Source organism: Aquarana catesbeiana, linkage group LG05, assembly GCF_042186555.1.
Source record: "Aquarana catesbeiana isolate 2022-GZ linkage group LG05, ASM4218655v1, whole genome shotgun sequence".
Taxonomy (NCBI): Eukaryota; Metazoa; Chordata; class Amphibia; order Anura; family Ranidae; genus Aquarana; species Aquarana catesbeiana.
This window is the reverse complement of record NC_133328.1, coordinates 362,286,838-362,431,016: the sequence shown is the minus strand read 5'-3', so window position 1 is coordinate 362,431,016 and position 144,179 is coordinate 362,286,838. Positions and strand designations below refer to the sequence as shown.

General features: G+C 41.9%; 1 protein-coding gene across 3 annotated transcripts; it reads left to right on the top strand.

Moving 5' to 3' along the window:
• Positions 1-48,799: 48,799 nt before the first annotated feature.
• On the top strand, positions 48,800-108,776 carry RNF152 (ring finger protein 152). Of its 3 annotated transcripts, XR_012244470.1 has the most exons (3): positions 48,800-49,103; positions 107,052-108,320; positions 108,481-108,776. XR_012244470.1 is itself a non-coding variant. In XM_073630900.1 (2 exons), the coding sequence occupies exon 2, from the start codon at positions 107,178-107,180 to the stop codon at positions 107,787-107,789; it is 612 nt and encodes a 203-aa protein (XP_073487001.1). In that variant the 5' UTR covers positions 48,800-49,103; positions 107,052-107,177; the 3' UTR covers positions 107,790-108,776. The 3 variants fall into 3 exon arrangements, 2 of the variants coding, with proteins under 2 accessions (XP_073487001.1, XP_073487002.1); XM_073630900.1 differs by having other exon boundaries at positions 107,052-108,776; XM_073630901.1 differs by lacking the exon at positions 48,800-49,103 and adding an exon at positions 49,881-50,065 and having other exon boundaries at positions 107,052-108,776.
• Positions 108,777-144,179: the final 35,403 nt, after the last annotated feature.

Sequence of the window (144,179 nt, the reverse complement as noted above, 5' to 3'; positions counted from 1 at the left end):
TGTATTGGTTTATACTGAACAACCTACTGTTATGCAAACAGTTCCGCTTGGTTGCCCCCACCTCTTTAACATTTGTCACTTTTTTTGAGGGAGGGGGCAGGTATCTGGTTTTAACAGGTATCCGCTCCCAATTGCACCCAGATCGCCTAGGCAATCCGAGCAGAAGTTCACCCCCCCCCATTAGCCCACAGCCTTCTGGGACACATCACAGGACCCAGAAGACTGCAGGACCATTCACAAAGCGCAGCACTACTTGTGGAAGCCCAATGGGAATCCGGCTGTGAAGTCACAAGGCTTCACTGCTAGTTTCTCTTAGTTAAGATGCTGGCGCTAGGGACCCGAAGCCCAGTGAAGAACCGGCCCGGGTGAGGACATCGCTGGACCCCTGGACAGATAAGTGTCCTTATATAAAAGTCAGCAGCTACAGTATTTGTAGCTGCTAACTTTGCAATTTTTTGGAGGAGACTAAAGCTCCTCGATAAGTCCAACTGACTATTTTCGTTTTCCTATTAGTAATGACATAAAGAGTTTCAATATAAAAAAATGTAAAAAGGTCCATTTTATTAATGGATAATAGCATAACCGGTGTGCCTGAATGTTATTTTACCAATGGAGATTGGGGGTGTAGTAAATGTGAGAGATGTAAAGTGAGGTGATTTAGGTGCACACAATTCTTCATGGCATCATCAGCTCACCTCTCCACCTTGACTAATCTAAGGAAACCTTATATTCACTGATAAAAATACTAGGCTTCTTATGAATGGCTAAACAGAGCTTAATCTGACTCAATTCTGTCCCTGCAGCAGACAGGAAGTCCACATACCGCTGCAGAAATATAGCACTGCATACTGTATATAGTTGATGCTACACACAGTTTATAGAACACTGACAGCAGGCACATCTACCAGTAAATGAAATAGTTTGTTTGGGCCAGCTTTGCCCCAAAAAGTGAAAGTAAACATGGAGTTAGAAATAGAAATACCTACAGCAGGAGAAGGTCTTATCATGCAGTTTTGAGGGCAACATTAAAAATGCACAAAAGATATATATGCTGACTGCCTTGGAGGGAGCAGGGAGGGGGCAGGACGAGTGCCATACATACAGTGAGAATTTTCTGTTTACTCGGCTGCCTCTGTAATAGGAAATCCCATCTCCTGCGCTGCCATGGACGACTGTTCTGTCCATCATAAGAGGCAGGACTTTGTATTAAAGAGGCCGCCGAGAAAACAGTTTCTCCTGTATGTAATGTGTTGGTGCTCGTCCCCTCTGAGGCTGCAGATGGGCATGGATCAAGCTGCACTGATGACAATGGTGAGTCTGCATTCACGGTAAAGGTGGGGCTGCATTCATGGCAATGGTGGGGCTGTATCATGGCAATGGTGGGGCTGCATTCATGGCAATGGTGAGTCTGCATTCATGGCAATGGTGAGTCTGCATTCATGGCACTTGTGAGGCTGCAGATGGGCACTGACACTTATTTTGCTTCACAGTTCTTTATTTAAAATTTAATTTTTTTTCCTGAAACTTCCCTCTTAATGTGAAGGTGCGTGTTATACGCCGATAAATAGGGTATATCCAAATAACACGCCCAAGCTCATCTCTTCACCACACACAGACACAAAGGCAAGAGAATTCTTGTTGGGCAGTGTATTAGTGCTCGGACAAACACACTTAGACCGAATTTTAATGGTTCAAAGAATGTCAGGCAAAATGGTCGGCCCTCACGCATGTTCATGTCATCAGATCTGGACCTCTTTGAAAAAAGTCTGGACACCCCGGCTCCACTGTTTCTGACTAACTGGCATAATGTAAAACTCTCAATAGTTGCAATGTCCTATACATGTGGGGTCTGATATTGTTATTGTGGGGTTTTGTATAGTGATCCTCTGGCTGTAAGCTGGGCACATGGGTACTGAATACGGGGTTTTTTGAAGAAATCTCTATAGAGCCATAAAATTTTTTTAGATTTGAGAGCTGGTAGCAACCACATAATATGACTTTGAGAAAACTGATACGACATTACTATTTTGTAGATGTATATGGGTCGTGGAAATAATGCTGTTGGCCTAGTGCTGAAGTGTTAAGTTTGTTACGTGTTGCCTGGAGACAGGCTGTTATTAATTGTGTTCTATGTTTTTTTGTTTTTTTTCATCTTGTATTGTCATGAAAATGCTAATAAAATAGTTTCCCCCCCAAAAAATAGTACATAAATGTCCACTGGCAGAGAAATATAAAATATAAAATCTAGCTTTCTTAATCGGCTTCCCTGTTGTTGTGCAGGCATGGCAGCAGGCCCTGGGATCTTCCGTGACCTCTTGTTTTACCTATGCTTGTTGCTCAGCTCAGAGATCATGGGCTTTTCACACCTCCCCTTTAGTAAAGCACATCACCGCATAGAAAAATGCTTGCATAAAATATATATATATATATATATATATATATATATATATATATATATATATATATATATAGTTGGGAAAATAATTATTTGGTCCCCTGCAAATTTTATAAGCTTGCCCATTTACAAAGAAGTGAAGGGTCTATAATTTTTATCATAGGTGTATTTTAAATGATAGAGACAGAATATCAACCGAAAACCCAGAAAAAACACATGCTGCAAATTTAATACATTGAGTTGCAGTTCAGTGAGTAAAATAAGTATTTGATCTTCAAGAAAAACATGACTTAATACTTGGTGGAGAAACCCTTGTTGGCAAGCACAGAGGTAAGATGTTTCTTGTAGTTAGTGACCAGGTTTGCACACATCTCAGGAGGGATTTTGGTCCACCTTTCCTTACAGATCTTCTCTAAATCCTTAACGTTTCTTGGTTGTCCCTTGGCTTCAGTTCCCTCCATAAATTTTTCTATAGGATTAAGATCTGGAGACTGACTAGGCCACTCCATGACCTTAATGTGCTTCTTCTTGAGCCACTCCTTTGTTGCCTTGGCCGTATTTTTTGGGTCATTGCCATGCTGAAAGACCCATCCATGACCCCAGCAGAGTATCAGCCCCAATGCATAATGTTTCCACCTCTGTGCTTGACTGTAGGGATGGTGTTCTTAGGGTCATAGTCAGCATTTTTCTTCCTCCAAACAGGGTGAGTCCCCCTCCATCAGAAGGCACATGTACAGTCATGCCAATGAACATCGAAAAGATTTAGAGAAGGATTGTGAGAAAGTGCTGTGGTCAGATGAGACCAAAATTTTGCTCTTTGGCATTTCCTCGACTCACAGTGTTTGGAGGAAGAAAAATGCTGACTATGACCCTAAGAACACCATCCCTACAGCCAAGCATGGGGGTGGAAACATGATGCTTTGGTGCTGTTTCTCTGCTAAAGGTACAGGCCTACATTGCCGCATTGAGTGGTCACTGGATGGGGCCAAATATTGTAAAATCTTTGATGAGAACCTTCTTCACTCAGCCAGAACACTGAAGATGGGTCATGGATGGGTCTTCCAGCATGACAATGACTCCTTGTCATTTGTCTTTACAAATCAAAATAAACAGCCAGACTGAGAGGAGCAATCAGCCTTTTTAGTGTTATGTATTGGAATAGGAGTCTGATTAGGTAAAAATGATTTCCATGTACAAATATCACCTTTAGTAACGGTTTTCTTACTTCCTCTTTTCACTGTACTTATGGCATAGATGCAAAATTTACCTCCCCTTCTTTTGGGTCTTGGTGCCTGATTTGCTTCTTCATCCCTGATTAAAATGGTTGTAAGCCTAAAGACAAAAGTCAACTTTTTATGATGCTCCAAGCGATCTTTTACTATTAAGAATGAACAGGCATTGCTGATTGTTCCTTCATAATAGTGACAGATCACTCTGGGATCTGCAGAAGTTTTTACATATACACAGCCCCAACACTTCTTATGAATGAACGATCATTTATTTTGGGCCAGTGACATGTATGACAGCAGGTCAGCACTGATGATCACAGCGCTGGGTTGTGTATATGTAAAAGCAGATGCAGAATGATACACGATTACACAGGCTGTCACTCGCAAATCCCTCTCCTTTCTAACAGTATTGTGAGACAGTGGGGGACAAAATTCCAACTCCAGCTACCTGTGCTTTGTACTCTGAGAGAATAAATTCAGTTTAAAAAGTAGTAATGAGACACCTTCTTTAAGGACAAGGGATGTTCTTTTGAGGGCAGTGAGGTGCACATTTTGGACAGGTAGAACAAATGGTTTGCAAGAGGTGTGAAAAAATGCCATCAATGTCAAATTGGAACAAGAATCCCTGAACAGGGGTCTTTCAGATATAATGCCATTCTAAAATCTCTACCCCAGCAATTTGACAATTTACACCTTGAGTAATGTAGATTGGAGGAATAACACTTATAAATACTTCCTGATGGATTATGGATGGATCAACCAAGGATGGGAATATGTAACTAGAACAGGGTGATTTCACAACCTTCGCATGCCCCATCCTGTTCTCGGACAATCAACATCATCTTGACACATTTCTTTGTGATTGGATTAAGGGTTCCTTTTCTATCTGTGTGGATATAAACACTGAGGTATATTCCTGACACTAGAACTGAAGATGTGGCTTGGATAAGCTACAAAATGTCTTTAACATTGCAGAACAAGTCCAGTTGAACGTGACTAATAGGGACAAGTTGTTTTTTTTGTTTTGTTTTTAACCATTAAAATTTTTATTAGATTCTGCAAAATATACAGACAAGTAAAAAAAGTACAAAATTTGTCACTCGAATATATAAAACAAACAGTATTTTATCACCTCAGAAAAGCAAAGGCGTAAGGTACAAAATAGGACAGGTGCAAGGTAAAAAAAACTGTACAGACTGTAAATACTCATCGGAGTATATAAAAGTTCTTGATCACAAAAAACTTTGTCCAATCAGGGCACAGTGTGAGCTGGTTGTTAAGGAGCGGGGCTAGGAAGCTGGCGCGGCATCCTTAACAGCTGAGTCATGAACTGTCAATGGGTTTCCCCACTGACAGCTGAATAAAAATAAAAAAAAGTGCTGGTTAATAAAAAAAAAAAAAAATCAATCTACCTGTAAAGTGGCACATCTGTAGCATATATATAATATGCTGCAGAAAAAAATAAGATTTCTAAAGAAAAAAAAGGAGTAAAATCCCATTTAAATTGACTTGCAGTTGCAATTCTCCCTCCTGAACCATACCAGACCACATGCCCTCAACATGGGGAGGTGCTTTGGAGCAGGCGGTTCTTTGGGGCCCAAGGTTGTCGGGGTCTGCGGGCGGGGGATTTATCAACGGGCGTCATGATTGACGGTTGATGGTGGATTTACATCAAGGGACACTGTTTTTTTATTTTTTAATACATGATTTGTCAAAAACTTGTCCCCTGTTTTAATTTTTTGTAAACCCTTTTTGGTGAATGGGTAGGGGTACTATGTGCATCCATCAAAGTTCTCTTCCCTCAGCAGCCCACAAAGTAAAAAAGTTATGTGTGACGATGGTTCGCTTTGAATTAAAAGTATCTCCTGGAAAGGGGGGATCTCTTGTGAAAATGTTTGTTGAAACTGTAGGAAGTTGATGCGTTGCAATTGACTAGCAGTGATCCATTTAATGGGAAAAGCTTCTGTGAATGTGGAAGTGTCTAACAATAGTGGATCAGCTTGGTGCCTCATAGATGCTACACATAGAGTAATGTGCTCTTTGCATTCCCAACCAAGTTAGAGTTTCGTAGGGGAACGTTATCAATGTGGTGGGAGGGCCTTGTCTAAGAAGGAAAATTTCTTCGTCACCTGAGTTGGAAAAAATCTGCTACGGTATTAGCCCAAGTGGCGGTAACCCTGGCTTGCCTTTAATATTCCACTAGAGCCCTGGAGTGACTTTACCGAGCTCCCGTTTACCGAGCTCCCGAAATGACTACATTCAATAATCCAGCATGTGAGAATCAGAGGGTTATGAAATATTCATAGTGGCTAGCTCTTACAACTCTATAGTGAATGACAATTGCCTATGTGACTATCTATTTATTGATCTATCTACCTATCTAGTTGACTTATATGTATACTGAATAATTTCTTAATACACTTTATGAATGTAGCACAAGTGACATAAAGGCAAAACTTATTTTGATAACCTTTCTTGATATCATTATATACTGTAGCTCACACTGACTCAATGAAAAACTCCATACACAGACTGCTGTTAAATTATTAGTTTTATTTGCTAGGTGAACAAAGGATTTTCTGTTACAATCACTTTTATTATATTTCAGCTGCTATCCTTACAGAACAGTCAGTCACTTCTGAATAATACTGTGCTAAGCTACCAGTGCAGTACCTAACCTTAAAATTAAGGTCTGGTTTCAGTAAGCCACATCATGATTTCTCAGGGTTACTACATTATACATCATTTCTCTTTTCACCGCTTTTCTTGATAAACCCAATAATCACTAGTAATGAGTGACTTTTGTTACGTTTACCAGTTTGAAGCAATCTAAATGTTAGATTATAAAATAACAAGATTCAGAATGTGAACATATGTGACCCATTCCTATGGGAACTCTGACATACAGAATTCTGAAACTTATCTACAAAACCTGTATGAAATGAAGAATTGAGGTTTTGTCCACAGCAGCAAATAGAATCCAGCTGTAATTTTTTTATGAAAAAACAAATGCAGTATCTGACTAATTATTATGGACAATACCTCTACGAACATATGGCTGAAAGTTGCCATGGTTGAGACAGGCCCCAATCACATTTATTTGCATCAGACACAGCAAGATTGTGCTAAATAAACATCTCTACTATATGTAGCATGAGCTAATGACAGCTACTTTCTAAGCAGTTTATAAGCAAAAACATTAGATCACGGTGCATTTTCTCTCTCCAGGGATCCTGTTTTCTGGGAAAATGTTCTTGGTGACACTACACAATGTTCCATATTTCCAGTGCCACCATGCAGTGCCTGTGAAGTGTATCTCACAGTTTCCCAGATGGCTTTCATTATTTTGTTGACAGGCCGCCAGCCAAACACTTTCTAGCCCAAAGAAACATCTCCAGAGGAGAAAACATCTGGATGAGACCTCTTAGCATGAAACGGTGGGATTTATCTGCTAAACTTAGGCTCTTCTGCGGTAGCAAATAAACATAAACTTAAAAAAAAACATATACTATGTATTGTCTGTAATGAATGTAGAAGAAAAGAAAACTCCCCATGGAACAGTATGTTTGGAAAGCTTTGCGATATTTTATTCTATAGAACTATACAGAGGATGTTCTTTGCATGAATACTAATGATCAGCCTTATTATTTTAGCAAATCAAAAGCACATTAAACACATTTGTGATGTCTGTGCAAATCTATTATCTTAAATAAAACAAGTTAATTGGTGGACAACATTTATTACAGTAATATGTATTTTTATTAGAAGGTATATGGACTAAGTTTAATAATACATAGGATATAGAATATACATTTTTTGTTAGATTCAATTGTCACAATTGTACATGGTGGCCTACTTACAGTAACTTCCGGAAAATAATACTGATCTGTCATTCATATACTTTATTTTTGATATAAGTGAAAAAGAATACAAGAGCTGGAGGTCATAAGTGTCAGGAGCATTTTATAATGTAGAGCAAGATACATCATCATTTAGGAAAATACAGGAATGCAAGTAAAGGGAATGAGGGAGAACTTCAATAAAACATATTGCTTTTAACCTGAGTCCTCACGGGTGCTATGGTAGTAGTATTTTTCCTTGTCAAAAGAAGTTTATTGAGTATACAATGTTATAAAGATACATAAAGTAAGTTTACAAGGATCTATAAAGTAAGCTCATTGTTTTACAGTAGGGTTTATATAGGTAAATATCATGAAATTTCAAATATTAAACATTGGGTTCACGTAAACCTAAATTAAAGATATATATCATTTCCTTAGTTACTTTTGTAGGTATTTAAATGATTTATACCTACTATACATATTGTTTACAAGTAGAGTGTATATAGGTCAAATAAATTCTGATAATGAGCTTTAATCGTAAGGTGGAGAAAAGGAAAGAGAAAGAAGAAAAAGGGTTGAAAGGTAGAGGTATGGTCCACAAGGTTGTCCCGCTCGTCAGTTTATTATTCTTTTTAGTTCTCTTTGAAGCCTTAGAATGGGTGTCTCTGTAAGTCATTTAATCTGTTATCATGGCAACAGGACAGAGTCATTGAAGTTTGACAGGAACTGTTGTTTTATCCAAGGATGCCAAAGTTTTTCAAATTTTGGAATTTGATTTTGATCGATGGCTACCATCTTAGCATGGGACATTGTATTATTCATTCTGTGAATTGTTTCTGCTAGTACCAATGTAGGAGATTTCCATGCCTTGGCCACTGTTTGTTTTGCAGCCGTTATTAGTTGGATCATAAGTTTGAATTGAGAGAGTGTTAACCATTCCGGTTTTAGATTAAGTAAAGTTAAATATGGATCTGGTTGTATTATTTTTTTAAATATTTTAGATGCAATCACGAAGACTTCCTTCCAGAAGGTTTGGATTACTGGGCACGTCCACCATATGTGTAAATATGTGCCTATTTCTGGGCATCCTCGAAAACAAAGAGCTGAGGTATTAGGTGAATATTTTGCCACTCTGGCGGGTACAAGGTACCAGCGAGTTAGGACTTTATAATTTGTCTCCAGTGCTAAGATGTTGGGTGAAGATGACTTAGATGTGAGCCATATGTTAGACCAGTCCGTGTCTTCTAAAGTTCGTCCCAGGTCCTCCTCCCACCTCTGAACGTAAGAGGGTCTATTAAGATTTGCTACTCCATATAATTGATTATAAAGTGATGAAATTGTACCTTTAGCAAATGGATCTTTTGTACAGATTGATTCAAAAATGGATAATTGGGATAATGGTGTATCCCCCTTTAGGAATGGTGTATAGAAATTTTTGATTTGGAGATATCTAAATATCTCAGAGTTTGGTAGATCATATTTTTCTCTAAGCGATGGGAATGAAAGGAATGATTTAGATGCTATGAAGTCATTTAGTGTCTGAATGCCTGATGTTGTCCAAGCTTTAAAAGAATTTGGGTAGATCCATGCCGGATAAAAGGCCGGATTTCTGATAAAAGAAAGGAGAGGATTGTGTGGAGATTGTAACTGATATTTGGTTTTTAGTTTATCCCAGAGAGATAAGAAGTGTTTAGTTATGGGATTATGAATTTTAAAGCGGTCTTTAGGATCAAGCCATAATAAATTTGATATTAATAGAGGGTCATTTTCTGAAGCCTCTATAAATACCCATAATGGGATTTCCTGTTTTGCATGGTATTCGGACAGACTGGCCAAATGTGCTGCTCTGTAGTAGTTAGTAAAATTAGGGTATCCCAGGCCTCCTTTATTTTTGGGAAGATGTAGTGTGTGTATAGGTATACGTGGTTTAGAAGAGCCCCATATAAACGAAGTTGCTCTTTTTTGTACTATTCTCAAAAAATAGGAAGGAATTGGAATAGGGAGGACTCTGAATAGATAAAGCAATTTGGGTAGAATAGTCATTTTGATTGCATTAATCTTCCCTATCCAGGATAAAGGAAGTTGCGACCATTGTTTTATTAGATTTGTGATCTGTCTTAATACAGGAGGATAATTGGTTGAGAATAAGTCAGAATGAGATGCTGTTAAATGAATTCCAAGATATGGGATTGATTTTTCTGCCCATGTGAATGGGAGTGCAGCCCTAGCCGGGATCAATTCCATGTTTGTGAGTGAAATATTAAGCACTAGGCATTTCTTAGGATTAATCATAAGGCCGGATAGGGCTGCAAATCCATCAAGAGCTGGTATTAAGTTAGGACCAGAGACCTGTGGTGATGATAGAAAAAGTAATATATCGTCTGCAAATATACATAATTTGTGTGTAATACCTCCTACTTCAATGCCAGTTATAGTTTTGTTTGTTCTGATGTATTGGGCCATGGGTTCGAGTATAAGGGCAAATAATAAGGGAGATAATGGGCAACCCTGTCGGGTACCTCTTTCGATATTAAAGGCTTCAGATTTGTATCCAGCATATTTTATATAGGCTTTGGGTTTATTATATAATGCTTTGATCCATGTTAAAAAGTGGGGTCCAAAACCCCATTTTTGTAATGAATATTGCATATATTGCCAGGATACTGTGTCAAATGCCCTCTTAATATCGAGAGATAGAAAACATAAAGGGATTTTCCGTTTTTTAGCAATATGTGCCAATAACACTGCCCTGCGTATATTATCGCCTGCCTGTCTATTTGGCATGAAGCCTACTTGATCTCTATGTATTAATTTTCCTATAATGCTATTGAGGCGTTTTGCTATTATTTTTGCTAATAATTTAATATCGAGGTTTAACAGAGAGATAGGCCGGTAATTCACACAGGAAGTATCATCAGAAAGGGGTTTTGGGATCATACAAACAATTGCCATTAGTGTTTCTTGCCGAAAAGAATGTCCATCTAGAAGTTTGTTAAAAGTTTCAGTGAGAATGGGAGAGAGTATTTCTGAGAATGTTTTATAGTATAAAGCCGAGTAGCCGTCTGGGCCTGGTCTTTTGTTAAGTTTTAGGTCTTTTATGGCGTTAGCAACTTCATCTATAGTTATAGGCTCATCCAAACTGCTTTTTTGATTCTGAGATAACTCAGGTAAGGTTATTTTTGAGAAGAAGGATTCAGCCTCTGTAGGATTAAATTCATTGTTAGTCTTGTATAAAGTTGCGAGATGTGAGTGAAATTTATGGACTATTTTAACTGGATTACAAGTGTAAACATTTTTTGATAATTTCAAACGTATTGGTTTGAAAGATTTGTTAGTTGAATTTAATGCCCGAGCCAAATATGTACCTGGTTTGTTTGTATTCATGTAGAAATTGTGTTTGGAGCGTTTGAGGGATTTATCAACTGACTCAGTGAGAAATAGATCGTATTCCAATCTAGATTTTTCCAGATGAGATTTTGTACTCTGAGATGGATTATCTTGAAATGATATGTAGGCTGCATTAAAATTGAGTTCTAGTTTTTTTGCTAGATTTTTGCGTTCCCGTTTAAATAGTGCTATTTGTCTTTGTATTGTACCACGCAAGACAGGCTTATGAGCTTCCCACAGTGTTATTGGGGAGATGTCTGTTGTATTATTAATTGATATGTATTCCTTTAAAGCTTGTTCAATGGCCATCTGATGTAGTGGGTGTTTGAGCATTATGTCCGGTAAGTACCACGTTGGGTCATGCGCTTTTGGTATGGCTGAGGCTATAGTAGTGTATACTGCATTATGGTCAGACCACGGAATCGGAATTATATCTGATGCAATAATTTCTGGTATCATTCCTATTGTTAGAAAAATATGATCTATTCTGGTGAAGGTTTGATGAGGGTGCGAGAAATAAGTGAATTTCTTTTTCATTGGGTTACTTTCTCTCCATGAATCTACCAGATTGTATTTGGAAAGAAGTTGAGAAAAAGGTAATCTAGAGGTTATTTTGGATGGTGTAAAAGGTGATTTATCTAGAAATGGGAGGAGGACCTGGTTCGAATCCCCACACATTATCACTGTTCCTATTTTGTGTGTATTAATCACTTGTAATATATGTGAGAGGAATGGTGTAGGTTGTTTGTTAGGAGCGTAGTAGGAAATCACCGTGATTGCTGTATCCATTATATAACCCATGAGTATCAGGTATCTACCTTCTGGGTCTTTAATTTCTGATGATAAGGTGAATGGTGTGGATCGGTGAAATGCAATTAGAGTTCCCCTTTGCTTGGTACAGGCAGAAGCCGTGTAAATTTGTTGATAAAAAGGAGAAATATATTTTGGAGTAGAATCTTTGGTGAAGTGTGTTTCTTGGAGGCATACTATGTGAGCCTTCTTGTTATGGAAAGTACGGAAGGCTTTGGTCCTTTTTTGAGGGACATTTATTCCCTGAACATTCAGGGAAAGTATATTCAGTGGTGCCATGGCAATAGATCAAATAGTTTTGACTTACTTTTTGTTATGCAGAGCTGACTGCGCAGATCAACCTGTGTGGACTGAAGAGATGAATAGATAGAAAAGAAACCAGTGAATTCTGGAGTAAAGAGTAAACAAAAAACATATGACATTAGATGATACATTGTATAAATTATTTTTTGCAAGTAATCACAATTTACCCATGAAAGAGAATAAATATCTCTCTCAGGGGAATAAGTGCCTTTGTCACACTCCCACATAATATGGTTGGGAGAATGAGGAGGGCTAATGGGGGTACACGGATCTTCCGCTTACAGGAGAGAAGTGCTATGTCAAAAGACATCAAAATGATGTTTCATTAATTGGAGTGCAGAATATAGTTTTTGTTGAAATTATTTATTCCAGGGTGGTTGTATATGGTTAGTTTTGCCCTAGGCTAAATAATTCAGTTAGAAAGGTACTGTTAATAACTTTGGTATTGATGAAGATAGTTTGAATTATTTTGGGATTTTAACCCTTTTAGAGTAAACAATTACATATTTTATTCATATGTAACTGTTTAGATATGTTAACTCATAAAATTGAGGTTGTATTGCTTCAGATTAGAATAAACAAAAACATAATTCTAGGAACTAGTTAGGTAATAATATATTTGTTTTAAGAAAAGAAAGAAAAAGCTTCCATTACTTCTGGATTATTGAACATATTTGTCCTAAAAAGTAATAAATCTATTGTTATTACCTGATAATATATAACTGAACAAGAATTTCCTTATCTCACTTATATATTCTAAGGCTATATGAATCAGAAGTAATAAGAAATATAACTGGAATGTAACATGATCCCACACAGTGTGTGACTATCAGAATGCAGTTACATTCAGTTATAAATACAGGTTTTTTATAGAGAACCATCTCTTAGTATAATAAATGAAGAGATATCAGGAATTAGGATGTCAGTCCATTGAATCTTCTTGGTCCATGGATGATGTGGCATAACGGCCTCTTTTGTGAGAATGATGATTCCCATTTTGTTCTGAAATTTTCTGGGTGCTGCCTGAAGGTGAGTGTTGCTGCTTGTGGGTTCTGTCAGATTTAATTTTAAAAGGGTTTGTTGTAGTTCATCTGCTGATCTGCTTCTGTAAATTGTACCTTGGTAGTTAAATTTGACTGAAAAGGGGAAGCCCCATTGATACATAATGTTGTGGCGTTGCAGTTCCATTAGTTGGGGTTTCATGGATCGTCTTTTAGTTATAGTAAGTTGGGATAGGTCAGCAAAAATTTGATAATTGTGTCCTTGAAAATTAAGTTCCTTTTTTTCTCTTGCAGCAATTAGTATTTGTTCTTTCGTTCTGTAATAATGAAATTTTGTGATTATATCACGTGGGGGTCCATCTTTCTTTTTGGCTGTGAGGGCTCTGTGTACTCTGTCCAGTTCTAAACGTTCAATAGGGATATCTGGCTTTAGTTCTTGTAATAGAGCAGTAATAGTAGATTGCAGGTCTGTCACAGTTTCAGGTATTCCCCTTATGCGCAAGTTTGAACGTCTGGCTCTATTTTCGTATTCTTCGAGCTTAGTTTGAAGTATTAAATTCTCTTCTTTTAATTGTTCCAATTCTGTTATATTTTCTTGGGTTGTAATTTCAATTTCATCCATTTTTATTTCTAAGGCTGCGGTGCGGTTTCCCAGCTCTCTTATTTCTTTGGTTAGGCTTTTTGTTATTTGGTCTGAGGTTTGTTTTAAAGCCTTATGAAGCATCTTTTCAAATTGTAATAATATTACTGGGGATACTGAGGAGGTTTGTGGAGAAGTTTGTGAGAGGATTTGTTCTGTATCTGACTCAAATGGAGATTCTTGCTGTGACATTTTCTGTCTGTGAGAGCACCCTGATGCTGTATCTTGTGAGGTGACTGGAGCTGCTTCAGCTGCAGTGAGTGCCTGTGAGCTCTTTGTGAGGTGATTTTTATTTCTGCCACGGTTTCCTCCCAGTACCATATTTCCTGCCCAAACTTTCACAGTTTGTCCCCTGGGGCAAAAAGGTTCAAATGGATACCTTTTGAGCCTGCAGGCTCCGCTTTGTCCTTCTCTTCTCTCCTCAGCGGTGTGGAGCTCTAACAATGCATGTCTGCTCCGCTAGGCTCCGCCTCCTGCCCCCCGCGGTAGTAGTATTTTTAGGTCAAAGCTTTTTTCATGCTTTTATGAACTTTTATGTATGGACTATGCAACCAATTTATTTGTCCTGGGACTTTAAATAAGGCACAGCACATATGACCAATGAATAACTAGTTTCCACCATTGTTGTTTAATACATGAATAAATATTGCATGCAAAAAGAGGATAAAATGGTTACAAGCTGATTTGTAATGAATCCATATTAATGCATTTCATACATAATTAAATATAGTGTTGAACATTCACAATCCAACTGGCAATACATGATTAAAACAAAAATTGCATCCATAAACTCGACACGTTTTGTGACTCTTTGTTCACTCTTCAGGAGTAAATGCATGTATAGTATAAATCAGCTAAAAATAGATGTCAATATTTCCAAATGGTGATTGCCAAGGGAGTCTCACCTGGGAGCTGTGGATGTATGACTCAGAGAGAACTTAACGGGACAAACAGGCAGCAGATTCAACATGGGTGGGCAAACAATGATGGCACCCAAAGTAGTTGCATGAGTCAAGAGCTATGAGCTGAAATGTTGCTACTCAGTATCCTCATGGGTGCACCAAGCCGCATTCTATTTTGTTTACCAGTATGTATGAACTAAGTATTTAAGCATATCTAAAGTTGAAACCTTGTGTGTTAAAAAAAAAAAAAAAAAGTTGAAACCTTGTTTTCATGTTGGATTTTCATTGGTGATATTTCTCCTTGTGCCTGCGTGGGTTTCCTCTGGGCACTCCTGTTTCCTCCCAAGCTCCAAAGACATGCTGGTAAGTTAATTGGATCCTCTCTAAAATTGGCCCTAGTATGTGTACTGTATGATTGTGAGTTAGGGAACTTAGATTGTAAGCTTCTTGAGGGCAGGGACTGATGTGAATGTACAATGTATATGTAAAGCTCTGCGTAAATTGACAGCGCTATATAAGTACCTGAAAAAAATCAATAAATACAATATTTCCCTTTACTTCTTGCCTTATAAATGCATTAGTAAGTGGGGAAAATGTCTTCACGTAAACTATATTCCCTCTTAAGCTCACCACACAGATATCAAATTGATTGTGCAATCTTATTTAAAACTACCAGACACTATGTAGTACCTGATCATGTCTGATTGAATACAAATAAGGTAGATCATTTAGATAGGTCCTTCTAATACATACTGTAGGTCTTATAAATATATAGGGTATTGTACAAAGATACATTCAGATTGTTATGTGCATGGTGACTTTTGGTTAATTGTCACTTTAAGATTCTCCTCTATTCTCAAAATGTTGTATTTCACTTTAAGTCACCAGGACAAAAAAAGAGGGTGACTATCCCAAGCATGAACATAAAGCCCTGAAAAATCTGCATTTTTTTTTTGCTAGAAAGTTACTTAGAACCCCCAAACATTATGTATATTTTTTAAGCATCGGCCCTAGAAAATACATTTTTTTTTATGTCACCCAGTATTTGTGCAGCAGTTTTTCAAATGCAATTTTTTGGGAAAAAATACAATTTAATAAATTATAGTAAATATAAAATACAATGTCACACCAAGTAAATAGATAACAAACATGTCATGCTTTAAAATTGAACACACCCGTGGAATGGCAAAAAACTACAGTACATTACATTATCCATAGGTTTCCTATGGGGGCACTTGCCAAATAGCAGGAGCCTGGAGCTTCAGTGGGGGACCGTAGAAGAGAAAGATCCGGGCTGCTCTGTGCAAAACTAGTGCACGGAGCAGTTACGTATAACATGTTTTATTTACAAAAAATAAAAATGAAATTTTACAATCACTTTAATGCTATACCAGGTGGTGGTACAAGCAACCTGGACAGATGTTGGACACCTTTATTACACCTGTGACTGAATGTGCTGCCTGAAGTTGCCTGCTCAGGAGCAAGACTCTGTAAATGGATTTCTGGCTGAACTTTCTTTAAGAACATGTTTCTAGTTCTATCAGTTAAAATTGAGAGCAAATGGTGGGACTTTGTATGAAGCACACAGCAGCACAAAAGGAAGTCAAGCGACTGGGAAATACTGTTTATTCATGTTGTGTGGCTTCCACTCACCCTGCGAATAAAATTCAAAGTACTAACAATAATTTACAAAGCCATCCATAACTCTGCCTCCAGCTACATCACTAACCTAGTCCCAAAATAACAACCAAGCCGCTCTCTTCGGTCATCCCAAGACCTCCTGCTCTCGAGCTCCCTTGTCACCTCCTCCCATGCTCGCCTCCAGGATTTCTCCAGAGCTTCGCCCATCCTTTGGAACTCCCTACCCCAATCTGTCCGACTGTCCCCTAATCTATCCATCTTTAGGCGACCCCTGAAAACCCTTCTCTTCAAAGAAGCCTATCCTGCTTCTAACTAACTCTGTTTTACTTCCTTCATCAGCTCATCCCCCCAGAGCTATTACCTTTTGTGTCAATTGACCCTTCCTTTTTTAGATTGTAAGCTCTAACGAGCAGGGCCCTCCGATTCCTCTTGTACCAAATTGTAATGTAACTGTAATGTCTGCCCTCATGTTGTAAAGTGCTGCGCAAACTGTTGGCGCTATATAAAACCTGTATGATAATAATAATATAACACACAACTTCATGGGTATATGACCTTCAAAAGCATTTGATCATTTACAACATTAGTTACATAGTAGTCTGTAATCATTGAGACAGTTGTAGAACAGACAATGGATACGTATTATAAACATAGGTTAAAAAAATAAAATAAAATAAATTCATATAATGAATGATTATAAACATGAATAAAACCATAGAAAATATGAATTCGTCCATGGTAGAATGATAGTAAAGTGTAAGGCTTGACTCGTTTCGCGGCCTTGTAGCCATTCATCAGTATAAGCATAAACCATGGAAAATATGTCTGCATCTGCGCAGCGGCAGTGCGGCATCGAAAGTTGCCAAAAAAAAATCGCAGGGTCTCATCTCCGGGCACGGCGGTCGCCAAAGGGGTGATAACAACCAGCACAGACAATCCGTAGGCCGTGTGTGTGAGTGAACAACCCTTGTGAAGGGTAAAAGCAGTGAGCTTGGTGGGAAACCTGTGAGTTACAAATGGAAAGAATGATCAATATAAATGGGAGTGATCCAAAATGTGTGGAGTGAGAAACACATTACATTTCTCACGCCACACATTTTGGATCACTCCCATTTATATTGATCATTCTTTCCATTTGTAACTCACAGGTTTCCCACCAGGCTCACTGCTTTTACCCTTCACAAGGGTTGTTCACTGTTCAATGTTAGATTATACAACATGAATAAACAGTATTTCCCAGTCGCTTGACTTCCTTTTGTGCTGCTGTGTGCTTCATACAAAGTCCCACCATTTGCTCTCAATTTTAATTAATGACAGGGATGGAGGCAGTTACCCTTTTGGTTACTGCCTCATTTAAAGTCCAAAAATTCCTTTTCTTTTCTCATTATAGTTCCATCAGTTATTTACATGTAACTTGTCCCATTATCTGAGCAATTGTAGTTAACCCCCAAGCATTATATATTTGTTTAAGCAGAGGCCCTAGAAAATAAAATGGTGGCAACTTTTTCATGTAACATAGTATTTGCGCAGTGGTTTTTCAAATGCAAATGTTTTGGAAAAAGTACACTTTAATGAATTATAGTGAACACAATATACAGTTAGGGAAAAAATATTTGATCCCCTGCTGATTTTGTACGTTTGCCCACTAACAAAGAAATGATCAGTCTATCATTTTAATGACAAGCAGCAAAGAGTCCCGAAAACACTTGAATCCACAATAATTCAAATAAGCATGTAGTCAATGGTGAAGCCAACACTTATGTGAACCACACATAGTTGTTATGATAAGCTTATTGTTTATTGATAAGAATTAATAGCTTGATCAGAACCAGTGCCAGAGGTGTGTATAGCGGCTAACCTGCATGAGCATTCCACTGAAAATGGTCCAGGATGTGTCTCAGAAAGGTGGATTGCAGAGATGGTGAATACAGCTGAACTGGATGGTGACTACTCAGCGAGTGGGAGGGGCTGATCTGCCTTGATGTGGGGACCCATTGGAGCCGGGACCGAGAGGAAAAGGCTGATGGCAAGCCGTAACTCAAAGGAGAGGAAAGCATTCTTGTCCGGCCTCTAGCGATGGCATCACTTACTGAGCCAGAAGTGCCGAAAGAGGAAGCGGCTGATGGACCGCACGCCTCACAGTGCCTGGACAACAAGCTGGTTCCAAAAGTCCTGTCACACTGACGACATGTTTTGCACGCCTGCGCCTTCTCAAGTCATGTGACAGGATGGACCAAAGGGAGTTTAAAGCCTGGAGAATAGTAGACAGAACAGGTTACAGTTGATTTTTAATAGAGCTAGAATGTCGAATGGTTCTGCCACACAAGGAGACCGAATGGAACCTAGCACAGAATCTGCTAAAAAATCAACTCCACCTCCACACAGAGGAATTTGAAATAAATATGAGGAAAGCGTTCCTCAGATTACAACATGCTAGGGAACAGATCCAGCTCTGACACACAGCGTTTGAGCGTGACATTCATTACCAGGCACTGGGGAGGCTGTGTAGGACAGAAGTGAGAGGAGGAGGAGAAGGAGGAGGGAGGGGAGACTCTGAGGGGCGTACCGAGATGAAACTGGCTGCACGGCGATTCAGATCTGACACACAGCGTGACATCGCATTACCAGGCACTGGGGAGGCTGTACATGAAGGGCACTGGCAGGCTGTACATGATGGGCACTGGCAGGCTGCATAACATGGGCACTGTCAGGCTGTACATGATGGGCACTGGCAGGCTGCATAACACGGGCACTGGCAGGCTGTACATGATGGGCACTGGCAGGCTGCATATCATGGGCACTGGTAGGTTGCATAACATGGGCACTGGCAGACTGCATAACATGGGCACTGGCAGGCTGCATAACATGGGCACTGGCAGGCTGCATAACATGGGCACTGGCAGGCTGTACATGATGGGCATTGGCAGGCTGCATAACATGGGCACTGTCAGGCTGTACATGATGGGCACTGGCAGGCTGCATAACATGGGCACTGGTAGGCTGCATAACATGGGCACTGGCAGGCTGCATAACATGGGCACTGGCAGGCTGTACATGATGGGCACTGGCAGACTGCATAACATGGGCACTGGCAGGCTGCATAACATGGGCACTGGCAGGCTGCATAACATGGGCACTGGCAGGCTGTACATGATGGGCACTGGCAGGCTGCATAACATGGGCACTGGCAGGCTGCAATACTTGGGCATTGGCAGGCTGCATAACATGGGCACTGGCAGGCTGCATAACATGGGCACTGGCAGGCTGTACATGATGGGCACTGGTGGGCTGCATGCCATGGGCACTGGCGGGCTGCTGCATCTGATGGACACGGGCATTGGTGAGGCTACATGGCATGGGCACTGGCGGGTTGCTACATATGGACACAGGCACTGGTGAGGCTGCATAACGAGCACAGACAGGCTGCTACAACTGACTGGTAGGCTGCATCTGACAGGCACTTGTGAAGCTGCATTTGATGGACACTGGTGAGGCTGCATTGATCTCCTGTACCACGTCTGCAGTCTATGACCATCCCTTGTACCCAATGTCTGACCATCTCCTGTAATGTGTCTGCAGTCTCTGACCATCTCCTGTACCATGTCCGCAGTCTCTGACCATCTCTTGTACCATGTCCCCAGTCTCTGACCATCTCCTGTAAAATGTCCCCAGTCTATGATCATCTCCTGTAGTGTGTCTGCAGTCTCTGACCATCTCCTGTACCATGTCCCCAGTCTCTGACCATCTCCTGTACCATGTCCCCAGTCTCTGACCATCTCCTGTAATGTGTCTGCAGTCTCTGACAATCTCCTGTACCATGTCCCCAGTCTCTGATCATCTCCTGTACCATGTCCCCAGTCTCTGACCATCTCCTGTAATGTGTCTGCAGTCTCTGACAATCTCCTGTGTCATGTCTGCAGTCTCTGACCATCTCCTGTACCATGTCCCCAGTCTCTGACCATCTCCTGTAATGTGTCTGCAATCACTGAAATCTCCTGTACCATGTCCCCAGTCTCTGACAATCCCCTGTACCATGTCCCCGGTCTCTGACAATCTCCTGTACCATATCCCCAGTCTCTGACCATTTCCTGTATAAAAATATTTTTTAAAAACAGTCACTTTCGGTTTCGGTGCTGTTTCGGTATTGGTTTCGGTTTTCAGGATCAAGGAAGATTTATTTTCGGTATCGGTTTCGGCACCAAAAAACCCATTTGGTGCATCCCTATTTGTAACAGGTACAGCCCCTTAACACGAGACTTAGAAACCTTCACCAAAGGCTCCTCCAACACAATTCCATTCACATTCGGTCGGTGAGGTACAATTCTCCCACATGCCTACCTCCTGAAAATATTCTGGAAAATTATTTTTAGTAGATTAGAGTAGAGTCCCCGAAAAGTATAGTAAACGAAAAAAAAAAAGAAAACTATCAGAGAGAAGGAGGAAGAGTGGTTAAGATTAAACAACAAAAAAGAAAGGAAAGACAGCAACTAAAAGTTTCAGAGAGCACAATAAAAATGTATAATTTGTCAGCCTATAGTCTCAATGGAGCGAAAATGTCCCTGCTTAAGACAGGGCTAAGCTTTGCTCCTTCTAGGGGTCCCAATCAGTTTGGACTGTTTACATATTTACACAATGTTATTTGTTTACTGACACTTAAACGTCACTTTGCCAAAACACAAAACACTAGTGATACTAGCAATACCCAGCCAGGAATAGCTAGCCCAGTGGGAACCTCTGTTGGCACATTGTATACTCCAGGGGCCACAATTATTGATCCCCATTTGGTCCAAATATTGGGTGATTTGTGGGAGGAAGTTTACACCGATACTCAACCAACAGATTGGTATGTTGATCCTGATATCAGACATACTGGTCTTAAACCTAAATCCTCCTTCTTTCCAATTAAATCAAAAGGTCCATATATTGAAACTTTTTCTCAAGCAGTATACCAGGAATTTTTATCAATCTGCAATGAGAAAAAGACAGGCTCAAATAATTTAACCCTTGTAGAACAAAAAGCTCTAAAAGAGATAGAAGCAAATGTTAACATTATTATAAAATTAGTTGACAAAGGAGGAAGTATAGTGGTGCAGGATAAAGTAGACTACTTAATGGAAGCAAGTCAAGATTAGCGCAGGTTCACAGTATTCTACAACATATATGTAATCTTGTGAATAACTATATATCTTATTTCTGCCACTCCATGAGGACGTCAATAGAGGAAACAGACGTAGAGTGAGACAGGGGACATTCACGGTATCGCAATTTTGAGTGGTTGGAGCCCGTGTTGTGTGATACAACCGCAGCACCACCACCGACTGAGCTGAGCGTGTTTTCCTTAGTGCCCTGTGGGCTGTTGGAATATGTGAGTGGATTTTGTATTTTGCTTTACGAATGTCTGTCTGAATTGTGGTATGCTATGAGAGGCATTTCTTCTTTTTTGTACTTATTCATCGTATGTTCTATGGCGAGATACACATCCGACTGATTGAATACAGCAGTGCACAGCAGAGGCTATTGGAAGGCTCACAGTGCCAGCTGTTAAGGTCCTTTAGTGAGATTGGTGAGGGAATCACTGTTTGAACACTGGTGGTTGCTGGCTTGGTTAGCCTTCACATTATTGAAATATTTCACCTCTCACTTATTATTATCGTTATTTTCTGGGACTTTTTAAGATTACTTGAATATTTTTATATTTTTCATATATATGTGATAGGTTGGTACACATTGTCACTCTGTAAATTGTGCAATTTTTTGTTGCCATACATATAGGAGGGGTATTACTTACAATGTTTATATATTTGTGATTTTATTTTTCGGATTTGCACAAATTTAGCACTTTTCATGATTGCATTGCAGTTCCAGCATTTTATCATTGCTTATTTGCACAATTTTGTCATCCATATATAATATGGTGTTTTGCACATTGTTGTATTTTTGCACTTTATTTGCTATTCATATAGTAGGTTAATACTAATCATTTTTTGCACATATAATTTTGATCTTTCACAATTCATATAGCATTGATTTTCACAATTTTTTTCACTTGAGTTATTGGGGGGGGGGTTGTACATTGTTTATCTAATTTGGAGTATTTGCACAATAAGATATAAGATATATAATTATTCAAAAAATCACATACATGTTGTAGAATACTGTGAACCTGCGCTAATCTCGACTTTCATCCAACCCTCATTGACTAAAATCAATATCGATAAAGCTGCGGTTCGGCCAGTTTAGTTGTTACATATACATCTGTGGCGCTGTTAAAACTTATTTTGCACTACTTAATAGAAGCAAATCGTCTTCTCTCAGGTAACAACACTTATATAAAATTAAAGAAGGACCCTTTACCTGAATATCAACAAGCACTAAAGATTTTTATCCATAAAGCCTTCGATGATGGTGTGTTACAAAAAAGAGAAACAGTTTGTATTACCAAATGTTAATAGTACTCCATACTTTTATCATATCCTGAAACCATGAACCAGACCCAGACAGAAGTACAGTAAAATCACATTTGTTTATTAATAAAAATAAAAAGGTAAATAGAGTAAGCGTAGTCAAAGCATAGAGTCCAGTAACTGGATCGGGTAGTCAGCCAAGCCAGAGTTCAGTAACCAGATCGGGTAATCAGCCAGGCCAGAAGTGAGGGATCCAAGTAGAGGAACAGCAAGCAGGATAAGGAGCCAGAAGGGATGTCAGCAAGCCAGTCTTTAAACAGGAACACAGGAGATGGTTTCTTGTGATGTGACCAAGGCGAAGGTAGAGATGAAGTGAGCTGGACGTCTTTAAGTAGGTGGGACTGACGAGCAGTTCCACAACAGCTGGTTAACTGTGGAGAGAGAAGAGAGCTGGCAATTAGCCAACAGCTGAGTGGCCAACTCAGAGAAGGAAGGGCTGAGCCAGCCCTGACAGTACCCCCTCCACAACGTACCCCTTCCAATGCACCAGGTACTGTATGCGCCCACGGAACCTACGGGAGTCAACAATGGATTGTACCTCATACTCCTCATGGTTTTCAACCTGTATAGGGTGAGGACGTGGCATCGAGGTGGTAAAGCGGTTGCAGACCAACGGTTTCAATAAGGAGACATTAAACACATTTGAGATGCGCATACTAGGGGGAAGGTCCAACGCGTTAACTGGGTTAATCCTGCAAAGGATACGAAAAGACCCAATAAACCGATATGCGAACTTCAGTGAGGGAACACGAAGTCGGAGGTTGCGAGATTACAGCCAGACCCTGTCCCCAACCTGGTAGGAAGGCACAGGCAGGCGTCTGCGGTCAGCATGGAGTCTGTACCTATCATTGGCATGACGCAAAGCCTCCTGGACTTGTGCCCAAGTAGAACTAAATATAGCAACGTAGGAATTGCTCCAAGGACTGTATGGCTCATTCTACGGCCCCATTAGACTGCGGGTGATACGCAGAGGAGAAAGCAAGCTGAATTCCCAGCTGTGCACAAAAGGCTCGCCAGAACCGGGACACAAACTGACTACCTCTGTCCGAGACAATTACCTTGGGTAGCCCATGTAAGCGAAAGATCTCCCGAGCAAAAATGGAAGCCAGTTCCTTAGAAGTGGGCAACTTTTTAAGTGGAACACAATGACACATCTTTGAGAACCGGTCAACCACCATAAGGATAACCGTGTTGCCTTGGGAGTTGGGCAACTCCACAATGAAATCCATAGACAGGTAGGTTCAGGGCCTCTCTCCATTGAGTATGGGTTGTAGGAGGCCCACTGGAAGGTGTCGTGGAGTCTTACTCTGAGCACACATGGAACAGGCAGCTACAAAGGCAGTTACATCAGCATGTAGACTAGGCCACCAGAATTGTTGGGAAATGGCCCAAACGAGTTGATTCTTCCCAGGATGGCCAGCTGCCTTGGGAGAATGGTAAGTCTGGAGCACGGCAGTACGGAGACACCCGGGGACAAAGCAGAAATCACAAGGTTTCTCAGGAGGAGCATTGACCTGAGCAGCAAGAATTTTGTCACCCAAAGGAGAAGTAAGACTGGTGCGAACCGTAGCCAGAATACGATCAGGAGGTCATAGGAACCGGTACCGACTCCAACTTAGAATTGGAGGAAAATTGGCGTGACAAGGCGTCAGCCCTTACATTCTTAGTACCGGGTAAGAATGAGACAATGTAATTGAAATTTGACAAGAAAAGAGCCCATCGCGCCCCTTCTGGGAGAGAGGTGTTTAGCCTCAGACAAGAATGTGAGATTCCTATGGTCAGTAAGAATGAGAACCGGCACAGTGGTACCTTCGAGGAGATGTCTCCATTCTTTCAGGGCTAAAATGATCACCAACAGCTCTCTGTCACCAATCTCGTAATTGCACTCCACAGGTGACAATTTCTTGGAAAAGTAACCACAAGGATGCATAGCACTCTCAGAGGTAGGACGTTGAGACAGAAGGGCGCCAACTCCAGTCTCAGAAGCATCAACCTCAAGGATAAAAGGTGACGTAGGATCAGGATGTGCAAACACAGGAGTAGAAACAAAGGCAGTCTTAAGACTCTCAAAGACCTTAATGGACTCCGGAGACCAACTCTGTGAGTTACCGTTCTTTCTGGTCATATCGGTCAGGGGCTTGACCAGAGACGAGAAGTTACGAATAAACTTCCGATAATAGTTGGCAAAACCCAGGAAACGCTGCAGAGGACGTAACCCTACGGGTCGAGGCCACTGTAGGACTGCCGAAAGTTTCTCTGGGTCCATCGAAAAACCAGCAGAGGAAATGACATAGCCCAGAAATTTAGAAATAAAAAGAGAGAGGGGCGCACCGGCCATGTGCATTATCTTTTGTAAAACATTTATTGAATAAAATGATAAAAGAAATTACTCACAAGCAGTAGTAAAATCTGGTGCCATAAAACTCGAGCAACAACAAGCAGCAAGTGGTAGTGATGATGAGTGAAGCCTTCCAAAGGTCTTAGAGGAACATACAAGCTTCACTACTAGCTGACGCGTTTCGAAGGGCACGTCCCTTCTTCATCAGAGCTCAGCAGTGAACCCTCCTTCAATAGTCCCTGTATATATAGTGTATGTGCCAGAAAGCACAGTCAGTGGAGTAGGGAGGGCATGTGGGGCCCCTCCCCCTCAGTGGATCCCTCCCTCATGGGCAACTCACTTGTACAAGTGAATAGATGATGATAAATGCTAAATAATAAATTAAATAAAATGAAAAATTGGATAAAAATAGATGAATATAAATTATGAATTAAGAATGATATAAGATGTAAAAGTAGAATCTACAATCAAAAAGAATATCAATGTGGTTGAATAATATCAACAAGCCACAACAAAGGCTAACCATAGGTGCACATAACATACAGTGATAGGGGCAAAATGTTCAGAGTGGCACGGGGAAAGTACACCTTTAGCAGGGGAAGTAGTCATATAAATAGCAGACTAGCTAATGTAACTGGGCGCTGTACCTTCAGTGTCCGATCCTGATCTCTGTGCGAGCGGCTCTGTATATGAGAGCCGCTCGCCGATCGTTTCCGCGTGTTGTTTCTGTGTTGGAATGCACGCCAGTGTGCTTGCGTTCCAGACAGGAGGAAGAGGCGGTGCGCGTCACTTCCTCTACGCCTGCTGTCACCTACCAGTGACTTAAGCGGCAATGGATCGTTCGGCGCCATGTTGCTGGGGGCAAACCCTCGATGGAACACGGCTGGCACAGCGCAGAATCAACCCGACGCCAGCCCAACCATAGGTCCGCCCCGCTGACTGCAGCTGCGCTATCCACACTGCCAGGAGTGTAACACACAAAAACTATAGAGGTTACACATGAAGTAAAAGAGGCCACTGCACAACAGAAAATACACTATGCATATTGCATTCTCTTGTATAGTGCAGAATATGCACCTGAGGAGAAGTAGGAAAGTGAATAACTACTACATTATATATACACACAGTATCACTGCTGCATTATATATCACACATAGCATTGAAACCATTGTCGATAATATATACATATACACACATAAGTACATATACATATATATACATATATATGTGCATAGATGAATCTAACATTAATGTAAGGTGCACATCCCATATGCCAATCCGCACATAACGTGCATGCCCATATCACTGACATATCATGAACCAACCTCGGGTGAATGAGGAGATTGTGTAAATCAAGGGATAACCCAGGCCAGACAGAAAAAAAAAAAAAAAAATAATAATTTATATATACACAGGGATGGTATTGAAGGAGTGGACACATGTGGCACAAAAAGTAACTGGCATAATGACTGCTTGGTATTATTATGCAGGTGATAATACTTGTGTACCCCACAGAAAAGGGGGGGGGGGAAGCATGTTTCCCTAGCATGGGCAAAATACCAAGTGGTCCCTTCCTCGTCACTGTGTGCAACATATGCGGAGTGACAGACTTGTCACTAGCAAAAGGATACCCTTATCATATGGATGCTAAACATATCACTAATGGTAACACAATAATAATGTTATTATAATTAAATTATAATAAAAATTAGTAGAGAATTGGAATACACTAATAATAGTACACTAATCATAGATCACTAGAAGATGTGCAATATAATACACTGATTGAAAAACCTAGTAGATAGCAACAGACAAAGCCGACCTGATTTCAAAGGCAGAAGGGGCACGGAAAGGTGTGTATGTGTGAGTGTGTGTGGAAAGAATGGCAATGGCATATGGGAGCACCATGGGTGGGCACTGCGGAGTCACGTGATTTTGTGAACCTCAGGGTCCTCATTCAAGTCCCCGGGGGTCATACTCCCGAGGGTGAAGATCCAATAGGCTTCGCGTTTGCAAAGCCTTTGGTGTCTTCTACCCCTATCGAGGCTGCCTCCAATAGACTCGATCCCAAATACTTTCATGCCTGACGGGTCACCGTGATGGACTTCCTGAAAATGCCGGGGGACTGGATATTTGACCCGTGTATTCGTGATGTCGCATTTGTGTTCGCCAATACGTACTCTCATGGGACGGGAAGTGCGGCCAACACAAAGGCGACCGCATGGGCAAAGAATGCCATAGACTACGTGGTCCGTCCCACAGTTGATGAACTGCTTCAGATGGTGGATCCTCCCGTCTCTGCCAGTGACTGTCTTTTTTCTGTGCCACATGTATTGACATGTGCCACAGTTCCTGACACTACATTTGTAGCTGCCCTTTTGGTCAAAAATAGTTGACCATGCGTTTGTAGACCTATTTATGGGTTCCCTCACCATACTAGGGGCTATAAGACCTCTCAGGTCTCGTGGTTTCCTATATACTATATTTGGTCCGTCAGAAAGGTACTCACTTAGCACTGGATCGCGCTTTAAAATACTCCAGTTTTTTTGTAAAATACTTTGTATTTCAAAGGCTTTGTTGGTGTATTGTGTGGAAAACCGGGTTTGTATGGTGTCCTGGTTGATGGTGGGAACAGACGGTGGATCATATATCGCAGTTTCATCATACAAAAGGGCATATTTATTGAAGGCAGTCTCAATGAGGGTGGGATCATATCCCTTGTCCAAAAACTTATTACGAAGGACCTTGCTCTGCTCTAGGTAGTCACTTTTCTTAGTGCAAGTACGCTTCAGGCGGCAGAACTGTCCAAACGGGACGTTTCTGATCCATCTAGGATGGTGATTGCTATCAGCATGCAAGAAGGAGTTATCACCACTGGGTTTAAAATGTGTTCTAGAGAGGATATTACCATCAAAGTCACTCCTAAGTTCAAGATCCAAAAAGACAAGGCTCTCACTACTGATGACATGAGTGAAACTGATCCCAAAGGGGTTCTCTCTGCAGTGGTCAAGGAAAAGATGCAATTCCTGATCAGACCCATCCCAAATGATAAGGATGTCATCAATATATCTGGCGTAGAGGACCAGGTTCGCCCCATATGGGTTATTGTTCCAAATATACTGTTCTTCCCAGTATCCCATAAAAATGTTGGCATAGCTTGGGGCGAACCTGGCCCCCATAGCAGTGCCCTTCTTCTGCAAATAGTGCTCTCCAAGGAAAGAAAAGTGGTTGTGCGTGAGAGAGTATTCAACACAGTCAAGTACAAATTTAGCCTGCACTGAACTGAGTGCACCCTCTTTGGACAGGTAGTGATTGGCCGCCCTAAGGCCATAAATATGGTCAATTGATGTATAGAGCGAGGCTACAATTGATGTATAGAGCGAGGCTACATCTAGGGAAAGCCATTTGTACCTAGGTTGCCAAACATAATGGGACAGTATTTCCAGCATATGGCTCGAATCCCTGACGAAAGATGGAAGGCTGGTCACTATTCCCTGCAAGAAATGATCGATATAGCAACCCACATTACTTGTAATACTATCAATACCTGCAATAATAGGCCTACCCGGAGGATTGACCTCACTCTTATGCACCTTAGGTATATGATAGAAATGTGGGGTTAGAGCATGTCTGTTGTAGAGGAAGTGATACTCGCTTTTAGTAAGGACCCCATCCAGTAGGGCCTTGTCTAGGAGTAGTTTCAGATCTTTCGTGTATTCAATAATGGGATCTCTATTGAGTCTGACATAGGTATCTGTGTCCCCCAATAGTCTCATTGCTTCGGCAATGTAGTCCTCTCTATTTTGGATGACCAGGCTACCGCCCTTATCGGCTTTCCGAATGATGACAGCCTGATTCTGCTTAAGACTATTGACGGATAGCCCCAGCGGATCAAGATGTTTGTTGAATTTATTACCTTTAGTATTGGTGTGATGAAATCTCATTTTAAAGGATTTAAAGACCACATCATAGAAGGTCGATATATATATTTGCCTTTGGCCCAATGTGGGAAGAACGAGGATTTAGGTGCAAAGGAAGTGTGGACTATGGCTGTATCGCTAGGATGCTTATGGAGGGATGGTGATAGCTCATTATGCTCTGCCTCTGCATATAGTTCCTCTAAGATATTTAGAGCAGAGTCATCTTCTGTGTTCCTGCTCGTAGAGGAACAGGGTGATGGCTCAGCGATCTTATTAATAGTTGCAGAGGTCTTGCCATTGTCCTTCAATAAGTAATACCGTTGGAGGGTAAGTTTACGTATATACTTATTGAGATCGACAAATAGCTCAAATAAATTGGGAACGCTAGGGGGGGCATAATTGAGACCTTTTCTAAGCAGATCTAGCTCAGCATCAGTGAACACAGAACTAGACAAATTATAGATTTTAATAGTGGCATGAGTGCAATTTGTGGCACATGTCAATACATGTGGCACAGAAAAAAGACAGTCACTGGCAGAGACGGGAGGATCCACCATCTGAAGCAGTTCATCAACTGTGGGACGGACCACGTAGTCTATGGCATTCTTTGCCCATGCGGTCGCCTTTATGTTGGCCGCACTTCCCGTCCCATGAGAGTACGTATTGGCGAACACAAATGCGACATCACGAATACACGGGTCAAATGTCCCCCGGCATTTTCAGGAAGTCCATCACGGTGACCCGTCAGGCATGAAAGTATTTGGGATCGAGTCTATTGGAGGCAGCCTCGATAGGGGTAGAAGACACCAAAGGCTTTGCAAACGCGAAGCCTATTGGATCTTCACCCTCGGGAGTATGACCCCCGGGGGCTTGAATGAGGACCCTAAGGTTCACAAAATCACGTGACTCTGCAGTGCCCACCCATGGTGCTCCCATATGCCATTGCCATTCTTTCCACACACACTCACACATACACACCTTTCCGTGCCCCTTCTGCCTTTGAAATCAGGTCGGCTTTGTCTGTTGCTATCTACTAGGTTTTTCAATCAGTGTATTATATTGCACATCTTCTAGTGATCTATGATTAGTGTACTATTATTAGTGTATTCCAATTCTCTACTAATTTTTATTATAATTTAATTATAATAACATTATTATTGTGTTACCATTAGTGATATGTTTAGCATCCATATGATAAGGGTATCCTTTTGCTAGTGACAAGTCTGTCACTCCGCATATGTTGCACACAGTGACGAGGAAGGGACCACTTGGTATTTTGCCCATGCTAGGGAAACATGCTCCCCCCCCCCTTTTCTGTGGGGTACACAAGTATTATCACCTGCATAATAATACCAAGCAGTCATTATGCCAGTTACTGTTTGTGCCACATGTGTCCACTCCTTCAATACCATCCCTGTGTATATATAAATTATTATTTATTTATTTATTTTTTTCTGTCTGGCCTGGGTTATCCCTTGATTTACACAATCTCCTCATTCACCCGAGGTTGGTTCATGATATGTCAGTGATATGGGCATGCACGTTATGTGCGGATTGGCATATGGGATGTGCACCTTACATTAATGTTAGATTCATCTATGCACATATATATGTTTTTTTGGGAAGATGATCTTTATTGAAATTAGGCAGAAATTTATACAGCACATTTGAGGTCTATGTATAGAAACATAAAATATAGTCACATGTGGTACGTTTACATACATTAGCGCCTTGCAAGGCTGGCATTGCATAACAAAGGTATACCAATTGTTTGTGAGGTTCTGACAGACTGAATTGGGTTACTTATTATATGGTTGTATGTTTTAGTTGCTAGGTATTGATAAACTTGTTTACACGCATTACTATACACATGTCTCACCGTCTCCCAGCCATCCGTCCCAAATCCTTGAGTATTTGTGGCTGTTTCCCCTGTGTTTGTAAATCAGCTGCTTGTATGGGAGGGAATTGTTAACATCTCTCTTCCAGCTTGTTATGGTGGGGGTTACGTTCTGCATCCAAGTCTTAGCAATTACTTTTCTGGCCAAAAATAGGACTTCAGATATAAATATGGCTTGGTATTTATCAATGTCCACGTCTGGAAGAAGACCCAGTATACAAAGTTTTGGATCTAATACTACAGGGGAACCCATTTGGTCGTGCAAGAACTTTCTCACTTGACTCCAGTATGTTTGAAGGGTAGTGCATTCCCAGATTAAGTGAAAAAAGCTACCCATCTCTGCCTGACAGTGAGGACATAATATAATACGTGTAGGTTGAAACTTCCTTATTATGTTAGGTGTCAGGTACGCTTGATGAATGATGTATATCTGTGTTAACCTATCAAACAGTTTTGGAGATGCCACCCTCACATTGTCTAGAATTTCCTCCCAATCTGAGTCACTTACGGCTCCTACATCTCTTTCCCATCTTGTTTTGGTTTTTTGTATCACTTCTCTGATTCTGGGTAACCTTATGGAGTAATAGAGATTAGATATCAATTTTTGCGATTCGGCTCCCATTATTATGTCCAAGATTTGGGGGTATTCCAGGGTGCAACTTTCGTTCCTGAATTGTGAACGCAAGGCATGTCTGAGTTGTATGTATTTGAACATTAATTGTTGTGGAATAGAGTATTCTTCCTGAAGAGTTTGAAATGCTTTAGGCCTAGCGTTCACCATTACCTGTGCACATATATATGTATATGTACTTATGTGTGTATATGTATATATTATCGACAATGGTTTCAATGCTATGTGTGATATATAATGCAGCAGTGATACTGTGTGTATATATAATGTAGTAGTTATTCACTTTCCTACTTCTCCTCAGGTGCATATTCTGCACTATACAAGAGAATGCAATATGCATAGTGTATTTTCTGTTGTGCAGTGGCCTCTTTTACTTCATGTGTAACCTCTATAGTTTTTGTGTGTTACACTCCTGGCAGTGTGGGTAGCGCAGCTGCAGTCAGCGGGGCGGACCTATGGTTGGGCTGGTGTCGGGTTGATTCTGCGCTGTGCCAGCCGTGTTCCATCGAGGGTTTGCCCCCAGCAACATGGCGCCAAACGATCCATTGCCGCTTACGTCACTGGTAGGTGACAGCAGGCGTAGAGGAAGTGACGCGCACCGCCTCTTCCTCCTGTCTGGAACGCAAGCACACTGGCGTGCGTTCCAACACAGAAACAACACGCGGAAACGATCGGCAAGCGGCTCTCATACACAGAGCCGCTCGCACAGAGATCAGGATCGGACACTGAAGGTACAGCGCCCAGTTACATTAGCTAGCCTGCTATTTATATGACTACTTCCCCTGCTAAAGGTGTACTTTCCCCGTGCCACTATGAACATTTTGCCGCTATCACTGTATGTTATGTGCACCTATGGTTAGCCTTTGTTGTGGCTTATTGATATTATTCAACCACATTGATATTCTTTTTGATTGTAGATTCTACATTTACATCTTATATCATTCTTAATTCATAATTTATATTCATCTATTTTTATCCAATTTTTCATTTTATTTAATTTATTATTTAGCATTTATCATCATCTATTCACTTGTACAAGTGAGTTGCCCATGAGGGAGGGATCCACTGAGGGGGAGGGGCCCCACATGCCCTCCCTACTCCACTGACTGTGCTTTCTGGCACATACACTATATATACAGGGACTATTGAAGGAGGGTTCACTGCTGAGCTCTGATGAAGAAGGGACGTGCCCTTCGAAACGCGTCAGCTAGTAGTGAAGCTTGTATGTTCCTCTAAGAGTTTTGGAAGGCGTCGCTCATCATCACTACCACTTGCTGCTTGTTGTTGCTCGAGTTTTATGGCACCAGATTTTACTACTGCTTGTGAGTAATTTCTTTTATCATTTTATTCAATAAATGTTTTACAAAAGATAATGCACATGGCCGGTGCGCCCCTCTCTCTTTTTATTTCTTTGTCTGCTAGGATTCCCCATCCTTGAGGGCAGCAAGGCCTGTGTCGTCCTTCCATCTATCTGGTTGACCACTTGTGCGCAGGAGTCAATTTCTTTTTTCTGTATCAGCCCAGAAATTGAACCTGTTCCTGATGGAACTCACACTTCTCTAGGTTACAATAGAGATGGTTCTCTCTTCATTTCTGAAGCACACGACAGACATCTGTGTGGTGGCTCTCCAGGGACTTAGAAAATATGAGGATATCATTGAGATAAACCACCACACATAACTGCAACAAATCTCGGAGGACATCGTTAATAAATTCCTGGAAAACTGCCGGGGCGTTACAAAGGCCAAAAGGCATTACGAGGTACTCATAATGGCCTGTTCTGGTATTAAACGCAGTTTTCCACTCGTCGCCCTCCTTAATCCTCATGAGATTGTAAGCCCCTCTCAGATCAAGCTTAGTGAAAACCGTTGCTCCCTTGTGACGATCAAATAACGCTGTAATTAACGATTGAACGATTTAACGATTGAGACCCCTATAATCAATGCAAGGTCTCAGTTCACCGCTCTTCTTCACAAAGAAGAAACCAGCACCAGCAGGAGACGAGAATTTGCGGATCAAACCTCAAGAAAGTGCGTCTGCAACATACTCCTCCATGGCTTTATTCTCCAAGACCGACAAAGGGTAAACCCGACCCCTACGGCCATGGACAACGGAACCGTCTCATGAGTCACATGGGCAGGCTGTAGAGGTCTCCCGTCAAGAGCCTCAATGGCAAGTGGAGTGTCACGCAGCTGCAGTGGAATCGAGTGCTTTGATACAAAAACAGCATCAAAGAAAGGGCCTGCAGCCCAGAGTCGATTAGAGCCTGTATCTCGATAGATGACAGCCCAAGAAAGGGTGACCGAAACCAGGGGCTTATCCTTCTGGATAACTGGGGACGACACAACACCACCTAAGGTCTGTTCATGACAGGACCTCAAGGTTCGAGTGTTCCCAGGACGGGTAGGACAAGACTTCAAAAAGTGACCTGCCTGGCCACAATAAAGGCACAATCTCTCCCTCCTCCTAAAGGCTCTCTCATCCGCAGAGAGACGCGTTAAGCTCAAGTGCATGGGTTCATCTTCACTGACCGACTCGGTACCAGGAGGCATGGGAGGTGAGGAAGGCATGAGTGGGATTGCAAAGCTCGGAGGCAAACGTACAGGAGGCTTCCGCAAGCGCTCCTTAAAAGAAAGTCTTTCTCTGAGTCTGGAGTCAATGAGGATGGCAAGCGAGATCAAGCTCTCAGCTCAGTGGGTATATCTCGGGCTGATATCTCATCCTTGATGGAATCCGAGAGACCATGAGAAAAATCAGCCACGAGGGCCTCATTGTTCCAAGCAACCTCTGCTGCCAGAGTATGGAACTCAATGGTGTATTCGGCAACAGTTCACGTACTCTGTTTGATGGACATGAGGCACTTGGCAGCAGAAGCGGAGCGTGCAGGAACATCAAATACCCCTTTAAGGAGGCCACAAACTCAGGGTAACTCAAGACAACAGGTTTTTGCGTCTCCTATAGAGGGTTAGCCCAGGCCCAGGCTCTCTCAGAAAGCAAAGATATCACAAACCCTACTTTGCTTCTGTCCGTGGGAAACGCCTGGGGCAGCATCTCAAAGTATATCCCAACTTGGTTGGGAAACCCTCTGCATTGAACTGGATCACCCCCAAAACGCTGGGGAAGCGGGGCGGAACCAGACATACCTCTTACAGAGGTAATACTCAAGGCGGGTGCCTGCACAGAGACTGGCGAAGCAGCAGGGATGGCCTGCAACTCAGGTTGTACCAGAGCAGCCACAGTGGAGGATTCCAGATGAGCTGTGTAACTCAGGAGCGTTTGTAACGCCATGGCAAACTGATCCATGCGGTGATCTTGCTCATCCAATCTGGAAAAAATATTACCAACAAGTGGATTGACTGTATCTTCTGAAATTATGGCCTTCGCCTACTGTCAGAAACCATGAACCAGACCGAGACAGAAGTACAGTAAAATCACACTTGTTTATTAATAAAAAGGTAAATAGAGTAAGCATAGTCAAAGCATAGCCAGAGTCCAGTAACCGGATCGGGTTGTCAGCCAAAGCAGAGTTCAATAACCAGATCGGGTAATCAGCCAGGCCAGAAGTCAGGGATCCAAGTAGAGGAACAGCAAGCAGGATAAGGAGCCAGAAGGGATGTCAGCAAGCCAGTCTTTAAACAGGAACACAGGAGATGGTTTCTTGCGATGTGACCAAGGCGAAGGCAGAGATGAAGTGAGCTGGAGGTCTTTAAGTAGGAGGGACTGACGAGCAGATCCACAACAGCTGGTTAACTGTGGAGAGAGAAGAGAGCTGGCAATTAGCCGACAGCTGAGCGGCTAGCTCAGAGAAGGAAGGGCTGAGCCAGCCCTAAAACACAAGTCCTTGATCCATCCCCTAGTACGTCCGATTATTGCTTTTGATTCTGGCCACGTCTTGGATATATTACAAATGGGAAGATGGTCATCTGTGGGCTTCTTTAGACATATGCTCATTATATACAACTGTTCCACACACAGTAGGTCTAAGGGCATTACAGTACTTCCTCTACAAAGACCGAATGGTTAATTCTCGATAGGCTCAATTCTTGATTGAGGGTACAGAATGTTGCCTGCAACACAATTATTTAACTTTTTTATCTCCAGCTCCAGGGTACGGCAATGGGGGCCCCATGTTACGCCAACATTGCAATGGGATACTGAGAGGAGATTTTCAATTTGGAAAAACAATGCCTTTGCCTGACACATCATGTACTACGGTAGGTACATGGACGGTGTCCTCGTCTTTGGAAAAAGGATTTCCAAAACTCTTATTGAATGAAGCTTTCCAAAAACATGCCTCACTCATACCATCAACCTCCAAAAAAATTTAAGTCTGAGGGCAAAAATACAGTTAGGTTCATCACAGGGTACAATGATAAGTATAAAAAGATCTCCCAAGCTCTCCGAAAACACTGGAAAATCCTACAATTAGATCCCAAGTTAACGGATATGATTCCTAGTGCTCCAGAAATCACGTTTAGAAGAGCAAAAATCCTCAAAAATACCATTGCCCCCAGTAGACTGAAACCTGGCAAAGATATTCACACTACAGACATCCGCTCTTATTTCGATCATAGAACTGGGATATTCCAGTGTCGTAAGAGAGGGTGTCTTACTTGCCAGTTCATTACTCATGGAAGTCTAATTTTTCGGATAAAAATGACCAAAGATTTAAGATCAAGCAATTTATCACCTGTTTGTCAGAGTTTGTGGTATATCTCCTTCGTGTCCATGCAACTTATTATACGTTGGTCCTACTATATGTACTTTGCGCAAGTGGGGGGGGTGAACACAGGAGGTTTATTAAGGTGGGATGCGATCAGCATAGTGTCCCCCGACACTTCCTGTTACATCATAATATGGACATTAAATGCCTTGAGGTCAGGTCAATCGAGTACATTGCAGACAGGACCTTAACAGATAATGAAAAATTTGCCTTGCTCTTGCAGAAAGGAGGCATTCTGGATTTTTGAATGAAATACTTTGTCACCCAATGGGTTAAATGAGGGGTTGCAGACTAATAACCTGATTTAACCAATTTTATATTAATAATTATTATTAATGCAGCCTGGCTGTCTTGTGCCCAGTCAAGATGGTATCTAGAAAAGATGCGACTCTACACTTTTGCTCCTCATAGGGAGCCTTTCCTTAACGCTAGTACTATCCCTAATAGACGGGGTACCTTTCCCTACACTACCCACTCGCATATAGCGCACCAAACCTAGGGGTCTTAAATAGATGGCTGCCACAGTCACATGGGCGATCACCATCTAATCGGATCACTGTCAGGGCTGGCGCCAGCATAAGGCAGCTAAGGCAGCCGCATGAGGGCACCAGGAGGGAGTAGGGCGCTAAAGTCGTGGGTCCCTCAAGTACTTTTGCTGGCGCCACCCTGCTAGGACATAAGACAGCAGATCCATGTCAGGCAGCACAGCGCCGAGCGCTGTGAACTTCAGCTGCTCCCTCCACACTTTCACTTTGATAGCCCCTCCTCCTCCTCTCTCCCTGATGAAAGGCAGACATCCATCCCTTGCTGCTTCTCCGCAAGAGAATTCCCTCCCAGGGGGAGGTACCTGTAGGCACAGTAGCAGGAATGGCACGGATCCTCGGTTGAAGGTGACTTATCATGTCTGACTGTCCTACACAGCCTGCTGCGTGTACAGGTACATCATGGTATTCATCTAGAGACAGAGGAGTTATAGGGACAGAGAAGGGGACATAAGGACAGGGCAAGGGAAAAAGAGATGAGGACAGTTAGAGAGTACATGGGGACAGAGAGCAGAGGAGACAGGACAAAACAAGGCATCAACAAAAAGGCCCCTTTCACATGGGACAGACTCTGCTTTGCTCAGCAGGAGATCTGTCTGCTGATCCCCACTGAGCAGAGCTGGAGGATAACAGGTCCGCGTCCACTATGTACATGCAGAGTGGACACAGACACATCTAGTCCGGTCAGGTCTGCCTGAAAAAGGGACAGGGGGAGATGATTGGACCATTCATAAAGGAAATGCCTAAACTGCAATGTGATATATATTAATAATAATTATTAATAATAATTTTTTTATACATATACATTCCAATTGTGCTGTGATAAATGATTCATCAACATCAGTGATTGGTTAAACTTCACTAGGGAAGTCTATCAGGTCCCTAGTCTCTTGTTCAAGAACAATTCCTTCGGCCTTGGGTTTATCCATCCCTCCAAAAGGTGGCAATGTATTGAACTCTGGTCCAAGGGACCTACGAATCATCTTATTAGTGTTACTTGTGTTGAGGTACCATCTTAGCTGTTTCTTTTGGCCGTTGAGGTACCAGCTTAGCTGTTTCTTTTTGCCATGGTGGCAATGCTCTATAGGCTTCCATCCTTTCCCTCATCCTCTTCAAAGGGCTGGCTACTGAGTTCAGGCAACAACCAGGAAGGCACATTCACCTCATCATCCTCCTCCTCTTCAATCCTCCTTCTTCCTGGGGAGGACACTGGACTAGAAACTGAGGACACTGGACTAGAAACTTGAGAAAACACATAATCTTCTCCAAACTCATCTTCTTCGTTTGTCATATCAGCGGCAGTCGACACTTTCTTTTGGGAGCATGTTCGAGGTGGAGTTGGCTTTGGGGAAGGCTGTAGAGGTGCTTGAGGCGCCCTCACTGCATCCGATAGTGGTAACAAGTGATTCCTGTGCCACATCTTCAACGGTCCCTTCTCTCCATCAGGTCTGATCTGATACACAGGCAAGCCAAGGAGTTATTTACACACAACATAGAGCTGTGGCCTGCAACGATCCGCCAGCTTATGTTTTCCTGGTACCCCTAGATTTTTCAATAACACTTGATCACCTGGTTGCAAGTCCTGGATCTTTACTCTTAAATCAAAGTGTTGTTTATTCCGAGATACTCTGGTAGAAGCATGCTCCATAGCTTTCTCAAAGGCTTGTCGTAAGTTCTTCCTTAATCTGTCCACATAGGAATGTCATCAAGGGAGGTTCCAAAAGCCAGGTCAGCAGGAAGATGAGCCTCTCTCCCAAACGTGAGGCGATATTGGGAGTAACCAGTAGCATCACTCTCTGTGCTATTGTAGGCATGCACCAGTGCTGCTATATGATTACCCCAATGCTGTTTCTTTTCTAGTGGTTCCCAACATGTTTAACAAAGTCCGATTGAATCGTTCAGGTTGAGGGTCTCCCTGAGGATAATATGGTGTAGTACGAGACTTCTTGATACCCAATAGGGCACACAGCTGATGGACTAGTCGACTCTCGAAGTCTCTTCCTTGGTCTGAATGAATTCGTACAAGTAGCCCATAGTGTATGAAAAACTTCTCACGAGCACCTTAGCCACCATGCTGGCCTTCTGATCTTTAGTAGGGTAAGCCTGTGCATAGTGGGTGAAGTGATCGGTCACAACCAAGATGCTGTTTCTTCCACCTGTATCGGGTTCCAGGCACAGAAAGTCAATGCAAACCAGATCTAACGGCTCCTGACTCTGTAAGTGACCCATTGGGGCAGCCCTAACTGGCAAAGTTTTCTGCTGGATGCAGGTCAGACAAGAGTGACAGTAACTCTCAACTTCACCTCTCAAGTTGGACCAATAAAATCTCTAATCAAGCGAAATGTCCTTTCTGTTCCCAAGTGGCCATGGTCATCATGTAACGACATTAAGACATTAGGACAATGTTTTTCCGGGAGAAACAGCTGCCACCTCTCCTCCTTGTCTCCAGACGAGCAACGCCTGTATAACATCCCAGATGGGTGAACCCCAATGTATTCAGCAACCACTCCTCCTTTCATCTTCTGGTTCAGGCCCTGACACAAAGCTCGTACTCCTTCTTGAGTTACACAAGTCCACCCCTCTGGGTCTTCTTCCCTCCTATGAGGCCTGCGAGACAAAGCATCCACATCTCGGTTGCCAACTTCAGACTAAACTGGAAACCCTGCCAAAGCTGCTAGCCACCTGTGTCCTGTGGCGTCCAGTTTTGCTGAAGTTAATATGTAAGTTAAGGGATTGCTGTCAGTCTTGACAATGAATTCAGCTCCATACAAATAGTCTCTTAACTTATCCACCACAGTCCACTTGAGTGCCAAAAATTCCAATTTGTGGACGGGGTAATTCTTCTCCGATGGGGTAAGGCTCCTACTCACATAGGCCACCGGTCTGAATCCTCCATTTTGTTCCTGATACAGTACTCCTCCCAATCCTTCTCTACTAGCGTCCACATGCAACTCATAAGGCAGGCCAGGGTCAGCATAGGCCAAAACTGGGGCCTCTGGGAGACTCTTCAACTGCCAAAACGCTTCTTCACATGGAGAGGTCCATTGGCTTTGGACGGATTCTCCTTTCTTGCGGGCACCACTCTTCTTTGGTCTGACTCCCTCTTCTCCTTCTCCCGTGACTGCTTGCAACAGCTCATTAAAGGGTCGAGCAATCTTAGCGAAGTTGGCCACAAACCGTCGGTAATAGGAGCAGAATCCCAGGGATGATCTCAACTCGGTTACAGTTCTTGGTCTGGGCCAGGTGGTGACAGCCTCCAGCTTTTGTGGATCTGTGGCGACTCCTCCTGCAGAGACAACATGGCCCAAATAGGTGACAGAGGTTCTGTAGAACTGGCATTTTTCCGTGACAACTTTAGTCCTTCCTCATGGAGGTGGAAGAATACCTTCTCTAGTCGAATTTTGTGCTCTTCCAGTGTCTTTCCAAATACAATGATGTCATCCAAGTACACCAGTACTTCCACGAAATTCATGTCTCCTACTGTCCTTTCCATCAAACGCTGAAAGGTTGCAGGAGCCCCCGACAGGCCCTGAGGCATCCGACTGAACTCATAGAATCCTAAGGGGCATATGAATGCAGTCTTCTCCTGATCTTCTGGGTGCATGGGAATCTAATACCCACTTTTCAAATCAAGCACACTAAACCACTTAGCTCCAGTAAGGCACTGCAAAGCATCTTCGATACGGGGTGTCGTATACTAGTTTGTTCCAAGCGACTCCCATACTCCTGGCTCCACTCGGCTGTGGCTGGGTTCATGACTTCTTCCACCCTGGACACCTCAACTGATCTGCTTGGGTACCCCAGTGGGATATCTCGTGGGACCTCCAAATGTAGCAGTACCCCCGTGAGGACTGCTGATTAACTCTATACCCCACTGGCTACCCCGACTCTGCAGATCCTCTTTTACCTCTGACACCTTGAGTTCCATTCTGCAATGTGATGTCAGCAATGAGAAACTCACACAATATCACTGAATAACTTAGAAAAGTTTACTAAAACAAGTAATGAAACACAATGAAAGACATGAATGAACAGAATGTATGATTGGCAAGTGTTATCACTTAAGGCACATATACAGAACAAGTACCCTTATAATTACTTTAAGGAGTATATGTGAACAGGTGCACAGAGAAATAGGTACCCACTATCTTCAAAACATATTAACCACTTGACAACTGGGCACTTAAACCCCCCTCGTGACCAGATCAATTTTCAGCTTTCAGCGCTCTCACACTTTGAATGACAATTACTCAGTCATGTAATACTGTACCCAAATGAATTTTGTGTCCTTTTTTTCATACAAATACAGCTTTCTTTTGGTGGTATTTGATCACCTCTGGGCTTTTTATTTTTTGCAGCTATAAATGAAAAAAGACCGAAAATTTAGAAAAAAAACGCATTTTTCTTCGTTTTTGTGATAAAATTTTGCAAATTATTAATTTTTCTTCATAAATTTTGGCCACAATTTATACTGCTACATATCTTTGGTAAAAATAACCAAAATTAGTGTATATTATTTGGTCTTTGTGAAAGTTAGACAATCTACAAACTATGGTGCAAATCATAAAAAATTGATCACACCTGATGTACTGGTGGCCTATCTCATTTCTTGAGACCCGAACATGTCAGGACAGTACAAATACCCCCCAAATGACCCCTTTTTTGAAAGTAGACAATCCAAGGTATTTAGTAAGATGCATGGTGAGGTTTTTGATGTTGTCATTTTTTCCCACAATTCTTTGCAATATGAAGATCCCCCCCCCCCAAATTGACATTGTAATAAGTTATTTCTCTCACATGGCATGTGTATACCACAAATAACACCCCAAAATACATTCTGCTACTCCTCCTGAGTATTACGATACCGCATGTGTGGGACTTTTTCACAGCCTGGCCACATAGAGAGGCCCAACATGCAGGGAGCACCATCATGTGTTCTAGGAGCATAAATTACACATCTAACTTGTTGATTACCTATTACACTTTTGAAGGCCCTGGAGCACCAGGACAATGACATGTGACACTGACGTGGCACTGATGACAGATGGCACTGATACGTGGCACTGATGTGGCACTGATGACAGATGGCACTGATACGTGGCACTGACACTGATGTGGCACTGATGACAGATGGCACTAATACGTGACACTGATGACAGATGGCACTAATACGTGGCACTGACAGATGGCACTAATACGTGGCACTGATGACACATGACACTGATGACAAATGGCACTAATATGTGGCACTGATGACACGTGGCACTGATGACAGATGGCACTAATGACAGATGGCACTAATGTGTGGCACGGATGACACGTGGCACTGATGACAGATGGCACTAATACGTAGCACTGATGACAGATGGCACTAATACGTGGCACTGATGACACTGATGACAGATGGCACTGATACCTGGCACTGATGACACTGATGACAGATGGCACTGATACGTGGCACTGATGACACGTGACACTGATGACAGATGGCACGTGACACTGACAGGTGGCACTGATGACAGATGGCACTATGTGGCACTGATGACAGATGGCACTTATACGTGGCACTGGGGACAGATGGCAGTGGCGACAGATGGCAGTGGGGACAGATGGCAGGGACATGACAGCAGGGACAGATGGCAGGGACATGACAGCAGGGACATGACAGCAGGGACAGATGGCAGGGACGTGACAGCAGGGACATGATGACAGGGACATGATGACAGGGACAGATGGCAGGGACAGATGGCAGTGGGAACACTTTTTTTTTTCTCACTTACCGCCCCAGCGGTTCGCTCTCCCTCCTCACACACTGTCTCTGTGTGAGGAGGGAGAGCCGCAGAACACCGGCGATGAGAGATGATCTGATCGCGTTGAAAACGGCTGCTAGGATTGGCCGTTTTCAGCGATCTGTGACTGGCTGTGTCCAAGGGACACGGCCAGCACAGAACTTCCCCGATGCGGGCCCGCGGGAGTGCGCAACAAGGAAGTAGACAGGAGGCCGTCCAGGGATGGCCTTCCGGCAATTAGCGTCCTCGCTGTAGCCATCTTTCGGCTATAGCGCGGACGCCTAGTGGTTAAATAACTTCCCTACATAGGCCTCAACACACAGACCAAAATGCAGTATATATTCTCTACATTCAAGAACACAATGTAAAAATCTAGCATATACTCTATGGATCCCCTAGGTTGTAATTCAGAGTTCAACTTATGAGTGTAGCAGCAATGCTTGGTGAAAGAGGAAAGTGATGAAAGTTCTTTTATCTCCGGATATCTTCAGCTAGCCTGATGTTTAAACTGCAGTATTTGTAATCCACAAAGGTAAAGGAAAAGAAATAACTGTAGAACACAAGATATGCTGATGACTGCTTAACTGAAGAAATATCACCACTGTAGATTCCTCCTTAAGGCCCCTTTCACACTGGGGCGGTGGGGGCGGCGGCGGTACAACAGCGCTATTTTTAGCGCTGCTGTACCGTCGTTCTTGCAGCGGTATTCGGCCGCTAGCTGTGCGGTTTTAACCCCCGCTGGCGGCCGAAAAAGGGTTAAAATCCCTTGTACAGCGCGGCTATAGCCGCGGTATAGCCGCGCTGTCCCATTGATTTCAATGGGCAGGAGCGGTTTAGGAGCGGTGAATACACCGCTTCTTCACCGCTCCAAAGAAGCGGTTTGCAGGACTTTTTTCACTGTCCTGCCAGCGCACCGCTTCAGTGTGAAAGCCCTCGGGCTTTCACACTGAACAAACAGCGGAGGCTGTTTAGGGGTGGTTTGCAGGCGGTATTTTTAGCGCAATACCGCCTGCAAACCGCCTCAGTGTGAAAGGGGCCTAAGTGTGAGTGCAATACAGTACTGACCTTACAGCGCAGGGAAAAGACAAGGTGCTAAAGTTCAGCTGCAGGATGCCTGTGAAGAAGTAGATCCACTTCCATGGAACTACAAGTCTCGCCAGCAGTCTGTAGAAAGAAGTCACTCAGCAATACTGTACTATCTACTGGAATGGGCAGGTGCCCTCTCACCACAATGGACTCCAAAGGCTGTGAGGCTCTGTCTGGAATCCCCTCCTGGTGTCTTCGTCTGGTGAAGATGGCCCGCCACGCCATGCTGCAACTCCCGATGGGCTGAAGTGCAGGGGATTCCAGTTGCTCTGAAGCGCAGGCCAGTCCGCTTGCTAGGATGGTAAGGCTGTACTCGGAGATCCCTCAGAGGCGGGCGATCCGGCTCTCTGCTGTATAGGCCACTGTCTCTCACTCCTGGTCACACACAGACCTCCTGCTGGCAAGTGTTGAATGGCATCCAGAGAGGCTGAAAACAGGCCGCGCTGGTACTTTTATCACTGCTCCCAGCAGGCAGTGCTGCGAGCTTTGCATTGTCTGTATTGTAGTTCAGGGCTGATCCAGCTAACAGTCACTTCCTCCTTCAAACTATATCTCCCACAATACTTTGCTGCATTCCTTTTCAAGGAATAAGGAAACAACCTAACAGAGCCCAGCAGCCACTGGCCAATAACCCACTAGCCAATAACTAGCCAATAACAACAACTGTAATAACTATAGTAGCAAACCCTTGGCTACATATATATAATAGCTTTCCCCCAAGAGCGGCCTTTCACCACTCCGTCCAGTTCAGTACCAACCACAGGAAACCCCATATATGCAGAGAAAAAAGCACGCTGTAGTACATTACCATTACATACTGCACTGCTTTAATAAAGTAATGCACTGTACTTACAGCAAACTTTACAAGGATAAAGCAACAACTTGTTTACTTATCCTGGTATTGCACTATAGTGTGCATTATTCTTTGCATATATGGGGTTGCCTGTGATTGGTACCTGACCAAGCTACTATACCTGCAGAGTTGCTTTTTCGGCAAAATTGTTGTAAATATCCAGCAGATGACAAGCGCATGTGACCTCATAAGTCTAAGAGGTCAAATTTTTGGTGATGGTACACTGAAATTGGTGCAAACAGCTTGCAGAGGATCTGCACAAATTGATCACGGCACAGTTTTATTGGATTTGTTTGTATGAAATGTATGTTTTACGCTTATTATTTATTGTACTAGCACTTTGGAATGTACATATGTAAATTATTAATAATATCTATCACACTATAGCACATTATTGTGGTACACACTGATGTAGACAAGGGAAGTACTCCTGTAAATTTTCTTGCTTCACCTCAGCTTTGTTCTGCATATGCACAATTCCAAAGCTGGACAGTTATTAGACAGCTGAGCTCCACCTGACTCGAGCAGCGTGGCGTGTACTGGAGGGTGCATGTGACATGCATTGTGCTTGGCACCTGTTTCCACTAGTTTGAAGAAGACAGAAGGGAGGGTTTCCTACAGGCCACCTTCCCACAGTGCCCTACAGCCTGTATGCATGGAATGGACAATGATGTAAGAGGGAAGTGTGACTGGGGACCCTAAGGACAGGGGGGGAATGAGGAGGACACTGATATAAGGGGGAACTCTGTAAACACTGGTGTAAAGAGGAACTCTTATATAAGGGGACTCAGAGCCTTCCTTCATCATAGGTCCCCCTTACAGTATAAAGGGGAACTCTGGAGATACCTCTGATAGAAGGGCTCATTTGGACAGACACTAATTCCTGTCCTCCATGCAGAGCTGCTGTGTGTCAATCCATCTTAGAGCTGCGTGCAGGCAGCCTATAGACGTGGATGCAGATGCAGCAGCTGCTTTTAGATCTGTGCATCTGCTCCTGCCCACATGTCAAATTTTGACATGCAATTTTGTCTGTGCAAACACTGTGTCTGCACGCAGCTCCAAGGTGGATGTATATACAGCAGATAGCGGCTTAGTATGGAGGACTGATCTGAATGAGCCCCAAGGGTCCTTTCACACTGGACGGATCCGTGATGTTCCGCCCCGTGAACATCCGCTCTGCTCAGCGGGGAACACTCCGTGAATCCCCGCTGAGCAGGCAGATGACAGTGTGCAGCACCTGTCAGAGCGTCATGACGATGGACCGTAGAGTCCACCGTCACCCGATCCGATCCGAAAATGGATGGAAAAGTAGGTTTTTCCTCCATTACACTTTTTCAGATCGGAGCGAGTCTATGGAGGGTCCGTTCAGGTCCGCCTAAAAAACTGACAGGCGGACCTGAATGGATCGTTCATGTGAAAGAGGCCTTAGGAGGAACTCTGGGGACTCTAATGTAAGGGGAAATTCTGTGAATTCTAATGTATGGGTGGAACTCTGCAGACTGTGATGTATGGGGGAGCGCTGTGGACTCTGATGTAAATGGGTTCTGGGAACCTTGGTTGTAAGGAAAGAATGCAGGGGAACTATACTGGGGACTTTGATTTGGGGAAAAATGTGTGCACTCTGATGTAAAGGGGAACTCTGATGTAAGGGGGGACACTAATGTACAAAGGGAATGCTGGGGACTTCGATTTGAGGGGGGGGGAATTCTGTGTAATCTGATGTGAAAGGGAGGCTCTGGTGTAAAGGGGGAAAACTGGAGACTTTGAGGTAGGGAGGGAATCTGGGCACCCTGATGTATAGAGTAATGGTGGGGACTCTGATGTAAGAAGGGATTCTGATGTGCAAATAAAGTGTATGTCATATGGGGGTGGGGGGTTGCATTGTGAAGGGGGGGGGTGGCGGGAGGATGGTGGGAAGGGGCACCAAAATGCACCTTCGCATAAGTAGACAAAAATCCTTGCAGCGGCCCTGATCACTGCCCCAGTGATTCAGGAAACCATAGAGGAACCCTGCTCCTCCCGATTTCCTGTCCCTCCGCATCGCCACTGCAGTTGAGCGCCACCTGCAGTGGAGACAGCAGACTGCACCTGCCTACATACTTCTCTTTTAATGACTTTCTCATATCTCATTGCACTGTACTGCCACTTTTATTTTTTCTCCACACATGTTACCTGCAATTATGTTTGTGTTCCCTTTTCACTCAAGATGGAGGAGTCATTAAGGTTATTTCCTCCCCAGCCTCGGGGGATCACTATTTGGGAGGGCCCCTTGTCTAGTACTTGTTGGTCAGCTGCAGCAGACAGTGAGAAGGGTCCGTCAGTCCTTTTGCCTAGGTAGACCTGATGCATTTTTTGTTGGACTTTCTGGTACTCAAGTAACGTGAAAGTAGCCCAGGAACCTTTATGTGCCCAAAGTTTCATGTTAGGGTTAAGGTCTAATGTTAAGGGTTAAATGTTAGGGTAAGCGGTAATCATTAGGGTTAGTAGTAATTGTAACAATTACCGCTAACCCTAACAATTACCGCTAACTCTAACGATAACTCCAACCCTAACTCTAAACCTGACATTTAACCCTAACCCTTGCTCTTAACCTCAGCCCTGAACCATAACCCTAGTGCTTAGAGTGTTACTAAACCCACAACAGTAAAATCAGTCTGTATATGCAGTAAAGCATGCTTGTTATAATCACTGTGGAACCTAAGAGGTTAATCTTATGCATTGTGTAAAAAGGCTGTTTGATCCAGTCTTCTTTTAATCTCCTTTTCTTCCACTGTCCCCAATCTATCTGCTGATAAAACAGAGCCTTGGGGGCAAGCTGCACATGCTCAGTTTGATGTGTATTGCTAGAGAGTTTTTTTTTTCTTTGGAGAGCGCATGAGATCAACACAGGGCCAATCAGCACTGTCTAGACAGGAGGTCAGGGGTCCTGCAGCCTCATAGGACAATCAGAGGAGAATAAAAACTCCTCCTACAAGCTTTAACCAGACACTGCTAGAAATCACAAGACTGCTATATACTGCTGATGAAAAAACGTATTTTGGAGTTTATATTTACTAAAATGATTGCATTTCCATGTTCTGTGTACTGTGGGAGACCAGATATAGTGAATGCGGGGTCCTGGGTTTAGTAACACTTTAACCCTAACCCTAGGCTATCAAACCCTATCAAATATGTGCTGCCACGGTTCCCTGCATGGGGTCCAGTGCGTCCCTGTTCACCGGTTCAAGTGCGAATCAGGTCCCAATTTTTGCCTGAATTCGCACCTGAACCTTACCCAAAAACGCACAGAACAATTTTGGAAAGTGGACCGTGGCCACCCCGGACCTGTGTGAACCGGCTCCATTGCGAGCTGGGCACACTCGCATTTAATGCGAATTAAATGCGGGGAAATCCACATCCAATTCGTACATATGTGAACCCACCTTGACACGTGACTTTGGACACATAAAGGTTCCTGCACTACTTTGATGCTACTTGAGTGCCAGAGAGTGTAACGTTGCATAAGGCCCCTTTCACACGTGCGGACCGTTCAGATCTGCCTGTCAGTTTTTTTCAGGCGGATCTGAACGGTCGCTCCATACAGCTCTATGGAGCGTCGGATGTCAGCGGTGACATGTCTGCTGACATTCGTTCCGCTCCGCAAAATCCAGACGGATGGATGTCCTATTTTCCATCCGTCTGGCGGATCGGAGGAAAACGAACAGGCGGTCCGTAATCATCTGATCCCCCATAGGGAAGAGCGGACTCTCTGACAGGTCCGTCCCTGCACAGAGTGACTTGTCATCCGCCTGCTCAGCGGGGATCAACGGAGCGATCCCCGCTGAGCAAGCGGAGTACTAAAAACGGACAGCCCCGTGTGAAAGAGGCCTAAAAGTTGCAGCAAAGTTGTACCCCATGAACAGAACTGTCATACTTTTGTGTTTTTGGTGTGGGTCTATAGAAGTCTATTACACACAAGATGCAATATGCTGCGGAAAAAAAGTCCCAGATCCATTTAAAAAAAAAAAAAAGGGATTGGCTCAAAACGCACAGATGTTAAATGGACTGTTTCTACAAAATACACTAAAAAAACGCATAGGTGTGAACCAAAGGTTAGCGGCGTTTCGTTTTTTTGTTTTTCTCGTATGTCATGTTTTTAGGACTGTTTTTAAATCTCATTTTTTTTATGTAATATTTTTTTCTTTTTGTGACAAGTCAGGACAGTATTCCTGTGGAGCTGAAGTTGCTGGAGGGTGTAGTATAATGACCAGATGTAGCTAATAAAGTGGCCTGTGAGTATCCTGTGAGTAGCTAGTTAGTGTAGCTACAATATATCTGCTGTGCACACACAGAACAGGCACACAAGGTTACATATACATGACGTTGTGCATTTCTACAAGAATTCTTGTTTCTGGCTGTGTTTTGGGTGTGGTTGATGAATGCATTCAGATTCCACCCACTTGTAGAAAAAAGAAGTCTTTATGTAAACTAGGTCATCTCATAGAAAGGATCGCTTGTCGGAAAGGTAACCTCCATCTACTTGTGTGTGCGGAGCCTGGAGCTGGCAGAAGTTCAGAAGAGGGGGGAAATCAAGCAACACCCCCTTCCTCTCCCTAATCTGGATGGTGAGAAGAAGGGATCAGCCCAGACACGAACAATCGGCTGCGAGCTGTCAGTGCGAGGAGTCCTGTCCAGCGGTGGGGAGCAGCAGGAGCACCCCCTCGCGATCAGGTGAGTGCCTTCTACTCCACATGTCATCCAGACGTCTAATGACCTAACATGGCACGATCGCCTCCCACACCGTGCCAAGGAAAGACCATAGGAAGCAGCAGATTTGCAGCTGATTTGCATGTCACAAGCCTTGGGACTTGAAGCTCGTTACCTTTTTTTTTTTTGGCTGCCAACAGGAACCCTGTCTTGGGATTTGCAGCTGATTGACTAACAGGCACTAATGGATATTTCCCTGCAGAGACTTGTAAGTCATTGGCATCTAGCAGCTGGCACCTTGTCACCTTGCAGGGACTGGCAGCCAGTTGCTTTATATAGACTAGGACTCTTTGCAGTAGAAAAAAAAAAAAAAAGCAGATGTGATGTGTGCTGTTGTGTTCTTTTCTCCCCCTTGTATACAAATGATCACACTGTTACCCATCCAGGATCATCATAAGAATATAAGAAAAGTGGAGGAGATTTCTCCTAATCATCCTGATAGCCCCCCCTGCATTGTCACTACTAGGTTATCATGGGCTCCTCTATTACATGCTGTTCAGATTGCTTGTCCCTTGGGCTGTCTGCTGTTCTACAATGATACCTCTGCAGCAGAATCCTGAATGGGCTCCCTATGTGCTTCTCTATGTTTGTGTATTCTACTCCAGGAAATCCGTCTCCCATCCATAACACAATCTGTGTGGTTTTAAGTCACAGTCAGGTTGCTAATGTTTGCTAATGGGCAGAGCTGGACATGGCATTTTTTTTTTTTTTTTAAAGGGGGCTGGGTTGTATAGGAAAAGTCCTTCACTTTGTGAAAGAGGGTGACTAGTAGGGAGGATGTTGTTGTGATTGGGTTTTGCTGCCTGATTCCCTTTTGCAAGCAGAACAAAGCCCTGTTATTGCTTCCTGCTTGTCGCCTCCTGCCTGCACAAGCCCTGAACACTAGCAGCTGATATCATCATGCAGGAGCTGGGGAACGCAAGCAGGTACTGTCCACTGGGAGACCATGCCTAGGCAGACAGAACCCTTTATGGAATGTCCTTCTAGATAAGCATCTTGCATGCCTACATTGCTGCTGCATCATCTCTTAAGATGGGATCATTTGGTGGGTTTGTTCGAAAACAAAGGAACCTCAGTGGTGGATAAGGCTCAGAGCCTTGTGTGTGTGTGTGCGTTCCTTATGAGGCTGGATGTTTTACTTAAAACATGGGAGAGAGCGAGGGAGTCTATGCATGATCTCATAGTGTAAGAATGTGGGATTTGGCTGGGAAATTGGAAAAAGGCAATCTGGTGCTGTACACATCTGGAATACATCATCGTGCCTGTGTGCAATGGATGAGATTATCTGTGCATTTTCTAGCTGCTGCATACGGAGGTGTGTATGAATAGCGCAGAAATTGAGTTAACGAGCTTTTTACTGCGTTGCCTTAAGTTGGATCAGCCGGCCAACCCGTACATGGTAACCCAGGTTTTCAAATAGGCACATCTGATTCCATCTACAGCTGGCACAAGCCTCCTGTGCCAAGGCAGACACCTTGGTATAAAGTGCAATTGGTTCTTCATGGCAGATACTCATATAGACTGTGCTAAAACTGCAGTCTAATAACTACTGTTTGGTTGCTTGTTTGTTTTTTTGTAATGAATTGTTAATAAAATGTATAGTTTTTTTAAATACCTTGAATCTCAGTGCTTATAAAAGTCTAGTACCAATCTTTGCAATATTTCAAAACTGCAGTCTAGCCTTTGTGGGGGAAAAAACAACAACAAAACAAACAAAAAAGAATGCTTGTTCTAACAAATTCATTGAGTTGCAGGTCACGCTGTGTCAAGTGTTTATAAACAAATAGCTTGTGATACTTCCAAAAATCTGAGTACGGTAGTGTGCCACGGAGAATCGCTTCTACCAAAAATGAACTATTGTTCTCTTGGATTGGAACTTCTTTTGTGTCGCCGTCGAAGCAGCGAACGTCCAAAATATGTATTTGCGGCGGATCGTTAGCTACAGTCGACGTACAGGTCTGCTTAATTGACAAGAGGGATTATTTATTTGCTGCTGGCTCGTGAAATGGGATGTAGAAATGTGCAATTAATTTTGCTAAGTCAGCTGCAGAGACGCTCTTATGCAATATAAGCAGCCAGTTCTGATCTTAGGCCAGTCCAAAAAAGACCAAGGAGCAAGGCGAAGCTGGATTATTTATTAGCTTTTCATTATGTATGCATCTGAGCGGTTACAGGTTCCCCTCGTTTAGGAAGGCCATTGTGCACTTCTTGAAAAGCTGCTAGGACATGTAGTGTAAGGATAAGATCGGATTATGTCACATGCAAAAAGGAGAAGTTCTATTAAAGGAAGTTTGTACGCAGATAAAGAAAGATGAAGGCCGTCATTGCTGAGCTTCTGAAAATGCAGCTGCCTGGCTGTTCTGGCTTCAGTTGCTTTCTAGCTCACTGACTGGAGAATTGAGCTCAGAACTCCCTGATCTGTATACTTGTTCAGGATCAGTGACAGTTTTTGAAATCATTGGTATGAGGGCCAGATAACAAGTGGTTGTTTTTTTTTGTTTGTTTTTTTTTTTCTTCTAATAGGTCAGCAATGGCATGCCATATATTATCCTAGTACAAATTTTCATTAAATACCAATGACTCAGCTACTGTTATTAGATTGCTGATTTTGCTTTTATCTCGCATGCACGTATTGTCCATTGTATGCTAGGGCACACTAGAAGCTCCTAAACCTAAGGCACTCTAATATGCAAACACAGGGGTGGATTAGGGGTCCATGCACACTAGGAGCAGAAAAAAATGCCAGAACCTCTGGCAGAAAAAAACAGCATAAAAATGTTTTTAGTAGCTCGTATGGCACAAGAGTTTTGGAAAGTTTATGGGCTTTTATAATCTTTTTTTTTCCCCAACACATTCCCCTCTGCTCAATTTTCAATGTACACTCTAAAACGCTGGATGCTTCAAAACGCCACATATATGTATGTGTGTGTTTATGAGCGTTTAGCATTTTTTTTTCTGCCTTAAAAATGCATTTGTGAGTGTGTGTTGTTTTTTTTTTTTTTTTTTTTTTCTGCCTTTAAACTTTCCTCTTGAAATATCCCTCTGTGTATGAAAGCATAGGTAGGATAACATTGAGCTGTTTGTACAAGCAGGAGAAAAAAAAAAGCAAAACTCCCGTAGAAGCAGTGTTTTTTTAAGCCCAGTGTGCATAGAAAAGGCAAATAGACTGTGCAGTTGCCCTCCCTTTCCCCAGAGCTTAGTGAACATAGCGAAGCTTTGCTTCACTATGTTCATGCTGTTTATTTGATTCTATTTTATTTTATTTACGTTGGGCCTGATTGTGTGTTCTTTACAAAGTGAAGCCTTACCGTATTCATTAAGCTCTGGGGCAAATAAGTGCAACTACACTTGCAAAGTGCACAGTCTTTTTGCCTTTAGTAAATTTACCCCACTGACTTCAAGCTGGTGCTTGCCCCGTCATCTCCTGTGCATCCTGACTGGCTTAACAATGTGATGGGTGGCCTTATCGACCATTCCGGTATTAGAGACCAAAAAGGATAGGGCCAATCACTGATTAAAGTGGGCTTTGAATGTTAGATTGCCATTGGTGGCTTCATTGGATACTCTAGAATTTGAGAATGTGTGCAGGCACTTGCCCACTTTTTTTTCGCTAAGTGTTTGCTTTTAAACCCAACACCAGGAATTAGAAGAAAATGCTTGTTATGGTTAGAGGACCGGAATACGGAGAAGTGTGCAGCAGTATTGCGATTGTTCCCCTGCAGCCTCCTCTCCAAGATACTCCTGGCAACAGTTGCATGCTCGCTCCCCACCATTTACAATACGGGGTAATAGTCCTGCATTGTGTGTGATGACACTAAGGGACTGCCTGCAGATCGGAGCTTCAGGGAGAAGGGGGCAGTGCCGGAGCCTCCAGGAGTTGCGGAAAGGGTAATCCTTCCTGTTCCTGTACCCCTTAGATAGAACAAGCATACAACCCTTGCAGTGCAGGGCCTCCCCACTGCAAGGATCGGTTTATTCTAATTTATAACTGGACTTTAAACCATTCATGAGAGGCTCATAGGGCTGCCAATGAAAATGATAGTTGTTTGACTGGTGTGCCTACCCACTAGCTTCCATGTTTTGAGCCACTGACCTGCAACAGGTATGGAGGTCAGGAGAGTCAGAGAAATGTTAGCCGTATTTTTCTACATTCCTTTTCAGTGTTAGTGACTCAGAAAGAGGGTCGGCATAATGGCCAGGAAACCCTCAATTTCAGAAGGAAAGGCCATCAATGTCAGCCTCCAATTCATTTTGTGGGTTTACTTTCAGGAATGCAAGTGGAATAATCTGTAATTAAACTTGGTAACTAGATTTCCCAAGGATCTTGTGTAGAGATCCCCACAGCATTCAATGGTGGTAAATTCTGAGGGCATAGGAGGATGTTTTTCTAAGACATATTCCCATACCCACCGTGTACAATGTGCAGTTCCATAGCTTGTACACCGTCGGGATAACTTTACAGCTGGCTAGGTATGTGATATACTCTACATATTGGCTTTTCACTCAAAGTACAAGATTGGGATGAATTACTAAATGTCATCATTGATTACCGGAACATGCCTCAATAATATCAGTGACACAGTAAATCAGGTGCTTGGGAAAGTGAGTACGAAGAGCTGGAACCATCTGTGTATTTTTTTTTTATATATATATATATATATATATATTTGTTTGATTTTATTGTTATTCAATAGTATGGCAATATTACATTTTAAACAATCTAAATATTGGTTTTGCAGCTTCTACACACCGAAGGGCTTCCACGGTGAGATGGAGTTGTGTTAAAGTGAAGTAAAATTTAGAATTATAGTCACACACCATGATGTACAAGTCCAAATCCAAATCAATGCTAGATTGCTTACAAAACCAATACATTTTGGGGGCTGTAGGGCGACTTCCCCCAGCCCCCTTCATCAGGGCTAAAAGAATGCAACAAATATACAGTGCATGTGTTCTCAGAGACTGGTATATATTTGGATTGTGTTGGGAATTAACACGGCACCTATCAGCAGGTGGTTCAAGTAGTCTTGAACCAGTAAATCAGGTGGCATACTCCATGAGACGTAGGGTGTGCCTGAAAAGGTTAATGCATGGCATGCGAAGTTTGTTTAGACTGTCAGCTGTTTTGTGTAAACATTAAGCTTGGTACTTGGAAATCATTTTCTACAGAAAATTGTCAGTACATGTTGTGCTATCTGAGCATTACTTAAGGTGATTGGAACTTTACAGATTTTTTTTTTTTTTTCCTAACATTTATCAGTTCTACTTGGACCGAGAAGAAGGGGTTAGACCCACCAATGCTTGTCCTGAAAATGTAACTGTTGGTGCAAATAAATGTATCACGTTAGCACAAAACTGTGTTCTGTTTGAGCACAATACTAGATTAAGAATACACAAAGTTCCATTGATTGCAAGCCACAGAGCAACGTACTAACGTACAACTGCTGATTCTGTTGGTGGATTTTCTTAGATTCCGTTCTCAGGGGAGTCCTTCTGTAAAGATTGACATCTCTAGACCCAGACACTAGCCTAAGAATATCTTAGGTCAGATGATGGCAATGCAGAGCCTAATAAAACTCTCTTTCCACATGTCACTTTCGATATATCCATGTGCCAGGCTTTTTTGTTCTTTACAGTCGCTGTGCAGAGCCTAATAAAATGATGTAGAGCTTAATGTGATTCTAAAGGCAGAAGGTTTTTTACCCTAATGCATTTGCTGCATCGATGTCCACAAGACCAGCGGCCCTCTCGGCTCTCTCAATCCTCATTGGCTCAGAGACAGCAATGGAAGCCATTGGCTTCCACTGCTGTCAATCATAACCAGTGAAAAGGGGGCGGGGCAGAGTTGCCCTTTGTGTGTCAATAGACACACAGCCAGCTCAGGAGCGAGCCTGCACGAGTGCCCTCATAGCAAGCTGTTTGCTGTGGTGGGGTGGGAAGAGTCAGGAGCGCCAGCGGGGGATCCCAGAAGAGGAGGAGCGGGGCTACTCTGTGCAAAACTATTGCACAGAAGTATAACATGTTTGTTACCGAGCATTTGTCAGTTAAAGTAACGCAGAGCCATATCACAAAAAATAGCCTAGTTAGAAAGGGGGTAAAACCTTCCGGGGCAGAAGTGGTTAAAGAAAAAAAAACATTAAGGTGGGCTTACAATCACCTAAGAGGTTAATAAAATGCATCTGTGTAAATGAGTGTTGCAAAATAAGGATGTTAAAAGGCCAGTCCACCCCAGAGTGATATTTTATTTATAGGTAGAGGGCTAGCCTAGCCTAAGGCTTCTTGAATGTCTTAGGTAGAGCCACACTACCTATCATGGTTCCCCAATCTTTTCCTAACCAGATGGGTTTTTTTTTTTTTTCGGTGCCCCCTGCCACCCTTTGTGCATTCCAACTCCCCTTTTTTGATTCTCAAAAACCAACATGGAAAGTGGGACCTATGTCATGTGCACACTCGTCAAATCAACTGCTAAATAGGGTTCCCAAGAGATCTAAGTTGGTTAAACTCTCTCTCCAGCATCTGTCTAAAGGCTTTGGATGGGTTCTGGCTAAACAAACCTAGATTTGGATAGTGTGAAGAAGGGGCAGAACATCAGTGGTGATGTTGTATGTGTCCCCTTTTTCTGTGTTGAATGACACCCATCTAACAGCAGAAAACAAGGGATTTAACTTAGGCAGAAATCCAGAAAATGTTATGTTTACAGCTAGCTTACAGCTACAGGCTCTAAGCCTTATAAATGCTATCCACAACTGAAAAATTAAGTCTTGGCTGGATTTGGGCTTTGAAATATATCATTCACATAATAATGTACATACATATTAAAGTAAAACATACTTTGCAAAGTACAGTAACTCAGAACTTTGGGTGTGGACTTGAAAGGGAATACTACTCTAGTCTGCTCTGAGTCTGCTGGGGCTGGTGACCACATCCAATATGACTGGGCCTGGCAGCAGTCTTAGAGCTTTCAGATGTTTACATGGAGGAGGTCTACATGGGTAAATAATATGCTTAAAATATGATAAATGCACATGTAGTCTTAAGTGAAGGTTGTTGAAATATATGGTCTGGCAACAGGGTCTCCTTATGTTGCTTAAAGGATACTTACTGTATGTAAGCTTTGTCATATATTTGCAGTATATGATGTGTGCTTAGTGGGTTGGTTGCAGTGTGAGATGTGCTGTCTGGTTCGCACTGTCTGTCTGTATGACCCCACTATACAGCTGACCTGAAAGACACCCCTTCCCTCCTCTATAGCTGGCCTGAGAGTCCATCAGTACTGGTTGCTAATGTCCACTGTAATGTATGGATTGGCCCATACATTAGATAGTTTTGGTACATTTTAAAGCAGATGGTAATTTAGCCAGTAGTATGTATATCCAAGTTTACATGTAAGGGTTGATTTATTTAAAGTGTTGTAAACCTCATACATAAAATATAAACAAAGCACACCCTTCTATACTGTGTACTTGTCTCTATCCAAAGCACTGAGTGTGATTTCTGACTTCTGCCTCTTTCCTATGTTATTGTCACTTCTGACAGGTTTTCCCACATGAGATAAAAAGGTGAGGGGGACGAGCGCTCCAGTACACAACCTATAGAAAAAACAAAAGGAAATGGCGCTTAAAAAGGTCCTAAAACACATCAGAGGAGCAATGAACAATATAAGAACAATCCTTATAACATCATCAGTAGTCCACGGGTTTATTTAAGTGACACTTAGGGCAGCTCCCTTTAGAGTCAAGCAGTTTTGTTGGAAAAACAAGCGTGCAAGCAAAAAGGTGTGCCAATCTAAGTGTAGTAGTATAACCATAAAGGGCTTTATTAAAACAGCCAAATGGCGACTCACATGACAACAAAGATCAAGAGGCAGAAAGATCCGGAGTTGCTGTTGGGGTCCCACAATGTGCCGCAGCAGGTTCACCGTTCTCCCAGCTGGGTAGATGACAGCCAGAACGCCGGGGCTCGGTATCGTAACCAGCTTGGAGCGCACTCAGAGCCCTGGACCGGATGTGACGTCAGGATGTGTCAGGTGACACGTTTCAAAGCTTCCACTTTTTTATAGACCTGATTGGCTGGTGTGTGTGTCAGTTTTTTATAGGCTGACCCGGAGCCAAGCTGAGTTAACACTGCACAAATATATACAATTACAAGTCTTGTATGAAGGAGACTATTACAAAATAAACTAAAATATCATTGCAGTAAAACAATGTTGCTGGTTAAAAACATAGCGTTACCGCAATTCGATTTTTAGTGTTAACTCTGCTTGGCTCCGGGTCAGCCAATTTAAGACTGACACACGCCAGCCAATCAGGTCTATAAAAAAGCGGAATCTTTGAAACGCGTCACCTGACATGTCCTGACGTCGCGTTCAGTCCGGGGCTCCGAGTGCTTTCCAAGCCGGTTATGATACAGTCGGGCCGAGTCCCGGCATTCTGGCTGTCGTCTACCCAGCCGGGAGAACAGCAAACCTGCTGCGGCACATTGTGAGACCCAACAGCAACTCTGGATCTTTCTATACGTGCCTGTTGATCTTTATTTTTATTGTCATGCGAGTAGCCATTTGGCTGTTTTAATAAAGCCCTTTATGGTTATATTGGTATGAGAGCGCACCTTTTTGCTCTCACACTAGTACACAACCTATGACTGATATCCTCAGCTCTGCATGTTCTCCGTGTACTTTGTGAAGGGATGGGGGCCTGTTCCTTCCCTTCAATCAAAGCTCCCCTCACTGAGCTCTGCACTGTGAGATTTCAAATCCCTGCCCCCTGCTGGTGGAGCTGAGAAAGAATCCTTTCATCTGTGTGGTTTTTAGAATGATCTACAGAAGAAATAGCTATAGATAACAGCTACAACTTATGTAGGAGGATTTGTTTTATTTTTGTGTATTGCCTGAGGCTAGTCACTTCATTGGATATATGTAAGGGTTTACAACCACTCTAAGAAGAATAGGTTGTTCACTTAAATTTTCATTCAGCTTAGTGAATAAATCTGTACGTGTTATATTATATTATATATATTTTTTTCTTTGCAAATAAATTTTCATTCAGCTTAGTGAATAAATCTGTACGTGTTGTATTATATAATATTTTTTTTTTCTTTGCAAATTGAACACAGCGTTGCCTCGTTCAGTGTGCTGAATTTCCTTTGCAAAGTGATCTATAATCTTTTAAGTAAATATACCCATATTCCCATACTCTAGATATATACCCTTCTGTGGCTATACCTGATGATCCGTTTTTTTCATATCCCTATGACTCTGGAGCCTCAATTTACATACAAATAGTTTTGAACATACAGGTAATCAATATGACCAATGTTTGGTTTTGACGTTATGCATCTTGTCAATTCATTAATGTTTTTAATTTGTAAATTTTTGTTATTTGCTTTTGTTGTTTTCTGACTGTTTATTGTCCAATTTTTCTAAAAACAATCTTTTTACTCTTAGTGCTTACTGTGCCTGATATCAATAAATTCTCCTGAAGAAGCCAATTAACAAGGCGAAACATGTAGAGATGAAATCAGTCTGCACTTGTATCAGTACTGTAATATCAATACTTACCTATCTGGATGTTTGTTTTTAACAATGTTCTAATAAATTTCTACTTTTTTTACAAATGATTTTGTTATAATTGTGCACCCTAAAAATCCCAAAATACACCTTTGAAATTCCTATATACCCATATTGTTTGTTTAGATTTGGGTCTCTACTCAATATGTCACATGAGCATCAGGGTCCTTATGAAGCAATGTCTTCTGCTCTCACCCCTGTCAGCAAGCATTATGACTGGATCACGGGGCCACCCATGTTGTTTGTCCCATAGTGCTGTTTGAAGTTCAGCATTAATCATTTTTTTCAGAATGACCCAGAGACTTGGTACTGAAAGTGACTTGAAGTTGAAAAGCTGGAGAGATGGCAGCCGTATATAAAAAATGTACTACTACACTACTCTATATGGTTACTTTCCAGAAACAAGCATGCAACATGCATGTCTATTTTAATATAGGTATTGCAAAAAAATTGTCATTTGGAAATGGTTGGCTGCTCTATGTGGCAAGCTGTAGGGCAGTCAACGCATAATTAATTTTTTTTTTTTTTCATTGAGGATTTTTGCTCAAAGAAAAACGTGCGTGTGTGTGTAGACTAAAGGCAGAATAAGCAGAGATAGATAAGGGACATCTAAAGACTTTTGAAATGTTGGTGACATAGGCTGTCACAAGTGCCGGTGATGGTATACAACACTCTAAATCTATACATGTAATCCAGAATCCCATGCCCCACTATCCAAGGGCCACAGAGGTGGTGAAGATGCCATAATAGAGATCCCTTTCATTACCAGCTCATGCAAGAGGAATTAGGACATTGATAACATTCTACAAAACAGGATTGTGCCCCCCCCCCCCCCCCCCCCCCAATTTTAATAGGCATCTCAGTACGTAAAAACCTTCTTAAGCAGGCCATACATGGAACAACTTTCAAAAGAATTTTCTTACGGAACTCGTAACCAAGTATTTTCTTTCGAATTTCACATCATTTAGTGGGCTGTAGCAATGGCCGATTTTCGTGCGGCCATCAAATTTGTGTGATCAGACATGTTGGAAATTGAAGGCTTGGTTGGTCGAATTTCAAAATCAATGGTGGCACAATCAGATCACAAAATGCATGAAATTTCTGATTTTCGAAAGAAAATTCATTGGGAATTTGACCCATGTATGGCTGGATATAGAATCGAAGGTATCCAAGTGTTGTTCCATCACATATTCCAAAGATAAGAGGATACTTTCTCACTTCAGGGCAGTGGGCAGAGCCAGGGCCGGTACAAGGCATGGGCGGAAGGGGCTCCTGACCTGAGCGCAGTGTCTCTGTGTAGAGGCAGGGGGCGCACTTGGAGCTCCAGCAGTTCCCCTTTTCTTTTTCTAACGTAGGGAAATTAATCTTATCTCCCAACATAACAGAAGTTCTCTGCTCAGGCTCAGTCTTATTTAATACCAGGCTTAGATCGGCATATCGATCTCCTGGTCTGCTGTCGCAGGCTGCCCCAGCGCTGTTATCTTCTGGTTTTAGTGCACCGCTTGTGTACCTGGACATGTCAGTGTAGACTGTAGCTGGGCAGGAAAAGGCTGAGCTTGAGTGTGCGGTGATCATTCACTTATCAGGTAAGGAGATGCACACTTTACTACTCTGCATTTCTTTGGTTGGCTACACTTTTCTACTACTGTGTAGGTAGAGTTTAGAGGAGAAGGATCACTTCTCAAAATCAGGGCTAGTGCTCCATGCTTGTAGATTAGTTGCACCTACATTGAGGAATTTGTCTGTTTGGCTATCCTTTGACTGCACTTTTTAGGTGGACTTGCACGATGGAATGAAGTATCACATGCACCATGAAGACTTTAAATGAAAAGAGCGAAGGATTGTCCAGGTCCTCCCCTAAACAGTTCAGTCCTCACCTAGGCATCATGGTATTTCTCAATATTGAAGACCAACCGGTATATTTTAAGGGCTCGTTCGTGTATGTAAAAGTGACTGTTGCTCCTCTGAAAAGCTATGCTTGGATCGCTTTTTAGGACTGTTTGATACGTGGGGATTTAACTTGATAATTACCATACTACCGCCCCATAGTTAGATGTTGGGAGGTTGCACTACAATAAACTACGTTATTCACGTTCAGTGGTATCATCACTCACCGAAAGCAAAATGTAGTTTAAGCTGAGTATGGTGGCTGTGACATGTGACCGGCTGGTAGCAGCTCTGTTTTGTGTTCAGGCAGTCAGGTGTGGGGAGCCCTGAGGATTCACACAGAGCAAAGCCCACTTCAATCTGCAGGGGATCCATGAGCAGATCCCTTGCTGAATCTGAGCTTAAGAGCTAGTTTACAATTGTAATGGCCCTCTGAAAAGTGATTTGCATTGGATTGCTTTTCAGAGATTGTTTAAAAGACTGAGAGAAGGCATTATAGTGCCTCCTCCAAACCTATTTTTAAGCTGAACTTAAATCCTGCACCATGTTCCAAAGGCACATGCATTGCATGGTGATGCGGAGTGGCTGCAGCTCAGCCCCATTCACATGGATAATGTTCAGTAGGATGCCTGCCTGTCGAATGTGACAGACAACGTTGTAATTTTTGCCGTGCATGGGTATTCCCCCTATGCAGCTTGTTTAGGGTGGGAATGGGGCGTGGGCAATTGAGAGGCAGTAAAAGCACATCCTAGCCACCTGTTTTTAACAAACCCCCCCCCCCCCCCAGCACAAGTGTAAACAAGGCCCGTGTTGGGTTCCTTCACATGGGTGACCACAACGCTTTGCGTCCACAGCAAAAATGAAATGGGGGGGCCCCCCGGAATCTCTAGTTCCATGCACCCTTAAGAGCCCACCTCTTCATCCTAACTTCATCCCACTGACCTCCATCCTCAGACTAACACTATTGATGCAGCACCATTTTTTCCTCTTAGCAACACCCCCGACACAGGGACATATTTTTTTTTCACCATTGTTAACCCCATATTTGTGCTTCAGTTTTAAACTCTTCAGTTTGCTGCAGTGTACCAGAACAATTGGTACTATTTCAGTGCATGCCACAAACATTACATATGTTTTGCTATTAGCCCCGCCCCCTCCTCCCAGGTAAAATGGGGGGGGGGCGCAGTTTGCCACCTTCAGCCTGGGTGCTGGATGACCTTGTATCGGCACTGGCCAAAGCCATGCAGTTCATTCCTTTTTAGTATGTCCCAAAGTATGACGTTTTTCCCATGATCTGCAGGTTGCTAGATTCTGTATAGATCATCACTGCAGGGCTGCCCTGTCCTCCTCTTCCTGAACTTACAGAACTGTGGGCGTTGACAGGTTTTGAGCAATCAAGTAAAGTTCCGGCACTACAACCCAATTGCAGATATAAAATGGGCTTACAGCACTCTTCACTCACTACGCATGACAATCCGCACACAAGTCCTCCAAGGTAAGGTGAGTATTGATAAAATCAATCTTACGAATGCACTGAATGCATCTTGCAATCCAATGATTAAGGCTCTGTGGGCTGAAACATGTCAGTCGGCTCCATTTTGGAATGCATGCACTCATTGCATTCTGGATTGAAAGATAGATTTTTATCAAAACTCACCGTGTTGCCAAATTCATCTTCCCTTAACAGATTTTGAGCCTCTGGGCAAAACTGCACTAAAGATGATCCGACGGGGACCCGCCACTCCTGCCCTCTCCTCTACTGAGAAGTTCTTTCACTGACTACATTGCATGGAATATAATCTGTCAATGGGGGGGAAAGGCTGATCGGTCACAGGATTCTCTACCCCATTCACCAATCCTATTACAGGCAGTGTAATCCGTGCAAGAACTTTTCACAATGGAGAAAAGGGCAGGAGGGGTCGTGCCCCTGACGGACCATCTTTAGTGCAGCTGTCATAGCGCTGGAAGATCAGCAGCAAGAGGAGGATAGGGCAGCCCTGCAGTGAAGATCTCTACAAAATCCAGCAGCCTGCACGTTGATTTTATTACAGGTACATATTGCAACAGAAGCTATGGTGTAGTGAACAAAAATCAGTTTTAAATTATTTGATTGCTATGGGTTTATCCGGAAACAGGTTGCAGGAAAGTTGCATAATCTATGGCCTGCTTTAGATTAAAGAACTGCAAGGTGCACAAGCTTTAAACACTACATTATTGACTGTATCCTGTATTATCTTTCTAATAAATGTTACATTTTGTTACCCCAATATTTAATATTCTTGATATGTGTCTGTTTTACCACATACTTGTGTTTAAAATATCCTCTTTGTATTGCTTCTTATATATAAAATACCTGGTGATTCTGCCAGTCCCACTGCTTCCTATTTCAAACTTTCCATGTTTGGCATAAAAGCCCATCCTTCCAGCGTGGTTAGTTTTTTTTGGCTGTGCTGGGAGCTCAGCCTGCCTGTCCTCTGATGATCAGACTTGTGCTGATATGACTATGCCTATGCCCTCTCCTTCTTCACTGGGAAGATCAATTCATGCTCTGTCTCTGCCTCTTTCTGACACGCCCCCCTGCTGTCTCCACCCCCAGCTCTTTAAGCCCCTTATGAAGTGGAGAACAGAGGTCATGTGATCAAAAAGTATTTATAGTTTATAGCTCATCCATGTCTTCATGGACCTTGCTTTGTGCACTGGTGCGCAGTCATGTTGGAACAGGAAGGGTCCAGCCCCAAACTGTTCCCACAAAGTTGGGAGCGTGAAATTTGTCCAAAATGTCTTGGTATGCTGATGCCTTAAGAGTTCCCTTCACTGGAACTAAGGAGCCAGGCCCAACCCTTGAAAAACAACCCCCCACCATGATCCCCCCTCCACCAAATGATTTGGACCAGTGCACAAAGCAAAGTCCATAAAGACATGCATGAGTGAGTTTGGGGTGGAGGAACTTGACTGGCCTGCACACAGTCCTGACCTCAACCCAATAGAACACCTTTAGAATAATTTAGAGCAGAGACTGAGCCAGGCCTTCTCGTCCAACATCAGTGCCTGACCTCACAAATGCTCTTCTGGAAGAATGGTCAAACATTCCCATAGACACACTCCTAAATCTTATGGACAGCCTTCCCAGGAGAGTTGAATCTGTTTTAGCTGCAAAGGGTGGGCCAACTCAATATTGAACCCTACGGACTAAGACTTGGATGCCAGTAAAGGCAGGTGTTCCAATACTTATGGTAAAGTGTATGTCATAATGTAGACATATACCAAAATGGTTCTGATCCCTTGGGCGCATTCAGTGAAGCCCTGGGAGTGAAATGATCAAAAATGAATTCTCACTGAGTTGTAAAAATATAGATGCACATTTTTATGGGCCTTCATGATCTATCACTGAGAGTCCTGTGCTTGGTATTGCATCCCAGGGAGAATACAGGAAACATTAGATGGTGGCAAGGATGTGGTTTCATTACTGGATGGATGTTGATAATATCTGGTTAAATGCTGGGCACTGAAACCCTAATCCTACAATTGTCTGTCTGATCCCCTCTTTTAGAGCAGGTCCTCAGCCATCTGCTAAGATAGCATAACCTGATTGAGTGCAGCGGGTGGATGGAATGACACTGTAAGCAAATTAATTTTTTAAGAAGATATAAAATAAAAATGAGTGCAGCTCTGTGATCTTTAATACATCATTAGTTTCAATTTTGTAAATGTAAGTAGTGTAAGTGCCTAAATTTGACTTGGAAATAGACTCTAGCAGTCCCTGTCCTGCAGAGTTCAGAGAGGGGGAGGGCTAAGCAGTGTGCTGCTTCTCCTTTTAATGTCCAGTCACTGTGTGGCAATAGAGAGATGACTAATAAGTAAAGCCTCATGTACACTTGACCTAAAAAAGCCTGTTTTACAGGTGTTTGATGTTTTGTTTTTTTTAAGCTGCTTTTCTCCTGCCAGGAGAAAAGCATTTAGAAGAGCCCCAGTGCGCACGAGGCCTAAAACTGCAGTAGAGGAAGATCTGCAGGGGATGCATGTAATACATTTAATCTGTGCATGTAGCCATTTGCAGGGTGTTCAGCTTTTAAAGCGTTTTTTACCCCAACATTTCATATTCCTGATATGTGCCTGCTGTACCATGTACTTCTATGAGAAAATATCCTATTCTCTTTGTATTCCTCCTTTTGTGTGACATCCCTGGTGTTCCTGCCAGTCCCTCTGTTCTATTAAAACGGACCACACTAAGCAGGAGCAGCATGGTCAGTTCTCTAGCTGTGCTGTCTTCCAATGATCAGACTTGTCCTGACACGCCCCTGATGCACAGCCATTCACTGGGAAGCTTAGTGTGCTGCTGATTCCCCCCCCAGTTCTTATGCAGCTGAGAATAGAGGGAATGTAAGCACTTATAAAAAAAAAGGGTATTTATAATGTTTTTTTTATATCTATACAAAAGTGTTTTGACTTCCATTTCTAAACTGAATGGGTTGTTTTACAAGGTGATTGTTTACAATCACTTTAAATCTTATAGTTAGTTATGGATAATCAGATCCAGGTTATAGTGTTCGCAAACATTTAATGGAGAATTTTAATTAAATTACATTTTGGTTGAGAGAGTGAAATGAGCTTGTTTTTAAACCCACCGTTGTGTTACTCTTTTTTTCTGATCCACGTGGTGTAATTTCCATACTTGCCAAGGTCGATATTCTTTTAAAAAATATTTCTTTTTCATTTTGCAGTTACCCATGCTTATCTGTAGTTGCCAGTTGCTATACTATATTTTAATCCACAGGAGTCCCCCTTAACCTAAAGCTACTAGTCTGGTCACATATTGCAGCCATGTCTCATCGGAATACAGCAGCAATTTATAAAGGCTCATAGACCTGCCAAATGAAGCTAAAGTTGCTGAAGTGTGGCTGACCAGCCCTGGGGGCAGGAATGTAACCAGGAATGGAGTGTACACACAAAGCTGGTCATACACATTTCAGGTTAATTGTACAATTCTGTTTTCGATTTACCAAAATAATGTTATGTAATGGTGAACCTTAATAAGACTAATTTGTATTTGATTAGGTAGGCTTTCATCACTGATGGTAGTTGGATTTTTTTCTGAATTCCTAAGCCATGCACCTTGGTTTAAGGTGGCCAAACACATTACAATCAATATTTACAAAACCCTTTTAGATGTATCAACAACTACATAGTATAATGGCTTATTTGTTTGAATAGAAATGAAATGTATTCTTTAAGTAGGCGCTTGTACTACATGGATGTTCTTAAATCTAAAAGAGTTTGCATAATCATTATAATGTGCGTGGTCAGCTTTACTTTCTTTTTTTTCATAAAAGTAACTTTGTTGTAGATTGACATAGCCAATAAAGTTACCCTTATATGTCCATTTTACGATTTTAAACTATTACTAAACCCACAACAGTAAAATCAGTCTGTATTTGCAGTGAAGCATGCTTGTTATACTCACGGTGGAACCTAAGGGGTTAACCCCCTGATAGAACACTCTGCTCAGTTTGGTGTGTATTGCTAGAGAGGTTTTTCTTTTTTCATGGGAGGGTGCATGTGATCGGCACAGGGCCTATCAGCACTGTCCAGACAGAGGATCAGGGGTCCAGCAGCCTCATAGGACAGCAAGAGTAGAATTAAAAATTCTCCTGCAAGCTTTAGCTAGACACTCATAGAAGTCATAAGACTGCTATATACTGCTCAGGAAAAAAGGTATTTGGCAGTTTATATTTACTAAAATAATTGCATTTCCATGTTTTGTTTACTGTGGGAGACCAGGCATAGTGAATGCAGGGTCCTGGGTTTAGTAATACTTTAAAGCAGTTGTATCCTCCGCTTGGTGATTTTTACCTACAGGTAAGCCTATAGTAAGGCTTACCTGTAGGTAAAATGAATATCTCCTAACTTGTACGGTTTAGGAGATATTCGCCCTGCATGCAGCTGCTGACGTCAGCGGCACATGCGCTCTAAAGGTCCGGCAGATCGTGCCGTAATTTTAGAGCTCCTTGCCGGAACGGAGGACTCCTGCGCATGAGTATGCACCGAATACCAGCTCATTATGAAATACTTAGCTTAGAACGAAGCACCGGCACCACCTCCCGGTCACCGCTAAGAGAGCTGACATGTTCCCTCTGTGTTCCTTCCAGATTCGCGGCTCCGGTTATGTGAGTGGCCGAAGCCGCAATGAGCTAGTACTTATTATGCCTTTGCCTTACAGGTTTTTGTTTTTTCTTAGGGCATACAACTGCTTTAAGCTGGTAATGTGGTAGAATGGAAGCCCAAGGTTTAGAAAAGAAACCTGTCACAAATATGGGCAAATAAATGAATAATGCATTCACAACATATAGGCAGCTGAAGGTGAGTGCAAAGCTTGACTCTACTAAAAAAAGCTTTGCTTGATCCTACCTTCGTCCACTCTCCAGCCTTCCTATTGGCCAGCAAAGCTGCCAATCTCATTAAAGGGTCAGTGTGATGATGATGATAATGCAGGGGATGGGGCCATAATTGACTTCCAAAGTCAAGTTATAAGCTGTAAGCATATAATGCCAACTGCCTATTTTGCTGAATCTATGGATCATTTTGACATGCAATGTTTACTAAAGGTAAACTCTGCTTATCCCCCCCCCCCCCTTTTTTTTTTCAATCCTATGCTTATTGGTAATGGCTTACCCTTTTGTTTCTGAGACATTATTTGCTCCAATGGTAGTAATAATATGGTAACATGCAAGCACTTGAGCTCGGTACATTCTTTTAGTAAAGTATATATAATCTTTCTTTATTGCAGAAATTCCAGTGAGATGAAATATTTATGTTAGCAAACTCTAACAGTAAATGGAAGGAATATCTCTAAACGGAGTGTTTCATATTCAGAACCTGTATCAGAAAATTAAAGCTGAACTGTAAAGAAAAAGAACAAAAATCTTCCCTTGCAGTGGGGCTGCCCCTGCATTGCAAAGGCTAAATGCTCCTTTAGGCTAGGGTACCGGAAAAAGCACTTTTCCCTGCATGGAGCCTTGGGGTGTAGAGGACAGTTCTGGCTGACATAGGTAAAACTGCTTTCTCTAGTCATCTTCCAGGACTGCACACCTGAGAGACGAGTGGCTCCTCCCCACAGGAAACGCACTCAAATGATAGCTGTTTTAAGTCCCCACCCTTCCCCTTGAGCCTCAATTTTTGATTCTGTTTCTCCCTACACAAGCAAAATGTTTTGTGTTTTTTTTTCTTCTAACCAGATGACCGAGGTTCAGATGGTAACCCTGTGAGGCAGGTGTAGGCAGGCCTGGGGCTGAAATATATATCCTTCTCACAGGTGGGCTAGAAACTGTATCAGCAATCCTGTCACTGGGGTGTGAATCCACCGCTGTTATACACCGCTCAACATCTCTGCCTCTCAGGCTCCTTCTGTCTTCCTCCCTAAGCGGAGGACGATGGTGCAACCCCGGGAAGGAAAAGGGCTGGAGGAGACGCTGACCAGTGTGGCGGCTGAAAAGAGAGCCCAAAGAGGCACCAGTTCACTACGGTGGACAAGTGGTGCAGAGGTCTGCTTAAACCACCTCAGATGGGAAAGAGGAAGGTAAGGCATTGCGCCCCCTCCCTGTGTAAATACTGACTGGTGCAGTGCAGGACACAGCCTAACATTGCAGCTTCCTATGATGGACAGCAGTTGGTAGGGGCACTTTGGCGGCTAGCCTCCTTACATGTGGGTCATAAGGGAATTTGAGATAATCTCCCCTGGGGTCTGGGTACAAATAGCCCAGAAGCTTCTGCTAAGACGACCAGCTACAGCTCCCTCTTACATCCGGAGATGCTGTGGTTATCACAATAGTAGGTTGCCAGCCTCTCCCTATAAGCCTGATTGTAGTACATTAGTAAGGGTGAATATAGTGATGAGGGGAGACCTGGTAGATAAAGAGGTACATATGTAAACTGGTAGTTAATGATTGCTTGTTTAAGGCCTGCAGGTGGCCATTTACCTCCAGGCTAATCTGGTGACCACCTCTTTTAGAGGCTGTCTTAATTGGTCTCTAGGGCTGGGCTCATTAGGACTTTAGATGCTGGAAGGGTTTGATTAGCCCCACCTGTGTATGAGCTGGCTATGTTTGCTCAGATTCAGGGAGCGGAGGTAAGGTAGGACAACAGCTACTATAGTAGAGGGGTGTTCAACCACTTTAGACTTTCATTTTGGAATTTGTTTCTTTGCTGGTGGTGAAGGGTTAGTATCTACATCCCAGGCTATGCCTATGAAATAATTTGCCCCTATTTGGTTATTTAATAAAGGGATACACCATGACTCCTTCTTGGCTGCACACCAGTAGAGCTCAGTAGTGAAGGTTTGTCTTTGCTGGGATGTTTTGTGGCACAGCAGAAATACACATTGAGATCTGTGACATCTCTGCTCATAAGGGGTATATTGCTGTACATCAGAAATGTGGGGATCAAGGGGCATTACACTGAGGATTGTGTCCTTTATATCCTAAATTTACTTCTTTATTTGGCTACAGATCAGAGACAGTGAAGGTGCACTATACTTTATGGTTTTATGCCGCAAGGCAGAAATGCACATCATTGAGTCCATTGAGATCATTGCTCATATTTGTTATATTGCTGCACATCAGACATACAGAAGATTGAGGTCTGTCTGTGTTTTTATTTATTTTTTTTTTGTGTCCTGTGTTTACTGCCTTTATTGGCTGCATATCAGAGCGGCAGCAGTGAAGATTGATGGTCCTGGTTTGTTGGGCTACACAGCAGAAATACACATTGAACCTGGTTCAAGGGTAGTACATATACTGTCTTTGGTAATCTGTGCGGCACCGCAAAGTGGCGTTGTGCCGATTCTGACAATGCTATTAATGGCAATGGCTGCCGATTTTCAGGTATACAATTTGACATGTTGAGTCGCATGCCAAATCGATTCAATATGGACCTAGGCTTAGGGGTGGCATCTCTGCTCAGTATTGTTATATTGTTACACATCAGACATACACAAAGTTTGAAGATCGTTTGTGTCCTATATTTACTGCCTTATTATCTGCATATCAGAAAGACACAGCAGTGAGGGGTGGTTTTTCTGTTTCTCATTGTTTTACCTTGCTGCTTCATAGGGATACACAGCAGGGGGTTGTTGGCTGCACTCCTCCAGGGAGACACAGCATCGGGGACCCCTCGCTTGTTCGACCTGAAAATTGTAAGTTTTTCCCTGCGACCTGTGTAATCTTGAGGTCTGTGGATCCAGAAAGCAGGGACTGCTTGGAGGCGTTGTGACCTGGAGTTGCACAGACACTAATGGTACCCATTGGAAGCCATGATGTATGACTTCTCATGCGTCTTGCAGTCCCAAGTTGCAGGTCAGGTCACACGGGTGCGGGGGCCTTAAGCTTATCTGTCCCTTCTGGGTGAGGTTTTGCTACACAGCAGGAATACACATCATGGAGTTATTGCCTTATTTTGCGATACACCAAAAAGATCGCAGCTGTCAAGGCTGTCTGTTTTTCTCTGTTGCTGCACAGCTGAAATACTCAACATTAAAGCTTGTTGGGGCTTTCTGTTTCATATTGCCTTACCTTACTGCACTTCAGAAAAACACAATGCTGCAGGTTGTTTGTGTCCTTTCTCAGTATTGGTTCTATCTGCACTACAGAGCTGCATAACAGAAAAGATTGTCTTTGTGTTTCATATTATTTTACCCTATGGCACAGCAGAAATGCACAACGTGGGAGTTGGTGTTTTTTTCCGTGTTGATATTATACCTGTATTTGGTTGTTCGTCAGAAATACGCAACATTGAAGGTTGGGTCTTTCTGTCTTATATTTATTGCCTTATTTTTCTGTGCATCCAGTAAAACACCACAGTGAAGGGGGTTCCTGTCCTTTCTGTATTTATATCGGTTATGACCTAGCTAGCTGCATTTCAGAAATACGCAGCTTTTAGGGTTTGCTTGTATCTTAATTTTTTTTACATCTTGGCCGCACATCAGAAAATCAATCTGTGAAGATCTGTGTTTGTCTACATTGAAGTTCAGATTTGGGTCTCTTCCCATATTTGATATGTCGGTTTAGCTAGCCACACTCAGATACACAACATTGTTGTCTATGCTTGTGCCCACAATCTATGGCCTTTATGTTTTGTGATATTAACAATGCAGGTATCACCTTTTTATTTTAGACCTTTTCCATGGAGGGGCCAGGAGTTCTAGCTGCAGATGTCACATGTCAAAGCCTCAGCCTTTTACATTCAGGGATGCCAGAACCATTTCCTAGGGTTGAAGCCCAGTAGGGTTATAGGGCACTGGAGGAAGGTGATTAAAAAATCACCCTGTTTAGTAAGAATTTGGGAAGTTCTGTTCAGAGGAGTATTATGGCCTAAAGATGAAGTATAAGAACTTATCACGTGACCTGTATACCCAACCGAATAGGTTATGGCTTGGTACATAGCGTTCATTTCACCCTCCTAGCAGAACTAGATGAGTGTTCTACTCCTACTATGGACTTAGTCACCTGAAGTAGGCATTCAGGTGTAAGGAAAGCCATAGATTGGGTGTGCCTTCAAAACCTAGGGATCAAGCTTCTTTTAGTCTATTACCCTTAAGTAGTCTTCACTTTAGCCTTCGGTGATATAAGGATAAGAATTTACAAAAAAAGTCTGTCAGTGACCCCCTTTTTGCAGATTTATCCCCCTGAACAGGGTAGTGCTAAGACAGGCCCTCTTATTGGTCAATGTAGTGTCCTTGTCTTACAAACTTATTCTTTTTAGTGGTTCTAAGTAGCACCTACAGGCACAATAGGCCATGGTTGTTAGATGTGTGAGACAGGCAACATTGCTAACCTACAAGTTTAACATGTTTTCTGATTCCATCTTTAAGAGCCCACTCCACCTAGATCCTGCATCCGAAGCGGAGAAGGCAGGGACATCGGTGGAGCAAACCTGCAGATCAGCTGCATGATCCAGCTAAGATACCTTCATTGAGTGGAGGTAAAGCTCACTGCAGAACCGAGGTTCGACAAGAGGGTCTTGCAGGCAATGGTCCCACCCTAAGGTAGGCCTGAGGTACTTGCTCATCCTCGCAGGTGTGCCATCCTGGAAGATGACTAGCGAAAAGTACCAGTTACACTTACCAGTTACACTTACTGGTAACTACCTTTCTAGGAAATCTTTCAGGACGGTGGGCTGAAAAGGAGGGAAAATTGTAGAACACTAGAAGGTGAGTGCCTATGAGGAATGATTTACCTTGTGAACTGGGTTCAGGTGTTACTTCTCTACAAGTTGAGGATCAAGGGGAAAGGTGTTTAAAACAGCTGTTTATTGATTGTGTTCCCTGTGGGGAGGAGCCTCTCATCTCTCAGGTGTGCCATCCTGGAAGATTTCCTAGAAAGGTAGTTACCAGTAAGTGTAACTGGTACTTTTTTCTAGCAAGACATAAATGAGCATTTAATCCCTGCCATATGGGGGCAGCCCCACCGCAAAGGAGGATTTATACTTTCCTTGTAGATGGGCATTACTGTGTAACTAAACTTACAACAGTTAAATTGGTCTGTATTTGCAGTAAAGCATGCTTGTTATACTCACTGTGGAACCTAAGGAGTTAATCCTCCACATTGTGCAAAAAGGTGGTTTGATCCTATCTTCGTTGATCCTCCCCTTCTTCCACAGTCCCCAATCCATCACCTTATAGCACAGAGCCTTGGGGGGGCCCTCTGCACATGCTTAGTTTGGTGTGTATTGCTAGAGTTGTTTTTTTTGTTTTTTTTTTTTATTTCTTGGGAGGGTGCATGTGATCAGCACAGGGCCAATCAGCACTGTCCAGACAGAGGGTTTAGGGGTCCTGCAGCCTTATAGGACAGTGAGTGGAGAATGAAAACTCCTCCTACAAGCTTTAACCAGACACTGCTATATACTGCTGATAAGAAAAGGTATTTAGCAGTTTATATTTAATAAAGTAATTGCATTTCCACATTCTGTGTACTGTGGAAGACCAGATATAGTGAATTCAGGGTCCTGGGTTTAGTAACACTTTAAGTCCATGTCATGGAGTATTTGAATTTTTACCAGTGAGATCGAAACATACAGGTACGTAGTGGTGTGCTACTCACCATACTTCCAAATCTTTTTTTCCAGTACTTTGGTTTAGTATAGATGTGCCATCAGTATTCTTTTATAAAATCTATAATAAAGAAAGGTTAAATATTCCTTGTAGCAACCAACCAAATTATGGTGGTGATTATGCAAGGACTGTGAAGAAAAAACAACACTAATATGTTATCTGTAATGGTCAACACCTCTGTTTCCTTTGTGTACGTGTGTTATTAATCAACCCCATTAAGCTATGAGAGTTACTCACAGCACTCATAATCAAAGCATAATAAATGGCTCAAAGTGCTTCGAGCAGCTCTGTGTTAAAAACATTCTCAGGAAGAGGAGTCTTGGCAGTGGAAGAGAGTAGTATAACAAATGTAAATGTTTTTCATCAATTAAAATGGGGCCATTTTAAGAAGCGCCCATACACACATAAGCTAAAATGGTGCTTACTGGTGCTCAGTATAGGAGAACTTTACTCAGCCAAACAGCTCAATGTACAGAAGCCCCTGGTAAAGCAAAGGGAAACTGTAAAATGAAATTTCCAGAATGAAGGGGCATGCATGTGTGATAGCTGCAAAAAGAGGAGAAAAGGAAAGTTGGGACTTTAGTTGAGGCAATGAATAGGTAGGTTCATCTGCCTCCATCCCTATTAAACATATGTTAGAAAAGAGGGGGGCGGGTTTAGATGGTGGGACTTTATATGAAGCACGGCTAAAAAATAGGGTATGCAATCACATGAAGATAGATTCCAAAGAGGTATAAAATTCAATAGTTGAATAAAACATGATAGACAATAGTGATTGCATACCCTATTTTTTAGCAGTGCTTCAAATAATGTCCCACCCTCTAAAACCCAGCATGTGTGATGCTGATGGGACATGTCATTCCAAATACTAAGATCTGGTGCCATGGAAGAGTACGCTGCTTGACCGGAAGTTCTATTAAGCAGTAAGGAGGAAGTAAAAAGGTAGTTATTTGTGTCACTATGCACTTGTTTTGAAATCAATGCTTTATTGATCAGTGCTACATTACCTGTAGCAACTTGACTTTGTTGAAAAATTAGGAGGCTTTAAAAGGAAAATGTGGCTTTGTTTTTTTTTTGCTTTTTTTTTTTTTTTTTTTTTATGTGCATATGAATTGATCTGCTACATGGACAGTTTTAATCTCATGCTGCTGAGATTTAACCACTTGCATCTAAGTCATCTGACTAGGCTAGGGCTAAGCAGAAGATTTTTATAGCACAATTCTGCTACTAAAGGTACTAGTATTAATCGCTAGGAGTACCAGATGATCACTAAAGAAATTGAATAAAAGGCTTTCAATGGAATAAGCTACACATGTAGCAGCATAATGAAGCATTGTGGGATCATGGTTATTCATTTCTACTATACTCCACGAGTCTAGCTTACTCCGTGGAAGCTGTTAGTTCCCTTTTTTTATTTAGCATTTTCTATATAACGGAAATGTGTTGTGCTATCCAAATGAAGTACAAATGCATAAATTAAAATAAGAAAAGTTAAAGAATCCACCAAAATATCATATAAGTGAAATGCATAAAGTATTTAAACATATAAATCAATAATATGTGCACGCTCCTAAAACCAGTCCAAATGAAATCCCTTTTATAGGCAGAAAAGTGCTCAGTGCAGAAGTCCATAAATAGGTTCATATGTCACCAGATTCCAGTGATCCCATCTAAGTGAACAACACTGTTCATCCAGGTGCAGCCCCCACTCACAGACTGCTTACCAACAGATAAGACCTCAGATGGAGGTCTGGCTGCACTTTGGAAGAAGATCAACAGGGATGGATGGATAATGCGATCCATGTCTCAAGTGAAAAACATCTAATCAGCCAGGACAATCCACATATGGAACTTCGTATATGGCAAAGGGAAGAAGGTGTCTCTTAGTGTAGTAGTTGTAAAATCCAGCATTTAATAAAGTTAAAAGTACGTACAAAAAACAGGCAGAAAAAAACACAGGTAATTCCAATCAGCATCCCGGCGGGTGGGGTGATGCCACTGCTGTAGCGCTTCTTGACCAGTTTCGTGCAATAGAACATCATCAAAGGGGCAATGGAGTAATCATTTTCTATGCCTAGGGATTCATTAAGCTATTACAAATCTCCTGTGTAGCTTTAGCCTATTCAGGTAACTGCCAGCAAGTGGTTAAATCTCTTGGGATGAGCCCTCTAGACCCTTTTCACATGGGCGGATACGATCAGGTTCAGCTGTCAGTTTTTCGGATTGGCCTGATCAGAAGCTTCAGGTCAGTTTATAGGCAGGTGGATATAGATGGACGTGCATATGCTTACATCCGAATACCTCAGAGTCTGCCCAGGTACGGGGGAAAAAAATGGAAAAGGTCTTTAGTCCTTTTCTGTTTTTCTGGCTCTAAACATGATGGATCGGAGGTGGTCTGATATAACCTGACACAAGTCTGTTTCTTCCAGCCACTTGTAGATCCAACATGGGTCAGGAAATGTCTAGTTTGCAAATACAGAACAAGAAACTGAACGGCAAAAGTGTTTATGGATCCCCTGCTGATTTGACCAGATGGTGCCCACCTGTATGTTTCTGTTTTAAAAAAGATATCCATTTCTATTTTTAATAACATAATGTAGGTGCATGGGGTAGTAATGTTGCTCAATATCTAAACATGTGACCTCTTCAGGAGCACAATGATGAAATGCGTAGGGAGAGACTTCTGGTACGTAACTTCTGGCTTCGGGTGCAATGATGGATGAGCCAGTGCCATTTCCTGTTCATACACAAATTATATGATTGTCTTCCCTTAAAGCTGTAAATGCAACTTTAAAGTGGTTGTAAACCCTCTCCTATAACCAGTGAAGTGAACAGCCTCAGATGACACACAGAGATGAAACAAATCCTCTTGCATACGTTTTACTTGTATATCTGCTGTCTTCAGCTTTCTTGAAAAGTGCAGATCGTGTTACAAATCTTTCCTCCTGTTTCAGCAGTGGGTGTGGATTCTTGATATTCACTGTGTGAGAGCTGATTGGAGGAAAGGCACACATCCCCCCCCTCCACATAGGCAGAGGAATGAAGAAACATGCAGAGCTATAGTCTGAATAGACAAGCTCTCTGCTAATCTCCCTCTAAGCTCCCTCCCTGACTTAAATTTCTAGCTGCAGTTATCATGTGTGTCTGAGAACTTGTCAGAAGTGACTCTGCTGATAACAGAGGAACGGAGCAACGGCACTCAGAGTTTTGGAGAGAGATAAGTAAACACTACAGATATACGTGCTTCGGTCAAATTTTATGAATGGGGTTTATAACCACTTTAACACACACATTGTTGCTAATAAATAGTTTTACACTATGGGAGACCCCTCCTTTCTGCTTTTTTTTTAATATCATTATCATGAGGTTCTGAGTGGATCTATTGGAGGCTATTGTAGGACCGGCTCAAGTGTTTTTTAAAGTGATACCCCCTGGCACAAGCTGATGGTTGGATAATGATGCAGGCTCCCTCCCATTCTTGATGTATTGGTGTATTTTAACATCAGCAAGCGCATTTTGACTCTGGTGTAGTTCATTAGGGTCAATCTGTTTCAGTGTGCACTGTTTGCATATGAGCACAGTGGAAAGGAGCACTAGTATATGCACATTTATTTTTCACGAGTGTGAAATAAGGACACTGTACACAGGAATGTAGTATATTTTCTTTATTGGACAATTATTTTTAGACTTTTGTGATATTAAAGGTTCAGCTTTTTAAAAACAGAAAAAAAAAATGTTATACTTACCTGCTCTGTGCAATGGTTTTGCACAGAGCAACCCCGATTTTCCTCTTCTTGGGGTCGCCTGCCAACGATCCTTGCCCCTCCTCCTGCTGAGTGCCCCAAGCACAAGCTGCTTGCTCTGGGGGCACTTGTGCGAGCTCGCTCCCAAGCTGCATCTTTGTGTCTATAAGACACATGCCCCACTCCCTTCTCACTGGCTGTGATTGACAGCAGTGGGATTCAATCAGTAGGGGGAGCCCCAAAAGAGTCTTGGCTCTTGTGTACATCACTGGCTCAGGCTTGGGTAAGTATTAGAAAGGGCTGATGGGGGGGTTGCACATTGAAGGGATTTTATTGTTATGCATCATATAGGTAAAAAATCTTCAGCCTTAAAAACCGCTTTCAGTGCAAGCGCTGTTTTTATTTATTTTGAGTATTCTAATTTAAACATGGTTTGGTGTTTTCAACACAGCAGCTGGGCTGTATATTAGAAATTGCTTGTAGAGGCGTGGGTGTCTCATTGAGTATTATGCATTGTCCTCGGTAATGATGCTCTGTAATTTGTGTTTTACTGTCCTTGTTTCTTATTTTAAATCTACCAGTCTGCTCAGGCTGATTGAAAACAATAAACTTGGGCTTATTTGATAAACTGTGCAATAAATTCTACTAACTAATCAGAATTCACAAAAGTTACCTTAGTAAATTCTGTAGCAAAATGTATTGTGTCCTAGAGATTGTTTCATATGATACTTAATTAAAGCTTTAATGCACACTGTGCATATGGTATCTGGACCTAATCATAGTTCAGTTCTATGGTGATAAGTTATATTGAGTTGTAGAGAGTTTCTGGTAGAAAAAATCACAAATTACTAAAATAGTCTGCGCCACGTACACTTTCTACACCACTTATGAAACTGCAGTCACTGAAAACCTATAGAGTATTATAAGTCATAAAAGATGTGACCGAGCTAGCAGAGTAATTAAATTAAAACAATGTCAATCACTCCATATCTAAATGCATGGATTAAGACAGAAGGTGTGTTTATTGGCTGGATCTTCAGGTGAAAATAAAGGGGGGGGCAACCTAAAGGAATTAACTAAATCACATATTCCATTTTATGTTTTTGAGTTGAACAATGCTTTAAGTTGTCAATTGTATGTTTTGCTGATACAGCTCACTGGTTTGCACTTAGCAGCTAGATGGACTTTTGCTGTACAAGCACCATACTGTTATCACCTCTGTGAAGGAATGGAGTTGTCATTTGGATGCAGTGTAGGTAAATCCAGGAACAGACGTCAGCATTATTGTAGACTTCTGAACGCTAGGGTCTGTGCCTATGTTCACTTAAGCTGCTTCTGTGTTTTGCAGATTTGTACTATATACAGTACTTTCAACTTGCCATATTTGAATGTGGCTTATCTCTGCTAAGAGACTTGTGTAATATAATATGATGAAAAAACAGTAGTGTATAATAACCAAACCTTTTAGAAATTTGTTTTTCCCCTACCCACTTTGTGCAGCCACTAGCTAATGGTAGCCAGGGCTCATTCTCCTGCTATATGTACAACTTTATTAAATCATCATCTCAAACATACAATATTTTCCAGTTTTAAATAGAGGGAAAAGTATAGGTTTGGTTTTATTTCTGGTTTGCAGAAAATTCTCTCTTTATTCCTCCACTTTTTTTTTTTTTTTTTTTAATCCTCTTGACACCAAAGAAATGAGGGCAATTGGGGATCACCGGAACAGCAATTAAAGCTTAATAAAGATCTAACCGTTTTCACCCTTCCTAATTTTTTTTTTTTTAAAGCTTTTTTTTATAGTCTGGGTCTGCATTGTAGAGATGTCTGTCACTTCCTGATCCACTGACTGTCTTTGAGCAGAAGGAGGTATTTTTATTAGGGAGTGAATCTCTCCGGTGGGGACATAGACAGCAGTAAATACAGCAGAGAGATTCTAACACTCCCACTTTGTATATAATTGAAACTTGGCCGAAGTTGAAATATAACTATTTGTGATATTGATCACAATAGAATTAATGAATTTCCATTTGTTTTAATGCAATAGTGACTATTATTGCCCATATTCCAGAATTTAAAGCATGCTGTTACATATGCACTAGGATAACCGAAATGCTCATTTGCTGTATTAGTGATCTCCCATTCAGTATATAAAGAAAAAAGAGAATATTGGGACTTTATATGAGGCAACGACTAAATAGTACATACGTCTCCATCCCTATTGTTTGTAAAGGAAGGGGAATTGGGAGACAAAGGGGGGTATTGGGACTTTGAATGAAACACATCACTAGGGTAGAATGAATCAATCAATTTTGGTAAATACAATATTTATTAGTACAGATGGGCATAGTGCAAGGTAATATGATATAAAAAAATAACATGCAGAATTATAGTAAACATGATTGGTAAATGACATAATGTAAACATATAGCAGCATAATGTAACATTCCACATGATTCATAATAAAATGGCAGTATACCCAAATATGTAACAAACATGATTGGTAAAAAGTAATTGATTCACAAAATAGAAAACCCATGGTACATGCATGATTGCTGTGACATAGCATCAGTATAGGCTTGACGCGTTTCGTGGATATTTTCCACTCATCATGAGCAGCTGTACACTGGAAGTATCTATAATAAAATGTAGATTGACCATTAATAGTAGTAACTCAGGCAGGAAGAGAGGGAACACACAAACCTAAAGTTCCAACACTCTTACCTATGGGTAGAATCAAGGTAATAAAGCGTAGAGAATGTTATAATCGATTGGAAGCACTATGGGAGAACCATTCTTCCCGGGAGCTGAGGCGATAGCGCTGTGGCGACAGACCGGCAAAAACCATTGGTGGATGGACATCTAATGAGAGGGAAACCCTCATCATCAACTATGGTAGTGGATAAGAGCCCATGGGGCTTCTGTGAAAAAATGATATACATATAGTGAAAACTAATGTGCCATTTGAAGTAACTGACTAGCTAATGAAAAAATGGGGGGGAGAAAGGGAGGAGGGGCGGAGGAAGAAAAACCATGTGTAAAAAGTGGGGTGAACCCAAGGGGAAGAGTACAGGTGTGCAATGGAGAAATTGGATGTGTCACCAAGAGTATGTGAATGATACAAAGGAAAAGTGAATAACCAACACAAGACCAGTACAAAATCGCTGCTGCAATTGGATTACCTGGGACTGGAAATCAAGCATAGGGTCCAAGGTGGTGTATAGGTGTGCCAAGATTAGTGTAAGGGAACAGAGTGTGTACTCCATCAATGCATGGTGGTGGATGGCAGCCATCCCGCCAGCAGAGCCCCACCAACGTCACGATGTGTGATGGTAGAGAGGAGGCGACCACGTCCGAGTGGCTATCGCTCATAAATGGGCGCCTAAAACCTCCCTCGTGCTGCAGACAGATGAAAGAAATCATCACGTCAGCACGCGGAGTCAGGGATGACGTAACTCATGCAGCATGTGGGCGTGCCGTCGACGTGCAACGAGTGCATGCCCACAATCCCACGATCAATAAGGTTGGGGGAGTGGGGAAGAATACCAGTGCACGTCGAGTTGGATGACACCAACTGCAGGCGCTAACCTCACAAAGGACCTGACAGAGCAGACTAACCCAATAGTAAAAAAAAAATCTTCCCTTTCTCTTCTGTCCCCCTTTTTTTCATTACATAGTCAGTTACTTCAAATGACACGTTCGTTTTCACTATATGTTTATCCTTTTTTCACAGAAGCCCCATGGGCTCTTATCTACTACCATTGTTGTTGATGGAGGTTTCCCTCTCATTAGATGTCCATTCACCAATGGTTTTTGCTGGTCTGTCGTCGCAGCACTATCATCTCAGCTCACGGGGGGATGGTTCTCCCATAGTGCTTTTAATCGATTATAACATTGTCTATGCTTTCTTACCTTGATTCTACCCATAGGTAAGAGTGTTGGAACTTTAGGTTTGTGTTCCCTTTCTTCCTGCCTACATTACTACTATTAATGGCCAATCTACATTTTATTATAGATACTTCCAGTGTACAGCTGCTCCTGATGAGTGGAAAATATCCACGAAACGCGTTGAGTCTATACTGATATGTCACAGCAATCATGCATGTACCCCTGTTTTTCTATTTTGTGAATCAATTACTTATTAACAATTATGTTTATTACATATTTGGGTATACTGCTACCATGTTTCCCTGAAAATAAGCCCGGGTCTTATATTAATTTTGGCAACAAAATACCCAGTAGGGCTTATTTTCGGGGTAGGTCTTAACATATTCTCTCTCTCCCTGCCTGCCAGGAAAACCCTAGTTTGAACAAACTTAAAATGCCCAAATCCTTTCTTTTACAGTAGCACACAATACAGAATGTGTGTGTCCCTGCAATCTAACAGTGCCAAACTCCTCAGCTCTCCTCCAGCTCTCCCAGCCGCCAGCGAGGGACCCCAGCCCCCCTCCCTCTGCAATGCTCGAAGCAGGGAAGAGAGCACACCAGCCATCATGTGAAGAAAAAAAATCTGTAAATACCGTGTGGAGACAGGAGTATCCATGCTGCATATCACACACAGTATGGCATGTTGATTGCAGAGGCTCTGCACCATACCTTCAGTGACCCGCCAAAGCTCTGCGAAGGGAGGGGGGCCGAGATCCCCCACAGACAGGGGGGAGAAGAGGAGACCAGCGGGGAGATCAGCTGAGGGCCGCTCTGTATCAAAGGCACCTGACACCGCTAGAGACACACACTGCACACTGCCGTAACAGGATTGTACCGCGTTTCCTTAGAAAAGCACACAATCACCTCGAACTAGGGCTTATTTTCGTGGTAGGGCTTATATTGCAGCCCTCCTGGAAAATAGCGCTAGGTCTTATTTTTGGGCTAGGTCTTATTCTCGGGGAAACATGCTATTTTTTACGAATCATGTGGAATAATGTTATATTATGCTACTATATGTTTATATTATGTGATTTACCAATCATGTTTACTATAATTCTGCATGTTATTTTTTTTATATCCTATTACCTTGCACTATGCCCATCTGTAATAATAAATATTTTATTTACCAAAATTGATTCATTCTACCCTAGTGATGTATTTCATTCAAAGTCCCAATACCCCCCTTTTCTCCCAATTCCCCTTCCTTCCCATTCAGTATAAGTGGAGGTATGTTTAGGCATGACTACAATAAAGCATTAATTTTAGTCATGATTGTGTTTCTATTTGCATTGCAAAAACTGAATGACTATAGGAAAATGAGGATATGTCTATAGTATTTATACAAAAAAAAATCTATATAAGGCATATATATAATTTATGTAAAAAATAATGTATTCCAGTTATTGAATACTTTGTGATTCAAAAGAATTTCTAAATATACATTACCTTAACTGTATTTTTATGTTTAGTGGCATTGACCCCATCCTTCATGAATGTGACAGCTGTTGACAATAGACCAATCAAAACACAATTATGTTGAACTACCTTTGCTTAACTGTTCAGTGTATTCCTGGAAAAGAATCACATGGCTATGGTTTGAACTGCTGCGCTCTGCTATGTATATACAGTGCCTTCAAAAAGTATTCATACCCCTTGAAATTTTCCACATTTTCTCATGTTACAACCAAAAACGTAAATGTATTTTATTGAAATTTTATGTGATAGACCAACACAAAGTGGCACATAATTGTGAAGTGGAAGGAAAATTATAAATGTTTTTCAAAACTTTTTACAAATATGTGAAAAGTGTGGCATGCATTTGTATTCAGTCTCCCTGAGTTAATACTTTGTAGAACCATCTTTCACTGCAATTGCAGCTGTAAGTCTTTTTTGGGTATGCCTCTACCAGCTTTGCTCATCTAGAGTGACATTTTTGCCCATTCTTCTTTGCAAAATAGCTCAAGCTCTGTCAGATTGGATGGAGAGCATCTGTAAACAACAATTTTCAAGTCTTTCCACAGATTCTCAATTATACTTAGATCTGGACTTTGACTGGGCCATTCTAATTCGAAACCAAACCATTCCATTGTAGCTCTGGCTGTATGTTTAGGATTGTTGTCCTGCTGGAAGGTGAACCTCCGCCCAGTCTCAAGTCTTTTGTAGACTCTAACAGGTTTTCTTCTAAGATTTCCCTGTATTTGGTTCCATCTATCTTCCCATCAACTCTGACCAGCTTCCCTGTCCCTGTTTGAATTTGGATGGTGTGTTCAGGGTGATGTGCATTGTTGGTTTTCTGCCACATATAGCATTTTGCTTTTAGGCCAAAAATTTCAATTTTGGTCTTGTCTGACTAGAGCACCTTCTTCCACATGTTTGCTGTGTCCCCAACATGGCTTCTCGCAAACTGCAAACAGAATTTCTTTCAACAATGGATTTCTTCTTGTCACTGTAAACATCCCTTGTGATAGCAGTAGGCGGTGACAGGTACTCTTTGAGGAGTTCTGGGGTCTAATAGACCCCAGATGTCAACTCTGCCCTTAAAAGCGTCTAATCATACCAAGATCAATGTGATCAGATGTCTTTAATTTAAAAATGGCGCTGTTTACATTTGGGGAACCTTTTATATTACAAAATACTAGTTGCTTCTGGTTTCCTATACCATAGAGCTGATCCTGGACTTTCCGGTTCTCAATCAGCTCTCTGGTAAGCCTGTGGGCTTGCTGGTGGGATGGTAGAGCCTGGAGAGGCGACTCTACCCACCGCTTGTAAAAGCAATCCAGTGGCTAATTAGCCGCCCACTGGCTAAAAAAAAACAAAACCAGGATGATGTCTGTAGCTGCAGGCAGGCATCCCAGTATACCATTTGAAATTGCCAACCATCAATGTATGTTAGGCAGTCGTCAAGTGGTTTATTGGATCATACATAAGTGTCAATATACACAGAAATTTGTGTGTTGTTTTGCTGGTGTGGGTTTTGTGAAACATTTTTGCAGAATTTGAAATTCAGTGCTTGAGATTAAAGTTTAAATATATTGGTCAGATAATATAAAAACAATGCTTCCAGGCACAGCAAATGTGCTTGCATATCTTTATTGAGAACAATACAAAAGCTGCCATTGCTAATCACCTGAAAATGTAAACGCTTGCAATACTGAAAATAAGTTACTATGCACTGAAATGAAGAATAATCTATCAAGTAAACCTTGGTTTACTTTTTACATAGAGATTCAGAGCCGTTTTTTATTACTCCTGCAAATTAGATTTTTGCCATGGGAGACTGATGGGTTTTTCACTTGGGATATTCCAACTTGCCAAACGTATCTAACAAAGCAGCTTTGTATATATAAATACTGTTGAGCTGTCAAGTCATGCAACCTAAACTGTGCTGTAAGATTATTCTAGGGATGTCTTTGTCTCAATTCTGGTAACATTCGAAGAGTAAATGCGCTTTAAGATAAAGTTTATTCGTCTTGCCTGGTCCCTGATCTAAACATCCAACACAGATGCCACGATACATACCTACCAAAATTATACACTGCCAGCCTTCCGCACTGCTTTTTTTTTGGCTGAAATACTCCATGCCTCTGGTCATGCCATGGGTCCTTTATGGGTCTGTCTTTCAAAGATAAAGATGCTCAGTAGATGGTTCCAAAGAAGTCCATAAGTACCTGCTTTCTCTATAAGAAACCTCTTGGCACTGAAACGTTTAGCCTCAGTCCATTAAAAAAAAAAATGTTTAGTCCTTATTCTAAAGTGCACCTTGTAAACAACCCATTCAGTTTAAAATTGAAATGAAAGGCAAACCATCTGTGTATAAATATGAAAAAAACATTATAAATTACTTTTTTTTTTTCTTTTTTTTTTTTTGAGGAGGAGAGTATGCTGAGTTCCCAGCATAGCTAGAGAACTGACCACGCTGTGCTCTCCTGCTTAGTGTGGTCAGTTTTTAATTGGAAAGCAGAGGGACTGGCAGGAACACCAGGGATTTTTCACAAAGGAAGCAATACAAAGAGAACCGGATATTTTTTTTATTTATTTTTTTTTTCAATACAATTACATGGTACAGCAGACACATATCAGGGATATGAAATGCTGGGGTAACAAACAGTTTAAGCTCTTGAAGTCAGACAAAATGGATTCTGATTGCTTGGTATTGGTTATTGTACTTAATAATTAACACCCCCTAATCAGGTCAACGGATAACAAACAAAAGGCAATACTGGCAGTATAGACTGGTGTAAAACAAGCTATGCCTTGGGTCCTTGGGCAGGAGGGCTGTGCAGAGTGCTGATACAAAATCAAAATTTGGGTACTTTCACTAGCTGCTTTAAAGATAAATAATCTGAAAACAACTTGTAGTCTTGTTGGATATAACTTTTGGTTTATTTTGGGCTTTTTTTATGTTCATCTTGGACAGGATTAGTGTAAACTTATGCCCCGTACACACGGTCGGACATTGATCGGACATTCCGACAACAAAATCCATGGATTTTTTCCGATGGATGTTGGCTCAAACTTGTCTTGCATACACACGGTCACACAAAGTTGTCAAAAAAGACTTCTTAGTAGCGTTGGTCCGCTGGCCTTTATAGTTCCACAGCCACAGACAGCTTGCTTAGGTATTTAAGCTGCTCTCCTCCCAAGAGGAATAGGCCAGTAGAAGGAGCTGTGAGCTCTGAGCGCATAGCCTGTACCTTCAAGCATTGCAAATCCTCAGCCTGGATGCCCTCACTTCACCTGCCGTGGTGACCTCACTTCCTGTGACTGAAATCAACACCCCCACGGCCGAGGGATCGATACCGGAGCCTACAGAGTGGCATCAAACCCCCCCAGTACATTATTATCTTTGATAGGCAACTCCACCCCAGGGACCTGTAAGTTTTATACGTTACACAGAATACACTGAAACCAGTAGGATTTATTAAGTTGGCGCCTCCCCCCCCTCACTTTCTTCACAAACTGTACAGAGGCACTGGACACCCTCTGAGGATGGCTGCCTCCTTTTTATATTTAGATCTTGCTATTGATCTGAAAAGATTGCTATTAAAGCTACTACTATACTTTTTTTTTTTAATTAAAACAAAGGGCATCACTCTATTTGGAGTGCCGTAATTTTTCCCTTTTATAGACACCCAGTGTGCATATTGCCTTTTATGCAACCACTGCAACTCTCCCTAAGGCCAATCAGGATTGCTAGTGGGGGGAAAGAAACACCGATGCCACGTACACAGGAGCGGACTTCTCATTGGACTGAACTCCAAAGGACTTTTCAACGGCATTCCGACGGAGTCCTGACGAAACAGACTTGCCTACACATGATCCCACCAAAGTCCCGTCGTTTCGAACGTGATGACGTACAACAGGACTAGAAAAGGTAGTTCAATAGCTAGTAGCCTATAGCTGCCCTTGCGTCGTTTTTGGTCCGTTGGACTAGCATACAGACGAATGTTTTTTTCGATGGGGTTTGAGTCCATCTGAAAGATTAGAAACATGTTCTATTTCTAAAGTTCCTCAGATTTTTCGACAATAAAAGGTCCGATGAAGCCCACACACGATCGGAATGTCCGGATTCGTTCCGTTGGACCTTTTCTGCTGGAAAGTCCGCTCGTGTGTATGCGGCATTACTGTTTTTTTACAGCATCACCTTGCTGGAGGTAACAGAAGCACTGCTCCATTGCTGGCTGAAATGCTGCAGAACCTTCCTCGACTATGATAGAGAGATGCCTCTCTTACAGCCAGTGAGGTAGGGACACAATTGAAACAGGTCAGTGATTTTTTTTTTGGGGCTTTAATAGGAATTCTGTTGACAAGTCTTCACCAGTGACAGGATCGCTAGTGTGACAGGGGCCTAAATGTTGACTGACAACAAATAATTGTCATGAATCTTGCTATACTTTTCCACCCAGATAAAATATAAAAGGAAAAGAGAAAACGCATAATGTTCAATAGGATCTGTTCTCACCAATGGCTCATGTTGTTGTGCCTTGTGAAAAGGTTTTTACCTGTTGCATTTTTCTTGTGTTGATTTGCATGTTGCTGTTTAATTAAATGCTAAATCCTTTAAAACACAGACTAAAATAACACATCATACAACAATTATTAGTAAGATGTGTTTTAGTGTAATGTTCCCAGAGTTAGCCCTGTACAAGCTTGTGTCATGACTTACACAAAGCGGAGAACTCTTTTCAGCCCCCATGGGACAGGGCTGGGTGCCCGATTGGCAAAACACCGAACACTGGCTTTGAAATGAGTCACAATCTTCCTATAGCTGGAAGTACTCGGGAGTTTTCTTCCCTGTAGTGGTTAATTGTATCAGAGCGGGGCAAAGGGAAATTAAATATAAGCTGTTGGCAGGGCTTCAATTAAAATGAACCTGTCGCTTTGCCAGGTGTGGAGAAAACACAGTTTTACTTTAAAGCCTAAGTGCAGTCAACATAAAGACACAAAAAATAACCCAAGGGGTATAACTTAGTAGGATGTGTTCCTCTTGGTGATGCCTCTTCTGTTTAATCCTCCTCCATCCTAGGTACACATCCTCCTGACTGTAAGTTATGCTGTTTTTTTTTCTGTTGAGGTATGAAGAGTAGCCAAACAACCCTAAAATTGCAGCTATTGGAACACGTATGCATAGCTGCACTAGAAAAAGTGAGCACAAAAGCTCTCCAAGGAGAGGAGCTTAGTTGATCTACTTATGTGCAAGATTTAAAAAGCTGGCTGTCAGGTACAGATCTTGCCAGTCCTTGGCAATCCTGTGAATGACAATGGAAGATTAAGAAGAGAGAATCCCTATGGATGCACAACAAAATGTATATATCAAATGTACAACTTTTAATCCAGCAAACTCCTAGAATATAACTGGCAAGAACAGACTTGATTTAGAAAAGAGAAGGAAAATATCTAGACTTCTACATTTTAAACGTTTGATATCTGCAACTTTGGGGTCCAGTTGACATTAACATACATTCAGTGAGTGAAATTCTTTCACCCCACTTAAAAATAATTTGCTTTCCATTTCACAAGAGGCTTGTCCTTAATCTCTCCATTAAGCGTAAATTCACTCTTTTACCACGTGGTCTTTTAACTGTAAACCTGAACCTAGCCAAGTGAATTCAAGTGTTCAGCTGTTATGTTATTAGGCAAAGAGAAATCTTCAAGTTCAGTAGCCTACCACTAATCACTACTTTTTATCATGGTTTTGACTGCTACAAATTGAGAAAAAGTTGTAATCTGATGTTTTCGGTCAATGCATATATTATCCAGTTAAGTAAGCCTGATATGCAATAAAATATCTCTTCCCCATCCCCATTGTTGTAAATGTAGTGTACTTAAGAATAAGAAGCTTTGTTCCCAGTCTGTGAAATGTTCTTTAAAACATTATGAAAATATTGTAGGACCGTCAATATTTTTAACACCTACTATGAGAAATACACTAAGTGAACCTGTGATCAAACTATGATCATTAAAGTATGTATTTATTTTTTATTAATTTTTTTTTTAACTTTAACATTTTTTTAAAATTAAAGTTTCAAGTATATAACAAATGCTTTGATGCGTTTACAAATAGATATAAGAAGAGAAATGCACAAGAACAAAGTATCTAGACATTAAATTAATACTCAGGTCAGTAAGTAAGGATGTTATTAACATAAGTACTAATTTATAGGAACAATCAAGTCCAATTGACCCCAATGGGACCAAACTGTCAATAGGAATTGTCCTTTATCATATGGGGGGGGGATAAAAACCAGAAGGTAGAAATATATGGAAGCTAATTTCATAATTCAACATGTAAAGACAATTAATTATTTAACGCTTGTTGAAATCTTTTAGATATGTTGAGGCTCTAGGATGTATTAACCAAGCTTGCCAAATCTTTTTGAATTTTGTGGTGGTGACATTTTTATGAGCTAGCATCAGTGCATAGTGAGCTTGTGTATTTAAAATTACCTCATAGAGGTTGGGGGCAGTATTGGATTTCCAAAGCTTATGCTATGGTGAGTCTTGCTACTATTAACACATTGGCAACAATCGTTCTATAGTTAAGAGCATATATATCACGATGAATTCCCAGTAGAGCTGTTGCGGGCAAAAGAGGGATTAGATTACCTGTAAAGGATGCAATAAAGGATGAAACCGTATTCCAGAAACTCGAAAGGTTTTTTCAGTCCCAGAAAGTGTGGTAAAGTGTACCTATTTGGTCATTACATCTCCAGCATATAGGAGAAGAGGACAGCAAAATTTCGGAGAGTTTGTAAGGTGTCCTATACCAGCGATTTAGTATTTTCTGAGTTTTCCCAATGCTCAATGCAGAATGTTGCAGAGTAATTAATTTTAATGGCTGTTTTTCCAGGATCTCCAGGAAAATGTTTAGAATAGTTCTTTATCCTATTTGATCATATTAGTGCTCTTCATGTCCATGGGAAAGGAAGACCAGAATTTATAAAAAAAGATATATACCTTTTTAGTATTGTACCCTTTGCTAGAGGAAAGAAATTGCCAAACATCTACAGGGAGTAATAATTTCTCTTCAGGATTAAAGTGTTTTAGTCGCCTGATCTTGTTCATTTTGTTTGTTACTAGATTTTTGTGTAGAGTGGAGTAAAGATTGAACCCTTGGGTCACAAAGTAGTTGACAGAGAAGTGGGCTTTACAATAGTCAATCACTTTTAAGGGAATGTGCACCTGTGTTGTATCCTTCGCATGTTGGGTTTTGTTTAACACCTAATTCCATGCTGTTGGCGTAGATTTAATGGTCAAGTAGGGGGGTACTGTCACTTTAGGAAGTAAAGAGTATGCAATTGACAAGGCAAATAAATCATAACCTTTGGTCACTTTTTCAATATTCAACCACAATTTGTTGTTACTTTGGATGAACCAGTTTAGCTGTAGTTAAAATTGCAAGAGCAGTTTTTTTGCCCTGCCATATTAAGTTGTTTCGTTTGGAATTTGTTAGAAAAATTTTGATGATACTGGTATGGTGAGGGCTCGGAAATAAAGGATTTTTGGCAATATTAGCATTTTGAATGCTGCCATTCTTCCAATCCAAGATAATTAAGTTTATTGTATAATTTGAAAACCGTCTTGGATTCGGGTTAAGAGTTTCAGATAGTTTACTTCATATAATTTGGAGGTTGGATAAGAGAGTTGGACCCCAGGTATAAAATAGAAGGTTCATTCCAGTTGTATTTGAGTCATAGGATTTCTGGCGGGATGTTCATTGGTAAGGCAAAGCATTTAGTACTATTAATCTTATAATAAGTATTTTTCCAAAGTTCTCCAAAGCTTGTTGAACATCAAGCAGTGATTTTTCTAAATTTGAAATCGATAAAATAATGTCGTCAGAAAACATCCCAATTTTTTTGTGTTCGGTTTGTCCAATACCTTTTTAGCGTTAGTGTTTGTTCTGATGGCTATTGCCAGAGGCTCAATAGCTAAGGAAAATGTTACAGGGGACAGCGGACATCCTTGTCTGGTACTATTCGATAGATTAAAGCTTTTAGAGATATTGCCAGAGGTAAACACTCTAGCTGAGGGCATTGTGTTTAGGTACGTTACGGCCTCATGTATAAAACCAGAAATCCCAAATCTTAATAGAGTTTCTGAGAGGTATCCCCAGCAGGCCCTAACAAATGCCTTCTCTGCATCTAAGCCTAGAAGCAGAGAAGGGACCCGACTGTGCTCACTATAGTTGATTAAATTAATCATACACCTAGTGCCATACTCTGAAAAAGTATTCGCTATTACCTGTGGGTTATAGATGGTCTTTCCTGACTTATGATGGATCAAATTTTGGATGTTGTGTTTATTTTGCCTTTGGCATAAGTTGGGAGGCTAATAGGTTTCCTGCCTTGTTACTTTGGGAATAGTGGTTTAATTTGAGTTTTTTTATGTAGTTTTCATGGTTGGAAATTAGTATTGCCCTTTAGTTCATTTCTAGTGGTATTTAGTTGTTGAAGGGATGCAATGTTGGGGGAAATTTTATGTTATTATTTGTAGTTTTTTTTTTTTTTTTTTTCCTGGAGGCTGTTTGTATCAATAGCCCTGTAATATAGGTTTTGTGAGTACACCAAAGGCTAGTGGTAGATATGGAAGGTTGATTGATTATTAATTGTAAAAAATTATGTTAGTCTTTCAGCACAGACAGATGTTTCTTCTGTGAAAGGATATCAGTGTTATTTCTCCAGAGTGGTACTGGTAGGTAATTGATTGATTCATTGCAATGTTTAGTGAGATTAGTGCATGATCTGACCAGGAGATATTGTGGATCTGTGCATCCATTATTTTCTGCAGGAGAAATCTGTCTGTGATAAGGAAGTCAATATGCATATATGACTTATGAACATTAGAAAGAAAAGTAAAGTCTTTTTCAGTTGAGTGCAACTATCTCCAGGGATCAAAGAGGTCCTCTTGTGAGAAAAGGTTGCTTAGTCCATTCCTTATGGTGTGAGTTCCTTTGGAATCGTGTCTGGTTGGGTCCATTGGAGCATTGAAATCTCCACAAATGATGAGATTGCCCTTTTGTATTTTTCTTTTGGGTTCTTTTGATGAAATGAATGGGTTGTTTGTTAGGAGTGTACAAGTTTGCAATGGTGAAGATTGTATTGTTGTTATTGGCCACTAAAATCACATATCTTCCCGTGAGTCCGTTTTTGAGTCTAGTAGCTGAAAGGTGACAGAGTCTTTTATAATTGTGATGACCCCTCTTCTTATTGATTTATTTTTAAGCATAATTGGAAAAGTACATATGTGGGAATTTGTGGTGGGAGAATTGTTCCAAGCAAAATGGGACTCCTGAATATATAGTATGTCACTATTGGTTTTTATTGCGTCGTTCCAGAGTGCTTCTCTTTTATAAGGGCTATTGAGACCCTTCACGTTAAGAGAGGATTTTAAGTTGTGCCATGTTAGGTGAACTTATTGATCGGGTACAGAGTTCCTTTTGGTTGAAAAAGATCCAAAGTGTTGGTCAGTGTACCAGGGTACTGTAGCTTACAAGGTGTTTAGGGAAGAAGCCTTAAACAATTTCACATAAACCATAACATGTAAAAAAAAAGAAAGGAAGAATGGCCATGCAACTCGTGGGTGCAGTACATCCTGCACTACTAACGTGGGGGTAAAGGCAACAAGTCGTCAACAGAGGAGGGCCCCTAAAAGGCTGTGTGCCCCCGAGGGAGTCTTTTTTTTTTTTTTTTTTTTTTTTTTTTTTGTACAACAACGTAGACAAGATCTGGAAAAGTTAGTTGGTTTCAGAAGTCATAGATATTGGTCAACCAGGGCTGTTGTGCCATTTTTTGGAGTTCTTCTCAGGAGGAGATTTATGTGCGGTATTGGCTTCACCTGGCACTAATCCCCAGGCTTTGAGGGTTTTTAGGCCATCTTCAATGGAGTAGATTGTATAAGAGGTGTTGTTCCATTCAACCGTTAGCTTAGTAGGGAAACCCCATTTATAAATCTTGTGGTTGCGGAGTATCTTGGTAATGGAGTTTAGATTCTTGCGTGCCAGTATAGTTGCTTGAGAGAGATCTGAATAAAGTGATGCCCGCATATGGGTCTGGGAGTGGCGAATACTGCCGAGCGAATTGCATTAATTGGTCTTTTACATGAAAGAAATAGATTTTTGCAATCAGGTCGCGTGGCAGTTTTTCTGGTATGTGAGAGGGCTTTGGAAGCCTGTGAGCTCTGTATATTACCAGTTCCTGGTGTGGTACTGCAGGAAGCAGGTGCAGGATCATTTGACATAGGAATTGCTTTAAATCTGCGTTCTTGATATTTTCTGCAATGCCCCGGAATTTAATATTATTGTGCCTGGACCTAGGTCGGCAACCTTTTTAATTTTAGTTGTTTGAGTTTGTCTTCCAATTCAACGTGATCATCTACTAAGTCATTGGGTGCTTCCGTGAAGTTTGTTTCAATATAATCCACTAATTTCCATTTTTAGATTGTTGCATGAATTCTGTCATGTCATGTTGGATTACACCTTTTAAGTGACAGTAACATCTCTTTTAAGTCATTGTCTGACAGGCTGGCCTGAGGTAGGGAATGAATGTAGTTTATCCTCATGTGGATTACTTATAAGCATATGTTCAGTGTCAGAAAGTTTTCACTTACATGACTTCTTGCAGAAGAAATCCTTCTTTTCTGCTTTACTGGGCTATTCACATCAGGCATATTGGACTCATCATGGCTGGAATGCAGTCCTTCCCGCTTTTTCACCTGTGCTCCTGTGCGAGCAGCCTGTGTGCCAGTGTGTCTGTGTGAGGAGGAGGAGCCGGCATCATCTTGTTTTCTAGGAGTCCCGGCCGGGCTGATAAAGGTACATCATTTGCGGGGTCCTTCCCGCGATTTGCATTCCCCCTAGATCCTCCACATGTTCCCCTGGTCCTCTGGTGTTTGTGGATACCCTCGGGTCTCCTTGTAGTTGCTGCTAGCCATGGTATGGAGCCTCTGTAGTCTGGAGCTCAGCTAGTGTGCTATCATTGAGCTTCGCTGACGGTTACCCCCCAGTATGTGTTTGTTTATTTTTAACAGTTAAAGGACTATACAACAAACTATCCCTGATCCCTGTAGCTGCTTGTACCATAAATGTAATTCTCAAAATCACAATAAAGGCTCTAAGTCTAAAGACTTGGTTTCTAACAGCTTGAGGACACGTGCGTGTTCTATATGTTCCTGGCAGGCTTCCAAGATCCTTCTACAATAGAAAGTAAGGGGTAACATTTCCGTGCTTCTTTTGTGAAAGTTGAGGATTACATTCTCCACAATGCCTATTGCTTCTAAGGTTATGTTTTTAAGTGCTTTTGCTGCTTTTTTCCCAATATGTACTTTCATGTTCATGAACAAGTTCACTTTAATGAACCATATCAGCAAACACAAATGATGGCCAAGGCTATCTAGAAAACATTGGCATTATTTAAAGTAAAAGTAAAAAAAAATTACTGAACTTTTTGGTGGTGCTTAACTGGCACATTTGGGATTAAGATAGTTTAAAGTTTATTTATTTAAGGCAAAGCATTTTTTTTTAATTTTGGAGAAAGGGTAAAGCACTTTTGTCAAATTTTTATTGCTGTGTGCCCACTGGGGAGATTCACTCCACCACGTGTCCTGGTGATCTTTGTCTCTAAAATGAAATGTAAAATGAAAAAAAAAAAAATGAAATGTAGGAGAAATTCCAAAATATTAGTCATCACCAGAACAAGAGGTGAGTTTAGGTTCACATCCATGAAGGGTGGTGCAGTTCACATTTGTGTGGGCCCAGCAGCTCATTTGTTTGAATGGGCTGCTGTACCTTCGTTTCCCACAGGAATAAAGTCCCTGACCCTTTTCTTAAAATGCAGTCATATGGAGCCTCATGGTGCTTTGGCACCATATGTTTTTCATGCACCCGGAAACGCGCTGCTTCTTAATGGCACCCTCGCGCATCTGCAAAAGGTCAGCTTGTTTTGGCTGTGGGTGCGGGAACACATGTGATTTATATCTCGTCCCGTAACAGTGTAAACCTAGCCATAGACTAAATTCTCCAATAGGGATACCTCCTCAAGAGACTGTTGTGCAAAGGGGGAATTGTCCTAACTTTAGGGAGGTTTCTTTACAGTGGCACCTCCGGGACCCTCCGAAGCCAGAATTGCCCAGACATGACACAGATGTAAAAAAATATCCCAACAGGGTAATCTTTCCTTCCTTACAATAATATATAAATATATATATATATATATATATATATATATATATATATATATATATATATATATATATATATATATGTGTGTAATATATAGTCAGTTTTCTGGCTGTGCTGGGAGAACAGGCTACCTGTCCTCCAATGGCCAAGACCTCTGCTGACAACCACCATGCCCTGCACAGCCAGTCACTAGGAAGATTGGTGTACTGCTGTTTTGCCACCCTTAAGCTCTCCAAGCCCCTTATTCTACTAAGAACAGAGATTATGTGATCACATACTGTATGAAGAAAAAAAAAGATTTACGATTTTTTTTTTTTATATATAAACAAATGTTTTGCTTTGCATTTCTGCTGTTTAACTGAATGGGATGTTTTACAAATTAATGGTTCATATATACTTTAACTTCCCTCCTCCAGTCAATACAAAACATGTTGGTGCAGTGATGTAACTGAATGGGTTGTTTTACAAGGTAAGATTGCATAACATATTGGTGGAGTGATTTTATCAAGTGCGTGTGTAAAGGGGAAATAAAATGATATTTCACACCACTGAGCTAACAGAGGAGGAGGCTTTTTGATTTGATATTTATATTGTGTGATACAGTCTCCAAGGGTACGTAATACAGAGGGAAACACAGGACCATTTGTTAGTTGCATCACAGCATAGCCCTAGTAGTGTTAGAGTGTGTTCCTTTTTTTTTTTTTTTTTGTGTAAGGTATACACCATCTTGATGGAAGCTGTGCCATTTGAGCACCCCTGTCACTGATGCTTGGTATATGGTTGTGGCCAAAATCCTTAATGAAGCTATGAAAGATTAAAATAGTAAATGCGCTAAATAGGACAGTCCTAAACATTGTTTTTCTACTTCCTCTCCTATCCCAGCAGTTTCACCATAGCATAAACTTGCCCGCAACAGCGATGTCCTGGGATCTTCACTGGTCGCCCACCTGGTGCCATACAACCTTTGGCTAAAATCTTCAGAAATTCGAAATACTGTTCTGGATCGTGTTTTAGTGTCTACTCACTTCAGTGAAAAGTCCTTGAGCAATATGACCATACAGACCACAGATTTGTCAAGCAGCTGCCCAATTTTGAGGGTTGAAGTCTGCCTCTTGAGGGGTGGTGTCTTTATTTTTATAGTTCCTCTAATACCTGTAAATGGGGCAGGCCCACTTGCTTTGGATTACAGCTGTGGTTAATCACTGGACTGGATGTAGGATGAGTCCGATAAAATATATCTGACTTCTCTGGCCTTCTCAGTCTTTTAAAAAATATTGATGGCATTTACAAGGTTTATTATGGGTGGTTTGCTTAAATGGTCTTTATAATTCTGCATACTTGCATCATGCTAGCTTCATGATTGCTTTTGGTTATTTTATTCTAATCTTGATGTGCGTGTTTTGTAATGTTTGACTGTATTGGATGGTATTTGAAGTTGACCTGCTGCCTATAAATTCTCTCAACCAGTTAATTAAATTAGAAATTGTATGGGAATAGTCAATGGTCAAACAAGAAGTTTATTCTAGTATGGAAATTAGTTTTCCAGTTTTAAAGATTTAGAGTCATAGGGCCTGGAAAGTTTTTATTGCATGCTGACTGCTCAATAGAAAATATTACTGTGAAGTAATTGATCCTCTTCCTGGCAGGACTGTGACCGTATTGGATGCCAGTGAGCTTAATTTTTTTAATAACGTTTTTGTGTGTGAAAATGCAAAAGGTATAGCGCTATAATATAAATATATATATATATATATATATATATATATATATATATATATATATATATCTCTATAGATATATATCTATATATCTATATAGATATAGATATATCTATATAGATATAGATCTATCTATATAGATATAGATCTATCTATATCTATATAGATAGATCTATATCTATATAGATATAGATCTATCTATATAGATATATATAGATATCAGTGCGCAAAAAAAGGGGTAACTGCTAAAATATTTAGTTATTTTAATCACTATGGTAAAACTAATTGTTAAAGGATAACTGTAATATAAGGCTTCATTTACACTGGCAGCTCCTAAACTGTTGTTGTTTTGTCAAAGCTCCTAAACTCAACTCCATAAGGCTGCATTCACACTTGGGAGTTTTGAATCACCGGCAGATTTGCCACGATTCTGCCCGCGATTTCAAAACACCCAGGTGTGAATGACAAATCGCACATTTCAGCTGCCATTCATTTGAATGGCACCTAAAAAGCGGTGTGCTTCTGCACCGCAAAAGCTCCCGCACTTTCTTCCGGCAACCAGCTTCACGTGATGCAGTTTGCCGCGATTGCAGCACAATTTATCATAGGATAATCGCGGCAGACCCGCACAGTGATTTGCCATTCAAAAAATGGCATCTGAAATGTGCATTGTGCAATTTGTCATTCACACCTGAGCGTTTTGAAATTGCGGGCAGAATCGCAGCAAATGTGTGACTGCAGCCTAAAAGCCTGTGTCCAATGTACACATAGGCTTTTTATGGGGTTTAAGAGCAGCTGCAGTTAGGGGAGCTTCAACCTCCCTCTCCTGAACGGGGAAGAATCTTGTTCAAGAACGTTTTGACCGCCAGCCGCAGGAAACGGCAAACCGTGGCAAAAATCGCACCAAGATTTTTGCCATGGTTTGCGTTTTCCCACGGCCAGCGGTCAAAGTAGGCAGTGTGTACATGAAGCCTTAGTACAGTTTTCACCAGAATCCTTCAAATCCTTTATCTGTTAACTATTAGATTGTTTGTCGTAGATCATTAAGGTGGAGCACTCTGCAGGTGAGCAGCAAAACCTCTTTACAAAGAACTACACAGTAGGTTCCCCATTCATTTCAATGAAAAGGCTGTCAATTAGACTAATGCTCTGTACACACGATCTCATTTTCTGACGGAAAAAGTGCGATCGGATTGTGTTGTCGGAAATTCTGATCGTGTGGGGGCTCCATTGGACTTTTTCCGTCGCAATTTCCGACACACAAAGTCTGAGAGCAGGATATAAAATTTTTCGACAACAAAATCCGATCGGTTAAATTCTGATCGTGTGTAGACAAATCCGACACACAAAGTGCCACGCATGCTCAGAATAAATTAAGAGATGAAAGCTATTGGCTACTGACCCATTTATAGTCCCGACGTACGTGTTTTACGTCAGCACGTTCAGAGCAATCGGATTTTCCGACAACTTTGTGCGATGCAAGACAAGTTTGAGCCAGCATCTGTCGGAAAAAATCTATGGATTTTGTTGTCGGAATGTCCGATAGTATTTGCTTCATCCCACTCTCTTTTAATGTGCTGCCTTACTTCTATTTGTACATCTTTAGGTTACAACAAATCAAGTACATCTTTAGGTGCAACACTTGACCACCGAGCTGGAGTGTGTGCTAGAACATAGCAGGTGGGGAAGGAGTTTTTGACTTGAACTGGAATGAATTCCCTCGTTTTTACGAGCGAAGCGGTTGGAAGAATCCTCCCTGCTCTGCCTTTGTATTATTACAGTGGAACTCCTCTGTCAGAATACATGATTAGTGGCTGCAGCTAACTATAGACTTCTGTCCAGTGAGAATGGCCACACATGGATTGAAAATTGGTTGGTCAGCGGGGACTGGCCGAATTTCAATCCATTTATGGCCAGCTTAATAATTGAGTAACAAGAATGTGCCCATTCTTTGAATGTGATGAAATTCAGAATTCCTCACAAACTCTCTGTACACAAGTGCAGAATTTTTTTCTTCATTTTTAATTTAATCTAATAGGATGTAGCACGAGAGACTCTGCTGCCAGGGACTCTCTCTGCTGATTGGCTGAGACACACAGCAGGTGCCATTGGCTCCCGCTGCTTTTAATCAAAGTCAGTGAGCCAATGAGAAGAGAGGGAGGGGGGCAGAGCCACCGATCCATGTCTTAATGGACACACAGAACAGCGGCTCGGCTTGGGTGTCCCCATAGCAAGCTGCTTGCTGTGGGGGCACCCGACAGGAGGGAGGGACCCGAGAAGAGGAGGATCTGGGCTGCTCTGTGCAAAACCACTGCACAGAGCAGGCAAGAATAACATGTTTATTTTTAGAAAAAAAAGGCTTTAGTATCACTTTAAACCTCACAGGATTTTTTTTTTTTACATATAAGTTTTTGTACCATAATTTTTTACACATATGGTATTGTACTTGTACACATTGTTCTTTAACCGCTTGCCGATCGCCACACACATATGTACATCAGCAGAATGGCACAGGCAGGCAAATGGGTGTACCTGTACATCCCTTTAAATTTGCTGCCTATCGGGCACGCCCGCCGCACGGCACAAGAGCGGGTCCCGGGAGCTCGATGTTCGCTGGTGGCCCGCGATTGCAGTGTAGAGAGGCAGTACGGGGAGATGCCTTTGTAAACAAGGCATTTCCCTGTTCTGCCTTGTGACATGACAGGGATCTACTGCTCCCTGTCATCAGGAGCAGTGATCGCTGTCATGTCAGTGGTAGCCCATCCCCCTACAGTTAGAACACCTTCCTAGGACACACTTAACCCCTTGATCGCCCCCTAGTGTTTAACCCCTTCCCTGCCAGTGTCATTTACACAGTAATTAGTGCTTTTTTTTAGCACTGATCGCTGTATAAATGACAATGGTCCCAAAATAGTGTCAAATGTGTCCGCCATAATGTCGCAGTCACGATAAAAATCGCAGATCGCCGCCATTACTACAAAAAAAAAAATTTAATAACAAAAATGCCATAAATCTATCCCCTATTTTGTAGACGCTATAAATTTTGCGCAAACCAATCAATATACGCTTATTGCGATATTTTTGGTAAAAAAAAAAAAAGTAGATGAATACATATCGGCCTAAACTGAGAAAGAATTTTTATTTTTTATATATTTTGGGGGGATATTTAATATAGTAAAAAGTAAAAAATATTGCTTTTTTTTTTTTTTTTTTTTTTTTTTTCTTTTTTCAAAATTGTTGCTCTTTTTTTGTTTATAGTGCAAAAAATAAAAAACGCAGAGGTGATTAAATACCACCAATAGAAAGCTCTATTTGTGGGGAAAAAAAGGACGTCAATTATGTTTGAGTACAACGTCGCACAACCGCGCAATTGTCAGCTAAAGTGACGCAGTACCGAATCGCAAAAAATGCTCTGGTCAGGAAGGGGGTAAGTTCTTCCGGGGCTGAAGTGGTTAAAGATTGATCTTGATCTAAGAGGCATAATTACTGTAGTAGCCCCTCTGCATTATTAGAACAATAGGTGCTAGACCAGGAACGGGGGGGGGGGGGGGGGCAATTGGCAGCATAGTGGCTTGATGGTTAGCACTTCTACCTTGCAGCATTAGGGTCCTCTGACCAGGACACTACCTGCATGGAGTTTGCATGTTCTCCCTTTGCTTGAGTGGGTTTTCTCTGGGTACTCTGGTTTCCTCCCACACTCCAAAGACATGCTGACATTGGTTCTAATATACATATTTATGTATGCAAGATAGGACCTTGGACTGTAAGCTCCCTGAGGGCAGGGACTGAACGGAAAGTACAATATGTGTCACATAAAAATACCTGCAATAAATAAATGTATTATGGTCTGTAGCACATGTAATGCACTATATAACACAGTGCAACATGTTGGGGTATGCAGCATATGCAGGGCCGTTTGAAGGAATTTGGGGGCCCCAAGCAAAATGGACATGGAGGAACCCCCAACCCCCCCCCCCCGCACGCACGCACGCATGCAAAGCCTATAGAAATCACAGCATAGCGATACAGTTTAAGTTCACCAACACTTTATATAAATAAAAAAGGTTTACAGTGCAAATACTGCTGTTGCATATAATGTGCATAAAATTTGAACGTTTTCAACAATTGAACATTTGCAAAAAAACACTACTGTACCATAAAATCAAATATACATTAAAAAAGAGCACAATAACTAAATCCAAACACACGTAGAGTGTACTGTAGAGTCTTTAATCTGCTTTGTAAATTTTTGCAAAAAGCTTTAATAAATATTACCTGATTCAAAAAAGAAGCAATAAGATGGAAATGGGATGGTAAAAGAAAATGGAAAGAAAGCTATGGTAATTGTTTTTATTATGGTCAGCAAGCTACCATATTTTTATTACTAAATGGGTCTTGATGACTGCCTACCCCCCCCCCCTTGTGTTCTTTTTAACCCCCCTCCTTACCGCGTACCGCAGTTTTCTGTTCCCGGCCGGCCAGACTGAAGGGACGTGAGCACTCAGTGTGTGCACTTCCTGTCAGTCCGGCCGGGAACAGGAAACTGAATCTCCTTGTACCGCACGAACTGCAGGAAGAAGGAAGAGGAGCTCGGCCACGCTACAGGCTGCAGCTTATAGGCGCGGCTGGGGCCCCAAGCAATTGCTTGTTTTGCCTGTCCTGTCGCGACAGGCCTGAGTATATGGCACAGTGTTAAGAAAGCAGTGGGAGTTTTTAATGTACAGCATCTCTGTACAGTGTGCAACAATCCACAATATGTAATGTACAAGATAATGTAAACAGTAAGGCAGTCTTCAATATATGGCAGTTGTTTTCCACTATCTGATTGCAGCTAGTATCTGTGCAAGAATCATCTATATAAATCAAATCTTGCATTCTGCTATATGCATCCCTCTACCCATGTTACAGCACTCAGGTCTTTTGCCATTGAGGCACTGAGCACTGTGTATTAGTAGGGCAGGAAAGCATGCACAACTGTTCTATATTATATTCTATATGTTATATACATGTGGTCACTGTACATTATATATTCTGGATAACTGCAATATCTACATTGTACTATATGCTACATACCCCAGATCACTGCACTCCATATGCAACATTCTACATTCCATGATTGTTGCACGCTTCATGTGTGCTATACATTTACCAAAAAAAACAAAATCTGAATTTCATTCCATTCACTTAATGATACAAGAAAACTGTGCTACAAAATTTAACTTCTTCATGATTCACATCCAATAGGCTTCCTGCAGCAATTTCTGTAGTCCAGCTCTGAAAATAAAGCAAGGTTTAAGAATGGATGCTAGAGACAGCAAGAAACTTTCTGGTTAGCAAACTTTTCATACATCATCCACTTGAGACTTGCAAAATCTACTTGTGTTTAATGTGATGAAATTATGGAAATTAATTGTATATCATGCAGCTGAATACATTTTATCCCCAGTGATTTCCATGTTCTCAAACCACAGCTTAAGCTGGCTATACATCGAAATTCGTCCAGTTCAGCAAGGACCAAAACAAATTTTGATTCATGTTTGGGCACCCTGATTGTACAGAAGTCGATCTATCGATCAAATTCCGTACAACAACCCTGTCAGTTTTTTTCTGAACGATCAGTACAACCCTAATCATTGTGTTCTAAAGGATGGAAAAGCTTCCCACCTTAAGAACACAATAGCTTGGCGGGAGTGATTCCCCCATCCACCTCAAATGTGTGGATGGGGGAATTGGCATTTTTTTTGGTTGAAAAAAAAAAAAAAAAATGAATAAATGTGTGCCTGCCTTACTCTCAGGTTTCCTGAGTTAGAGACATTGTTACTAAATGGTGTTTGTTTATGAAAAAATGTATAGCTGTTCATCCATTGGAACTGCGTGTTGTACTACATTACAGCTACTATGGTGCTGACTATTGTAGGAAATGTGTATGCTCATTGCCACCATCTAGTGGCCACAATGTGGTATGTTTCACATTTACACATTTGATATAGCTTTGAGAATATTCAGTATCACCCCATTTGCACAGAATTAATTTACATGCAGTTTCAACAGACGAACAGCTAAGCAAAAGTTTTAAAAATACATCCCTATATTAAAGTGACTATAAGGGTTTTTTTTTTTTTTTTTTAAATAACAAACATGTCATACTTCCCTCCACTCGTTTTGCACAGATTGGCCGCGCACCTGCTCTTCTGGGGTCCCCGGCGGCTCTCTCGGCTCCTCCCCGCATCAGCTAACCCCCTAGGAGAAGCGCTCTCCCCAGGGATTACCTTGTGGGTGCTCTCCCGAGTCCAGCATTTGCGTCCATAGCCGCCGAATGCCAGAATCGCCCCCCACACCCACATCATTGAATTTGATTGACAGCAGCGGGAGCCAATGGCTGCGCTGCTATCAATCTATCTATCTACGTGGAGAGAGGGCAAGCGCGTCTCCACAAACAGTATTATGGGGCTCCAGGGGGGCTGGTCACTGCCCGGTGTTTTTTCACCTTAATGCATATGATGCATTAAGGTGAAAAAACACAAAGGTTCACAACCCCTTTAACTAGATAAATTGGATAGATTTTTATATAACCTGGTCTTTTCTTAAGGTGTCTGAGTCGGCTCTATGGGCTAAGACAACGTTTGAGTTGAGCAGCACCTTGTATTTGTGTGTACCTGTTGCATGGATGGTGATAAAATAAAGATGTTGTGGGTCAGCGAAAATATGCAATAAATATATAAAGTCTGTTCAACTTTTTTTTATAGTTTTTAAATAGGTATGGAAGGGTTTAAAATTTTCAGCTGACATTTTTCGTCTGTCCTGTTGGGGGGAGTTCTGCCTTCACTTCCTGTTTCAGAGATATAACCAGAAATGAAGGGACATCTCAGTTTAGAAAGTGTCCCCTGATGGATTTTTCTATTACTTTCTATGCCAGTGAGAGTGGTCCAAAACTTTAAAAAAAAAATTGCTATACATACATTTTATCTTTGTGTGATAACATGGTGTATCACAGGCTGGCACAGACATAATTGTGATAGATTTAAGTCGGGGACTGGATGGGAGTGGTGGGCAAAAACATCACTTTCCTGTAATTGGGAATTGCTGTTCTGAGCTCTAATTTATTGTAAACATATAATCTAAAATTGGGATAAAGATGTTCAGATTGGTACGAAAGACAAATGTTTCTGCCTTACAGGATGTGCAAGTAAACCATACCACAGATGTTTCCTGTATATCCCTGATTGTGTTATGACACATGGCTACATGGCTGATTTCCTTTTGTGCTTATAGAGCCACTAAACTGCAAACAAAGAAAATGTGAGTGCAGGGTGCTTGTGTATATAATGTAGTTACTCAAGAAATTATGTTGTGTGGGGAAAAAAAAAAATCACACCACTAACGAATAACTTAATCTTGAACATACATTGGTACTTCATTTGGATGGGCATTTCCAACTGGGGGAAAGCCCATGAGAAAATCCACAGAGCCCGCTGGTGTTGTCTTCCATTTGGCATGGGAGCTAAAGGGCATTCTGTCTTGCTTGCTGCCCCAAACTAAAAAAGTTAGGTTCATTTTAATAGTTTATCTTAGCTGGAGGGAGACAGGCTAGGGTCAGTAAAGCTATTATCACTTCCCATAGAGCTTTAAAAACTGGTGCCTATAGTGCTCCAGCTCTGAGAACTTGTACTTAAAGCAAAACTCCGGCCAACATTATTTTTCCATGTCCTTGTTGCTGATCTCCTACCTTCACCAAGTTTGCCATCCATGTTCTTCTGAGCTCTGTAGTTCCTCTGTAATAGGCTCCTGAAGTTGCTGAAAAACCGTTATTGCCTGCTGACATCCTGTTTGTAAGAACGCTGGCTTCTATCCCTCTCCTAAGCTCATCCAGCGGTCTGACACGCCCCGTTGTAGTCCTCTGAAAGAGCAGGGAGGAAGCAGACATGTTGTTGTGGGCAGAAGGGGTCTCACAGCCCCCGGTCTGTGCCGCCCATGGAGGAGGTGTCCTCCTTCTCTCCTCCCTCCCTCCTCCTCTGCTCCTACCAGCAATCTGCTCCCACTCCACCTTCACTCTGTCCCCGCCGCACCGCCCCCTGGCACAGCACCGCCCCCCCGCCTGCTAGAGTGGGAATTATCATCAGTAATTACTTGTATGACACAGCGGGGCTCTCCCACTGTGTCAGGTATTGTTATATGAGAACACCGATCGCTGATCTTCCGCCCCCCGCCGTTTATAGGAATAGTGCGCTGTCAGTCATAATGGCGGGGGGCGGGAAATCAGCGATCGGTGTTCTCACATACAATACCTGACCCAGCGGGAGATCCCCGCTGTGTCATGCAAGTAATTATTGATGATAAACCTGGCTTTACACTGGTGGTCCCAGACATGGTGGTCCCTGACATTCGGCACTGGTGGTCCCTGACATAAAGGTCCCTGACATTCGGCACTGGTGGTCCCTGACATGGTGGTCCCTGACAAGTGGCACTGGTGGTCTCTGACATGGTGGTCCCTGACAAGCGGCACTGGTGGTCCCTGACATGGTGGTTCCTGACATGGTGGTCCCTGACATGCTGCACTGGTGGACACTGATGAGCTGCACTGGTTTGCATTTATATTAAATGCATTCAATGTATTAATATAATTTAAATGTATTTATTAAATATTGTATTAATATGCATTTGTGTTAAAATCTTTTGCATTTATAAGGCTGTCATACCGTGTGTTATGTATGGCTTATGTATGAGTTTACATGTACAAGCCTAGTGTACCTCCCACATTCACTCCCATCCCAAGGATTCATAAGAAATGTAGGTTGATTACAGTTAGAGAGAGAGAGAAGAGGCATTTTTTGAATCATAAAGCTAAGTTCCTGAAAATTCAATCAGACATATCTCTTAAACGGTAATAAATTTAATAAATGTAATAACTGTTTAGTGTTTTGTGTGTGTGTGTGTGTGTGTGTGTGTGTGTGTGTGTGTGTGGGGGGGGTGTACTAATGGGGGATTTTTTTGTTCTGCTTTAAGCAAATTCTGGGTTGCTTTGGCCCCCACATTGCATGCAAAGTTGCTGTGGGTCGTATCACCAAACATGCTGACTTTTGTTTAACCGCTTGACCTCCAGAAGATTTTACCCTGTTCGTGACCCAGCCACTTTTTGCTATTCATCACTGTGCTACTTTGACTGGCAATTTCATGGCCACGCAACACTGTACGCAAATTACACTTCTTATAATAAATATATATTTACTATAAAAAATTTAATTTGCGTACAGTGTTGCGTGGCCATGAAATTGCCAGTCAAAGTGTATGTATGTATGTGTATATGTATATATGTGTGTGTGTGTGTGTGTGTGTGTGTGTGTGTGTGTATAGAGATAGCGAGATTATATATATATATATATATATATATATATATATATATATATATATATATATATATATATATATATATATATATATATATATATATATATATATATATATATATATATAAAATCACAAATAGAGCTTTATTTTGGTGGTATTTGATCACCGCTGGGTGTTTTACCAAAAATTTAGAAAAAAATAAATTTCTTTCTGTTATAAAACCATATCCAATAAAATCAAATGTCTTCAAAAATTTAGGGCAAAATGTATTCTTCTACAGGTCTTTGATAAACACCAAACTGCGTTTTTGAGGACACTATACTATTGGGGACACTAGTATAGTTCTGGTCGTCATCAAGATACTGATCCATACAGACATTATACTAGTAATGGTGGTGATTAGCAACTTCTAGTGTGACTGTGATGGTGTGGCGAACAATCTAGCGCTAACTGAAACTGGCTGTGGGGTGGGATGCTAAATAACGCTGGTGTCGCTAGTGACACTAATACAGTGATAATACTGTACACTGTACTAATGGCACTGCATGGGAAGGGATTAATATCCAGGAGCAATCAAGGGGTTAACTGTGTGCCTAACAAGTGTAATGTGTGCTGTTTTTATTAACAGTCTACTTTTTCTCCTTGAACTCGGATTTGATTTTGGGGAGAAGAAACATAAAAATCGCTGTCTGTGCACAGAGTTCTGTGTGTTTTGTCAACACTGAGCTCTGTACTGTGGCCAATCAGCAGATGTATAGCCATAAGCATTGGCTGAACCTACTAACAAATATTCAGGGGGCGCGCGCACGCACACCAGGATGTACACTGCGACGTACGGCCTGGCTGTGCTGCTTGCTCGCAGTATATCTACTGTGAGTGGGTCAACATAAGGTTAAATGACTTTCATTTGTAGCGTTGAGGGGTGTGGGTGTGTGTTTGTGTGTGTGTGTGTGTGTGCTTTTTTTTTTTTTTTTTTTTTTTTTACTGCTCAGATCTAACCACTACAAAACCTTACTATCTTTTTAGATTGCCTAGTTCCAGACCTTAGATCCTATAATCAGCATATCTATCTTAACACATTATAGATTAACATTCCCCAGTAAACCATTTTGTTAAATTTTTACCCCAATATTTGCAGTTTACAACTATCAATACTGCCGGCTCCTACTCCATACTGCTTCACTGAACTTCTGGTCTTCACAGGAAAGAGTTAACAGTGTAGTTTAAATCAGTCATCAGTTAGCTTAGAGAAGGGAGTGGGGAGCAGGGGAAGCCTTTTTCATTCATAAGGCTGCGTGTTTCTATTGATGCACACAGCATAGGGAGAAACAAATCGAATCCCTACATGTATGAAAGGGTGACTCCACAGGATGCTGCAAGAGAAAGGAGCCACCCTAAAATAGGAAACCTGGGGCAGCAGTCTTGGCACCAGCTTAAACAGGAACATAGGCAAAAATGAAAAGCTAAAGCTGCATACTCAGTAAGTGTTTAAATCAGCTGCTGAAAGTGCTTACAAAGCTGAGGGTTTAATATCACTTGAAGCTTCTGCAAAATACATACAAATGAATACATCTTCAGGGTGAGTGCAAGTGAACCACATTATACCCATTATGTTCATTATGTATCTAATTTGACTGATGATCCAGAGTATATAATCTCATCATTTTAAAGTTTACTTCTAGGAGGCAACAACCTACACAGGATGAGGATAGGGCCAAAATGAGCAAAATGAGTATGAAGGATGTCACTCTTAGCAATCTAGGTTTGTTCAGCTACCTAAAATTCTGCTTTTAATTTACTTTTGGTATTTGTGCAAAAAAAAAATATACCAGAACTGATCAATATGAATCCTCAGATATTCTGAGTTACCTTGGAATATATACCTGCAGCAAAATTCTAACTTTTCTTTGTTTTTGTTTTTTTTTTGTCTTTTTTTTTTTTTCTTCTAGGTACTGAAAATTTTGAATGTATTCACACCTGATACTTTTACATAAGTGCTAAGTGGCTTAGTGAAATAGCAAACTGCACTGCTTTTACTTAAGCATACGAAACCAAGGAATTAAGCCAAGTCTATCATGGAAACTCTGTCCCAGGATTCTCTGTTAGAGTGCCAAATTTGTTTCAATTATTACAGTCCTCGAAGAAGGCCAAAACTACTTGATTGCAAGCATACGTGCTGTTCGGTTTGCCTGCAGCAAATGAGGGCTAGCCAGAAAGACCTTAGATGTCCTTGGTGCCGAGGTGTTACAAGGTTACCTCCTGGATATTCTGTGTCCCAGCTACCTGACGATCCAGATGTAGTGGCAGTCATTGCAATTCCTCACACTTCAGAAAATACCCCGGTCTTCATTAAATTACCAAGCAATGGATGCTATATGTGGCCACTTCCTGTCAGCAAAGAAAGGGCTCTGTTGCCTGGTGATATAGGTTGCAGATTACTACCAGGAAATCAGCAAAAACCAGTCACCCTGGTGACCATGCCAATGGAACAGCAACCCCTACAAGATACTATGGCACAGGATATTGCAGAGGAGGAACATGAGAGAAGGGGTGTTGTGAAAAGTTCAACCTGGTCTGGAGTTTGCACTGTCATTTTGGTAGCATGTGTTTTGGTCTTCCTACTTGGAATTGTCCTGCACAACATGTCCTGTATCTCTAAGCGCTTCACTGTCATTTCATGTGGTTGAAATGGATTCTTCCTATACTCTTTGCCACATATATGTTAAAATAAAAGCATATACAGAAGCATTGTATTATGAAACAAATATCAACTGCAAAAGGGTGGGAACTTGTTAACTTCTGGAGTTCTGGGGCACAAGAGAGAGACGTCCCAGCTTTCCCCTCTAACAGATTGGTTAGAGTTAATGAAGATTGCATGCACAGTCATCATTCCTTCTTAAACGGGACATGTATGGTACATTTGACTGTAGGGTAGTACGATGACTTCTTAGCTCATTGTGGTATGGCCATATCCACCAGACATTGATCAAGCAACTTTTTCCTTGAGATTTAGTTCAACATGAGTATAATTAGCAGATCTCTGGTAAATTTGAAGGATGGAGAAAGTCAATAGAGGGAACGCTCAGTCATTATAACTTAAACCAAGCAGATATCAAAACAAGCCGTTATTTTCCTTAGTGAGTACATCAATAATCTGTATCTGCATACATCTCAGGTCTCCTTTTACTGACATGGCTGTTATAGGAACATAATGTTTCGTGGTACATTAAACATTGTACTGCCTTCAATTGATTGTCACATATTATCAATATCCTGCATTTTTTCAGGTGCCTATAAAACAGATGAGGCTGAATGTACTATATGTAAGGTTAAGGTTTCAGGCTTATCTGTGTATCTGTGTGGTGCAAGTAAAAGAAGGCGGTACATGTCTTACACATGATGATCAGGGATGACACAAACTCCTCTTCTTGCAATACAGATGATATTAACGATATACTGAAATATAATGGTTGGTCTTAGCACTTCTTAATTATTGCCAAGAAGTGTGGAGCAAGGCTTTGTTTATTAAATATAGAATCCATATTCAATCAGAATGATGTAACATCTTGTAAAATTGTAAAAGTTTTTTGCATTCCAAAAAAACAAATACTTTTATTTTGTCAAATGTCACATTTCTAAGCCGATCTGTATGTAATAAAAAATGGTTGGATGTCTTTTGGTTCTCTGGCTTAACTTAAAAACCCATCTTGACAACTAAAAGAGATGTGTGATGAGTATCAAAGGTCATGTTTCTGCAATTTTAGCAACAAAGCAAGAGAATGTAATGATAGTTTATGGATGGATGAGTAGTAATTATTATGCTATTATTTGTATGGTATTGTCTTTGTGAAGCTGGCCCATCGATAAAATATGATTAAAGTTGTGGGTTATAAAAATAGATGCACTGTCAACATTACAACTTCCATTTTTTTAATATTTTCTGCCACATTTTTATTGCAGACTATTTACAGCTGTAAAAAAAATATGTGACCGATCCTTTTCATATGTTTTTTTTTTTTTTTTTTTTTTAATTTCTTCTGCATTTTTTTCTATTTTTTTTTTCAGTTATATCTCTGTATATACTTAAGATGATAGAATAATTAAACATACATTTGCATATTTATTTGCCTGTATGGAGTACATTAAAGTGTAAATACAGTATTACATTTTCTTACAATAAAATCTGCAAAAATTGCTATGAAGCTTAAATAAATGGAGAATTTCTGGGGCTGTGTTTTTTATAAGCATTCTGTGAAAGCAAGGAAAACATTGTTTTTTGAGGCTAATGTTTATTTAGTGCAATATTAGAGAGTGAAGTAGAATACATGAAGGATAAGAGCAGATGAAAATTCCACTACAGGAGGCATTTTTAAACTAAGCCTACTCCTTGTCTATACTGGGGAGAGAAACAGGTTCACTTTACATAGTTAAATAGTAGGTGAGGTTGAAAAAAGACACAAGTCCATCAAGTCCAACCTATGTGTACAATTATAAGTCAATATAACCTTGTATATCCCTGTATGTTTTGGTCGTTCAGGTGCTTATCTAATAGTTTTTTGAAACGATTGATGCCCCTCCGCTGAGACCACCGCATGTGGAAGGGAATTCCACATGCTGGCTGCTCTTACAGTAAAGAACCCTCTACATAGTTTATGGTTAAACCTCTTTTCTTCTAATTTTAATGAGTGGCCACGTGTCTTGTTAAACTCCCTTCTGCGAAAACGTTTTATCCCTATTGTGGGGCACCAGTACAGTATTTGTAAATTGAAATCTTATCCCTTTTACGCGTCTCTTCTCCAGAGAGAATAAGTTCAGCGCTCGCAACCTTTCTTCATAACTAATATCCTCCAGACCCTTTTTTTTAGCTTTGTTGCCCTTCTTTGTACTCACTCTATTTCCAGTACATCCTTCCTGAGGACTGGTGCCCACAACTGGATAGAATACTCTAGGTGCGGCTGGACCAGAGTCTTGCAGAGTGGGAGAATTATTGCTTTATCTCTGGAGTTAATCCCATTTTTTAATGCATGCCAATATTCTGTTTGCTTTGTTAGCAGCAGCTTGGCATTGCATGCCTTTGCTGAGCCTATCATCTACTAGGACCCCCAGGTCCTTTTCCATCCTGGATTCCCCCAGAGGTTCTCCCCCTAGTGTATAGATCGCCTTCATATTTTTGCCACCCAACTGCATTATTTTACATTTTTCTACATTAAACCTCATTTGCCATGTAGTTGCCCACCCCATTAATTTGTTCAGATCTTCTTGCAAGGTTTCCACATCCTACGGAGAAGTTATTGCCCTGCTTAGCTTAGTATCATCCGCAAATACAGAGATTGAACTGTTTACCCCATCCTCCAGATCGTTTATGAATGAATTAAATAGGATTGGTCCCAGCATAGAACCCTGTGGGACCCCACTACCCACCCCTGACCATTCCGAGTATTTCCCATTTATTACCACCCTCTGAACTCGCCCTTGTAGCCAGGTTTCAATCCATGTACTCACCCTATGGTCCATGCCAACGGACCTTATTTTGTACAGTAAATGTTTATGGGAAACTGTGTCAAATGCTTTTGCAAAATCCAGATGCACCATGTCTACGGGCCTTCCTTTATCTAGATGGCTACTCACTTCCTCATAGAAGGTTAAAAAAGATTGGTTTGGCAAGAACGATTCTTCATGAATCCATGCTGATTACTGCTAATGATACGGTTTTCATTATTAAAATCTTGTATATAGTCCCTTATCTTCTCCAAGAGATTGCATACTATTGATGTCAGGCTAACTGGTCTGTAATTCCCAGGGATGTATTTTGGGCCCTTTTTAACCACTTGCCGCCTGCCATATAGCAATATGTCATCGGCAAAGTGGTTGCGATATCCTGACCGAACGTCATATGACATCGCCAGGATATCAAGCCACTGTGCACCCCCGGGGGTGTGCATTGCGACGATCGTTGCAGGGTGTCAGTCTGACACATCGCAACTCCGATCTAGGTAAAGAGTCCACGTGATCAGCCGTGTCCAATCATGGCTGATCACGATGTAAACAGGAAAAGCCGTTGATCGGCTTCCTCACTTGCGTCTGTCAGATGTGAGTAGAGGAGAGCCGATCGACTGCTCTTCTAACAGGGGGGTCTGGGCTGATTGATTATCGGCACAGCCCCCCGAGGATGCCCACACTGGACCACCAGGGATGCCACCAGGACCACCAGGGATTGCCACCACTAGTCACCACCAGGTATGCCACCCATGGCCACCAGGGATGCCAATCAGTGCCCACAATGGGCATAACGGATTGGCAGGCATTATTGTTTGGCACTGATTGGCATCCATCAGTACCATCCATTAGTGTACATCAGTGCCACCTATCAGTGCCCATCCATGTCGCCTATCAGTGCCCATCCATGCTGCCTATGTTTACCCATCAGTGCTGCATATCAGTGCCGCCCATCTGTGCCGCATATTAGTGCCCATCATCAGTGCCACCTCATTGGTACCCATCAGTGCCGCCTTATCAGTGCAGCCCTATCAGTGCCCATCAGTGAAGGAGAAAACTTATTTACAAAGTTTTGTAACAGAAACAAAAAAAGTTTTTTTTCAAAATTTTCAGTCTTTTTTTATTTGTTTAGCAGAAAATAAAAATCCCAGAGGTGATCAAATGCCACCAAAAGAAAGCTCGATTTGTGGGAACAAAATAGTAAAAATTTAGTTTGGGTACAGTGTAGCATGACCACGCAATTGTCATTCAAAGTGCGACAGCGCTGAAAGCTGAAAATTGGTCAGGGCAGGAAGGTGTGTAAGTGCCCTGTATACTTAAGTGGTTAAATATTGGTGCTACATTGGCTTTTCTCAAATCCACTGGTACCATTCCAGTCAGTAGAAATTAGGAACAATGGTCTAGAAAGTACCCTGCTAGTGCAAGCCATCCGGTCCCCGTGATTTATTAATGTTAAGTTTCCCAAGTCTAATTCTAATTTTGCCCTCTGTTAGCCATGAGGATGCTTCATGTGATGTGTTATGAGGATAAGCACTGCAGTTTTGGTTACTAAAGCCCCCCGATTCTCTCGTGATGACTGAGGAGAAGAAAAAAATTTAAATACCTTCGCCATCCCCCCCATCCTTTGTAACCAGATGTCCTTCCTCATTCTTTATGGGGCCAATATGGTCTGTCCTCCCTTTCTTTCTGTTTACATACTTAAAGAATTTCTTGGGATTTTTTTTTTTTTGCTCTACTCAACTATGTGTCCTGTTCTATCTTAGCCGCCCTAATTACACCCTTACATTTCTTGTTGCATTCTTTATAAAGTCTGAATGCTGAAGATGATCCCTCAAGCTTGTATTTTTTGAAGGCCTTCTTGTTTGCTTTTATATGCATTTTTGCATTGGAGTTAAGCCATCCAGGACTTTTGTTTGCTCTTTTAAATTTATTACCCAATGGGATGCACTGGCTAATGCCCTTATTTAATATGCTCTTAAAGCGAACCCATTTCTCCTCTGTGTTCTTTGTTCCTAAGATTTTATGCCTTCTAGCAAGGTTCGTAGTTTAGGCAAGTTGGCTCTTTTGAAATTCAGTGTCTTTGTATTCCCCTTATGTTTTCTATTTGTGTGATTTATACTGAAGCCAATTGACCTGTGATCACTGTTTCCTAAATTGCCCTGTATTTCCACATCTGTGATCAGGTCTGTATTGTTGGTAATCAGTAGATCTAGTAATGCTTTATTTATAGTTGGTGCCTCTACCATCTGACCCATGAAATTGTCCTGCAAGACATTTAGGAACTGGCGAGTCTTAGACAAATGCGTTGTTCCCTCCGCCCAGTCTATGTCTGGGTAATTAAAACCGCCCATTATGATGACACTTCCAATCCTTGCTGCTAATCCAGATTGTGATATGAGGTCCACCTCATATCACCTCCTCCCTCAGGTTAGGTGCTTATAGCATACTCTCAGTATTATTTTCCCCTTAGCTTCATCCCTTTGGAGCTCTACCCATAAGGATTCCACCCCCTTCCTAGCTCTTAGTGATGTCATCTCTCACATTCACTTGTACATTATTCTTGATATATGGACACACCCTTACCCTTTTTACCCTCTCTATCCCTGCGATAAAGGGAATACCCTTGAATGGTTGCCAGCCAATCTTGAATGCTGTTGAACCAGGTCTCTGAAATTCCCACAAAATTCAAATCCTCCTCATACAACAGTATCTCTAGTTCACACATCTTGTCCACCAGGCTCCTGGCATTGATGAACATGCCACGTAGTTTAGACCAGTTGCATACTATCTGTTCCGAGATTGCAACTAGGACTTGTTACTATACTTACCTTGGGTTTATGTGCTTTAGTCAACCTACCATTAATGGCCCCAATACTACCCTCTGGATTATGTTCCGCGCTGCCTACCTCTGGACCCTCCCCCTGTCACCTAGTTTAAAAACCCCTCTAAATATTTGGCCATCTTTACTTCCAGCAGATCTGCACCCTCCTCATTTAGGTACAGCCCATCCCTTCTATAGTACTGGGACTGGCGGCCCAGTCCTCAACTAACCCAAACCCCTCTTTACTACACCAGATCCTCAGCCACTTGTTTACCCCCAAATCTCTCTCTGCCTTTCTGTTGTGGCTCGAGGTACCGGTAGCATTCCTTAGAATACTACCTTTTGGAGGACCTTTTCCTCAATTTAGCTCCCAAGTCCCTAAAATTGTTCTTTAGGACACTCCATCTGCCTCTGACTTTGTGATTGGTGCCAACGTTGCCCAGCACAAATTCAGGCTATATACAGGGCTGTGAATGTGCTGTGAATCTGGAGTAAAGCTGGCCATAAATGGATCCAAATTTGGTTGGTTCAGTAGGGTCCAGCCAAATTTTGATCCATGCATGGCCACTGGGGTTGAACAACTTTTGGATAAAAGCAATAGGCAGCAGCGCTGATCTGTGTATTCTGACAGCAGGGAAGTCTCCCCGCTGTCAGAATACAATAGGGTAGTGGGTAGGATTCCCTTATCCACCTTAAATGTATGTAATGGGGGAATCGGATCAGTTTTTTTGTTCAACCCAGTGGTTGAATGAAAAATATTACCCATGTATGGCCAGCTAAAATCCCTCTTGTAGAGTTAAACTTTTTTTTGCCAGAATGAGAGTGAATTATTTAACACAAGGAGTCCTGTTTAGGCTATGGAAAGAGGCTAGGTAGGATAAATTTCACTCCCTGTAGACAGTCCTGGTGCCAGTTTATTTCTGAGAACAAGAACGATTCTAAACTGTCTAATCATTTTCTCTTCTGAGAATTGTCTGGCATTGCAACCAAAAGTGACTTCAGCTAGAGCAGTGTTTCTCACCTCCAGTCCTCAAGGCGCCCCACCAGGTCATGTTTTCAGGGTTTCCCTCTGATGAAACAGCTGAAGTAATTACTAATGCCGCGTACACACGGTCGGACTTTCTATCCTACTTGGTCCGGCACACTTTCCGACGGACTTTGTCCGCCAGGTGCGCCGGACTTTAAAACGGACGGACTTGCCCACACACGACCGGACTTTCCGGCGGGCTAAGTCCGCCCGTCTTTCCGACGGACTTTCGCCGGAGTTCCGGCGGACTTTCAGAATGAACGGACTTGCCCACACACGGACAAGTCCGTTCATTTTGAACGTGACTCAGGTGCGACGGGACTAGCAAAGGATGTCAATCTTGCCGCTTTTATCGGCGAGATTGACACCCTGCGAGCCCCGTCGCGGGTCATACCAGGCCCTTAGGTCTGGTATGGATTATAAAGGGAACCCCGCTACGCCGAAAAAACGGTGTGGGGTCCCCCCTAAAATCCATACCAGACCCCCGATCCGAGCACGCAGCCTGGCCGGTCAGGAAAGGGGGTGGGGACGAGCGAGCGCCCCCCCCCTCCTGAACCGTACCAGGCCGCATGCCCTCAACATGGGGGGTGGGTGCTTTGGGGGAGGGGGGCGCCCTGCGGGGCCCCCCCACCCCAAAGCACCTTGTCCCCATGTTGATGAGGACAAGGGCCTCTTCCCGACAACCCTGGCCGTTGGTTGTCGGGGTCTGCGGGCGGGGGGCTTATCGGAATCCGGGAGCCCCTTTTAATAAGGGGGCCCCCAGATCCCGGCCCCCCACCCTATGTGAATGAGTATGGGGTACATGGTACCCCTACCCATTCACCTAGGGAAAAAGTGTAAGTAATAAAACACACTACACAGGTTTTTAAAATATTTTATTAAACAGCTCCGGGGGGGGGGGATCTTCCTCCGGCTTCGGGGGTCTTCTTCCGGCTTCGGGGGTCCCTCCGCTTCATCTTCTCCCGGCGTCCGGTTGGTTCTTCTCCGCTCTCTTCTCCCGGTGTTCCTGTTCTTCGGCCGGCTCCTCTGCTGTCTTCAAGTAGCTCTCTTGCCAGCAGAGGTCCGGACTTCTGGGATTCTGGGCTTCTGGGCTTCTTGTCTTCTCTTCCCCAGATGTTGACACGACGCTCTCTCCTGCTGGACTGCTCTCCGAGGGCTGCGTTGTGACTTATATAGGCGGAGACCCCGCCCCCTTTTGATGTCACAGTCCCTGGGCATGCTGGGACTGTGACGTTTTAGGGGGCGTGGTCACTGGGTGATGTTGACCACGCCCCCTAAAACGTCACAGTCCCAGCATGCCCAGGGATTCCCTTTATAATCCATACCAGACCTAAGGGCCTGGCATGCACCGCGCTCACCGCAATAGGAAGATTTGTTTTTCCTATTGCAGAGAGCGCGAGATGCAATACCCTGCCCTCGCGTCGTATCTGGTCCGTCGGACCAGCCTACACACGAGCGGGCTTTCCGTCGGACCAGCACACACACGAGCGGACTTTCCGCCCGAAACTGAGTCCTACGGAAAGATTTAAAACTTGTTTCAAATCTAGGTCCGGTCTTTTGGGAAGAAGTCCGCCGGAAAAGTCCGCCGCCGCCCACACACGGGCGGATTGTCCGGCACACTCTGGTCCGCCGGACCAAGTATGCCGGAAAGTCCGACCGTGTGTACGCGGCATAAGGCAGTGAAACTGATCAAAGTAATGATCAGTTTCACTGCCTTAGCAAAGTAATGGAAAGCCTGAAAACATGACCTGTTGGGGTGCCTTGAGGACTGCAGTTGAGAAACACTGATCTAGAGTATCATAAACTATCTAGGAACATTTAGATTACATTCAAAAATGCGCCCCTTTCAAACATTATTAACAACTTGTACCTTGGTGAACTAAAACTGAAAAGGGTCGTACACTGAGGCCTAGAGCATCCCAGGAGCAATGTTGAAACATCTCTGGACAAGAGTTTTAGTGGTTGCAGTCATCCTAAAGGGAACCTGTTACAGTAGACATTTGACAGCTATTGGTGACTAGATCCTGAAGGTGTATGCCAGGAGTCTCCACACTTTTCAAACAAAGGGCCAATTTACTGTCCTTCAGACTTCAGGAGGGGCCAGATTGTGGCCGGTGGGGGTAGAAAATGTCTCAGGCCATCAGCATGGCCTTGGGCTTTGTTGTCAGTAGAAGGAGGAGTAGTGCCCTAACATTAGTATTAGTTGGAGGAATGGTACCCCATCATTGGTGTCAGTGGAAGAAACAGTGCCCCATTGTTGGTGTCAGTGAAAAGAATAGTGCCCCATCATTTGATATTAGTGGGAGGAATAATGCCCCATCAATAATGTCAGTGGCAGGATTTATGCCCCACTGTAGGTGTCTGTGGGAGGAATAGTATCTCGTCATTGGAAGGAATAGTGCCCCAAGGGCCAGATAAAACGTAGCGCAGTGCCGGGTCCAGCCCTCAGACCACAGTTTGGAGACCACTGGTGTAGGCTTTTGGGAGCTCATCCTTATCATCATTGCTTTACTATTCATGTATTACTGGCCTTGTGCAAGCTTTCATATTTCTATCCAACAGGTTCCTGCTGCTCATTATTGCTAGTCATAATATATACTTGTAGATTACAATCCAGATTTATGTTTGCATATTCTTATGCTCTGTTAGAGGAATAACACTGCGTTAAATCTGTGAAGAATATTTTGGAGCTTGGGGTTGATTTAGTAAAGGCAAATAGGCTGTTCATTTTGCAAGTGAATTTTATCTAAAGCTTAGTGAATGTGGTGACATTTCACCTCACAAATAGCACCAATCGTATGCAAAGAAGAGAAAAAAAAAGCATTTTTGCTTGTACCTGATTGGATGATGGAAGTCAGCACAGCTTCACCTCATTCACTAAGCTCTGGGCATTATTCCCTTGCAAAGTGACCAGCCTATTTACCTTTCATAAATCGATCCCTTTTGTCTCTATTTTAAAAATGTAACTATGAGGCCTGCTGGTAAAGAAAAGTATTGATGTGTCCTGACAATCTTCGTTGTCTTGAGATAATCTTGCTAAAAAAATCTTCTGTATCCAGCATTTCTGGGAGTGCTAGATACCTGGTTCCCTCTGCACTCTGTGGTTTCATCTGCCAGCCCCAACATTACTACAGAGCACAGTAGTGAGATAGGAACTGGCAGGAGGCACCACAGTGCTGAAAGGGGAGCCAGGCATCTTTGACCCCTGGAAATGTGTCAGGTGCTAAAGATTCTTCTTTACGATGTCTTCAAGGCAACAAAGCAGTGGGACAAGTAACAATTCTTTTCTTTACATGTAGGCCACTTTCTTGTGTGGTGTGTTTTAATTTCTATTTTTTTACTGTATCAGCGTCTCTTAAATAAAATGTAAAAAAGGTTTCTGTGTTGATTTTGGAAATAAGAGATGTGACTCAGGTAAGAATTTACTAAATGTCCTTAAAGCCAATCAAAAAGTATCTCTTCCATCCATAAAGTAAGCTTCTGTATATTTGTTTACGCTCTTCAAAAACTTCTTGATGTGAAATAAAACCCTTTCAGTTCAATCCATTTATTGTGTTATAGCCTCTACTCTGTAAGAAGAGCGCATTATCCGGAGGAATTAACACACATGATCTAGTGCAAACTGCAAGGCAAATATTGTACACATGGTGTAACGCTATACAGTTTGCTCTATAGCACGTGTTCATTTTTCAAACGTTGTGCTAGAGGCTGACTTTTTTTCAAACTACAGATATAAATCTGTTTCCTTTAATTAAGCATGTAGAGCTTTTGTATATGTTTCAGGGTATGCACAGATAAAAAATTGTTTTGTTCACCTGTTATTTGTTATTAAATTCTTCCATTTAGCTTGTATTTCTTGTTTGTTTATTTATAATGCTTAGTAAATGAAACAAGTAAAACTGTTCATAATTCAGGTCATGCATGCAACCATCTGCTGCATATCTCGAATGGAATCAGAATAAAGTAGCAGGGCCTCTGGGCTTCAGCTGCTCTCCAACTGATTCCCAGTGAGATTCCCAGTACAAAAATGGAACTTAAAATGAATGTGAAATCCAGATATGTGTCAAGATTTCACCAAATTGCACACAAAAGGAGAGAGAACAATATTTGGCTGCACATAGAAAAAAAAAATGTTGGAAGTATGGAAAATGTGGTCAGTGCATGTTGTAATGCTTTTAAATGACCCAGGGCCTTTGGTATTCTTTCACATGACCTTAAGGCCTGTTTTACACGGGCTTCAGCTTGTACAAATGCAATGTGAACAGCAAGCTTTAACAAAAGCATTTTTTAGAGCTTTCAATAAGCTTTGTTGATCCTTTTTAAAGTGACAATTAACACTCTCATTAAGATCTGTGTATAACATTTCCAAACAGGAGTTAAAGGTTTTTTTTAAAGGCTTAGAGAATGCTGCTCTAAGCTGGCTGAAAGTTTCATAAAAGCTTTGTCATTCACACTGCTTTCTTTTTTTTTTTTTATTAACTGAAGCTTATGTGAAGAAGACGTCAATTATAAATATATATTTAAAAACCCATGAACATATCAAGGAATACCAAGAACATTTTCAGATATCACACCTTCCTTTTTCTTTTTTCTCTTGTGCTTTAAGCATACCTTCCAACAGTCCCGAATTGTGCGGGACTGTCCCTCATTATAACCTGAATCTTGTAGACCCATGTACAGAAGCTGTGTGCTCCTTGCTGATCAATCATTTAGCCAATTTAGCCAAAAAAGTTGTGCCAGAGAAACACGTGTATGGGGCACAGGCCACATTCAGGGCATTCCATGAATGATAATTGTCACAAGTTATTGTGCTTTAAACAAACTGTCAAGCCATCAATTGGCTGGTGTAATAACTGATCACAAATGCAGCACCAAGGCAACTCCAGGTCAAGCAGAAGCTAACAGGGCAACTTCCTTGTTTGTAAAGGAGAGCAGGGTTTAATTCTGCTTTAAGGTCTAATATTAGATTGATGTAAGCACAGCTTACACAACTTAAAGCTACGTAAAACAATCCTTTTAACATCTTCCCTCTTGGCCTTTAGCAGAATGACGATCGGGAGGGGGCTCCATTGTCCAGACTGGATGTCATATGACGTCTTTCAGAACAAGCCACCGTGTGCGTCCCCCGGGGTTTGCAGCGTGGCGATCAATGGTGCTATTTGTCAGCTGGACAAACCGCATCTCCGATTACAGTAAAAAGCCTATGACATAGGCTTTTTACTACAGGATCAGCTGTGTCCAATCACAGCTGATCACAGTGTAAATAGGAAGTGCCGGTTATCGGCATTCCTCTATTCACTGCTGACAGGGCATGAGTAGGGGAGAGCTGATAAGCGGCTCTCCTGACAGGGGGGGTGATGCCAATCAGTGCTGCCTGTCAGTGCCCATCAGTAATATCTGTCAGTGCCCATCAGTGTCGCTTATCAGTGCCCACTATTGCCCATAAAGGCTGCCCATCAGTGCCCATCAGTGCTGCATATCAGTGCTCATCAGTGCTGCATATTGGTGCCTCCTCATCAGTGCCAATTAGTGCAGCCTCATCAGTGAAGGAGAAGAAAAACTTTTGAAGCATATGAACTTTAGTCATGTTTTGCAAACCTACCTCAAAATGAACCTAGGTACGTTTGACTCGTGAATTTTTTTTTTTGCTATTGTGCAAAACAAGTGATCACGGTGCAGTTACTAACAGTGTTCATAACATTTCAGGTTCAGCAATGCAGATAATGCTGTTTTCTTTCCTTTTTAAATTATTTAGAGAATCAGTTCCATACCCTTATCATTTGCTTTTGGGGTATGCATACCCCCGGCTGTAAACCACTGCTCTATTAATTATTGCCAACACCAAATGTAGCCTCACATCTGTCCAATCAGATCTGGTTTAGCTGGTGTAGCTTGCAGTCACAAAATACTGCTATCTAGGATAGGTGGTAATACAGCCCATAAGATAGCACTGGGAATTTACTTTCAAAATGTTTTTGAAAACTTAAACTCATTGAAATGGTTATTGCCATGGAATTATGACTAAGAAATTATTTTTATAGACTTTTACTGGTACAGACTGTATTCCTGTGACAGCCCAATGGCAATCATGAGGACCTTACCAGGTTCAGAGTAATACACTTAACTTAACCTTACCTGCAAACCCTTATAATGCAGGATATTTTCAGTTTGTTAAAAACAAGTGTGTTTACGTGTCCGAATCAGTTCAGCTCCCGTTGTACTTCCAGGCCGCTACAGATATAAGCTCTGGAGGTCTTCTAGATCCCAGCATTGTGGTTATGTTGCCTCCCTCTCTTCCGGTCCATTGAAAAAGCAAACTGCCCTTGTTTTTTTGAATGGCCAAGAATGGGGAAAGGGGTGGGGGGTAGAGACACAATCGCAGTGCTGGGGGTCTGTAGGGCTTGCATAGCTTATGTTCATAGGCACCTGGAAGTACAGCAAAATCTGTACTAATACTAACATGTAAACAACTAGTTTATAATATGTCGAATAGAGTCTGTATTATGATGGCTTGCAGCTAAGGCTTAAGAATGTTACGGCTCTGAACCTGATAAGGTCATCATTCCCAGAGTAGGGCTTTAAGCATAAGACATTTACTCATAATGTTGTAGTTCATGGTTTGCTGATACAATTGCCTAATGTCGATAAATCTCTATCTTAGCTACAGTTTGACTAATAATATGTGTTTGTACTGTATACTATGCAATCTCTGCAAGACATACCTACCACTATAGAATACTAATAGCTCTCATTGCAGTCTTGTATATGGTTTTGCATGCATAACCAATTATCTCAAAGGCTCAGCACGCCCAAATGTGATATTACAGTTAAAAAGAAAAAATGGCAAACTAGAGCTACCACAGAGGGCCCAATATAAACATCAATTTACTTTTACCAAAATATAATTAACTCACAGTCATAAAGGAAAAAACACCTCTTTATTAAAAAAAACAAATAAATAAAGCTAAAAGCACACCATGGTACTAATCAATTCCTCTAAAAAATAACACTTTGGGGTTGATTTACTAAAGGCAATTAGACTGTGCACTTTGCAACATGCAGTTGCTATAGAGCTTAGTAAGTGAGGTACAGCTTCACTTTGCAAAGAATACCAAATCACGTGCAAAGAAAAAAAACAAAAAAAAAAAATAAAACAGCATTTTTGCTTGCACATGATTGGAGGATGGAGGTCAGCAGAGCATCTGCTCATTTACTAAGTTCTGAGGCAAATAGCAGTTTTGAGTCACCAAGTATTAAATAGAAATGGAGTTTGCAGGGGTTGACATTTTTGTTTTTGGTTTATATAGTTTTGAGTCACCAATTATTAAATAAAGGGATTTGTAGGCCCTTCAAGATATTCTTGATTGTGTATTATTACTGTCCTTTTCTGAATGTTTATGGCAGCCTTCCTTAACCAGGGTACTGCCTGAGGTACTCAGGGGTGCCGCGGCATTCTGGTTGAAAAGGCTGTCAGATCCATCCGAACACCAGCTCTGCCAAATGTCAGCATAGCAGGAGCTTAGTAAGCACACTGCAGTGAAGAGCAGTGGAAGGGGGAGGTGGCTTTCTGAGTCCTGTGTCCCTACAGAGCAGTACCTGGCATACGTGCAAGGCTATGTATGTGTGTACGCAGAACCGGTGGTGGGGAGGGGGGGGGGCATACATCCTACTAAATACCCCTGATTCTGACCCTGCATCTGGCTGCTAATCCAGAGCTACATCAGCAGCCATACATACTGTATGCCCCTTGCAGTTCACTATCTTGGCCACATTTTTTCCTCACTGGGTCAGTATCCCCCTCAGCCAGGTGGATTGTAATGGAAGAATTGTCCTGCCCTGAGGCTCTGGTGAAAGGAAAGCAGGGCACAGAGGGGATCGAAAGGGAGGGGGAGTGTTTGCTTGTGTAGGTTAGCAAAGAGGGTAGGATACAAAGGTGTGCCAACAGTGCGTTTTTGGGTACAGAGGTAAGCAGAGAGGAGCTTTTGGAGTACAAAGGTGAGCTGAGAGGGGGTTTAGAGTGTGGAGGTGAGAAGAGAAGTGGTTTGGGGTTGAACAGTTAGGTGCTGTCCTGGCCAGGAAGGTGGAAGTTAATTCTCATTCTGGATCCTTGGTCTTTTTGGCCAGTTCTGCTCAGGGTCTGACCCACTTGTCCCGTGTCATATAAATTTGAACTGCTGCCCGGAGCGAGAGCGTGGTTAGTTTCCCCCTGAGACAGTTGAGGAAAGGCAACTCCCCAGAGAGTTAAGTGCAGTGAGACCTGTAAGGTAGGGAGACGGAGGAAGAGACCTGTAATGCCCCGTACACACGATCGGACATTGATCGGACATTCCGACAACAAAATCCATGGATTTTTTCCGACGGATGTTGGCTCAAACTTGTCTTGCATACACACAGTCGGACAAAGTTGTCGGAAAATCCGATCGTTCTGAACGTGGTGATGTAAAACACGCACGTCGGGACTATAAACGGGTCAGTAGCCAATAGCTTTCGTCTCTTAATTTATTCTGAGCATGCGTGGCACTTTGTACGTCGGATTTGTGTACACACGATCGGAATTTCCGACAACAGATTTTGTTGTCGGAAAATTTTATAGCCTGCTCTCAAACTTTGTGTGTCGGAAAATCCGATGGAAAATGTCCGATGGAGCCCACACAAGGTCGGAATTTCCGACAACACGCTCCGATCGCACATTTTCCGTGTGTACAGGGCATAAGAGTAGGAGAATGTCACTTGTTATGGCCTGCATACAGAGATTTTAGCTTGGGGTTCACCCTGAAGACACCACTGCTGGAGAAATGCCTCTGAAGGACTATGATTACTGGAACACACTGTTACAGGTATGGCGGGGCAGCGCACAAGCCTGTAGTTATGAGTAGGAATGTAGAAATAACCTTGCATTTGTATGTTGGACCGTGAAATGTCTATTTTTGCACCTTTCCAAGTAAAATATTGAAATGTTGTCTTCAAGTCATTAAAGAGGTGTATCCTAAGTAACTGGCACACACACAGTTAACGAGTGGGTCTTAACACATTGTGATATGAAGACATCAGTGTAGAGTGGAGTAATGTGAAGGCACATGTGCGTAACGGAAGTGTAACAAGCAGCCTGTCAATAGCGTGTACCTATTAACGGTAGCATGGCCTCTAGCAGCAAGGGAGATGTTGTCGGTACTCGGTCAAGTGTTAAGGTAAGTGCACATGTGGAGCTCGCGTGGATTGCATTGGTGGGGCCCACTCCGCTACTTGGGAGTATGTGTAAAGTGTGGTTCTCATGCTACCACTTTAAATAGTGTTGCTCGACAGCTGATAAAACTGATTAGTAAATCCGTGACTAAACAAAGTAGTAAATAATAAAGAATGATGTTGCGCTGACAAGTCACAATCTGTACTATATGGGAGTAAACATCCAATAAAATATAAAAATTAATAATTCTAAAAAACTATTACCATAACAGCATTACATGTGCAGTGATCAAAAAATATAGTCCAATTGAAAACACATCAGTGCCAAATGAAATGATGAAGAATGGTGGACTTCCACTTCCAACCTATAAAAAAGTGACATATAAATTAAAATAAAAAATGAAACACTCCAAAAAAATGTCAACTCAACAGTGTCAAATAAAGTGACTGAAGTAGGTGAACTATAATTTCTAGGGCTGTTACTGATTAAAATTTTCGTGTTCGATTAATCGATTTTTAAAAAAATCGATTAATTGACTAATTTCGATGAATTATAACGCACATACAGATCCAACTACTTTTAGCTGATGTCATGCGTAGCTCCTCCCCTGTACGCGTTACGTTCAATCAGAACTTCATCAGAGCTTCCTCAGCGGGGCTGGGCTATGGCATCATCCTTCAGTCTATTTAAATAGCACCTTTGTGCATCAGGGGGACCGATGGAGAGCCAGAGACATCCATCACCTGCTGAGACAGCAAAGTGTCAGCTCTTTGAAAAAAGTGCCCTCACCATAAATGTTTCTTGATTGCTGGATAACCAATCAATGTCAGTTCATCGTCAAACTAACTTACAGCCAGAAAAGCCCTCAGATATGTTGATTTTCATAGCCAAGTCCAGGATTTACATAGATGTTTATCTGAATACTTTGACCAGTGAGATCAATCAAATCATTAGGATCTGTCTTCCTCAATTTATGATTTCACGGACATCAACGTCACCGGACTCCTCCCCCTTCCCTTCGTTAGCAGAGGCACTTGGGGAAGGGGGGAGGAGCCCGGTGACGTCGATGTCCGTGACGTCACCGGATCTCCGACGGAACTCCCTGAAGACCCGGAATCTGGCGGAGAGGTGAGTACTGATCAAAAAATTAATGATTAATCGAGGAATTAATCTTTAATTTTCCCGGCCCTAATAATTTCCAAAGGTAAGTGACTGCTGTCTATTCCTGGTAGTGATTTGTGACACCTATGTGCTCTCTAGCAGCTCAAATTACTGCTGTAAGATAACAGCATTGGATTAGACAGATCTTGCTCTGGGTGTCCTCATGTCTCCACCCGCCTCCTTGGATGTATATCATTGAAAAACCACAGCTAGTGGATCGTAATTCAATTAGAAGTAAAATAAAACAAGGCTCTTCATGGTAAGTATGGTGGAATGTGATCCAGCGTCAGGATAATCCTAGTTTGGGTGGTCCAGAAGGTGGTCCAGTGTGCAGCAGGAGATTCCAGCCGACCAGCAGAGGGGAGCCTGCAGCAAAAGGAAGTGCCAGAGGAGACAACCGCGCTGTCGGGACCAGCGTGGAATGCAGGACCAGGAAGTAACGTCAGTGGAAGAGGACGAGAACCCTTGTAAAGTAGTAGTGAAAAAATCTGGTGGATGTGGACATTGGCTCAGCATGTCCCTCCTAAAAGCAGATTTTAGAGAAGATGTGCATTGTCACAGGAAACCGAGAGTTAACTGGAGAACAGTTGTAGTATCAGTGTACATATTGTACGTTCATCTCTGACAGTAGGGGCCCGCCTTAAGGTTGAGTATTAACCCATGGCAACCTCAGCCTTGTCTCAGGGCATTGATGAAGATGGTGACATGGAAATTTATAGATAGGCAATTCCTATCCTCATATTGAGGGGAACAGACACAAAAGATACACGCCACATCTTTCCAAATAAGTGTTCTGCTTTATTATGACGCAATTGAAGGTTTTTATACACATGATTATGTAGGTATCACATTAATATTACAATTGTACGTTTATGGTAACAAGGGGCGTAACATAGGCAGACTAATTCTAATCAGGATTGGAAAGAATGCAAACATGTAATGAAGACATTATTAGTGCCGTGTGCACAGTGAGGGCAGTGTGCAATACATACAAAATAGAATACCATTATGTACAGAATTTACAAATTTCCTTTACAGTCTCCTCTCTTTTGTTTAATATTTTGATCACTAACCATACCTGCTATCACCTTTAACCTGGAACCTCCACACGCTTAGGTGGAGGTAAACCTGTCCAAAGAGGCAAAACTCCATTGTGGAGAATATAATAGCTGAGCAGCTTTTTTTAATATAACATGAATTTTCATTGTGAAAAATAAATGATTAATAAGACATATTTACAGAATACTGGCTGTACACTCCTGTGGCCAGAATGGCCTTCTAGCTTAATTGTTGGCATGCTGATTTATCAGCATATGTAAACACAGACAATTCCACATAAAATGGAAGACGTACAAAAGACAAATATGACTTCAACATGGCTAAACTACTTTTCAAATCACATTATATATATACAGTGGGGACGGAAAGTATTCAGACCACCTTAAATTTTTCACTCTTTGTTATATTGCAGCCATTTGCTAAAATCATTTAAGTTCATTTTTTCCCTCATTAATGTACACACAGCACCCCATATTGACAGAGAAACACAGAATTGTTGACATTTGTGCAGATTTATTAAAAAAGAAAAACTGAAATATCACATGGTCCTAAGTATTCAGACCCTTTGCTGTGACACTCATTTATTTAACTCAGGTGCTGTCTATTTCTTCTGATCATCCTTGAGATGGTTCAACAGTGGGGACGGAAAGTATTCAGACCCCCTTAAATTTTTCACTATTTGTTATATTGCAACCATTTGCTAAAATCATTTAAGTTCATTTTTTTTCCTCATTAATGTACACACAGCACCCCATATTGATAGAAAAACACATAATTGTTGACATTTGTGCAGATTTATTAAAAAAGAAAAACTGAAATATCACATGGTCCTAAGTATTCAGACCCTTTGCTGTGACACTCATATATTTAACTCAGGTGCTGTTCGTTTCTTCTGATCATCCTTGAGATGGTTCTACACCTTCATTTGAGTCCAGCTGTGTTTGATTATACTGATTGGACTTAATTAGGAAAGCCACACACCTGTCTATATAAGACCTTACAGCTCACAGTGCATGTCAGAGCAAATGAGAATCATGAGGTCAAAGGAACTGCCTGAAGAGCTCAGAGACAGAATTGTGGCAAGGAACAGATCTGGCCAAGGTTACAAAAACATTTCTGCTGCACTTAAGGTTCCTAAGAGCACAGTGGACTCCATAATCCTTAAATGGAAGACATTTGGGATGATCAGAACCCTTCCTAGAGCTGGCCGTCTGGCCAAACTGAACTATCGGGGGAGAAGAGCCTTGGTGAGAGAGGTAAAGAAGAACCCAAAGATTACTGTGGCTGAGCTCCAGAGATGCAGTCGGGAGGTGGGAGAAAGTTGTAGAACGTCAACCATCACTGCAGTCCTCAACCAGTCGGGGCTTTATGGCAGAGTGGCCCGACGGAAGCCTCTCCTCAGTGCAAGACACATGAAAGCCCGCATGGAGTTTGCTAAAAAACACCTGAAGGACTCCAAGATGGTGAGAAATAAGATTCTCTGGTCTGATGAGACCAAGATAGAACTTTTTGGCCTTAATTCTAAGCGGTATGTGTGGAGAAAACCAGGCACTGTTCATCACCTGTCCAATACAGTCCAAACAGTGAAGCATGGTGGTGGCAGCATCATGCTGTGGGGCTGTTTTTCAGCTGCAGGGACAGGATGACTGGTTGCAATTGAGGGAAAGATGAATGTGGCCAAGCACAGGGATATCCTGGACAAAAACCTTCTCCAGAGTGCTCAGGACCTCAGACTGAGCCGAAGGGTTACCTTCCAACTAGACAATGACCCCAAGTACACAGCTAAAATAATGAAGGAGTGGCTTCACAACAACTCCGTGACTGTTCTTGAATGGCCCAGCCAGAGCCCTGACTTAAACCCAATTGAGCATCTCTGGAGAGACCTAAAAATGGCTGTCCACCAACATTTACCATCCAACCTGACAGAACTGGAGAGGATCTGCAAGGAGGAATGGCAGAGGTTCCCCAAATCCAGGTGTGAAAAACTTGTTGCATCTTTCCCAAAAAGACTCATGGCTGTATTAGATCAAAAGGGTGTTTCTACTAAATACTGAGCAAAGGGTCTGAATACTTAGGACCATGTGATATTTCAGTTTTTCTTTTTTAATAAATCTGCAAAAGTGTAAACAATTCTGTGTTTTTCTGTCAATATGGGGTACTGTGTGTACATTAATGAGGAAAAAAAATGAACTTAAATGATTTTAACATATGGCTTCAATATAACAGAGTGAAAAATGTAAGGGGGTCTGAATACTTTCCGTCCCCACTGTACACCTTCATTTGAGTCCAGCTGTGTTTGATTATACTGATTGGACTTAATTAGGAAAGCCACACACCTGTCTATATAAGATGTTACAGCTCACAGTGCATGTCAGAGCAAATGAGAATCATGAGGTCAAAGGAACTGCCTGAAGAGCTCAGAGACAGAATTGCAGCAAGGCACAGATCTGGCCAAGGTTACAAAAAATTTCTGCTGCACTTAAGGTTCCTAAGAGCATAGTGGCCTCCATAATCCTTAAATGGAAAACATTTGGGACGACCAGAACCCTTGCTAGAGCTGGCCGTCTGGCCAAACTGAGCTATCGGGGGAGAAGAGCCTTGGTGAGAGAGGTAAAAAAGAACCCAAAGGTCACTGTGGCTGAGCTCCAGAGATGCAGTCGGGAGATAGGAGAAAGTTGTAGAAAGTCAACCATCACTGCAGCCCTCCACCAGTCCGGGCTTTATGGCAGAATGGCCCGGCGGAAGCCTCTCCTCAGTGCAAGACGCATGAAAGCCCACATGGAGTTTGCTAGAAAACACCTGAAGGACTCAAAGATGGTGAGAAATACGATTCTCTGGTCTGATGAGACCAAGATAGAACTTTTTGGCCTTAATTCTAAGCGGTATGTGTGGAGAAAACCAGGCACTGCTCATCACCTGTCCAATACAGTCCCAACAGTGAAGGATGGTGGCAGCATCATGCTGTGGGGGTGTTTTTCAACTGCACGACAGGACGACTGGTTGCAATCGAGGGAAAGATGAATGTGGCCAATTACAGGAATATCCTGGACAAAAACCTTCTCCAGAGTGCTCAGGACCTCAGACTGGGCTGAAGGGTTACCTTCCAACTAGACAAGACCCTAAGCAGTGGCTTCACAACAACTCCGTGACTGTTTTTGAATGGCCCAGCCAGAGCCCTGACTTAAACCCAATTCAGCATCTCTGGAAAGACCTAAAAATGGCTGTCCACCAACGTTTACCATCCAACCTGAAAGAACTGGACATGATCTGCAAGGAGGAATGGCAGAGGATCCCCAAATCCAGGTGTGAAAAACTTGTTGCATCTCTCCCAAAAAGACTCATGGCTGTATTAAATCAAAAGGGTGCTTCTACTAAATACTGAGCAAAGGGTTGGTCTGAATTCTTAGGACCATGTGATATTTCAGTTTTTCTTTTTTAATAAATCTGAAAAAATGTCAACAATTCTGTGTTTTTCTGTCAATATGGGGTGCTGTGTGTACATTAATGAGGAAAAAATGAACTTAAATGATTTTAGCAAATGGCTGCCATATAACAAAGAGTGAAAAATTTAAGGGAGTCTGAATACTTACCGTCCCCACTGTATATATCCCTTACAATTAGTATTTGAATAAATAGTACCCTAGACTGTGATTCCAAGAGGGAAACAAATCAAACACAGAGATTTTTGCAGTGTCTGGTGTGGATCCAGGTGACTTTTCCTTCAAGTTTTGCACAACTGTACATGAAATAGATGCTGTATTGAGTCTCCAAACATTTCCTTATATATAAATGTCTCTTAACAATCCACAAGTCACCTGGCTTTAGGATCTGGAATTGGGGAGAAAACACATAAATGAGTTTGTCAAAAACCTTAAAAGATCAGCAACATTCTCTGTGAGATCCAAATGGAGGACTTCAGCTGCTGAGACAAAATATAAGCAAGTGAGTAACACACTCCCAAACAAAATCTCATAGGGAGAGAGTCCAACATCCCCTCAGGGGCTTAATAAAATATAAGAAAACATTCAGGCAAGACTTTTCTAGTTTCTTACATTACTTTTTCCACTACATTGTAGACAGTAGGGGGTGTAAAAATAAAACCTCAAAACTTCTAGTATGGACTCGCCTATAAAAATGATTTCCTCTTTTACTCTCTGTAGATTCTGCACTCTGTACTTACAAAGTACTTCTGATAAAACATTTTGCTATGGCCTTTGCAGTAGTATTTGCTACTGGACATCCCGAAAACATGTCCATACAAAATGCATACTCACAAGATCCTGACTTGGGCATCTGGATATATCTTTTTGTAATCTCTGGAAGGGATGTTCAGCTTTTGGTAACACCTTTGGTAATAGGTAAAACAAGAAGTGGTATGTTATAAAAAAAACAACTGTGGAGAACCCTGGCTCTATCCCATGCTCATTTACTAAGGCAGCCATAACTGCTTGTGACTGATGACACTGTCCATCTGTCAAGCTGGAAGGAAAAGAGTGACTGGCAGACATAAAAGATCACATTTTTCCAAAGTCCTGTTTCATAAGAACTTGCCCCCTGTGGATCACTTGTTCTTCTCGTTCTGGGGTCCTTAAAGTTGATTTATTAATCCCAGCTATACTGGGCCAGAACTAGGGTGGAATCTGTGAGTTGCACAGACCCAGCAAGTGTCCGGGGCTGTAAATGCAACATCCTTAGTCACCTGATCTACTTCCATGTGTGAATTTTATTTATTTTTTTAATACAAACGATTTTATTGAGAGAAAAAAAAAAGGAGCATTGACAAATAATGACAATTACAGAAAATTAAGTCTTGAACAGGTACTATGGCGTTATAGCAGTAAGAAAATGGAGCGTAATTATCCAATTATACAAAAAAAAATTATCTACCTGAGCCTTTATGAACCATTTCTTAGAGATTGTCACATTAGGGAAGCCGCCCACTGAGCTATATGGTGTATTTAGCAGTGGGTAATTTTGGCAACTCCCTATATCCATGACTCTATCCAAAACCAAAAAAATAACTGTTAACATAAAAACAAAAAAACTAAACATATAAACTTGGTGCAAAGATCAAAAAGATGGTTGCAGGAGATCAATCTGGCGTATGCCAACCAACCTGCATCCATTAGTGAGGGGAATTCTATGTTATAGTGGCTAGAGTGGTTTAGGCAAGGTCAGGAGGACCAGGACTTCCATTTCAGATCATAAATGTGTAAAGTATCCATGATGGTGTGGAAAATTTTCTCCATAAGTTTTATGGTTGCCATATGTTTAAGAACTCGATCCCAAGAAACACCAGGGGAACGCCACAACAAAGCGATGGTCCAGTGGACCGCACTAAAGAGGGTGTGTGACAGTTTTTGTTCAGGAGGAGTGGACCCTGGAATATCTGCGAAAAGTAGACACATCTGGTGCGTTAGGGTCGTCGGAGCTCCCGTGATCTCAGCTACCTTAGAGGTCACCTTCTGCCAAAGATCCCTCAGAGCTCCGCAACTCCAAAAGATATGCAAGAGGGTCCCCTCCTCGGGACATCCCCTGAAGCAGTTTTCGGAAACAGCGGGGAAGAATTTTTGTAGTTTAGAAGGGGTATAATACCACCTTGTATGCAGCTTCACCACCGTTTCCTTCACCGCCATAGATTTAGTGCATTTGTGCATGTTAGAGATCCTGTCTGATCATTCTTGTGGAGAAGCAACCTCCCCAGGCTCCGCCTCCCAGTTGTGCATGGCAGTGGATTTTTCTGGGAGGCCTAGGCCTCCCAGAAAATTGTATAAGAGGGAAATTGTCCACCTATCTCTGGATGCAGTGCCACAAATGTCCTCAAAGGCCGAGACCGGGAGAGGTGCCCCCTCTGGGTACTGTGTGTTAAAGAAATGTCTGTAGGTATTTGTAAAATTCTGTGCTTGGTAGGAAAAAGGATTCCTGTAGGGCCATAAAAGAGCAGAACACCCCATCCTTCTGGAGGGAATCCTTCTGAGGGATCTTTGGCAGTAGGTGACCTCTAAGGTAGCTGAGATCACGGGAGCTCCGACGACCCTAACGCACCAGATGTGTCTACTTTTCGCAGATATTCCAGGGTCCACTCCTCCTGAACAAAAACTGTCACACACCCTCTTTAGTGCGGTCCACTGGACAAGGTCCTTAGTGACCCAAAGGGCGAAGCTGATTGGGTTCGAAAATGCAGCGAGAAATGTGGGGCCCCCTATAAAAGAGGCTCGCTTGGGCTTGGGAGGGTGGAGGGAAATTTTTTTTTATAAAGTGACCATAGGTGTAATGATTGGCCCACTACAGCATTTAGTTTGGATACATCTTTGGGGCGAATTGACTTGGCCCACAATAAGGCAGGGAGGAAGTATGGGGCTATAGAGATGTGTTCAAAACGGGTCCATGGGACTCCACTCCAGGGGATGTGCCACTGAGCTAGCTGTAAAAGTCTTGCTGAAAGATAGTATAGCCAGAGGTGCGGTAATCCCAGCCCACCCATGGCCCTAGGTCTATAAAACATTTTCTTACCGAGTCTAGGTTTCTTATTTTGCCAGATAAAATTATTTACGTCTCGTTGGATTTGGTCTATCGTCTGATGGGATACGTAATTGGGGAGAGCTCTAAAGAAAAATAGAAGTTTTGGAAGAATAGACATTTTCACTGCCTGGATGCTGCCTAAAAAAGTGATGTGGTATGAACTCCAGGAGTGAAGCAGTTGAGTGATCCGGGCAAATGCAGTGGGTAATTGGCTAGATATAGTTTATAAAGCGAGGGGGCCAATTTGATCCCTAAATACGGTAAAGTCAGCCTATCTGTGAGAAAGCCAAAATTGGATTGGATAGTGGATGTAATATTTTGGGGGAAGTTTATTGGTAGGGCTGAACATTTGGAAAGGTTTACTCACAATCCAGAAATCTCTTGAAATATGTGTAGGGTGGCGATAAGATTGGGTATTGAGACTATTGGGTCAGACAGGAACATGAGGACGTCGTCCGCATACAAACTGAGCTTAAACTCTTGGTTCCCTTTCATATAACCCTTGATGTTGGGGACTAGGCTGATAGAGCGGGCCAAGGGTTCAATGGCCAGGGCAAATAAAAGTGGTGACAGAGGGCACCCCTGTCTTGTCCCTCTGCCTAGCGTGAAATATTCAGAGTTACAACCTGGGAGTTTAATCCGAGTGCACGGGTGGTGGTATAATGCTCGAAATCCGTGGATGAAGGCCCCAGAGAAAACAAATTTCGCAAGGGTCTGTTCAAGGTATGGCCAAAGCCCGCTATCAAAAGCCTTGTGGATGTCCAGGCTCAGGAGGAGTACTTTACAGGAATTTAAATCTGCATCTTGGATAATGTTGGAAGCCAGTCTGATATTGTCAGTGACTTGTCTGGATGGGATGAATCCAGTTTGGTCTGGGGAGATTAAGGTGTTAATGATAGATGAAAGTCTGTCTGCTAGAATACGTCCAAAGATTTTTGTTGATGACCGAAATTGGTCTAAAGTTTTGGGGTAGGGAGTGGTCTTTGTTGGGTTTTGGGATCAGGGACATGTTCGCTAGAAGTATGTCGTCTGGGAAAACATTACTTTTAAGAATATGGTTGAAAAGAGATTTTAGATATGGGATCAGTGTATTTTGAAATTTTTTAAAGTATGGGGCTGAGTATCCATCAGGACCTGGGGTTTTGGAAGGTTTTAAAGATTTGATGACTCTGATTATTTCAGAGTCAGAGCAGGGGGCATTCAATTCTTGAAGGTGTTCCTGTGATAGGGCTGGGAGAGGTAGATCATCCAGCCATGTTTTAAGGGCGGGGTTGGGGAGTGAGGGCGGAGGGGAGAGTAATTCCGTATAAAATTTAGAAAAGATTTGCAAAACCTCTAATGGATGGGATGCTAAATTGCCGTTGGGGTTTCTAAGTTTGTATGTGTGGGGAGGTTGAATGGATTGATTGAATTTTTTTTGCAAACATGGCCAAAGCCGAATTACCGTGTAATAGAAATTTGGCTTTTGACCATCTGAGGGCCTTTTCTGTTTGTTCAGAGAGAATTTTATCGAGTTCTAATCTGGAATTATTAATTTGTTGTAGCAGTTCTGGGGCATGGCTTTGGGAATGCAAGTGATATAACCTATCTAGTTCTTTTGTGAGTTTACTTATATCTATCGATCTTTGTTTTTTTCTTTTTGTATCAATTTGGATTAGATGACCCCTAATGACTACTTTGTGGGCCGCCCATAGGATGGAAGGGGAGATGTCGTTTGTGTTATTGGTAGCAAAGTATTCATCTAAGTGTTTAGAGATCTGAGACACTAAAATTGGATCAGTGAGGAGGGACTCATTTAGTCTCCATCCTGCGACTGAAGGTTTGAGACCTGTGTGGGAAATGTCAAGGGCGACCACCTGGTGGTCAGACCACGGGCAAGAGTGAATGCCCGCTGTAGTGGAGTTAGCGAGGAGTATAGGGGTGCAGAATAGATAATCCAGCCTGGAGTAACTATCATGGGGATGGGAGTAGAAAGTGTACTCCCTGGCACCCACATTATGTGCCCTCCACGAGTCCACTAGATTGTGTGCATTTAGCAGTGTTTTCAGGGTTTTGGGGAAGGCATTGGCAGCACAGCCAGCCCTGCTTCTGTCTAGGGCCGGCTGTGCAACCAAGTTAAAATCTCCTCCCAGCAATAAGTGCAGAAAGGTACATTTGTCCAAGATCTGGAAAAAGGATTTAAAGAAAGTCTCCTGGGAGTTGTTTGGGGCATACACATTAGCTATTGTGATATTCTTGCCCTGTAAACAGCCCTGCAGGATGATATATCTACTAGCAGGGTCCGTGTAAATGTTTACAACATCAAACATTAGGCTATTCCTAACAAATATTGCCACTCCTCGGGACTTGGATCCAAATGTAGTATAATGCCCCAGGCCATAAGACCTGTCAAAAAATGTGGGATGATTATTTTCGGAGAAGTGGGTCTCCTGTAATAAAATGATGTCAGCCTGAAGGCGCTTGTACATTCTAAATGCTTTTTTCCGCTTATGGAGGGAATTAAACCCCCTGACATTATGAGAGATTAACCTAATACCCATCGCCATATAGGGAGGTCAAGGGTGTATAGATGATTTGGGGGAGGGTCCCAAGGAGTAGGCACCAGAGTAGCATAAATGATATACATTAAGAGTAATAACACTAGATGCGTAATTGGGGTGATCAAAAATAAGAGTCCCGCAACCAAAAAATGTAAAATAGTAAAGCAACGACAAAAAAGTGTAAACCATTGGGGTTGGGGGGGAGGATAGGCCCTCCCGACAATAGAGAAATACAATAACCGGTCAGGGGAAGAACTACCTGAACCAAAGGACAATAATGTCCAACACTCTTGACAACCTGGTGGTGATCTGGAAGAAAAAAGAGAACAATAAAAGAACCCGTATGGTGTATTCCCTCTTCTTCCTCTTGTGAATTTCTGTAAGAGTGGGGGGGTCAACCAAACGGGTGCCACTGTAAGTCTGCACAGCGGGGAGCAGACCAAAAAAACCCCACAAACACAAAAATATATGGTGCATTGAGGTATAAACGAGTTATATGAGGGAGGGGCTCGGAACATATAGTGAGCCAGTCAGTATTACCACCTTTGTTAACAGCATAAGTATACCTCGACCGTCCGGTGTTGTCCCAGGTTATGACAAAAAAAAATAAAAAATAAAGCTGAAGGTCCGAAATGAGGGAAGGGAGAAAACAGTAAAAGTGATCCGTCAAATCAAATAGCCTCTGAGAGCCTGCCTCTGTCTTCTGCGGTCCCTCTGCGGTGAAGGGGTCGCCCAGATGGCTGAGGGGCGAGGGGTTGAAGGCATCCTAGGAAGATCCTCTTTGGCCATCAGGCCTAGCTTGACAAGGAGCTCTTTCCTTTCTTGTATGGTGACCACTGTGTAGGTCGTTCCATTGTGAGGAACTTGGAGTTTAAAGGGGAATCCCCATCTGTATCTGATTCTCGCCTCTTGGAGTGGCATGGTAATCTCCTTTAGCTTACGGCGTTTATCCAGAGTGGCCGGGGATAAATCAGGGTAGATTTGAAGTTTGGCTCCGTCCAGAACGATGTTGGGGGTAGACCGGGAGGCTATGAGTATTTCCTCCTTTACTAGGTAGTCTTTGAGGCATAAAACAATGTCCCTGGGTGGTTTGTCGTCAGGTGGCTTGGGGCATAGGGCTCTATGAATCCTATCGCAAGGGAACGCTGTCACTGGAGAGGCAGGAAGCAGGGACTGGAACAACTTGTGGATGGCTGGGATTAACTCTGTGACCCCCTCAGGGACCCCTCTAATTCTCAAGTTGTTACGTCTGTTTCTGTTATCAAGGTCTTCCAAGTGAGCCTGGAGTTGGGAGACTAAATCTGTGAGGGATTTGTGATCCCTACGGAGGTCAGTGTAAGCCAGCTGCAACTCATCTTGCTTCGTCTCCAAAAGCTCAGTTCTGCCACCCAGAGCTGCAATCTCTTGTTGCAGAGTATTGGTAGATTTGTGGAGTTCTAATTGAAATTTGGCAGCAATTTTATTATACATCGCCGTGAGACTGTCGTCTAGGTCTGCCTTGGTGAGTTGCAGAGTGTACTCACCGTCCACTGACGAGTGTGCCGGAGAGGCCGCAGGGCTGTGTGCTGGGGCTGAAGCGTGCTGTGCCTCAGCGCCATCTTGGGATTTCCCTGCCATCTCACGGACCCGGAGGAGATAATTTGTCAGGGACCTCTGGGCTGGTTTCCCGCGACGAGACCTGGAGGACGGCATGCACCGCTCGTTCACCCAGGGGTGCAGGAAGAATTTGGGTTGTTTTGATCCGTTAACGGCCCCGGTGAAGGCGTTGTGATCCCCGCTGTGTCGGAGCTCCGCTCAGATGCGACCTGCCAGTTTCACGCCGCGCTTGCGCCCCCATGTGTGAATTTTAATGTTAGTATGGCTACCTCAGCAAGAACCTGGAAGGCTGAAAACAGCCAATCAGATTAACTTAGCATGCTTGATTGGTTTACCTGCCGAAGTAAAAACAAACTTCTGGCCCTTCAAATTGATCCAGAAGCTCTCTATATCTCGACAATCTATATAAATATATCCTCTTTTTATAGCTCACAGGCTTTGCTAAAACATGGAGCTCTGCTTCTTGAGCTTGGAGAAAAGGATCCAATGACTCTGAATTCAGAGTATCCTTCTGGGTGATAAACTACATACTCAGTATAAAACCGGGAATAACTCTACAAAAAATGAAATATCTGGGTCTTCAGGGATTGTGTACTGCACTGGGCTCAAGGCAGTTGATTCCTACATCATCAATTTAACATATGTGGTTTTCCTTTGTCTCCAGCCTCCTCCAATAGAGGCAATAAGGTGGCTGGATTCAAATGTACACATTTTTCATTGTTAGATTTGTACATAAACAAACAAAACAAATCTATATTTTGAAACTTTCATTAGACAATATTTAGTTAGCTGTATATTTTCTGTGCAGAATGTGGGACCATTAAAAATTAAATATTTGACAAAAATAATGTTTAACTTTGTGTAATAGCACCTTTGCATAAAGCTACATCTCTGATATATCAGGGTGAACCCTTCATTACTGGGTCCAGCTTGCATAAATATATTACAATGGCTTGTTTTCTATCATGCTGTTTATGTAAGAACTCCAGTTTCATGTTTCAAAAGACAACTTTTTCCTGGCAATATTATAATTTTTCATTGCTTGCTCTGTTTTAGTTTTAGCTAGCTAACACAAGTCCTTAGTTTCCATCTGACATTATTTTCCTAATGTCATAATATACTAAATGATAACAATACCCTGCGGTCATGCAGAGATGTCCATAAGTCCAAAGTATTCTTCTGCTTATACCACTCACTTGCAAGGAAAAGAGGCACATTATTTCACAATCCACACATTCTGCTTTGGATTTCAAAAATTAAAACAAAAGGACCAACAAGATGTATATGACAGAACAGAAAGCTCTCAGCCAGATCAAAAACTATACAACAACTGGCTGCAGGAAGGATCTATCCTAACAGGGTGTGTGGCCTTGATGTGATGGGTCTGTTATATTTAAATGTTATTTATTATTACTCTCAAATCATGGGCCGCACATCAAATTATTATTAAACCTTTAGATGTCATTTTTGTAGAAAAACTTCTTAGGTATCCCATCCATCTTGGCTTTGTTAAATATTATGGCAGCTGTATTCCAATTAACAACCTCATCCTAATATTTTTTTCTCTCAATAAAGGTAAAATTACAAAATTGTTAACTTAATCTGAACTAATCCCATTTTACAAATTTGCCCAATAACCTGGATTTCATTTCCAACCAAAGGTTGTCTAAACCAGCTACACTATATCTATATTATTAATAAAATTGTTAAACTCATATTAGAAATTAATACTCAAGTGATAATCTCAATATTACACCCCAATTCTAATATATATCCAGAGATATATTTTCTTAAATGAGGACATTTTCCACTATCAAAGGATATTCAATTTATGTAATACATGGTTAAATGTAACCTTCATTTTACCATGTGTGGAAAACAGATTTAAAATAATTGTGATCACATTGTTTATCATTAGATGAATTAACCTGGCACATTTTGTTATAAATGTTTTGTCTAAAAAACTGTAATTGGTATGGTGTCCTTCCAGCTTATCACTGATCTCTCATCCCAGCTACATTCTTTTATGAGAGAACAAAGGAGGGGGTCACATCTGCATACATGACACACACAAGAGATAGCACTAAAGGTTCCAGCATTCACACACATACACTAATAGCTCTCTAAAATCGCTTATATTTTTCCCATTTGTACACAACACATGCATATCATTCTCTCACTTTCTTTTAACTCTCTTTAATATTTCCCTGCTTAAATTCTGCTTTCCTTATTTTGTTCTGATATCCTTTGCATCCCATGTATTGTAATCCCATACTTCACATATTCTAGCTTCTATGATTCTATGATCAGAGGGGTAGCCATAGTGCTCATCCTATCTTCCCTCTCTGACAACATATAAAGTATTCTGTTTTAACTCTCATTTCTCTGTTTTGACTTTACTAGTTGTAGTGCCTGACTCCAAATTCATCCCACAACTTAACATGAAAATGTCCCTTTCTGTCTAGTGTTAATTGTCACCCTTGATCCATCCTGCTCACATAGATAGCTATTTCTCTAACTGTTTACTCTGCATGATTCTTAGTCCCTGTGGACTTTGGTAACCCAGTTACCCATTGTGGATTCCTGTCCACTCTAACCATTTATCTAGGGGCTCAGTATAGGCGGAACCACACCTTCGGTTCATATATTTTTTAGCGCTCCTCTTGCGCTGGGCATTTTTGAGGATCTCTTACCCTTCATTCCCTTACTAAATTTAATGCCCATAATGACTGGCCAGTCCTCTCTACGTGTGCCTATACCCTCTTGCCTCTAAACTACTTTATCTAGCAGATGTACTACATATACCTGTGAACAGCACTATTCTTCCCTTTCTTATCTATAACACTCCGATGGACAGTAGACAGTGACAACATAGCATATAACCACCAATCAATACAGTTAGATTAAGGGGAGTAAAATAGGTACCCTTTGTCCTGAAAATGCCTTACTGATCAAGGAAGTCTGATAACTCAAATGCAAGCAAAAGGCTTACCTCAGCCTGCTAATTATCAGAAATTCCCGAATCGTCTTAAGCGCCTCGCTTCGGATTCTCAGGGTCACCTGCAAATCCTCTCCTAGGCAAAGCTTGCCATCTGACATGGGAATTTATAGATAGGCAGCTCCAATCCTCATATTGATTAGTGGTTCCAAATTAATAATAACTACTGCAGTAGGGAACAGACACAAAAGATACACGCCACATCTTTCCAAATAACTGTTCTGCTTTATTATGACACAATTGAAGGTTTTTATACACATGATTATGTAGGTATTACATTAATATTACAATTGTATGTTTATGGTAAGAAGGGGCGTAACATAGGCAGACTAATTCTAATCAGGACTCGAAAGAATGCAAACATGTAATGAAAACATTTTTAGTGCCATGTGCACAGTGAGGGCAGTGCAATACATACAAAATAGAATACAATTATATACAGAACTTCCAAATTTCCTTTACAATGGCACAAAGTAAAGGTACCCCATATGTGTGCGTAAGATGACCCTGTAACCAAGTGCTTAACGTAGCCCAGAAGAACACACGCGGGTAGGCCTTCCATGTGACCCAGTACTTGGCGCCCAATGAGTTAATGGGAAACACGGAGGATGTGACAAACAACCACACTATCGCCCCCTCTGCCCTCACGCATTCTGGTGTGAACCGGCCTTGGTCCTGACTTTTTAAAAAAAATGTTATTGTGCTGCACCAGAAATGCATTGTGATTGCTATTACATTGGGGCATCGTTAAGAATTAAAGATGGTCTTCTGTGTGTCTGCTAAAGAGCAGCGTGTTTGTTTTAATGTCGGGAATGTGTTCCCCGACATGCAATAGTGTGAACCAAGCCTTAACTGGGGTGCCACGAGACTAAAAATACTTTTCAAGAGAGCCCTGACTGGAAAAAGGTTGAGAAGCACTGGTTGAATCACCCAAAGGCTTCTTATAACCATGAAAGGTTCCAGAGACTACATTCTCCTACTGAACCTCCCAACTGTGGCCCTTTTGCTTTCCTTGTAAATTCATACACAACACCTCCTACTCAGTATTGTAAAATAATATGAAGAATCTAATAGTGAGTAATTATAGGTAGACAACAAAGGTCTCATTGCTAGCGTTTGCAAGAGTTAAAGACTAAAACTGAAATACTGTAGCTTCCGATGGACTACATGTTTAACTAAGTTGTATATACACAAACTGTTGATTCCAAGAAAAATGGTTATGCAGCCACAGAAGAGTATTGTACTACAGGGCTCAATAATATTTGCCATACAGTAGTTGTTGAAATAAACAGCTGTAAACTCTAATCTTAATATGAATGTTCTCATTGGTTGGACCAAAGCAAAAGGAAACAATAGCACAATAAGATGCAGAAGCTTAACAATTTTTAAAGATATGGAGTAAATCAATTTTTTTTTATTTTCCAGAAGACATTTTCAAGCCTTAGTTTATATTGGAGCAATGTCAAAGTACAAATAAATAGTTTTTCTTTATTTAGGATAGAGTGAAAAGGAATTAGTATATCTGTCAGGTTTTTATTGGTGTCTGTGCCACTGAGATTCAACCTCTCTATTTGTCCTGTTTATCGTTATCATCAAAAGTGTGAGTAAAAAGAAATTCCTAAAATTTGGGTTGTACCCAGAACAGTAATAGAGGGGAAATCTTCCAAAAGGGAAATTGGTTATGGTGACCATGGTGACCCCCCTGAGATTACCTCAATTTCCTCTCATTTTCTGTTTTGTCTATAGGAGAGGAGCTGAAAGAAAAGCTGCCCCATGGGACACGGCAAAAAAAACTGACAGGGGTTATTATAACTCTCCCTTATTCTATCCAAAATGGAAAAAAAAGTTTTGCCTTTAATTCTACTTTAGTTTAAAATATGCTAAGTAGTAAAAACAAGGAAATCAATTATAAAGATGTCATATTTTTTTTAAAAATGTAATTAAAACAGTTTATATTGTATGACAGGTATCCATACACTACACTGTTTGTTAACGTGTAAGTATAAAAGACATACATGTAAAATGAATGGTAAGTTTATAATGTTATTGTAAATTGTCGATCCACACTGTTAAGGATTGCAATATTTTCTTTAAGTATTAGATAACTCTTTTTCACACATTTGTGGTTAAGTAAGATTACGAGTTGTTCTGGTAAGGCTTCCCATAAACTCCAGGATTATAGCTGTATTTTACATTCTTTCAGGGATTACATGAAAATACTGTTACGTAGTTATGTTACACTTTCATATATGTTTCACCTTGTCCAGAAGACTTACACTGTTGAAAGCTTGATAGAAATTATAAATTTAATGTAAAATATGTTGTCATTTGTTTTATTGGTTTTATTTTTCTTTAGAGTTATAACAATTCCGAAATTCAAATTGAATGTTCCTTTTCTGGAAACGTTCCCCTTATATTTACCTTCCAGAGCAGGGGTAGGCAACCTCCTGCACTGGTGCCACAAGCGGTACGCAAAGCCTCTTTTGCCGGCACGCGACTCCCTCCCCATCAGCAGAGCAGCGCAGGGAAGTGTTAGTGAGACACTGATGCATTCCAATTTCAGAATTCCACATGTCGCTCCAGCACTGAGGGGTATGCAATGTGCCCCCACACATTGTAAAAGATGGGAAACATTTTTTGGTTCTCTAAGTTTGCTGTAGCTGCGATTGTCAGCTTTTGTGATGGGGAAAAGATTGGGTGCAGTTCTGCTGGGGGGGCAGTCCCTGTTTCCAGGAGAAGGAGGACTGTCTTGGCAACTGCTAAAGCCAGTCACATTTCTGCTAGCCCCCTCTACCATCTGGAGGAAGATGACTCGCTTGATTACCACTAACAATCTCAGAAAGAAGGGATTTCATTGTGATTCAGTGACAGTTTGTTGAATTACTGTTGAGCTTCTGGGAACTTTGTTGAAATTATTCCTGAACCTTTGCGACACTTACTACTGAACCCCTGCACTCTGTGTCCCTTTAAGCCAGAGCCAGTATTCAGCGCAATGAAAATTACACCCAACCACTTTTTCTCAGCTGCAGGGGCCCAAATTATGATCCTGCACACAGGCCCACTGCTTTCCGAAAATTCCCCTGACCTGAGCTCATCATTGCACATCCATTCCATATGCTTGTATGTGACATCACATACATCACATACAAGCACGTGGGCTGGATGCGAGAGGTGGATCAGCAGGATGAGTGTGCTAGGACAGGTAGATGTGTCTCATCTCTGCTTCCTTGCACCACTCTGCATATCACACATATCATAGATGAGAAGAGGGTACAGCCGTGGAGCAGATGAGCAGGAGGGTACAGCGGTGGGGCAGATGTGCAGGGAGGTACAATGGTGGAAGAGATGAGAAGGGGGTTCAGCAGTGTGACAGAAGAGTAGGGGGATACAGTGTTGGGCCAGATAAGCAGGGGGTTCAGTGTTGGGGCAGAAAAGCAGGGGTGTAGAGCAGTGGGGCAGATGTGAAAGGTGGTGTATTGGTGGGGTAGATGAGCAGGGGGTTACAGTGGTGGGGCAGGAGAGCAGGGGAACAGGGGTGGGGCAGAAGAGCAGGGGGGTACAGAGGCGAGACTAATGTGCAGGAGGTACATTCGTGCGGAAGATGAGAAAGCGGGTTACAGTGGTGCGGCAGATGAGCAGATGGGTTCAGTGTTAGGACAGATGAGAAGGTGATTCAGTAATGAGACAGAAGAACATGGGGATACAGCAGTGGAGCAGAAAGTGCATGAATTGGAGCTCATCTGAAGTGTGGAGTTGCAGGAACTGGGGCTGATCTGAGGCGTGAGAGTGCAGGATGTTAATTTCTTACTACTAAAGTAGTTTACAGCATTTACTTTATAAAAAATCCTTTCCGTAATTGAGAGTGAGAAGTTCACATTTTTTTTGTTATAAAATTGGCACATTCAGTTTATTTGAAAACGGAAAATTGTATCATACTTACCGTAATGTTCCTTTCCTGGTGCCTATCCATGGCAGAATACCTGTGATAGAGCTCTGCCTCCTCCTCCTTCAGCACTAGTAAATATCATAAATTAAAGGGCATAGCCCCTCCCTCAACATTCTTCGTAATATAGAATAACGAGGGCGGGAGTTTATGCTGCCATGGATAGGCACCAGGAAAGGAAAATTACGGTAAGTATGATACACTTTTCCGTTTTCCTGGTGCCTCGATGGCAGCATACCTGTGATAAATAACTAGCTCACACGGGTGTGTTTTAATGCTTTAACGAAAAAATAAACTTTAATTAGACACAGACATAGTGGCATGAAGCACTTTTCTCCCGAACTCTACTGTTGTAAGAGCCCCGGGATCGATACGATAATATTTGAGGAACGTGTGCCGGGAAGACCAAGTGGTAGCCCTGCATACTGTTTCAAGAGAAACATTTGCGCTCGCTGCCCAAGATGCTGATACTGCTCTCGTTGCATTCACCTGAGCCGGAGGATCCAAGTTCATCACCCTGTTAGCTTTCTGTATTAATTTGACGACCCAAGAGGCCAAGGTTCTGGGGGAAGCCTCCCTTCCTCTATTCTTGCCCCATGGGATGATAAGAAGTATGTCGGAGTTCCTAAAACTCGCTGTGGCTTCCAAGTAGGCCCTGAGAACTTTGGAGACATCTAACTCATGCCCATGGTTCCAATAGATTTGCCGTTGAGGTCACCTTGGGTGTGAT

Coding starts and splice junctions, on each gene's coding strand:
- RNF152 (XM_073630900.1), top strand. CDS start 107,178: ATGGAAACTCTGTCCCAGGATTCTCTGTTAGAGTGCCAAATTTGTTTC.